Source organism: Doryrhamphus excisus, linkage group LG12, assembly GCF_037039965.1.
Source record: "Doryrhamphus excisus strain RoL-2023G ecotype Guam linkage group LG12, RoL_Dexc_Guam_v1.1, whole genome shotgun sequence".
Lineage (NCBI taxonomy): Eukaryota > Metazoa > Chordata > Actinopteri > Syngnathiformes > Syngnathidae > Doryrhamphus > Doryrhamphus excisus.
Window position 1 is genome coordinate 21,523,590 of NC_136368.1, and position 144,179 is coordinate 21,667,768.

Genomic DNA, 144,179 nt, shown 5'->3' on the forward strand with positions numbered 1-144,179 from the left:
ACATTATTAGAGCCCTCTATACGTGCAATAACACCCCTATAGTCGCCTCCTTTATGTTCCTATTGAACATAAGAGAAAAAGTCATTGAAAACAAAATTAAGATTTGTGTTCACGCGTGTTGCTATGTTGCTATGTTGCTATGTTGCTATGTTGCTGTGTAGCTGTTGTGAGGTCATTTAAAGCTGCAATTAAAGGTAGTTCTTCCAGTCATCAAGTCTGGTGCTTGTGTGTCTCGCCGAACATTACAGTGACACTACAGACGCCTCGTGAGCAGTATGGAAAACTACATCTACGTCATTGAAGGCCTTAAATTTGTATATAAGTTAATTTAGCCATTTTAATGTTAATGCTGTGTAATGCTTAATTTAGGCAAAAATACATAAATGTGCAATATTTTGACTAATAATAGGCCGTATTCAACCACAAAACAGCTTGATTTATTTATTTTTGAAAAGGGAGTGATGCCATGGAATTCTAAGCACAAAGTGGCGAGTACACAGGAAGTATGCCTGAAGAGTAATGAAGTCATTAAATGGTGACTAAACAAAGATTAGTTGAGATTATTATTGAGATTATTATTAATGTTGGCTTTTCCTCGTGTGCAATACACACAATCTGTGAGGACAAGCCACATGGGCGTGGTGGTGCTAGCAAAGACGGAGCTAGTAGCAAAGCTAAAAAAAAAAAATTTGGGCTAACACAAATTTTCAACCTTTTCATAATTCAAGCAGACCAAAGAGCAAACACACATTCACTCACGTGCTGTTTTGCAAAATGTTATATATAAATAGGAGTATTAGGGCCACATGAAAAACTATGACATTTTGAGAATAAAGTTCAAAATTGATGAGAATAACATTGTACATTTATGAAACAAATGTAAATTTACAAGAATAAAGTTGTAAATTTAAGAAAATGAAGTCGTGTATTTACAAGAATAATTTTCAAGAGGAAAATGTCCTTCCCTCCTGAAGGACGATGCTCTATTTTCACTCTGACACAACTTTGTTGTACATTTACCATTTTATTCTCATAGTATGATGACTTTTTTTCTCAGAAATTTCTGACTTAAAGTCGGGAATTACGAGAAAAAAGTTAAATAAAATAAATTTACCAGAATAATTTTCATAGATTTATGACTTTTTTCTCATAAATTGATGAGAAAAAAAATCGCAAATTTAAGAAAATTAAGTCATAAATTTACAAAAAAGAATAATTTACAACTTTAAGTCAGAAAGTATAATACTATGAGATTAAACCATAAATGTACAACAAAGTTGCGCCAGAGTGAAAATGGAGCTTAGCCCTTCAGGAGGGAAGGAAATTTTCGTCTTGATTCAGGCAAGCTTTTATTCATAACGTGGCAGCAAAAAGGAGTAGTTATCATGTCTCATGCCTGTAATATAAAGTTACATTTTTCTTCTGGGAAATTTCCCACTTTATTCTCAAAATAATTCCATAACAGGCATTGCCTGAGACACCTATGAAAAGGGAGGACCTGTGGCCTTTGCCCTTGAGCAAAGACAAAATTAAGACTTTTTTCTCCTAAATGTACAAGTCTATTCTAGTAATGTCTGAGTTATTTTCAGTGTGGCAGTGGTCCTGGTACTCGGTGGGCTAAAGCTCCAAATTGAACCCCTGCATGAATGGAATCCCGACAGTCTCTTATAAATAAAATGGATTTAATAACACAGACACGCACTCAATAACAACCTGAGGAGAATATGCTGAAGTAGGAATAGAATATATTTACAACAGGAAGCGTGTTAGACGTATCTGAGCTAATGCTAATGCTAATGCTAATGGTGGTGTAGCCAGTGGTAAGTCCCATCCTTACTATCAGTGAGTGTAAACAATAGTGTGATTGGATGCTAGAAACAAGTAGCTTTCAAAGGGGAAACTGGAATAAAGCAGATAATACGGAAGATTCAATAGCACCTGACTAGTTTACCAGTTCATGGGGGGGGGGGCGGGGCGGGGGGGGGCATGTATTCAGTGCAGCGGTAAACCGTGGGGCGCCATCATTGTTAGTACGAGTGTTCCACGTGGAGCAAAGAGGCACTTTTTATGTTCTGGTTTGTACAAGTTCAAACTCCGTCCCTCTCCCGCTCTCACACATGCAGGGAATAGCACCGTCCTCGGACACGAGGAAGTTTTGAAGCCAAGTGTAGGGAAGTCGGGATGGCGACGGTGGTTGGTTGGAGGTGGGGAGGGGGGCGCAGATGTCTTGATGATTATGTCCTCTTCATGCACACCTGACAGCGGCTTATGTGGGTTCGCAGATTTCCCGCTTTTAGCGTCGTCGGGACGGGTTTCCTGGGGATGAAAGCGTCACAGGTTGCTTTCATGGTAACATTCCGATATCACATTCCAATCCTATCAACGACGCTTTGCATGTGTCGCCATGAAAAGATGTGTTCTGGGATTGTAGCAGGGAAAAGGGGGAACGGACAGGAAGTGACGTGGAGCCATACGGGGAGAACATGCAAACGCCACACAGAGATGGCCGAGAGTGGAATTGAACTCGGGTCTTGTTCCAATACTATTAATGTTGCTATACGATCATCATTGTGAAGAAATCCTCCTAATGTTGTTGTTATATTTGAATTATGGCCAAAATAGGGTGTGATACATCCGTTTGAATCCTGATCCGAACATCCCTAATTATTATAGTTATTATTATCGTTAATATTATGATATTGTTGTTTTGTGGTTACCTTTGCTAAAATACTAGATATCATGATTTCATTGAAAAATATCATGACCCAGTTGTTGTAGTTGCTAAAATATCGTGATACTGTTGCCAAAATATGACATTGTTGGTATATAGTCGCTAAAATATTGTCATGCTATCATTCTATTTCCAAGATCATGATACTGTTGTTATTGTTGTGATATTATCATTCATCATCATTGCCAGTATCTCATGATGTTAAAATTACTTACGTAAACATCTCGCTGTCTTCGATGGTCGCAAGCCAGAAGCTGTAGGAGTTAGCGTAGTAGTTGCAGGTTCCACGACCGTGACACTCAATGAACGGTGCACTTCGGAATTCCTCCAAGCAGGAACCGGGAGAGGCCAGAGCCTGGCCTGATCCCTCAGCACCAGCGCTGGTATGCTACACAAACATAGGGTATGATCAGTAGGGGTTGGCAACAATATGGCCGTACCATACGTATCGCCATACCAGGCTCACGATACCGTATATCACCATATATCGCCATATATCGCCATATATCACCGTATATCACCGTATATCACCATATATCACCATATATCGCCATATATCACCGTATATCACCATATATCGCCATATATCGCCATATATCACCATATATCGCCATATATCGCCATATGTCACCATATATCACCATATATCACCATATATGGCCATATATTGCCATACTGTTAACAAGATGATATTTTTTTGCTTTTTCTTGTAGTTAAAGATGATTTCCTGGAAAAAGTGAATGACAGCAGCAATATGAACTTACTAAACACATTTTTATTCCATGAGAACAGTATGTTATGCTGTATCACTAACTTTCCTCTGTAAAAACTTCAAGTGTAGCATTTGGATAAATAAACATCCAGCTTTAAATTTACAAAAAAAACAAATAATTGAATGATGTGTCAAGATCTTGCTCAAATGTTCCCATTCTATTAGCTGTGAAAAAATGCAGAGTATCCAGTCCCTGACTTATCCACCATCACAAGAGTATTTTTGTGGAACAAAGTAACTAACATCAGTAAAAAGTCCTTTTAGGATGCTTGAAATAAATAAATAAGCATTATTGAACTAAATAGTCATATCAATTAGAAAAAGAAAACAGCTGCAATATCCCAGTAGTACTTTTGTAGTATACAAAAGTACCTTGGCATCGCTTGCTAGCGGCAGGTCCTCATGGTGTCTCGCTAAGTGGACTGGCAGATTTGGGACACATTTTCCAAACGGCATGGCTTTTGTCAATTTGTGCACACCCTACTTTGTGTAGAAATCCAAAATGTGTCCACACTTCAGCCTCGTACGCCGCAGGGGCCGCTGTTACGTGCTGGCATTCCGCCATGTTGAACTGGACCTTTCACTCGTCCATCTCCTTCAACGTCCTTGCCTGATTGACTACGGAAGTGCTGCCACCTAACCATCCCAGGTTTACGTTCAAATCCCAAGCAACCTTTGCCGTGTCTGCACTTCAACAAATACCATATACGGTCTAGGAGAAATGCATCAAAATATGCATATGCATACAGTATCGTGGAAAGAAGTATCGCCATATATGGCCAAAACGATATTTTCCTCCACCCTCGTGATCAGTGGCATGGAACGGATCGTAGCAGCCAAGGCGAACGAGGACTTGAACCAAAGTCGCCTTGCGTGGTCAAAATATATTATATATGATATTTTGGGCTTTTTGTCCCTTCAGGGATCCCGTAAACATCCTGCTAGCATCCAAAAGCACCTGATCCCGTCTGGCTCACCATGACAAAGGAGTATCCGATCCACAGGGAGTCCCAGCCGTAAGGACACGGCGGGATCATGATGGTCTGACTGTGGACCGCTATGACCATGGCCGGGGCTTCGCACACGGCGCACCTGCAGACGGATACGGCAGGAAGTGACGATAGAACACGATGAAGAACACGATGAAGAACACGATGGCGACAAGAGTGGCACACCTGCTGATGAAGGGTTTGATGCTCTCCCCGGTGACGGGCGCCATGCTCATGGGCATGGGTTCGGGCGAGGTGAGCCAGTAGGAGTAGTCGTTACGGGAGGCGAAGTTGCACACGTTGTTGATGTTACAGAACAGGAAGGGCATCGGACTGAACTTCCTGAGACAGCTACCCGCCGTACCTGAAAGCCCAAGGATTAAAAAACCTCCTTCCATATTCCTCACCTGTCTGGAATTCTCACCAAGATCCTGGCCGTGGGAGCGCTCGTTGCCTTGCACGTAGAGCAAAGAGTAGCCGTCATAAATGGGTGAGGTGCCTTCAGGACAAACTGGAATCTCCACGGTTTGGCTGTGACGAGTCACCAGGAAACCGTGATCCATTGAGGAGGGTCCGGGCGGTCCCACTTGTCCTGGAACACCATCAGGTCCCGGAGGGCCGGGATACCCTCTTGGTCCTAAAGCCCCGATACGTTAATACTTGTGAGGATGTGATTGATATGATACGGTCTTCTAACCCTGTGGTCCTTGTAAACCGGGTTCTCCTTTGGATCCTGGCTGGCCGTGATATCCGGGGAGGCCGTCGTCTCCTTTTGGCCCAGGAATGCCAGTCACACCTGGGAAAATGGACATGAACATAAAGTTCTTCAAGTAGGCAGGCGGAGACCTTCCAGATGATTCCACTGGATCGTCACCTTGTTGTCCTTTCTGTCCTGGCAACCCAGATGGACCCTGTGGTCCTGGTAAGCCCACAGTACCCTGTTGGCCAATGTCTCCTTTGATAAAGGTATGTGGGCCAGGGGGACCAGGGAGACCCACATTACCTGAAATACGGTGAAGACAAGTACTTTGATAGCGTAGCTGACCTTGATCTGTCCAGGAGGAATGCCCGCATGACCTTCAACAGGATCAGCAGATGGCTGTCAATCATCTTACCCTTTTCTCCCGGCAATCCTCTGTCTCCAAGTTCTCCCTTAAATCCCAGGTCCCCAGAAGAACCCCTTGTGCCTAGACAATAGCACAGCACTTTCTTTAGAAGATGTTTGCTTTCATGGACCAGACCAAGGTGGAGTTCTACTCACCTGGGAAGCCCGGCACACCCTGAAGACCCCTCTCACCTTTGGGACCATGAACACCTGGAAGACCAGGTTGCCCCTGGACAAAAAAAGCACGCAAAGCTAAAGACGACAACCTGCAGAGCTTTTTCCTCAAGAGAGCGTTAACGGCACATCTCCTGTATCACGTTACGTACGGGGAATCCAGGACCACCAGGGTCACCCTTTTGTCCCGTCTCTCCCTGGAAACCTGGCAAACCCTGATCTCCTTTGTCTCCCTGATGGCCGTCTCGTCCTGGAACACCAGAAGGTCCTGGAGCTCCTATACTTCCTGTTAAATAGTGACGGAATGCAGATTATACATCTGGCCTTCATCTTCTTCCTGTAGGTGGACTGTAGACCTGGTTCTCCAGGTTGTCCTGTATCCCCCCGATCTCCTTTAGGGCCCTCAAGAGAGATTCCTGGAAGTCCGATTCCTCCTGGTTCACCCTGGTGCCCCTGTGGTCCTGGAAGCCCTTTGTCACCTTTGATACCAGGGACGCCGGGATAACCTGGGGTGCCAGGAAAACCAGGACTACCCTTGTCACCTGGAGATCAAGCCACACGGGAGATGTTCTCACAGTTAAAACCTCTTTTATCATCGGGAATTGTGGCTTATTTCAACCATGGAAGGGAGTTGCACCTTTGCTACCGAGCTCTCCGGGGGGTCCCGGAATACTTAGTCCAGGTAAACCTGCAGTAGATAATTGTACTTATAAGTAGTATATACGTATAATTACTTATAATTATACTTATATATTTCCATATGTTCCTTTGGACTGGTTCTTAAAGCGCTAAAAGGCATAGGAACCTGGATCGCCTCTCTCCCCTGATGATCCAGGGATGCCATCTACACCAGCGTCTCCTTTCTCTCCAGGAGAACCAGGTGGTCCCTGCAAGCCACCCTCACCTGATGGAGAAGAAGTTCAACAAGGATTTCAGAACTTTCGGGAACAGGAGCTGAATATATACTTGCATGGATATTTGAGGAATAGACATGTTCCTTACCGGGCCGACCATCACGACCAGGCTCTCCTGCAGACCCTGGTAGCCCGGCAACACCCTTCTCGCCCGGTATGCCCGGCTGGCCTACATGGATCACATTTGGAATCAAACTTTTCATCTTCTTGGATATTTGGAGCAACAACACACTTGGAAATCTGACCTGGAGTCCCAAGGAATCCTTTTTCTCCCTTCACTCCTTCATGTCCTGGCATGCCGGGTGTTCCCACATGACCCTTCTGACCCTTCTCCCCTCGTGGTCCTGGGAATCCTGGTTGACCGGGCGTACCCTTGGAGAGGAAAACCAATAAGGCGCCATGTAAAGTCCAGGGAGAGGCTCATAAGAGCTCATCGTTTTTGGAATCCTAATAAAAGTATCATTCCAGCAAGTAGATTACCCTTTCTCCTGGAAATCCTGGGAGACCAATACCCGGCTCACCAGGCGATCCCAGTTCTCCTTTCTCTCCATCCGTGCCTCTGAAACCAGGATGTCCTGGTGTGCCTACATCTCCTTTAGGACCCTGCGGTCCAATTGGACCTAAGACAAAAAATTGAGTTTTTGTTTTCCATTTGTGTCCAAATGAAGCAATCCGGGTATCCCATTCATTCCTGGAGTGGACACGCCCCCTCGCCGTTTTGTGGTTTGATCCTGGCAGCGTCGCTCTATCACCATTTTACCAAATGAATAAATGATCATCGTTTCGTGATGGACTCCCAGCGATTATTAGTCAAAATATTAGGCATATTGGCGCATAATATTTAGCCACTCCAAGCTAAAACTCAAACCTCAACCTCTGACATCACTTCCTGTCCTCCACACATCCAGAACACGTTTATTACAACACACACGACCACGAGTCTTATTAATGTCTTAAATGGCGTATTTTCTTGGATTATGTGAACAATAATGGTAATATAAGCGTTAAGGTGACTATAGGGGTGTTATTTCATGCCTACAGGGCTCTAATAATGTAAAAAAACATACTTTGATTGTCCTAAATTGGTGTTCTATGTTCTAAAGTATGGAAATATTTGATTTATGAATAAAGAGTCCTACTCTGCTGAAATTCACTTCAAATAATAAAATATGTGACATGCCTATTGATATTAGCAATTAGCTTACCTGGTATTCCCATCTCTCCCACCGTGCCCTTCTGTCCTGGTGGCCCCATACTGCCTGGTTCTCCAGGAACCCCAGTGTCCCCCTTTTCACCTGAGACACATGAACCAAAGAAAACCCTCAACTAGAAGTTCCACAGACCATCCGACACGTGCAGCAAAGGCATTTGGTTCTTCTTCAATTCTAATCCTGCCATCAACATGCGTCATGTTGGGAATGTGGATTGAGACCTGGCTGTCCGGGTAATCCAGCTTCTCCATTTTTGCCCGGCATTCCAGGGTCTCCCGGTAGTCCACGATAGCCTTTCTGTCCTGTGACGCCAGGGTTTCCTGAAAAGTGAGAGAACAATCTGGTGTGAGACAAGAGTGGAATTTCATGTTGCATGGACTTCCACGGGCGTTCCCACCTGGGTCTCCAATGTCTCCCTTCTCCCCCTTCATATGCTCCATGTCCACTTTGCTCATGTTCCCTGGAGGTCCCTGAAGACCCTGCTCCCCCCTCTCTCCTTTAGGTCCAGTGTCTCCAGTTTGTCCTCGTAAGCCAGGAACACCAGGATCACCTGATAAAGACATGTTGGAAATGGGAATGTTGATTTTCCAGAAGTACAAACACCATCACCCTTAACCAGCTACGGAACCGGGTAGCGACCCATCCCACTTGGGACACCCGTAGTGGGATGTACATCAATTATTGTTTATGATTCATCACCTCTCAAGCCTTGACTTCCAGGTACACCGGCTGGTCCGGGAAATCCTGGCAATCCTGGAGTCCCAATGACTCCCATTTCACCTTTGACACCTGGCCAACAAACACAGGACACACAAGTTGACACCAGATTATTAGGAGTTATTATTATTATTACAAGTCTTTGTCACCTTGATTTCCTATCAGTCCATCCCTTCCTGGTAAGCCTGGTGGTCCTGGCAGTCCTTTAACACCAGGGGCTCCCGGGAAGCCAGAAACTCCTTTTTCTCCCTGAGGCCCCGGCATGTCGAGGCCAGGAGGACCTGGATGGCCCTTCTCTCCTTTTTCGCCTACTCTACCTACAAGTACACGCACTATGTAGTAATACTGCAAAATTACCAGGGAAAATATTCCTATTGGATCCAAATGAGTAAAAAACCCAGAACTTTGTACATACCAAATGGACCAGGCTCTCCAGACAGTCCTTGTGGTCCGGGGGCACCTGGCAACCCCTTTCCTGGAGCCCCTGGTAACCCCACCACTCCAGGAGGCCCGGGGGGGCCCATGCTACCTAAAACCCAAAGAAAGGATCGTAACAGTATTGGGGTCCTTCATCGAGACCACATGACCAGAGTACGGTACCTTTGACCCCCTGAAGTCCTGGTGGTCCTGTTACGCCTTCTTGTCCAGGAATGCCAGGCAGTCCCATGCTACCTTTCTCACCTGGGAAGCCAATAATTCCAGGAGGACCCTGTGAGCCTTTTGTGCCTGGGAGCCCCATTCCTGGTTCACCCTGTCCACAAACGGGAGATGATTTAGATTCGTTATTCCAAAAACGTGGAAGTCCATCAGGCGTTTGCTTGAAAATCGTGAATATGACACACTTTTAGTCCCTGTGGACCAGGTTGTCCAGAAATACCATCCTGCCCGGGTCTTCCTGGCTCTCCTGGCAATCCCGGAGCACCTGGAATTCCACTGATTCCTGGAAATATAAGCATAACCTGTCTAAAATCATGTTTATATATGAACAACATCTTTTCAAAGAAAGAAAATAAGCAAATGTCAAACATCATAAAGACAAAATTCCCAAACTAAAATAAAAAATGATCCAACTCCCAAAATACGTGGCGCTCCATGAGAAGATTGGCATGGCTACGGAGGAACCAGTCAATGTATGGGAAGTTACGGAAGAAATAGGAACAGCGTGGAAAGTCTACCTTTGGGACCAGTCGGGCCGGGAAATCCAATTCCAGGAGGCCCTTGTTCACCTTTTTGACCAGGAAAACCGGGTATTCCAGGGTCTCCTTGGAGACCTCTGTCCCCTGCAGCCAACGAGATGCTTTGATCAAACAGGCTGATTCCGTCAAATTCCCATCGAACAGACAACATCTTCACCTTGGAGTCCTTCTCTGCCGGTCTCCCCTCTTGGTCCAGGTACCCCTTGTGGTCCAGGGGTGCTCACCCCTTTACCTGGCTCACCTTTGGCACCTGGACACAAATGAGATATTTTGCATGTGAGTTTTCAGAACCTTGTAGCAGGGCGTATGAAAAATTCCCGACTGGAATGTCATACCAGGGACTCCGGGTGATCCAGGAATACCTGGACTCCCCTGGCCTCCCTTGTCCCCAGGAACACCAGGTCGCCCATAGCCCGGCAGGCCTGGAGGACCCCTGTCCCCTGGCGGGCCTGTAAGACCAGGGTCTCCGATCTGTCCCCGATCACCCTTGACGCCGTCTTTGCCCTGAAAGTAAAACGTGTCAAATGAATGAAGGCTACAGTTTTCCAAGTTCTCTCCAAGTTCTCTTACAGGTTCTCCTTTGTGGCCCGGCACTCCGGCAAGGCCATCCCTCCCTGGTTGCCCATCCAGGCCCGGTTGTCCTGGTGAACCAGCCAGCCCGGGAAAACCCTTGTCCCCTTTCAGACCAGGGGCGATAAAAATATCTCCTGGTGCTCCAACTGCACCCGGTTCCCCGATCAAACCGGGACTGCCATTGAGGCCCTAAATATTCAAATATATTTACAGACGAGCCATATTGACCAAAACATTTTAGCTGCTACTTACAGGTCTTCCTGGAGATCCCGGGGCTCCTGATTGACCCTTGTCTCCTTTGCTTCCCACAGGACCAGGAGGACCTAGCAACAGGAACATGTCCAATCCTTCCTCTGTATTGCTGACCTTCTCCAAGGTCCCACTAGTAATTGGCCTCATATGGCATAAGAAGCAAAGCCACTTACCTCGCTCCCCTTTAAGGCCCTGGGGTCCGGCTATTCCTGGGGGTCCGAACCCTTCACACTGAACACAGGCGTCCCCTTTGTCTCCTGCATAAAAAGATCATGTGAATATTACAGGAGTCAAAGATAAAAGTTGGATTTCATTGTGTGCACCTTTCTGTCCCAGCTCCCCTTGAAGCCCCGGGGGTCCGGGTGGGCCCGGGGCGCCTTTTGCAACGTCGCATTCATTGGGGTCAACTGTTGAATCCCAAAACACACGTAAGACAGGAAGACAATCTGCGTCAAAGTCAGCGTGACAATGTAGCATACCTGGGGGTCCTGGAAGTCCTGGGGGTCCCTCTGGTCCTGGTTGTCCCGGGGGTCCGACCAGAGACTCACCTTCTAAACCCTGGTCTCCTTTCTGACCCATGTCACCCTTTTGGCCGGTCTCCCCACGAGGGCCTTCAAGATAACGTCCTGGAGACCAAGAGATGATGTTAGTACCACCAAGGTGAATCTGGGAGGGGCTGTGAAGGACCATGAGGTTGCTGACCTGGTGGGCCTGCTTCTCCTTGGGGACCAGCAAATCCTTTAAGAACACAACAAGACGGGGACTAAGCATAAGGGACTGGGGGGCCGTTTTAGGAGTGGTATGTTTGTTGAGGGCATCGTTTTACCTTTCTCTCCCTGTAGCCCAGGTAGACCACGAGGACCAGGGGGACCAGGGGCGCCACTGGCCTGTAAACCCCAAGACCAAGAAGCATATTTTAGTGCTTCTAACTATATTTAGTATTTAGTACATGTTACTGCCTTCTTATCAGGCAGGAACATGTAACATGTACTACTACCCAATCAGTAGCGACAGGAAACCATAATAATGAAAATATTTGAATATTGAAAAGTGTTTCAATATTTGTATGGACTGAACAGATATTTAACACACACACAGACTCTATTTTATGCTTATAATTTTCCTTGAATTATTATTACGTAGAAACCAACTGGCAGGCCGGATTCAAATGCTTGGTGGGCCGCATGTGGCCCCCGGGCCGTAGTTTGCCCACCCCTGTTCTACACCCAATAAGTGAATTGTCTTCTTGAATATTTTCATAGTTAGAGTATTGAAAACACAGATTTGTAACATTATTAGAGCCCTGTAGACATGAATTAGCACCCCTATAGTTACCTTTACACTCACATTACTCATATTACTCAATATATAGTATATAATATCGTAGCCATAATAAGAAAAAATAAGACTTGTACTACTATGAATGAGCAAGAATGGACATCGGAGGCTCAGAGTTGACTTTCAGTTTGGGTTGGATTACCCCCGTCGTTATGCTAACCTGCAATAAAAGCCTCAATGTCTTTCAATGCGTCTTTTGAAAGTAACGCATTTTCTGGACTATAAGTCGCTCCGGAGTATAAGTCGCACAAGGCCAAAAATGCATCATTAGGTAGACAAAAACATCCATAAGTGGCACTGGAGTATAAGTGGCATTTATTTTATGACCCAAACAGACATTACGCCATCTTGGAAGGCAAGTTGTAAGAATAAAAGAATAGAGAACAGGCTGAATAGGTGGAAGATATGCTAACACAATGCTTATTCAGATACACTAAAAATAAACATGAACACAAAAGGTGTCCAGTGTTTATGGAACATAAACACTTTTTTCATGTATAAGTCGCTCTGGAGTATAAGTGGCAGGAACAGCCAACCTATGAAAAAAAGTGTGACTTTATATATTTTAGTAGGTTTAGTCATTTTCATGCTCCAATGCTTAATTTAAAAAAAATCAAAAATATGTAACATTTGCTTAAATGACTAACAATATTCAACCACAAAAATGACATTATTTGTAATTCATATTCTTGAAGTGTGAAGAAAGAGTGAAGGCACGAGAGTTGGTTACACAATAAATAGTTTAAAATTGTTATATGATACATAAATCGTGGGTTAAAAAGTAGAAATAAAAACCATAGCTTACGTATCCGGGGGGTCCTCTCTCCCCCTTCTCACCCTAGCAAAAAGCATACATCCCCATCAGATATTATAAGAGTCATGAAGTGTTTTCTTACTGTACAGGCTACTGTACAAGCTACTGTACAAGCTACTGTACAAGCTACTGTACGAGCTACTGTATAGCTGCATTGTTTACCTGAAGTCCAGGATAGCCAGGATTTCCAGGAAAGCCCTTTTCTCCCTGAAAACAAATGTATTACATTTTACAGATGTTAAAAATATTTCATATCATATGATATCATATTTAAAATATTCAGTAGAAATGTGTCTCTTATGTGTTCTTACCTTCCGCCCTTCCTCTCCTTCCTTGCCGGGTTTGCCCTAAGAAATGAAATCATATGCAAACGTGTTTTTTTATTTTCATTCCATGAATGCCACACAATTGCAGGAATCGGTTTTTCTGCCGCTTACTATCGGTCCCGGGGGGCCTGGTTCCCCCTTCACGCCATTCTGGGATATATTGCAAACGCCCTGCACGGCAACATGACATTGATGAAACATCATTATGATTCATGTCTGATAGAGACATCTACTAAATACTAACTTTATCTCCCTTCTCGCCCGGGTAGCCTCTGTTTCCCTGTGGAGATAGGAGATAGGAGATATAAGATACGGGAGATAGGATATATAAGATATAGGATATAGGATATATATAAGATATAGGATATATAAGATATAGGATATAGGATATATAAGATATAGGATATAGGATATATAAGATATAGGATATAGGATATATAAGATATAGGATATAGGATATATAAGATATAGGATATAAGATATATAGGATATAGGATATATAAGATATAGGATATAAGATATATAGGATATAGGATATATAAGATATAGGATATAAGATATATAAGATATAGGATATAAGATATATAGGATATATAAGATATAGGATATAAGATATGTAAGATATAGGATATAGGATATAGGATATAGGATATAGGATATAGGATATATAAGATATAGGATATAGGATATATAAGATATAGGATATAAGATATATAAGATATAGGATATAAGATATATAGGATATATAAGATATAGGATATAAGATATGTAAGATATAGGATATAGGATATAGGATATAGGATATAGGATATATAAGATATAGGATATAGGATATATAAGATATAGGATATAAGATATAGGATATAGGATATAGGATATAGGATATAGGATATAGGATATAGGATATAGATAGATAGATAAGAAACTACTTATTGACAAAGATAACAACAAAACAAATGATGCTATCAAGCGTGAATGAAGTACCGGCGGTCCTGGTATGTACTCGGTGCCAGGACCCTCCACTCCCAGAGACGGGGGTCCAGGGGGCCCGGGTGGGCCTCGGAACCCTGGTTCGCCCTGCACAGACGCAACCATGTGACTCGTAGCGGTAGACTGAGAGGTAATCCAAGGAAACATCGTAGACTCAACAAACATTTGTCAGATAATAACTTTAGAAAGGGAAAAAATGTCCTCATTAGAAAACAGTATCAACAAATACAATAAACGACAAATATATTTTAGCCGTGTATGAGTATCAGAGAAACATTTCAACAGTTATGACATTTTTTTTTGGAGGGGGGGGGATTTCTAGTGCCATATATTAGCGTTTATGAGGGCAACCACATCACAAAACAATGCAGGTGGGTGTTGAAATGTTTATCGTCCCACAAATTGACACTAAATGACATTTCTGAGACCAAATAAAGCGCTGTTATGATCATATATAATGCTAATAATAATACCATATCACAATAACGTAATATTTCCTTTAATATGTCATTTTTTCACTTGGTAAAATTGCAGCATTGGCGTTTCTGATGTGCTGTCAAACCTTTGCAGCATTTCTTGAAATGCTGACTTTTCTGCGTTCCTTTTGCAATGACTTTCCGTGAACGCACAGCATTTTGCGATGTTGTTTGTATTGATGTTGCCAAGCAAACGTCAGGACGAAGGCTGGATGTATCGTCGTTTCCACACGTGCACGTTTAGTCGTTACACCAATAGAAAATAAGCTCCGTTGTTGCCACACTCCTTAGAGCTCAAAAGCTAATAGGTGCTAAAAGTTAAAGATCATGTCTATAATTCCCCCCTAAGGCATGTGTGCAGCCATTAAGGTACAGTATATGTGTTTTGGATTATTTTCGTTTCAGTCTCTTCGTGTCTTAGTGTCCAGTTAGCCGTAGCAGCTAATGTTAATCATGAATGTGTTGCACGTGATGGTTGTTTGTTGACGGAAATCTATGTAATGTGGCCAGTTTATTTGCACTATTGTAAAGAAAAAGGGTTAATGATAGGAAAAGCAATTTGTAGACATAATGTTATTGTATATTTGGGTATTATGTGAGCAGTCATTGATTGTATTTTCTATCTGTTTGAACCCCTTTTAGTTCTCATCTTGGCTGTTGGAATGAATCCATCAGTAAAACACAACAACTAGCTGCTGTCCCATGGAGTTACATCCTGTCTGATGGTTGCACATCCCATGGAGTTACATGCTGTCTGATGGTTGCACATCCCATGGAGTTACATGCTGTCTGATGGTTGCACATCCAAGGTAGTTACATGCTGTCTGATGGTTGCACATCCCATGGAGTTACATGCTGTCTGATGGTTGCACATCCAAGGTAGTTACATGCTGTCTGATGGTTGCACATCCAAGGTAGTTACATGCTGTCTGATGGTTGCACATCCAAGGTAGTTACATGCTGTCTGATGGTTGCACATCCCATGGAGTTACAGTGAAGAAAATAAGTATTTGAACACCCTGCTATTTTGCTATTTCTCCCACTTAGAAATCATGGAGGGGTCTGAAATTTTCATCGTAGGTGCATGTCCACTGTGAGAGAGATAAACTAAAAAGAAAAATCCAGAAATCACAATGCATGATTTTTTAACAATTTATTTGTGTGATACAGCTGCAAATAAGTATTTGAACACCTGTGTATCATCTAGAATTCTGACCCTGAAAGACCTGTTAGTCTGCCCATTAGAAGTCCACCTGCACTCCATGTATCATCCTGAATCAGATGCACCTGTTTGAGGTCGTTAGCTGCATAAAGACACCTGTCCACCCCATACAATCAGTAAGACTTTAACTTGTAACATGGCGAAGACCAAAGAGCTGTCCAAAGACACCAGAGACAAAATTGTACACCTCCACAAGGCTGGAAAGGGCTACGGAGCAATTACCAAGCAGCTTGGTGAAAAAAGGTCCACTGTTGGAGCTATCATTAGAAAATGGAAGAAGCTAAACATGACGGTCAATCTCAATCGGAGTGGAGCCCCATGCAAGATATCACCTCGTGGGGTCTCAATGATTCTAAGAAAGGTGAGGAATCAGCCCAGAACTACACGACAGGACTTGGTCAATGACCTGAAAAGAGCTGGGACCACCGTTTCCAAGGTTACTGTAGGTAATACACTAAGACGTCATGATGTGAAATCATGCATGGCACGAAAGGTTCCCCTGCTTAAACCAGCACATGTCAAGGCCCGTCTTAAGTTTGCATATGACCATTTGGATGATACAGAGGAGTCATGGGAGAAAGTTTTATGGTCAGATGAGACCAAAATAGAACTTTTTGGTCATAATTCCAATAAGCGTGTTTGGAGGAAGAAGAATGAAGAGTACAATCCGAAGAACACCATCCCTACTGTGAAGCATGGGGGTGGTAGCATCATGCTTTGGGGGTGTTTTTCTGCACATGGGACAGGACGAGTGCACTGCATTAAAGAGAGGATGACTGGGGCCGTGTATTGTGAGATTTTGGGGAACAACCTCCTTCCCTCTGTCAGAGCATTGAAGATGGGTCGTGGCTGGGTCTTCCAACACGACAACGACCCGAAGCACACAGCCAGGAAAACCAAGGAGTGGCTCCGTAAGAAGCATATCAAGGTTCTAGCATGGCCCAGCCAGTCTCCAGACCTGAACCCAATCGAAAATCTTTGGAGGGAGCTCAAACTCCGTGTTTCTCAGCGACAGCCCAGAAACCTGACTGATCTAGAGAAGATCTGTGTGGAGGAGTGGGCCAAGATCCCTCCTGCAGTGTGTGCAAACCTGGTGAAAAACTACAGGAAACGTTTGACCTCTGTAATAGCAAACAAAGGCTACTGTACCAAATATTAACATTCATTTTCTCAGGTGTTCAAATACTTATTAGCAGCTGTATCACACAAATAAATTGTTAAAAAATCATGCATTGTTATTTCTGGATTTTTCTTTTTAGTTTATCTCTCTCACAGTGGACATGCACCTACGATGAAAATTTCAGACCCCTCCATGATTTCTAAGTGGGAGAAATAGCAAAATAGCAGGGTGTTCAAATACTTATTTTCTTCACTGTACATCCTGTCTGATGGTTGCACATCCCATGGAGTTACATGCTGCCTGATGGTTGCACATCCAAGGGAGTTACATGCTGTCTGATGGTTGCACATCCAAGGTAGTTACATGCTGTCTGATGGTTGCACATCCAAGGTAGTTACATGCTGCCTGATGGTTGCACATCCCATGGAGTTACATGCTGTCTGATGGTTGCACATCCAAGGTAGTTACATGCTGCCTGATGGTTGCACATCCAAGGTAGTTACATGCTGTCTGATGGTTGCACATCCAAGGTAGTTACATGCTGTCTGATGGTTGCACATCCAAGGTAGTTACATGCTGTCTGATGGTTGCACATCCAAGGTAGTTACATGCTGTCTGATGGTTGCACATCCAAGGTAGTTACATGCTGTCTGATGGTTGCACATCCAAGGTAGTTACATGCTGCCTGATGGTTGCACATCCAAGGGAGTTACATGTTGGGTTTCTCATTTGGCTCCACTCTTTTCCTACAGGATGTGGATGCTAGCTAGTAGCCACCCCACTTCCACTACACAGACTGTTTGACAGACAGGAGGTATCACTCCGTTCGCCGTTGAGCTGAGCTTCTCTGATAGTGTGATTAATCACGCAAGCCTGTTTTGTTCTGAACGAGATCTTGTGACGGCGCTATTGTAATCAGATGTCAAAGAAATCCTAATAAAAACTCACCTTGTCTCCTTTCTCGCTCACAAAGGCCAGCCTGTCACCCTTTGTGGAGTAAAAAACAAACAAATGAAATCCATATTCTCACAATGGGTGTTGCTCCTATTTTTCCAAATGTACCTTCTCTCCAGGGGGTCCTGGCAGGCCGGGATCTCCCTGTAAGATGGCGAAAATAAAAACACGATTTATTATACACCTTCCTGAATTGAATGGATGGACCATAACCGGAATAGCTCACCTTAGGTCCAATGTAGCCCCGAGGTCCTGGTGGACCAGTGGGACCAGGAGGTCCCATGGATCCCTTGAGGAACAGAATGTGATTAAAGTCTGAACACACGTGAAGAAGCTTAGCTTGTATTGATCGTGGTTTATTTCTATTGGACATGCTGAACAAATACACTCAAGTATATTTACACGTTTACACGTTTGGAATATTATCACAATCCAACATGTCCCACAAGGAATTGATTTAATCCTCATCCCATCACGGCTAGTTTCAACCAGAAATGAATAGAGAATACATTTCAATCATTAAAGAGGTTTCATGGAATGTGTGGACCAGTCATAATCATAGATATAATAGAGGAGCGCACACACACATGTACACACACGCACACACACGCACACACACGCACACACACGCACACACACGTACACACACGTACACACACGTACACACATGCACACACACGTACACACACGTACACACACGTTCACACAGGTACACACAGGTACACACGTACACACAGGTACACACACGCACACACACACGTACACACACGCACACACACGCACACACACGCACACACACGCACACACACGTACACACACGTACGCACACACGTACACACACGTACACACACGTTCACACAGGTACACACAGGTACACACGTACACACAGGTACACACACGCACACACACGCACACACACGCACACACACGCACACACACGCACACACACGCACACACACGCACACACACGTACACACACGTACACACACGCACACACACGTACACACACGTACACACACGTTCACACAGGTACACACAGGTACACACGTACACACAGGTACACACACGTTCACACAGGTACACACACGTACACACACGTACACACACGTACACACAGGTACACACACGTTCACACAGGTACACACAGGTACACACAGGTACACACGTACAGGTATTCCAGGTGTACCAGGAAGTCCTCTGTCTCCTTTTAGGGGAATAATTCCAATCACGCCGCCCGGATCACCCTGCAAAGTCCAAATGAGCGTTGTGATCCAAACGGCGCATGGAAGGTGAGATGTGATTGGTGGATATTGGCGTCACATGACTGCAGCTCACCTTCATTCCAGGAAGTCCCGGGATGCCCTGAAATGAGAGAAGAAGGCCATGAAATGTAGCAAACTGATCTCGGGTCAGTCATGCAGGTGTGCAGGTGTGCAGGTGTGCAGGTGGGTGGGGGCGCTTACGGGTGGTCCTTGAAGACCATCAAAGCCGGGACTGCCGTCTCGCCCTCGGTCGCCCTAAAAGAAAAGAAAAACATCACAACATGGAAGTGGTAATAATTATGAAGCTAATTCCGCTAATTGTTGTCCTAAATGAAGCATTTCCAAGTATGAATTAAAGGAAGTAAAATACACGGCAGATGACGCATTGTAATTGACAATGTAGTATTCCACATTGACCACTAGGTGTCAGTGTTTGCTGCAAGTTTAAATGATCTCACAACAAGAACATGTTAACAACACGGGCTACTGAAACTCAGACATGTTAGGTATAAATGTAAATGGGACTATAGGGCTGTTATTTCATGTCTGGAGGGCTCTAATGATGTTAAAAAATCTATTTAGAAGATGGTAAACAGGTTTTCTATCCCAAAAGAATACAAATATTCCATTTATTAATATCGAATCCTACTTTGCCGGTTCCAGTCTGCAACCAATTTCCAAGGATAAACGAGGGACGACTACATTCCAGAGTCAGCAGCTTACTTTAGTCCCGTTGCATCCTGGGATACCATGAGGACCCGGAGGACCGTCGTTTCCATTGATTCCCTAAAAGAAGAAGAAGAGCAGGATTGGAAAGAATAATGGGAATAATGCATGAGGATGATGCATACACACTTACTGGTAAACCTGGATTTCCTGGGAATCCTGGAAGACCAGGAGGACCCTGCAAGCAGACAAGTACATGACTTTTAACATTCATTCACAATAAAGTGTCCGTACAGTCTTTTCCCAACGTTGCTTACCCGCACTCCTTTTATTCCAGGAGCACCAAACTGACCCGGATCTCCCTGAGAGGAAAATAAAATAGAGGAGTTACGTATGGACAAGAAATATGTTTATGAAGATGATACATTTGAATAGGATGGTGTTCGTGTCTGCTGACCTTGGGACCCATGGGTCCGGGTGGCCCCTCATGTCCTTGCATTCCTGGGAATCCCATATTACCTTGAAGACCGGGGAGTCCACGCTCACCCTGAGATATGCAAATCAGTCTATTAATCTTTGAGTGTAAAGTTCACTGGAGGAAAAATATTTTTTGTAGTGAAATCGTAGTGCTCAAAAATGCCCAAAAAATGAATAACTACGAACTAACACCCTCCAAAATGTAAAGAATTAGCTAATATCTATCATTCCAATCAATGTTTTGTTGACAATCAGAGTCCCAAAAGGCCCCGCCTCCGCCCAAGCGAAATACACTGGCGTGTTATTTCCACCATCTGCCACAAGAGGGCGGTATTACACAACGATGGAGCTGTTTGCGCTCTCGAAGTAGAAGGAGAGGGAGTGCAAAAAAACAGAACCAAAAAACTGGCAGCTAGCTGTGAAAACTTATCATGTTTGGATCAAACTTAATCCTCCAGAACACTTAACACCTGATTGACATCTGTTGTGTGAAATGTTGCGGTTTGAGCTCCGGGAGCCGTTAAGCGGCTTCCATGACATTGAACAACACAGATGGGAAAGTTCAGCCAATCTGTTTATTGGCTTGATTGTGAACACCGTGACACCCACGTTGACCCTACCAACTTATCTCTTGTTGTTACCGACACGAAAAATATGTCAATATGGCGAAGTAAGGCAGAGGCCTCAAAGAGCACAGAAATGCGTGAAATTGCTGAGAACTTTGCTAACATTATGACAAGAGTTCTTACCTTGGTTCCTTTCACGCCACTGCAGTCACATTTTCCACATGATGCCCCGCAGCCCTGATGAAGAACAGAAGCACCTTTATTATATATTATATACTAGTTATATTAGTTCATGTTAGGCTGCTACAGTATAACATAGAGTGCAGGACCAGACCTATACGGGATCAATAATAATAATAATACATTTTATTTGTATAGTGCTTTTCAAAATACTCAAAGACGCTTTACAGTGAAGACAAATAGAGTTGAGTAAAAGATGCATTAAAATACAACATTTGTACATTCATTCAGAGCTAAAAACAAGGCTAAAAGCGGCTATCCATTGACAAGATGTCAAAATATATATATATATATATATATATACATTAATTGGAAAAAAGAAATGATGGAAAATGCATTATCATGTAAATAATCTTATGAATAATTATTAGAAATGTTATAAATGTATATATTATAAATTCTTATTATAAATATATATTTTTACAATTCATATTATTTTATGTAATTCCAACAAATATAATCAATTACTTGTGTAATTATTGGAATGTGCCAAATAAATAAAAATTAATAAAAATGTAAATCAATAAAACAAAAAAAGCAATGTTAAGTAAAAACAGGTACAAAGTCCCTCCGGTTTTTCCTTTGACTGCTTTAAACCAACTGGACAGAAGGTCCATATGATGGGAAATGCCATAAATCTCTCCAATTTGTCTTAACTGATGTCAGGCGGGACATCAACACAGCTGGTCTGAGAAGCCCCCCCCACCCCCTTATCCCCCTGCTTCCTCTCTTCTGGGGTCTCCAGAGGCCGGACCCTGGGAACGAAAACGAATGAGCATCTCTTCCCCTTCCACTTTCCCCTTCCATAGTGCAGCTGTTTCGGGACTCACGTGCCAGGCGCCTGGCCAGGACCCTGTCAGGGGTTGGAGGGGGGGGGGGGGTCTGGCTATGCTCTTTTTAGAGTCTTGTGGAGAAGACCACAAGAAATGCCTTGCTCGTTCTCACAGCGGCAACAAATAGCAGCTCAACGTGAAACCTGCATGCTGATCTCTACTCTTCCACGCCATCTTCATGCAACACAGCCGAGCCATAAGTGGAGCAACATGTGCACCGCAGTCTCGGAATATCATGGGAATCTCTCTCAGACATTCCTACTGGCTCTCTGTTTTCACGTGTGGCCTCGCTAATGTGCCTCATTTCCCTCTTCAACACCTTTCACTGCAGCTCACCTCTTTTCTTGCTGCACGCACCTGCTTCACATCACCTTAGCGCCAAACCGGCCTGGGGATCTGCACTGGAAGGGGGCCCCATGTGTGCTTCACAGGGGAACTAAAACCAACCTGAGGATCTGCACTGGAAGGGGGCCCCATGTGTGCTTCACATCACGTTAGCGCCAAACCGGCCTGAGGATCTGCACTGGAAGGGGGCCCCATGTGTGCTTCACATCACGTTAGCGCCAAACCGGCCTGAGGATCTGCACTGGAAGGGGGCCCCATGTGTGCTTCATAGGGGAACTAAAACCAACCTGAGGATCTGCACTGGAAGGGGGCCCCATGTGTGCTTAACTAAAACCAACCTGAGGATCTGCACTGGAAGGGGGCCCCATGTGTGCTTCACATCACGTTAGCGCCAAACCGGCCTGGGGATCTGCACTGGAAGGGGGCCCCATGTGTGCTTCATAGGGGAACTAAAACCAACCTGAGGATCTGCACTGGAAGGGGGCCCCATGTGTGCTTCATAGGGGAACTAAAACCAACCTGAGGATCTGCACTGGAAGGGGGCCCCATGTGTGCTTCATAGGGGAACTAAAACCAACCTGAGGATCTGCACTGGAAGGGGGCCCCATGTGTGCTTAACTAAAACCAACCTGAGGATCTGCACTGGAAGGGGGCCCCATGTGTGCTTCACATCACGTTAGCACCAAACCGGCCTGAGGATCTGCACTGGAAGGGGGCCCCATGTGTGCTTCATAGGGGAACTAAAACCAACCTGAGGATCTGCACTGGAAGGGGGGCCCATGTGTGCTTCATAGGGGAACTAAAACCAACCTGAGGATCTGCACTGGAAGGGGGCCCCATGTGTGCTTCATAGGGGAACTAAAACCAACCTGAGGATCTGCACTGGAAGGGGGCCCCATGTGTGCTTCATAGGGGAACTAAAACCAACCTGAGGATCTGCACTGGAAGGGGGCCCCATGTGTGCTTAACTAAAACCAACCTGAGGATCTGCACTGGAAGGGGGCCCCATGTGTGCTTCACATCACGTTAGCACCAAACCGGCCTGAGGATCTGCACTGGAAGGGGGCCCCATGTGTGCTTAACTAAAACCAACCTGAGGATCTGCACTGAAAGGGGGGCCCATGTGTGCTTCATAGGGGAACTAAAACCAACCTGAGGATCTGCACTGGAAGGGGGCCCCATGTGTGCTTCATAGGGGAACTAAAACCAACTTGAGGATCTGCACTGGAAGGGGGCCCATGTGTGCTTCATAGGGGAACTAAAACCAACCTGAGGATCTGCACTGGAAGGGGGCCCCATGTGTGCTTAACTAAAACCAACCTGAGGATCTGCACTGGAAGGGGGCCCCATGTGTGCTTCATAGGGGAACTAAAACCAACCTGAGGATCTGCACTGGAAGGGGGGCCCATGTGTGCTTCATAGGGGAACTAAAACCAACCTGAGGATCTGCACTGAAAGGGGGCCCCATGTGTGCTTCACAGGGGAACTAAACTGGGGGCCCGCAGCAATAAGACCTGCTCCTGGTGTTGGATTTCCATAATTCCTTTTGTTTTTGCGTGAGAGAACATGTGGGCCTTTCAGGACCACCTACATGTAAATCACATCTGGAAGGCCTGGAGGTCCAAAAAGTACCCCGTAAAAACAACACATCAAGGTATTCATTATGGAGGGAAAATGTATTTTTACAATAACATTACATTTTATTATGATATTTATGATATTTCTATAAAAACATGTTTTAAGCACATACTGGCACATGTTCTGAAGTATACTTTTGGGGTGTTAAGTTGCTGTGTGATGAATTGAGTGCTTTCAGTAAAGTGTTCTTCATAAGATGACACCGTGAGTTACACTGCAGTTACTTGGATAGACCTCCTGCCATTTTCAGCTCGTTGTGAGTGCACTGCTTGCTTGTGATTGGCTCCTGCCAAAGAAAGACTCACAATCGGTATCGTATTGAAAGAAGTAGTATTTCTGAAGTAAGATTACAATTTATCCATAGATGGAGGGTTGAAAGTGTAAAACATTTTAAAGACATGTTTATTTCCAGTGTGTGAGTAACAGGAAGAAAAGCTCAGATCACTCCAGACCACGTGTTTGCAAACTTTTTCGAGAGAAAAATCTAACATTCATTTTTATTTTCTTGCAATGAAAAAGATTGCGTGAGTGACAGGAAGCAAAGCTCTGGCTGGTGATTTGGTGCGGCCCGTTGCTCTGCATGTACATACAGTATCTGTAGACCGCAAATAGAAGACACGGGAAAGGTTATGGAATGATTTCAGTAAAAGCCATCAACAGCAGCGTTCCCAAGACGATCCACGGAACAAACAGAGCAGTCATGAGTCATGAGGATTGCTTGCCGGCAGCCTCACGTGTCTCCGGGTTCAAGTATGTCATTGCTAAATGTGGATGACGGCAGACAAGGATTCCTCCAAACTGTGAAGAACCACTAAGGTGTGTTCTCGTAACCTTGGAGGCAACACAAAACACGGCGTTGCGGCGGAACCGTGCTTGTTTAGCGCATGCTAGCCAAAGGAGGATGTGGCGGCGTGCGTGGATCTGTGCGTGGGAGTCAGGAAGAGGTTGAACGTCCGTGTCCTGGTAACCCTGACAGGATCTCAAACGTACGTCATTTTGGTCAGAAAAGAAATTACCCGCAAAAAATGCCACTTATGTATACTCCGGAGCGACTTACGTATGTTTTTTATACCTAATTATGCATGTTTGGCCTTGTGACACTTATAGTCCAGAAAATACGCTATATAAGAAATTTCATATTTAGAGCACAGGAATCCTTTTGGTAGTGGGTAAATCCTTCTGCTCTGTGATTGTATGACTGACAAAAGGGTTCACTCCGTTCGTGCCATTGTTCTATGGCGTGTTTTACAGCCACAGCAGCAACTCCTGTTATTATTATTATTATTATTATTCGTATTATTGTGGTTGCTGTGAGATCATTCAAACTATCAAGTCTGGTGCTTGTGTGTCCCACCCAGCATTACAGTAAGATTACTGACACCTAGTGGCCAGTGTAGAATACGACATATCACAATGTGAATGCATCTTCCGAATGCCTTATATTTGGCAATTTTCATGCCTGAAAATTTAAATTGAGGTAAAAATCATAAATATATATTTTACACATTTATGAGCCATTCATGATGTGCAAACCTCCTAAAAAGCCTTTGTGTCGTGTTGTATTACGCTTCAACATTGACAGGATTTAAGTTTGCCTGTAGGGTTGATCGTGACCTTTCATGACCTTGAACAGATTTTTGGGAAACATGTTATTTTAAATCTGATGTTTTCCGGCAACATATCGCCTCATGTAAACACGTTGTTGCATCATTATGGGGACAACTTTTTCATCCAAATGATGTGACGTCGCCACCCTGTGGCCTGGATGGCTGATGACAGCCAGTCTGCAACGTCCTTTGTTGGCGTGTTGGACTTTCCTGCTTGATTCCAGGCCCAATTGATGATAATAGCAGCAGGCCATGTTGCCCGCGCAGGGTCTAATATGTCTAATATGTCTAATATGTCTAATATGTCTAATATGTCTAATATGCCTAATATTTCTAATATGTCTAATATGCCTAATATGCCTAATATGTCTAATATGTCTAATATGTCTAATATGTCTAATATGTCTAATATGTCTAATATGCCTAATATGTCTAATATGTCTAATATGTTTAATACGTCTAATATGTCTAATATGTCTAATATGTCTAATATGTCTAATATGTCTAATATGTCTAATATGTCTAATATGTCTAATATGCCTAATATGTCTAATATGTCTAATATGCCTAATATGTCTAATATGTCTAATATGTCTAATATGTCTAATATGTCTAATATGTCTAATATGTCTAATATGTCTAATATGTCTAATATGTCTAATATGCCTAATATGTCTAATATGTCTAATATGTCTAATATGTCTAATATGTCTAATATGCCTAATATGTCTAATATGTCTAATATGTCTAATATGTCTAATATGTTTAATACGTCTAATATGTCGTCTAATATGTCTAATATGTTTAATATGTCTAATATGTCTAATATGTCTAATATGCCTAATATGTCTAATATGTCTAATATGTCTAATATGTCTAATACGTCTAATATGTCTAATATGTCTAATATGTCTAATATGCCTAATATGTCTAATATGTCTAATATGTCTAATACGTCTAATATGTCTAATATGTCTAATATGTCTAATATGTCTAATATGTCTAATATGCCTAATATGCCTAATATGTCTAATATGTCTAATACGTCTAATATGTCTAATATGTCTAATACGTCTAATATGTCTAATATGTCTAATATGTGTAATGTGTGTAATGTGTGTAATATGTGTAGTATGTGTAATGTGTGTAATGTGTGTAATATGTGTAGTATGTGTAATATGTGTAGTATGTGTAATGTGTGTAATGTGTGTAGTATGTGTAGTATGTGTAATATGTGTAGTATGTGTAATATGTGTAGTATGTGTAATATGTGTAGTATGTGTAATATGTGTAATATGTGTAATATGTGTAGTATGTGTAATATGTGTAATATGTGTAGTATGTGTAATATGTGTAGTATGTGTAATATGTGTAGTATGTGTAATATGTGTAGTATGTGTAATATGTGTAGTATGTGTAAAATGTGTAGTATGTGTAATATGTGTAGTATGTGTAATATGTGTAGTATGTGTAATATGTGTAATATGTGTAGTATGTGTAATATGTGTAGTATGTGTAATATGTGTAGTATGTGTAATATGTGTAATATGTGTAGTATGTGTAATATGTGTAGTATGTGTAATATGTGTAGTATGTGTAGTATGTGTAGTATGTGTAATATGTGTAGTATGTGTAATACGTGTAGTATGTGTAATACGTGTAATATGTGTAGTATGTGTAATATGTGTAGTATGTGTAATATGTGTAGTATGTGTAATACGTGTAGTATGTGTAATATGTGTAGTATGTGTAATATGTGTAGTATGTGTAATATGTGTAGTATGTGTAATATGTGTAGTATGTGTAATATGTGTAGTATGTGTAATATGTGTAGTATGTGTAATATGTGTAGTATGTGTAATATGTGTAGTATGTGTAATATGTGTAGTATGTGTAGTATGTGTAATATGTGTAGTATGTGTAATATGTGTAGTATGTGTAATATGTGTAGTATGTGTAATATGTGTAATATGTGTAATATGTGTAATATGTGTAATACGTGTAGTATGTGTAATATGTGTAGTATGTGTAATATGTGTAGTATGTGTAATATGTGTAGTATGTGTAATATGTGTAGTATGTGTAATATGTGTAGTATGTGTAATATGTGTAGTATGTGTAATATGTGTAATATGTGTAGTATGTGTAATATGTGTAATATGTGTAGTATGTGTAGTATGTGTAGTATGTGTAATACGTGTAGTATGTGTAATATGTGTAATATGTGTAGTATGTGTAATACGTGTAGTATGTGTAATATGTGTAGTATGTGTAATACGTGTAGTATGTGTAATATGTGTAGTATGTGTAATATGTGTAGTATGTGTAATATGTGTAATATGTGTAATATGTGTAATACGTGTAGTATGTGTAATATGTGTAGTATGTGTAATATGTGTAGTATGTGTAATATGTGTAATATGTGTAATATGTGTAGTATGTGTAATATGTGTAATATGTGTAATATGTGTAATACGTGTAGTATGTGTAATATGTGTAGTATGTGTAATATGTGTAATGGTGATTTCATTGAGCGTATCCTTCAGCGTTCATCTCCTGTCTGGCTGAGCAGTCAAATCGTCCTCGGATGACGCGGTGGTCACATGACTCCTTCATGGGCCATCAGGCTGTCATAGTTGGTTTAGCGCAGCAAGGTCGTCCCCGTCTGAGCTGTTTAACTTCAGTAATCACCCGTAAAGATAAGCCGTCTGCGCTAAACCACATCATGACTTCCATATGCAGACGGTCGGGATAGCGTCGCCCCGCATCCATGTCAGGATTTTTGGAATCGGAATTTACAAGTCTGAGAAGTCAGGTAGAGCTCGGACATTCCTGACCTTCTCTGGTACTGACGGGTCGGGATGAAGAAAGAAACAGAGAAGACCGTGAGAGGAATTTTCTTTCCATACTTGGAAGACCAGCCTCCCGCTAGGAATGTCTCCGTAAACAGCGTCAACGTGTGCGGAGGTGAGCTGGAATGTTGTGATGTGGAACAGCGATGATGTCCGAATGTTGATGACGTCAACTTGAGGCAGGAAATGAAACAGGAAATGGCGGGCGGCACATTTTACAGTCAGCTGGATAGAATGTCATACATTAAGATTGTCTTATATTCTATTCTATTTATTCTTAGAATCACACATTTATATATGCTACTACGTACATAGCATACGTACATTCACGGGTTCATATGGATTCAATGTATTATTATTATTATTATTATTATTATTATTATCTTCTGTTGGCATACATGAAAATGAATGAATGAATACATCACACTCTACTGCACTGTGTGTGTATGCTAGCAGCCCCGCCTGAATCTGAGTTCCAGGATATGGTACGGTGTCCAACCAGACATCCGTGTTCCAGGATATGGTACGGTGTCTAACCAGACATCCGAGTTCCAGGATATGGTACGGTGTCTAACCAGACATCCGTGTTCCAGGATATGGTACGGTGTCTAACCAGACATCCGTGTTCCAGGATATGGTACGGTGTCTAACCAGACATCCGAGTTCCAGGATATGGTACGGTGTCTAACCAGACATCCGTGTTCCAGGATATGGTACGGTGTCTAACCAGACATCCGTGTTCCAGGATATGGTACGGTGTCTAACCAGACATCCGAGTTCCAGGATATGGTACGGTGTCTAACCAGACATCCGTGTTCCAGGATATGGTACGGTGTCTAACCAGACATCCGAGTTCCAGTATATGGTACGGTGTCTAACCAGACATCCGTGTTCCAGGATATGGTACGGTGTCCAACCAGACATCCGTGTTCCAGTATATGGTACGGTGTCTAACCAGACATCCGTGTTCCAGGATATGGTACGGTGTCTAACCAGACATCCGTGTTCCAGGATATGGTACGGTGTCCAACGAGACATCCGTGTTCCAGGATATGGTACGGTGTCTAACCAGACATCCGTGTTCCAGGATATGGTACGGTGTCTAACCAGACATCCGAGTTCCAGGATATGGTACGGTGTCTAACCAGACATCCGTGTTCCAGGATATGGTACGGTGTCTAACCAGACATCCGTGTTCCAGGATATGGTACGGTGTCTAACCAGACATCCGTGTTCCAGGATATGGTACGGTGTCTAACCAGACATCCGTGTTCCAGGATATGGTACGGTGTCTAACCAGACATCCAAGTTCCAGGATATGGTACGGTGTCTAACCAGACATCCGTGTTCCAGGATATGGTACGGTGTCTAACCAGACATCCGTGTTCCAGGATATGGTACGTTGTCTAACCAGACATCCGTGTTCCAGGATATGGTACGGTGTCTAACCAGACATCCGTGTTCCAGGATATGGTACGGTGTCCAACCAGACATCCGTGTTCCAGGATATGGTACGGTGTCCAACCAGACATCCGTGTTCCAGGATATGGTACGGTGTCCAACCAGACATCCGTGTTCCAGGATATGGTACGGTGTCTAACCAGACATCCGTGTTCCAGGATATGGTACGGTGTCCAACCAGACATCCGTGTTCCAGGATATGGTACGGTGTCCAACCAGACATCCGTGTTCCAGGATATGGTACGTTGTCTAACCAGACATCCGTGTTCCAGGATATGGTACGGTGTCTAACCAGACATCCGTGTTCCAGGATATGGTACGGTGTCCAACCAGACATCCGTGTTCCAGGATATGGTACGTTGTCTAACCAGACATCCGTGTTCCAGGATATGGTACGGTGTCTAACCAGACATCCGTGTTCCAGGATATGGTACGGTGTCCAACCAGACATCCGTGTTCCAGGATATGGTACGGTGTCCAACCAGACATCCGTGTTCCAGGATATGGTACGTTGTCTAACCAGATACGTTCCGAAATAAAAACATCTTCATTTGCTCATGTAGAACATGTCCTGCTTCTGTCTGCGTCCATTCATCTTGGAGCGCTACAAACAATGGAGGCCTAATGGAGTGTAACTAAAAGCAGATGCATCTACGGAGATGTTCCCACACACACGGAGGCCAAGTAAAACACGCCGGCGGGCGGGCATGAGTGGAAACACACGTGCAAGGACGTAAACATGAAAAACAGGCAAATGAAAGCCAGACATTGGATCAATGATCAAACGGGATCTACTACACGCTGGTCACCACCAGATCCTACACAAATCCACCTAAAGTCACAGCATGGGACATCGTGATGGGGAAATGACAGCTACCACATCATGTTCATGTGACCCACCGGGGGGGGGGGGGGGGCTGCATGTCCGTCGATGGCACCACTCACTTTTATGATCTTTTCTAGCTGTGGACCTGGTTAGCATTGATGCTAACGTGACAGTTTAGAGACGCGTCCAGTTGTGTGAGCATCTAAAAGACGAACTCCACAAGTGTGTTTTTGCTTCTTCTTTGGCTTTTTCCTGATTGAGCCACAGAAATGTCATCATGACCACACTAGCAGAAATAAAACTAACTACCACAATAGGAACCACGTTAATAATGTTAACTTACGTCAAAACATAAACATTCCATACATCCGTTTTCTATGCTGCTAATCCTCACGAGGGTCGCGGGGGGGGGGGCTGCTGGAGCCTATTCCAGCTGTGTTGGGGTGAGAGGCGGGGTCCACCCTGGACTGGTGGCCAGCCAATCCCAGGGCACATATAGACAAACAACCATTCACACTCACATTCATACCTATGGACAATTTGGAGTGGCTAATTAAGCTAGCATGTTTTTGGAATGGGGGAGGAACCAAACATAAACATTCCAAAAAATGTCAATATTATTTATGTCTTAATTGTTTGTGCCTTATTTTCTGCTATGTTTACTATAAATGTGTGCAAAAGTGACTATAGGGGTGTTATTTCATGTCGAGAGGTCTCCAATAATGTAAGAACCTTATTATAGTAGAATGTAAAGAGGTTTTCTATGCTCTATGAACCATGAAAATATTCCATTTCTAAATAAGGACCCTACTCTGCAGTAATTCTCAGGTCTGGAGAGAAACTCCAAGAAATCGGGTCCTGCTGCACTAAAATTCCAACGCTTCCAATGACTGAAGAGGGCGCCAGGGAGCAGAAACAAAAACCCTCACAGACGGGATTCCAGTACCAAGCAGTCCTTGCAAAGGCATCCACTGGGACAACTAAAAATTGCACAAGATGTCAGCAGCTCTGCAACATGAAGCGAGACATTAGGCAGAACTCCGAGCCATGCAGGAATACTCCGATGTACAAAAATGAACCCCGTAAATGGGAAAATGGTTGGAGGGCATTGCTCAGGGAATGACACAGGGAATGCTGTGTTTCAAGGGAAGACGAGGGAAGACGAGGGAAGACTCCAACAGCAAACTAGTGAGTGTGGGAGTTAAAAAGGGATGCAAAGAGTTAAAAAAAAGGTGCAAAAGTGTCAATTAGCTGAATGAAATGAGCTCAGAGGTCGTCATGAGCGACCTTTAGATGTTAATGGTCACATGGAGGCGACGCAGCGCATGAAAGCCCCCAAAGAAGAAATATGTCCTCAATAACTGAGGTCTTTGACCCCCTCCTAATCAGTGGCATCTCATCTTGACCAAGTCGCATGACCCTGCCGGGCTCATCCTGTTGACCTTTCACCCCTGGTGAGGTCATTAGAAAGGATTTCAAGTCAAAGAAAAGCCTTTAATACGAGAACATCTGGATGAAAAGATACTTTGTTAACTCATTAGGCAAGGCTCTAATCATTGCACCTTAAAAGGGGGGGGGCGGGGGCTTTCCTCCAAACACACACACGCATCTGATGGTAGTTGGAAAAGAGTAAAAGACGCTTTTTTCCTACTTAATTCTGACTTTATTCTCCTAAAATGACAACTTCTTTGCCGATAATATTACTAATAATACATTGTACTAATACATTGTACTAATACATTGTAATAATACATTGTAATAATACATTGTAATAATACATTGTAATTGCATTTTCCTTTGAATAAAGTATGACAACTTTGTTTCTTGTGATATTCATGACATTATTCCAGTCAATTAGGACTTAAGCCGTATAAAAATGTGGACTATTCTTCCAAGATGACGCCATCTTTTTACACTTGTATAGTCATAATATTTATTTATTCCCATAATTCATTAACATTTTACATAATATTCCAGAAATTCCAAAAACTAAAATGGCATTATTTTTCCTCATAATATTTCAAGTTTATTCCAACAAAATTGTGAATTTCTCTGTTAATATGTTGACTTTATTCTTGTAAAATTACAGCTGTTTTTATTTCCATTTGTGAGTTTATTTCTTCCAAGAATGTTAACTTTGTTCATTGTTTTGTTTGTTTGAAATGGCTACAAAAATTACAATGACAACTTTTATTGGTTAGAAGTCTTTTCTCCTCATATTGTCGCTTTATTTTGGTAAAATTGCTGCAGATTTTTCCATTTCTGCTGTCGTTGTTGTTGAATGTAATTATGAAATGACATATTTGGGATGTGGCGACGCAGGATGGAAGTGCCCCCCCCCCAGAATAGCGAGGATGTTGCGGGTGTGGGAGCGTTTTCTAAGCGTGCAACGTTCTGCCAGAGCGGTTGCTGTCAGCTGGGCGAGGAAGGCCGTCTGTTGCGTTGAAGAATACTTGAGCCGTGCAGCAGCGTGACACAGGAAGTCGGCTTTGGGAAGCCATTCTTTCTCCGATGAGGAAAGCCTCTCTTCCTTGCCTTTTATGCTCACAAAGACAAGAAGGGCTGGGGTCAGGCGGTCCTCTCAGGAGGAAAAAAATGATGTCAGCGAAAGAACCACTAGAATATTCTCACAGCAGCGGACGCTCACTGGACACATTATTAGGTACACCGTGCATGTCACGGTCACGGTGTCATTTTTCTAATGTTAGAAATATATCCCAAAAACTTGTTTAGACTCTACTCTTTTTAGAATCCTAATAGTTAAACAGCAACATTTCCATCATCATTATTTAAAATGTTTAAAATGTAAGCTCTATCACCTCGTACCTTGTACTTCGACATATAAAAAAATTTTAAAAAATTAAAAAAAAACATTTAAAAATTAAACAAAATTTAAAAAATTTAATTATTTAAAAATTAAAAGATTTAAAAAAAAAAAATATGAGGAAAGCAGGAGGTGAACAAACGGAAGTCAACGTGAAAGATGTTTTTGCCTTAAAATGCCTTAAAAGCATGCTGCATTGAAGTAACCCTGCGAGAAAGAGGAAAGGGCATGGACTTGCCTCAAAGGAGCCTTTAGCCCCAACATCCTTGTGATGATTGACAACCATCTCCCGGCCCAAGCGTCTCTATTGTTGTCTTGACATGACATGACGTCATGCTGCCGTCGGAGCACGCAAAGTGGCAGATGCTCAACATTTGATGACGAAAATGTACTTTTAGATAAGATAACAATCACTTAATGCACCGTTGGGACTCCAGAAGTCGTTCATTTCCTTCACGTGGGGGGGGGGTCATGTGACCCGCTGAACTGGCTTCCTGCTGGAAGTGATCTGACTATGCTGACGTATGCTTGCAGCGACAACAAGGCAGGTAGAGATGAAGAAAGCATGTGCTCTCCTCGTCCAAAGTGATGAAAGAATGCAGGAGATTCTGGGCTCCAAAGAAGACCACCAACTCTGGGTTTGCAATCAGGCCCACCATGTCAATGGACAAAACAGACCACAAACGTTTGGCCGGGGAGGAAGTATGCGTCTTCTCTCATGTATGCGAGGTCACGTGGCTTTACTCCCACGTGCACGTCCCACTTACACAAATACATCATGGACGCCATAACAATAACATACAGAACCTTCACTATTCAGCAACCATCTGACCGATAAACGTTGTTACAATGTTGTATACTAGGCTTCAAACCTTATATGGGCATGCCCGGGTACAAGCTGAGTGGGGCCAATCACAGTGGAGTGCATGGGTCTGGAATAGCTAGGTGCAGATTCCGGAAGATCTAGAAAGCTTTCTGTGCGGGTTATTGTGTGTAGCTGCTCTATAGGAGTCAGAAAACGACTATCCAGGACGCTAGTCTCTATCTTGTCACAGAGATGGAAGCTGGCTGGGAAGAGCTGAAGATGAAAAGCAGCCAAACTTCCCTCTTTGTGGGAAAAGCATGAGGTGATAAATGTTTGGACGCCATCACCAGCATCTTCATATCTTCTGTGAGCAGCAACAAATGGACGTGCGGGTCAAGACGCAAGCCAATGATTTGCAGCCGCATTCCATCCATTTTGAAGCTCAAAGCACTTGTCACCTTCATCTCCATCACTGCTCACCTACGTGTCACACGGATCTATGAATCAATAACCATTCCAGGAGATAACGTCCATGAGGACTTTTGCGTGTGAAAAGTCGAACACAGCTGTGACAAGTCGCAGCAAAACGACGGGACCACAGGGAAGTGTTTGGCGGCGGTCAACTCAATCTGGAACGATTTGGCCGTGGAGTCCTGGATAAAGGAGCCCAGAAGGTCACAGGTTGGAGAACATCTGCTGGGGAATACTACTAAATACTACTAAATACTACTAAATACTACTAAATACTACTAAATACTACTAAATACTACTAAATACTACTAAATACTACTGAATACTACTAAATACTACTAAATACTACTAAATACTACTAAATACTTCAATTGGGGCTGCTTGCTTGAGGAACGCAGGCGTATCACAGGGTATTATATGGTAATGGTAATGGTAATGGTAATGGTAATGGTAATGGTAATGGTAATGGTAATGGTAATGGTAATGGTAATGGTAATGGTAATGGTAATGGTTTAATTTCATTTGAACATGCATCAGATTCCAATTGAGTGCATCCCATAATCAGTTCCCAGTTCCACATGTCCAAAAGGAGTAGGAAGAAGCAAAGCTTATTAAATTTTACAATCACTAACTGGTTCACTTCCTGCTTGCCTAATTTTGTTGTTGTCCCGTAGCGAAGTACTGGGTGATATGAGTATCCAATGCCATAATGGGTACCATAGTGCGTGTCAATATAGTGATATATATAGCACATCATGACTGGTTCAAGACTCTTCATCCTTGTATTTAGCAAACATCAACTGCTTGTATTGTTTCTTGAATTGGCTCATCGTTGTGCATTGTTTGATTTCCTTACTCAATCCATTCCATAGTTTGATTCCACATACTATTATTAGGCGCCTTTCACACAGAACCCAGCAGAAGGATTGACAGCACCAATTGCTTTCATCACTACCAGTCTGCAAATGTAAAAAGTAATTGGTGACAACCAACAAGGTTACTAAGGATGATGGCCACCATGAACAACAAAGTCAAGGAACTCAGTGAAGATCTAACTTGGAGGTACATATTCTGTTGCAATGGTGGGAAAACACAATCAGACGTGTCCGTTACCGTCTAAAAACGACTAACAATCTGTCTGCAGCTTAGGGATCCAGCGATGTGGGTTTTTTTCGGGCCGATGCCGATTTTTTTCACCCTTAGCTGATGGCCGATTTTGCTTGGGCCAACATTTGTGGCCGATACTGCTTTTGCTCCCTCAATTTACATGAAAAAATGACAATGATAACAAATATTCCAGGTCTCAAGTTTAAAGAAATATTTATTGAAATGTAAACACTAAACACGGTAGGATTCAGCTTTCTTAAACGCATTTAAACGGCATCATCAACTTTAAAAGGAATAAATATTCAACCATGTGCAAAACATTTCTGTCGTAGTCTGCGTTTTATCTAGCATCCATGGGATGACTCCTCCTCCGCCATGTTACGTCATATCTCAGCATTGGCTGAAAGAACAGGAAAAGATAAAGTTCAATCTTGCTAATATTTGATCATGAAGCTGGCCACATGTTTTATATAGATATGTATTTTCTTTTGGAATAAAAGTGGACTTGTGAATGGCGTATAGAAGGGTTTAGATTCTGTTCCACAGATGGCGCTAATGCACACCAAAGCTGCTTGCCAACCGCCAATAAACAACAGAAGAAGAAGAAGAACGCAGTCTGACAACTTTCCGTTTGAGCGGGTACAAGATACCTCAATCGGATTGGGGAAAGGAATATTCCACCCCTGGGAATCCCATTATATGTTCATTGGGATTGGCACTTTTCTTTGGGAATGAGGTGTATACAAAGGTTACATTCTTTCCCTTTGAGCAAATGAAGCGGATGCAATTGGAATATTTGGGTCCATGTATACGTGATTAATGACGATTCCTTAGTAGCCGCTTGGCAAAACACCCGGTGGGCACAAAAGTGGGCCACAGTCGCCACACCGCTTGAGCATCAGGGTCAGTAAAGACTTCTCTGTGTTGCTCATGAGCTCCTGTCAAAATAGCGACACAGCGACACCATGGCAACTCTTCCAAATGTAGGCATTTTTACAATGCCGAGAACAGGAGGTCGGGAAGGTTACGCCTTCCCAGGCCTGCTTGGCTGGTGGCCCGTCACCGTGAGAGGGCCAGCTGTCGTCTCGGTAGGGTGGCCGACTTGTTAGCTCGATAGGGCGCCAACCCAGAATACAAGCTTGGGCCCATCGCACTGGAAATGGCCGACAGGTTGGAGAATCCCTTCCGAGGCATTCCTCGGGTTGCGGGAGGATTAGCAAATGTCACAGCTCCCTGAGGGCCAAACCAGGACCAGAGGTTCCATTTCCCTCCAGCTACCGGGTAAACTTCCAACGCATCCCACACACAAACGCTCCCCTGCAGGAATCTGCTAATCACCTAAGCTGGAATTCTCCTCCTCCTCTTTCTCCTCAAGGACTCATTATGACCACCTTAGTGACCACCTAGGCAGAAGAACCAGTGTGACGCTGAGCTGGAATGTGACGACCATTCATTGAAATTTAGACGTGGAATGGTTGGAGTTGGTTGCGAAATGTGGGATTTTACAATGGGAATTTATGCTATGGAAAAAGTGGATCTACGGAAGAATTGGCTCATTTTGAAATGCGGAAATCAGATGGACCACATGTCTCCAACCAGCTGAAAACATTTTGACGGGTCAACGGTTTGAACGGGTGGGGATATGTGGATGTCGTAAGAATTCCCCAAATGAAGATTTTGTGTAATATTACAATCTTTTGCTGGAGAAGGGGGCCGGGGACCGGAAGTCTGGGCTTCCCTACTGAGACTGCTACCCCACGACCCGAACCCGGATAAGCGGGGGAAAATGGATGGAATTTGTGACGTTTTTCTTGGAAATTTCCGACTTTATTCTTTAATCTCGCATTTTTTTCAATGTGTCCCTAATACTCCGTCCTAGCCTGGAAGTTTTTAATCTCTAATTATAAAAATGACTGTCATTTGGCGCATAAAAGGTGTGCTATCAAGCATTTAAACGAGCAAGAGGTGAAAGGAAGGACGATGATGTCGTCCTAAAGTCAGCCTGACTTAGTGCACTTTGCTTCAGGGTTGCGGCACGACGCCGTGTTTATACGGTATATTCATTCACGGCCTTAGTTCAATAGCAGCCATTGTGAAATAAAGCAAACAACACGTTGGCGCTCTCAGCGTTGGGTCCTGTGAAGGACACACAAAGGAAGTATAATCAGTCAAAAGATGACAAAATGGATGCAAGATTGTGTCAATGTTTGACTGGAAATATGCCTGTGACGACACCCCCCACACGTCTTTACGCGGCCCCAATATTCCAAATAACACACTTTCATTGGTGTCATCGGATCAGCCGCAAGATGTTCAGCCAAACCTCCTCGTCCTCCAATGTTCTTCAGAGTCTCTTAATCAGTCCAGACGCTTCATGTCACTTGGAACGTAGATAAGCTGCCTCTGCTACTTACTTTAGGCCGCATAGGGAAGAAGTACATTTGAAACACTTCTATGCTCGGACTACGTTATGCTAGCCATAGCATTTCAGTATGTGGAATCAAACTATGGAATGGATTGAGTAAGGAAATCAAACAATGCACAACGATGAGCCAATTCAAGAAACAATACAAGCAGTTGATGTTTGCTAAATCCAAGGATGAAGAGTCTTGAACCAGTCATGATGTGCTATATATATCACTATATTGACACGCACTATGGTACCCGTTATGGCATTGGATGCTCATATCACCCAGTACTTCCGTACGAGGTACATTATTAAAAAAAAACAAAAAAAAACTTGTACAAAAATGTACAAAAATAAGGAGGTGTCATTTCCTCTCATTGAGTCTGGTCTTCATCTTCTTGACACGGACGGAGATGGTGCACCAACATCTCCGCCCCCTCACCTGGACCAGCATTACTGGTCTGTGTGGGTGAAGAATGTTCTGGTGTGTCATGATAGCAAAGCTTTTAAGCAGACTCATCTCTATTACCAAAAAAGGGCCAACTCGGCTGGATTTCGGAGAAGCAACCAGACTCGGTTCCAGAAAAGTACAGTGGATCTCCACGTATTTGCGGTTCATAAAAGCTCGTCAGCGCTAACTGCACGATAGCATAACACACTGCGGCAAACTTGAGTCTCACTGGAAATGCTTAGAAGCAAACTTGTGCTCTTCTCTCTGCTAAAAAGTAGCTTAGCAGCCAGCACGACAGATGAAAAAAGATGTAATACTTGCTACAAAAAAGCTAAATGTTATGACCATAAAGTAAATATATTATGGGAATAAAGTCATAATTCTGAAAAGAAAATTGACAAGACAAAGTTGAATAAAATAATTTTTATGAAAAAAAGAGCTAAATAAACTTGTAATTTTATGTGGAAAAAATCATAAAAACTCATAATATTAAATAAGAATTTTGAGGGAAATTGAATTGGGGAAAAAGTTCTGATATTACATGAATAAAGTCAAAATATTATGGGAATAAAGTCATACCTAAAAGAACATTTAGTAAAAAAAAATAAATATTTGGAATATGCAAAAAAACACCCAAGACCAGAGAGTTGAAATATATATAACTTCTAAGTATATCTTCATGGTTTATATGAATATTATTATTATATATGTGTAAAGCTTCGGCTTGGGTTGTCTGATTGTCGCTCGCAATCTATTCTAATTTAATAATTTAATTCCCTTTATTGCAAATGTTGATCCAAAGTTAGCAGGAGACTTTGGCTTTCTTCCATTGGGGTATTTTCGATGTGACTAACGTGAGCATTTTGGCTGATAAGCCGATGGTTTGAGGCCATTGAGCCCAATGAATTCTACCCGGCAACAGGTGACAGCACAAAGAAGGAGCAGGAAACAGAATATGACTAATTATGAGCCTTTCTTCCAGAATAATAGCACCATTTTTGTCTTCTTCTACAGCTGCGTCATGGTGACGCACACGCCTCACTGTTGCCCCCTGCACAGCAGAGGAAGTACTGCAAGAAGAAACACTTGTGGAATTAAACCTACTCTGATTTGAGGGGGGATTAATTAATGGATCAATAACAGCACCATCATGTGGGCTATTTTTCATGAAAAACAGTAGCATCATAGTAGTGCATGTATTCATAAATAAATATGTTGCCATTATGTTCCCAATGTTATATGACCCCCACATACATACACATACATACACATAGGCCCTGCCCAACACCTCCACCCTACCCCCCCTCCCACACGCCCGGTTGGGGTGGGGGGGGTCAGCCTAAGACTGGGGTGGCGGGCCAACAGCAGCACCAGAAGTGCAAGGAAGAGCGGCATGAACGCTGCACAAACTTTGAAAGCATTACAGCAAATGAAAGCAGCATCAGCAGTCAGCAAAAACATGGCCGCCCGGCCCACGTGACACACAGTGTGAATAACAACACAATAATAATAATAATAATAATAGCAATAATAATAATAAAGGCCATTTCCGCTCCACAAAAGGACTAACCTCAGCTTCGACCATCCCCACCCCGGACGACGAGAGAGCGGCCAGCAGCATCAGCGTGGCCGCAGGCAGCAGCATCACGGCGGCTACAGAAGGAGCGTCTCCCCGCAAAAAGCGCCTGAATCTCGGCCTGGCGTTCAGCGGCGGAGAGCGTCGGCCTGCATGTTGTGGTCCACAGGCGATATGAAGTTCTGATCGATGCGAGAGCGGGTTTAACTTGGGGGGCTTCGTTTGCGCCACCCCACCCCTCCCCTCATCCACACCCACCACCCACGGCAACGACCACCCTCGCCCATAACGCGCACCGACAAACACTTTGGACTTTTCGGTGTAAGGAGAGGGTCCGCTCGGCACCCTTTGGTGACGTTTTGGGGGGACAATATTCCAGGAAGTTCGCCGTGAGACGTCCCGGGCAAGCCTGAGGTGAGTGACGCTTTCACGTCCGCTTTAATGGCTCAACTCGGGCTCAAGTTGACTTCTATTCAGTCAAAATATGTTCGACTTACATCGGGGGTCTTTGGTGCGTCACAGGTGGGCTTCAGTCATGCTATAAAAAAAAGTTCTACGCGGCGTGGGACTCGTTTTGCACAGGTGGAACTATGCAAGGAATTCGCAACAGAGTGACGCATCTGAGGTGAGTTTGTGCGCCAAAGTTTCCCGCAATGGTTTCCTCCAATCACAGCCCGCCGTCACCTCTACCCGGAAATCACCTTGCAGGTTGCTGATGCTGCTGCTGTGGGTGGCCGTCCTCGCCTCGGGTGTCCACGCAGTAAGTACACCCCCCAAACCCCCCCCCCCCCCCACCCAACTATCGCCTCCCCACGTGGTGTTTGTTGTTGATTTATTGCATGTACTATGTATGTAATACATGTAACACGTGTAATACATGTAATACGTGTAATACATGTAATACGTGTAATACGTGTAATACATGTACTACGTGTAATACGTGCAATACGTGTAATATGTCTGTGCTTGACATGTTCACCTGCACCTTGTTTGTTGTTGCTGCTTTAGAAAGATGGCTGGGGGGGGGGGGGGGGTCACGTGTAGATTGTAAGAGTGGGAGTGTCATGAGAGGAGGATGGCCAAATGCAAGAAAGGCCTCAGTAGGGTGACGATATACGTAGATTTTAATGACAACATCATTTGATATCATTTATTTACGGTCTACTTACTACACAGTCTCATGGACACATTCATTCATTCATTCATCCATTCATTCATCCATTCATTCATCCATTCATTCATTCCTTCATTCATTCATTCATCCATTCATTCATCCATTCATTCATTCATTCATTCATTCATCCATTCATTCATTCATTCATCCATCCATTCATTCATTCATTCATTCATTCATTCATTCATTCATTCATCCATTCATCCATTCATTCATCCATTCATCCATTCATTCATTCATTCATCCATTCATTCATTCATTCATTCCTTTTCTACCGTTTATCCTCACAAGGTTCGCAGGGGGTGCTGGAGCCTATCCCAGCTGTCTTAATCTTATTGTAATACTCTTAATGGGATGGAGGAGTTTGATTTGATATTGTTATGAGCAGAACAATACTGTGTGGAGTGTGGATAGCCTAGCCTGTGGAAGCTTGCCTAGCCTGATCAAGAGCGCCCCTGCTGGTTGCACCAAGTAGTGCACTCCATTTTAGCCTCAAATACGTATTGAGACAGATCGGTCTTGCTGTCCCACCTTCAGTCAGCAGTCTAAATAAGTCATATGATGCATCATCCGGCTGTCTTTTGGGTGTTCCCACCAGGGGTCACTAGGTTCTTAGGATGGGGGGGCTTAGCCCCCTGGAGATGTACAGGATATGGATGAATGTAGTAGATATAGAAGCGGGATATAAGTTTCCCATTTTTTGACAGATTTAGTCGAGATACTGAATAGTTTTAGGCCACCATTAAATGTACACAAGTACACACAATCTATACTGCAAAACTGCTGCTCAAGCTCTGCAACCATTCTGTTCAGTGGACAGTCATCAATTACTATATAATAATCATTATTATATTATTAGAAAATACATACATAAGTCACACTGGAGTATAAGTGGCATTTTTTGCGGGTCATTTATTTTATGACCCAAACAGACATTAGGTCCTCTTGGAAGGCAAGTTGTAAGAATAAAAGAATAGAGAACAGGCTGAATAGGTGGAAGATATGCTAACACAATGCTTATTCAGATACACTAAAAATAAACATGAACACAAAAGGTGTCCAGTGTTTTTCATGTATAAGTCGCTCTGGAGTACAAGTGGCAGGAACAGCCAACCTATGAAAAAAGTGCCACTTATAGACCAGAAAATACGGTATATGAAATTTGTCAGAGATTTTATTTTATATAAAAAAAAAGAATGAATAAATAAATAATATAAAATGATTAAGAACATTTTAGGGGGGCTGAAGGCCTAATGACGCCACTGGTTCCCAGCATTGTGTTGCATTACTATTCCCATCAGTTCAGACCATCCCTGAAACTTAGACCACAGGGTTTTTAGATTGGATGGCGTCCCGTCTGGATGTCCAGTCAACAAAGATCTACATTTCACCTGCACACGTTACAATCATTGCTGAAAGAAGTTGTTTTCACACACGTAACGAGTGGACTGGTTCCCATTAGGGATCAGGGGTTGTTCACTCAGCTGCACATTAGAACATTAGAACATTGGAACATTAGAACATTAGAACATATGTTTCTGTTCAATGTCATATCCAAAGAGCACCCACGGGACTGTTTTGGATCCCTCACCCACATCCCCACCTCTGCGCCTCAACAACTTTTTCCCACCATCCATCCTCACTTTCCGTGTTTTACATGGAGGATCCCCCCCTGGCCGCCCCCCCCCCCATTCTTCATTCAGTATCCAGAATAACACGTGCAAGATGTTTTCCATTTAAGATTGGATCATTTCTCTACGCTCTTTCCTGATATTATGTAGTCAATGGGTTGGGGGGGTAGTTGGGAAGATGGATAAATGGATAGATGGGTATGCTTTTGGCCATGCCTGTATGCTGGAACCTATCCCAGTATTTATAATAGGTTCCACTGTACGGCTATACGGAGGGAAAGCAGAACCAATCATACGTCAGCATGCACCCTTCACTCATCCGTTGGAGGAAGGAAGGCTTCCGAGGTGCCAGATGTCAGCAGGATGTCCCGTATTACAGCCTTTCATTCAGCTTGAGAAGATATTTCAAGATGATGCCGGAGCGTGAGGGAATGAGGCGACGCAGGTGGAGTTCTGGCAAGGAATGTTACGGGAAGACAGATTTCCTACTCTACCTGGCAACCGAGCAGCATCGTCTGCTTTACCAATGACTTCCTTTATTGTGGTCAGAGTTGTTTCAATGTGCTTTTTTAGCTTTGGTGTTCCGTTACACAGCAGAGTCAAACTTGGAGTCAAACCTATCAGCCAAGGTCTGGAGGCTTGGCAACCTGACGGGAATGTTATCAGCCACTGGGCCAAACACAACACGGGTGAAAAGTGCAGGAGATGTGGTTTAACACAACTCCTTCCTTGCCGTCTTTTGGACTTGCTTAGCAAATGACAAGAAGTCAAAAAATAGTCACTCGTCATATTCTGGTCACCAGGCCTCAGTAACAACATAAACATTGATGAGACACGACGTTAGATTACGTTAGATTACGTTACCATCACACGTGGTCCTTTTTTGGCCTCTTACTTTGTGCTTCTTCATTACATTTACAATAAATTCATTGGAGGCTCGGCTGCACGGCGGTCTAGTGGTTAGCATGCAGACCTCACAGCTAGGAGACCCAAATTCAATTTGAATTTCAATGCGTGGCTTTTCTCCGGGTACTCCGGTTTCCTCCCACATTCCAAAAACATGCTAGGTTAATTGGCCACTCCAAATTGTCCATAGGTATGAATGTGAGTGTGAATGGTTGTTTGTCTATATGTGCCCTGGGATTGGCTGGCCACCAGTCCAGGGTGGACCCCGCCTCTCGCCCCAAGACAGCTGGGATAGGCTCCAGCACCCCTGCCACCCTCGTGAGGATAAGCGGTAGAAAATGAATAATTGAAGGCTAGTTAGCTTGCTAGCATGCTATGCTTAAAGTTGTGGTCGTCTTTTGTGTCCCTGCAGTGGTCTTGTAGCCTGAGCGTTAGCAATGTGGTGTAAACAAAGAAAAAATGTGACTATAGGGGTGTTATATCATGTCTTCGGAGCTCTAATAATGGTAAAAAAATGTACTTAGAATGTCAAACAAGTTGTCTATGCTCGAACTACTAAATGATTACATTGATTAACTTCTTGTGGTCGGGACTGGAACCAATCATATTGGATAAACAAGAGACAACTGTATTGTTTACTTCTGAGCTGTTGTTTACAGTGTTTGCTATAGAGGGCTATGTGGGCTAACGTATATAGAGGGCTATGACATTCTGCTAGCTTTTAGGAAGTCATTCCGTAGAAGAAGACAACTAGAAGACAACTAATTTCTGTTATTATGTCTACTACTTGAACCAGTCATGATGTGCTATATATATCACTATATTGACACTTACTATGGTACCCATTATGGCATTGGATGCTCATATCACCCAGTACTTTGCTATGGGACAAAATTAAAATAAATAAATAAAAACTTAAACTATATTAGGAAAGCAGGAAGTGAACAAATGTAACAGTTAGTGATTGTAAAAGTACCAGATGGAGGGGTAGGATTTAATAAGATTTGTGGAACTGGGAACTGATTATGGGATGCACTCAATTGGAATCTGATGCATGTTCAAATGAAATTAAACCATTACCATTACCATTACCATTACCATATTGGGTAATACAAGCGTAACATTGACTACAGGGATGTCTCGAGGGTTCTATTAATGTTAAAAAAAAACATATTTAGAAGGTCATAAACAGGTTTTCTTTGCTCTAAGGATGAAAATATTGCATTTTGCAGGACAGGGGACCCTAATTGTGGTCATGTTGCTGTCTCTCTGTGTGTAAAAGAGGCTGTTGAGTGTCAAGGTACCTTTTGAGCCAGTCATTGGCCAGTCTACATCACATCAGTCCAAGTAGAGTGGTAGGATGTGGAAAGGAAGGAAGGTGTTGACCAAGAAAAAGCGATATTCCCAAATCACGAGACGACGTAGCTCGTGCATATCGCTCATGTGGTATGCTTGCAAGTCAGGAGGAAGATGTCTGCCCGTGATAAACCAAGGAAAAATGTCAGGAGTGACGCCCGGCCAAATGTGCTGGTGACCCAGCTGGCCCTAACAATCGGGGGAAGAGGCCATTGTGCTGCGAGGCAGGAAGCCAACACGACCGTACGCCAGGCGGCTCGGCTATCATGGCCGAGCCACGGAGAAGCGGTGGCGTGTAGATTCCATCCAGGTGTTTCCACACCTCACCGGCTGACCTCCTGTGACCTTTGTACTCGTGTCTGCCGTGGGACCTTGGAGTGACGTCACACGAGATTGTTGCCTCCAGGTTTTGTTGGCTGCACAATGACTCTATTTTCTACATTTACTTGATTGCTGTCTCGGCTTCAGCGCTGCGAGCCAAAGGAAGGATCACGATGTTTGGCTCGTTGGCACACAAACGATAAAACGGAATGGAAAGTCGATAATTGGAAGGGGTGGTTTATTTCCGTCTTTTAAATGCTAGCTTTACACGGACAACACAAGTCAAACTGGGTTACCTTCATTGAAGACCTGATTGTTGCCAAAGACACCATGTGGCGGCGAGATCAACACAGCCACCACCTGCGTGTTTTGCCATGAGTTATTTCTCGTTTCCCGCCTCTTCTCTGCTTTTGTTTTGATGACAGCTGCCAAAGAACGTTACAAGTACCAACATTTGACTCATGTCAAAACATGAAGGTGGTGTCGGTGTTGATCCCGCTGCCACGTTGCATCTTTGGGAACAGTCGAATCTGCAATGAAGGCAAAGTAAATGTATTCCCTCAATTTGTCATTCATGTGTACTTAGAATATTACATGTATGTAAAACTATTTAGCATAACTGTGTTTGTTAGCAAAGAACGATAGATTGATAGATCGATAGATCGATAGAGCGATAGATTGATAGATTGATAGATCGATAGATTGATAGATCGATAGATAGACTTCCTTTATTGTCATTGCACAATAACACTGCAGTGAAATTGCCAACAAAATGTTGTTGCCTGGCTCCCGTATAATAATAACAATAATAATAATAACAATAATAATAATAACAATAATAATAATAATGACATCATAGAGGGGCGACCTAGCTGACTTCCGCTTCCTGTTTCTACGTAGCATCAAGCTAGTAGCATGTTGTACACAAAATTTAGGCGTGAAGTTTTAAGGGTAACCAAAAAATACAGAGGTTCCACCCGAGTTCAAATGCACCTACTGCCACCTTGTGGGCAAGGTACTAAGAGTACAGTGTACTAAGAGTACAGAGTACCAAGAGTACAGCGTGCTAAGAGTAAAAAGTAACACTCCCAACAAAAAGTACAGCAAAAGTAGGTCAAATTTGTTCCCAACTATCAGAAAGTCATCCAGTCATTGGCCGATCGGCCGCTGGTTTTTTCTCCTGCACAACAAAGACTAGTTTTAAAGTGATCGGACCAAAAACTGCGCCAGTTTTTGCTTCCCTTCCCTTGGTGCGGCGAGTGTGGTTGGAGTTTATCTGAGTCTAGCAGGCCACATGTGACTTTTATGGGGAACATCCTGAGCCAGCCCAGCATTGTGACGAGCAAGTAGATTATCCACACAAACAGGAACAGGAAGGAGGGTGGAGTTTTTGTACTGGCCCGTCGGACCTTGCATATTTTGGCTACTGTTAACCCTTTGCTTACTGGAACTACACATACTGTATACTTATTGTAAGAATATGGACTGAATGTCCACAGCTAGAACCCACGTGATCACAACAACGGCTTGTGATGGGCTGATATTCCTCACCGAAGGACGTGAGGAATATCAGGTTTAAATGCTAGATTGATGCCGAGTCATTGCTCTTTGTTTGAGTCTTCCACACGACAAAATAAGTCCTAAAAGTATGTACGATTTATGGCGATATCAGGTATGGACCTGTAGTCAAGGCTGCAATATCGATATGGTATCGGAAGTGAAAGATTGTATCAGGACAGCCCTGATTGGAAGTCTATAAGACACCGCTGAGCCACGTTTACATGAGGAGTTTTACTCTTGCCCAATGGAATCTTTACGAATGACTTTTCCGAAAACAATGGTATACATGGAAAGGAATATTCCGATCTCTTGTCTCCATGCGCCGCTATAATCAACCAGAATAGTCAATGGGGCATGCCCAGTAAAACGTCAACACCAACATCACGTGATACCAATGCTTGCCAACCGCCAATAAACAACAGAAGAAGAAGAAGAACGCAGTCTGACAACTTTCCGATTGAGTGGGTACAAGATACCTCAATCGGATTGGGGAAAGGAATATTCCACCCCTGGGAATCCCATTATATGTTCATTGGGATTGGCACTTTTCTTTGGGAATGAGGTGTATACAAATGTTACATTCTTTCCTTTTGGATGCAATTGGAATGTTTGGGTCCATGTATCCGTGGCTAATGTCACCACTGTTTTATGAAGGAGTACATTTGGGAAAAGCCACTGACGTATAAGTGGAAAATCCCTATTTAACATATGTGACCTTTACTCCACGTCTTTCTGATTAATGAAAAGAAAGAAGTCCCAATTCCTCATCCCTTCCTTTTATAGCCAAGCTGGCCCTGGTCACCATCGCTGTTGTCTGGCGCCCCCCCCATGCTCATTTATCTCCATAACGGACGCCATGCGTCCTGTCCTCCCTCGCTTCCACTGTTTTCTCCGTCATGTGCCTGGTTGCTGGTCTACGGGTCAGCAAGTTTGGTCCCAGGCTGAAAGATCCAAAGTGTAGATGATGAACTGCTCGGTTCAAAGGGTGTTCACGTAATGAACGGATCTGTTGACGAGCCGCTGTTTGATTTATACGGAGGTGCAGATGGTACGACTCAGCGCTCACCGAGCGTTCGTGTGCACGCCTCCACCTTCCCGTTTCCATAGCGGCTGTGCTGGAACTGGATATTCCGAGTTATCTCATGTCATGGGAGGAATGTTAACCCGGTTACAGGCAAGCTTTGTCATCACGTGACCGCCTCCAATTCCTCCTCCTCCTCCTCATTCATCCGTCCATTTTTCATAGAGAAGATGTTTGATGGTTGATGTGTTTGATAATTCATTTGAGGTTGGGGACCAAACAAATATGCACATTAGCACTCAATAACGTCATCACATCATACCAAATATGAGAGAAAGACAGGATAGTAGTTTATCTGTGCAGCTAAACGGTGCGTTCAAGGACCATTGAACAAAGCGGGACGGCTTGCTGATAAACATGTAGGATTTCTAACTATATACATTTTGGAATGAAATAATGGCCCATAGTCCACCCTCGGCCATCTCTGTGTGGAGTTTGCATGTTCTCCCCGTGCATGCGTGGCTTTTCTCCGGGTACTCCGGTTTCCTCCCACATTCCAAAAACATGCTAGGTTAATTAGCCACTCCAAATTGTCCATAGGTATGAATGTGAGTGTGAATGGTTGTTTGTCTATATGTGCCCTGGGATTGGCTGGCCACCAGTCCAGGGTGGATCGTCTTGCCTGAAGACAGCTGGGATAGGCTCCAGCACCCCCGCGACCCTCATGAGGATAAGCGGTTGAAAATGAATGAATGAATGAATGAATGAATGAATGAATGTCCCACAGTTCCTAAATGTTATTTCTTTTATTTTTGATCACCGCGCCTGAAAGTTTAGCAGCATACGTACGCCATCACTTGTTCATAAAGTTGTAGGATGGTGACGGTTTGACCCTGGAACAGATGGAAGGGCATATGAAAGCCAAACAAATCCAAGGTTGAAGTGACTAAGAAATGACAGATGAAGCGTATTTTCTCTATTCTCAGGCGTCTCCCATTTTGTCAATTTGATCGTTCCGTTTGCTTGTCACTCATCATCTCATTGTGGGATCAAACAGTGGGAACTTTCACCATAACACCGCCTGACAGGTCGACATGTGAGCACGGAGGTCCAGAATAGAACGGGGGACTAATCTCATCTCCATTTAGTGGCAGGAAGCACAGATTAGGAGTGTGGCCCACTGGGAAATGAAGTCCAGTCTGTGGGGGGGGGGGGACGGAAGGGAAGGTCCAGCTGTGTCAGGCCAGGCTTTGTGTTTCCACTGGAGCGTTGCCAGGGAAGCGCGGCGGGGGAGTTAGCGGTGCTTTCAGGTCCTGGTCCAAATTATGACCTGTTCTTTGAAACTTCCTTTTCACTCCCTGACCCCCCCATCCCCCCTCCCCCCATACCACCTTAGTTTTAGAAGTCTTGGCAAAACATGTGCCAAAATTGAAGGAAATAGCAGCTGATTGTCACAAGTGATTGATGCTTACGGTGCCCCGCCCACTTTCCACATGACAATCATGAATATTCGGCGACATTTAGCTCCAAACAAAAAGTCAGCAGTCAATGAGTCGATAAGTCGATGATGACGACAGGGAATTTTGTCTATGCCGCTTTGTCAAGCTTGAGCGGGAGGGGAAGGACACACAGTTGCAGATATCTGCTGGAGAAGAGCATAAAGAGCATAGCCGCATAAAGGGGGAGGGAAGAGAGCTTATGTTGTGTTGCCAACAGCGAATCTATACTGCTATACAAGCTGTACACTGACTACTCTAAAGTATATCCAAGTTGACTATCTCTAGTGTTGTCCTTGAGCGGCCATATTGGAATAAAAATGGCCGATAAAATGAAATTGAGTGAGATGTGTGACCTCGTTTGCTTCATAGAAAATCACATCAACTCTTTTCCCATTTCCTGATGTTTTTCCGATTGTGCGGATGTGTTGTTCTGAGCCGATGTTCCAGATTGTGACAGGAAGCTGCCACAGGACGCTGGAATAAAGCAATGCTGGGGGAAAAAAGACATGAACAACTTTCTAGCCAGCACTAACATTTTCCTGATCGCCATAACGAAGGCCTTTGGGATGAAGATACGCATCGGCTGGGAAAACAAAAATCCCACACAAACAGTTTGGGTTGGTCAGTTAGCTTGTTAGCTTTTGCTGGAATCCTATTGACTGATGAGTGGGGACGTCCGATAGTTGCTGGTCCACGGTGCTACCCCACTTTGACAGAAAATGACAAGACACGTTGGTCAATATGTGATGTTACACATATCAGCATCGGTTGATATCGGAAGTGGAATTTGTGAGTTTGACAATATCGACATTTGGGTTATCAGCAAAAAGCCGATATCGGACATTTGACATACTCCCCGCTGGTTTAGCGTGAACAAATCAGTAAAGCATTTCCGCCGTTCAATCAGTGAGCAAGGACGGCTGCCAGGCGAGGAAACGGGAGGATCTCACGCCCACGCTGACGTACTACACGGAACCGCGTTCCCATCACAGATGCGCCGCGTCACGGCTCTCCTCCCTGAAAGCCGCCGCTTGTTTTCAAGAACAGCGGCTTTGCTCTTGATGCCCCATCATTAGTGTAAAACATGGCAGCTGTTGTCCTGGCGTGAACAGACCCGCTTTGGGAAATGAAAACGCACACGGACAAAGAGCCATGAATGAAGATGATGACGGAATGATACTGTGTTCACAATGTGAATAGACTAATAGTAATGCTGGTACGTGTCCTTTCTGCTGTTAGCAAACAGCATGATTTTAGTTTTATTTAGGTTCAAGGACCATCTATTACCATCAAAGCATCTTTTTAGTGGGACCATTTCTTCTCTGACCTTTCTCATGATTTCATCTGTACTCCGTCCACAACAAAAAGCATCCGCAAATAATACCAGCTTTATAATAGTCTAAAACAAAATGGTGTCGGGTGACCATATTCAAGCATATGAGTGGCGACAACCAGCACTGGCATAAAAACAGGAGTTCAGAACATTCATAGGGGGACATTTTTTTAATGAAGTCTAGAAGGCTAGATTGACGTTAGATTGACATTTGTGTATTTCTTTATGTTGGTGGTACTTTTGTTAGGACTAAATGAACTTATGGGGCTAAAGAGTATTTAGTACGACGTTAGATTGACATTTGTGTATTTCTTTATGTTGGTGGTACTTTTGTTAGGGCTAAATGAACTTATGGGGCTAAAGAGTATTTAGTACGACGTTAGATTGACATTTGTGTATTTCTTTATGTTGGTGGTACTTTTGTTAGGGCTAAATGAACTTATGGGGCTAAAGAGTATTTAGTACGACGTTAGATTGACATTTGTGTATTTCTTTATGTTGGTGGTACTTTTGTTAGGGCTAAATGAACTTATGGGGCTAAAGAGTATTTAGTACGACGTTAGATTGACATTTGTGTATTTCTTTATGTTGGTGGTACTTTTGTTAGGGCTAAATGAACTTATGGGGCTAAAGAGTATTTAGTACGACGTTAGATTGACATTTGTGTATTTCTTTATGTTGGTGGTACTTTTGTTAGGACTAAATGAACTTATGGGGCTAAAGAGTATTTAGTACGACGTTAGATTGACATTTGTGTATTTCTTTATTTTGGTGGTACTTTTGTTAGGGCTAAATGAACTTATGGGGCTAAAGAGTATTTAGTACCACGTTAGATTGACATTTGTGTATTTCTTTATGTTGGTGGTACTTTTGTTAGGGCTAAATGAACTTATGGGGCTAAAGAGTATTTAGTACGACGTTAGATTGACATTTGTGTATTTCTTTATTTTGGTGGTACTTTTGTTAGGGCTAAATGAACTTATTTTAACTTAATTATGTTGACTATTAACTTAATTTAATATAGCCGGCTGGATCGACAACCCCCCCCCCCCCCCCCCAGACCTTTTTTTTGTTAGATTACAGCTTTTTCCTCTGCATATTTTGCCTTTATTCTTGTAAAATGACTGCAGATTTGAGTTTTTCTGCTGCTGCTGTTTTATAATGACATGATATTTTTAGGATGTGCCATAAAAAGAATGGCAAATAAAAAGAAACATCCTAGGGTCAAAGATTTGAGTTTTTCTGCTGCTGCTGTTTTATAATGACATGATATTTTTAGGATGTGCCATAAAAAGAATGGCAAATAAAAAGAAACATCCTAGGGTCACAAATGGCCCCTGTGCAGCACTTTGGACACCCCTGGTCTAATGATTAGAAAACTTTGATGAACTGTGAATTATGCATGCTAGTTTGTCTGCTAAGCATTATAACTCCAACCCAGAGGGGGCGCCACTTATGTCATTTACAATCACTGCTAATGCAGCTTGAAGCTGTTGGAAAAAAGCATAAAGATGATGATCCTGCGTCTTAAGCCGTGTTTCCACGAAGCGGTACAGTCGGAGTCAGGTTGGTCCGGATGGAGTAAACAGGATACTGCTTTTGTTTGTTAGTTGAATCCAGTCTTCTGCTATTTTTGGGAACGGACGCTACGTTGTGCTCCGTCAGGAGCTAAAGTCCTCTATGCGGAAATGACCTAGTCCATTGTTTGATTTTGTTGTCTCAAGGTGGGAAAGGGGTCAGGTAGGGACTGTCCTGCATCCACATTGGGGTGAGGTGATTTCCTGTCTTTAGCCAACGTTCGGAATCGGATGCTGGGTCCTTTATCCGCCTCCCAATTAGGACTACACAGCCAACAAAGACGATCCGGACGACCAGTATCGTGTGTGGAAAAGATGAAAGCCAATGAAACCCTCAGACGTTAACACAGAAATGCAGTCTTGGAGATTCCGTCTGGGCGATGAAGAGGCTCTTTTAGTTGGAGTGACTAGTGGGACGAGTGGGACGAGTGGGACTAGTGGGACTAGTGGGACTAGTGGGAGCGTTGAAGGACGATAGTAAAAGAAGGCCTTTGTGTGTGCGAGGGTCTCAATGTCGTCCTTTGTCAGCAGAGGGGGGATTATTCTGATTCCTTAGCCACCACCGTGGGCACACATTGGCCACTTTCTACCAAGGAATGGAAGACAGTTGGCGCCCTGTGGTATTAGCGTGTGGGTGGAAGATGTGGGACATGAACACATAGGATGGACTCCAAACCGCATAAGCCAATTTCAGCTCAGTCACCATTTAACATGGTGACTTTAACCATTTAACATGGTGACTTTAACCATTTTAACCGTTTAACATGGTGACTTTAACCATTTAACATGGTGACTTTAACCATTTTAACCATTTAACATGGTGACTTTAACCATTTTAACCGTTTAACATGGTGACTTTAACCATTTTAAACATTTAACAGGTGCTGACTTTAACCATTTTAACCATTTAACATGGTGACTTTAACCATTTTAACCATTTAACATGGTGACTTTAACCATTTTAACCGTTTAACAGGTGCTGACTTTAACCATTTTAACCATTTAACATGGTGACTTTAACCATTTTAACCATTTAACATGGTGATTTTAACCATTTTAACCATTTAACATGGTGACTTTAACCATTTTAACCATTTAACATGGTGACTTTAACCATTTTAACCATTTAACATGGTGACTTTAACCATTTAACCATTTAACATGGTGACTTTAACCATTTTAACCATTTAACATGGTGACTTTAACCATTTTAACCGTTTAACATGGTGACTTTAACCATTTTAACCATTTAACATGGTGACTTTAACCATTTTAACCATTTAACATGGTGACTTTAACCATTTTAACCGTTTAACATGGTGACTTTAACCATTTTAAACATTTAACAGGTGCTGACTTTAACCATTTTAACCATTTAACATGGTGACTTTAACCATTTTAACCATTTAACATGGTGACTTTAACCATTTTAACCGTTTAACAGGTGCTGACTTTAACCATTTTAACCATTTAACATGGTGACTTTAACCATTTTAACCATTTAACATGGTGACTTTAACCATTTTAACCATTTAACATGGTGACTTTAACCATTTTAACCATTTAACATGGTGACTTTAACCATTTTAACCATTTAACATGGTGACTTTAACCATTTTAACCATTTAACCATTGTTTCAATGGTCATTGAAACATATAAAGGTTGACAAGGGTTTTTTTTTTGGAAAGTGCAACTTGAAACTATTTTATTTTTCGTCAGGCTGCCAAAACGGTGGTAATTAATTTCTCCAATTAACACAAGCTTGTGCTGCTCGCTAGTCAAACAGTAGCTCTTTTTAAGTTGTCCCATAATGCATTGCGTCTCAGCAACACATTCAATAGGGTGCTGCAATGACGTCAGCCTCCCTTTGGAGTCTCTCCCTCTAGTGGACAGAGGCGGCACATTGCAGCGTCATCATTCCATTTTCTATGCTGCTCGTCCTCCAATGAAATGCTTAGCTCAGATGAAATGCATGATGGGAACATTTCAATATATTTAATTTCAACCCTCTATTGGTACATGTTTGTATATTTATTACGTATACCTTTGAAGCTATGTAAGACGATATCCATTTACAGTGGTAGACTTGACTACATCACATGATAATTATACTTCCTGTCGCTCACTCAACGTGTTTCCATGGGAACAAAAAGCATCCCGTTACCAATACATGTATCGGTACAGCCCGCCCTTCAACAAACACAACAGGCTGGTAGAAGCGTGTGTCTGGGGTGAAACTTTACACCGATGGCCTTCCTTGTTCCACGGGTGCAAATCCGGTTCCATCTTTGATACTCCGTTTGAAGTTGGAACCTGTCATTCCAGCAACCCAGTAAAAGGGCGCTATCAAATGCTCCGTTTTCCCTGTTTTGGTATCTGCTCCCTGCGGCTAATAGCTACATGTGGTATGTTTGTGTCCGCAGGGCGGGAAGAAGCACAGCGGTCCCTGTGGAGGAAGAGACTGCAGCAGCGGCGGCTGCAAATGTTTTCCAGAGAAGGGTGCCAGGGTAAGTCCCCGACTCTTCTCCATAGCTTGATAAATAAACCTCTCCGTCGTCATACCGGGACCGCCATATATGGCCGTCATCATGCAGCAAATGTCTGCAGAGGTTGGCAAAGGTGCAGCAGTCAGGCTCAGCCTTAACTACCCCCAGCAGTCAGGCTCAGCCTTAACTACCCCCAGCAGTCAGGCTCAGCCTTAACTACCCCCAGCAGTCAGGCTCAGCCTTAACTACCCCCAGCAGTCAGGCTCAGCCTTAACTACCCCCAGCAGTCAGGCTCAGCCTTAACTACCCCCAGCAGTCAGGCTCAGCCTTAACTACCCCCAGCAGTCAGGCTCAGCCTTAACTACCCCCAGCAGTCAGGCTCAGCCTTAACTACCCTCAGCAGTCAGACTCAGCCTTAACTACCCCCAGCAGTCAGGCTCAGCCTTAACTACCCCCAGCAGTCAGGCTCAGCCTTAACTACCCCCAGCAGTCAGGCTCAGCCTTAACTACCCCCAGCAGTCAGGCTCAGCCTTAACTACCCCCAGCAGTCAGGCTCAGCCTTAACTACCCCCAGCAGTCAGGCTCAGCCTTAACTACCCCCAGCAGTCAGGCTCAGCCTTAACTACCCCAACGCCTCAGCAACGCCTCAGCAACGCCTCAGCAACGCCTCAGCAACGCCTCAGCAACGCCTCAGCAACGCCTCAGTTTCCATAGCAACTGTCGCACATTCGAGCTCAAATTTCCACCATTAGCCATGTTTACATGAGGAGTTTTTCTCTTTTCGAATGGAATCTTTCCGAATGACCTTTCCGAAAACAATTGTATACATGGAAAGGAATATTCCAATCTCTTGTCTCCATGGGCCGCTATAATCAACCAGAATAGTCAATGGGGCATGCCCAGTAAAACGTAAACACCAACATCACGTGATACCAACTTCCTGGAGTTTTTCTTTCACTTGTTGGAATAACTCCGTATTGCCTGAAATAACCCAAATGGAATAGGAATATTTGGTTCCATGTATACGTGGCTAATGTGTCTCATCCTCAAGCATCACAAGGATGCAGAAGATGAGGTGGACTTTCAGTCATCCAGGAGACCCGTGACGTAGAAATACAGCACTTTTGTAGCCGCTAAAGCCGTGGAATTGGAACCGTTAATCACCGTAGAAGCAGAAGGTGAAATGTGGAAGTGGTGTGTAGCCTGTGGGAGAGCCGCTAAGGAAAAGCAATGAAAGACGGATACAAGTGTGAGGAACCCGATGCGAGGGTTTAAAGCCGTCCAGTCAGACATAGACTAAACACGCTGGGACCATCATCCCCCAACCAATGACGACAGGCAGCCCTCCTCGGAAACACGTGTGTCCATATTGGTACATGACTTCCACGTCCTGTCCTGAAAATGGGACAAGCAACGCCTACTATTTGGATCTCCGTCTGTTCTGCAGTATGAGAAAACAAAATTGCTCCACAGAACCCCTTAGGAACCTGTCAGCAAGATTGGGAAGAACGTCTGGGCAAATCAGCCGTTCATTGCTTCCGGATCACCGTGATAAGTGAATTCCCATGAAGTAGGATTCCTTGTTTAGAAACGGGTGCGTTTTCATAGTTAGACCATAGAAAACCCGTCTAGCACCCTTCTGGTCTTCTGGTCATGAACTAAGACCCCTATAGTCAACCTTACTATTGGCCGCTGGAGTTGGCTTAGTAAAGAAGACATTTAAGACAGAAATATTTTATGTATGTAATATTGTATGTTAGTTACTAAATTCCATCATCAAAGCTGACACACTTCCGATACACGATTGTGGTAGCGGATTAAAAACACAATGCTGCCTTGCTCAATGTCATGAATCCATTCCAGGAGGTCCAACTCTCACCAAAGCAAATTTCCCCCTGGAAAAAAATCTTTGGCATGTTCTAAGATAGAACCGTAAAGAAACGCTAAACAAGCCAACGCTTCCGGGGGCGGACGCCACCCAGGTACCACTCTAGTCGGAAAATACTACAAAGGAGAACTTTACACTCCAGGTTCTTACATCGTCATGTGACCCAAAGGTGCTCCTACCCAGACTGAGACCTACACAAGAGCTGTCCGCGGTGAAGCTACACCGATGATTGACTTTACAGTAGCGCTGCCCTTTGACCCCAGCCCACCGAGGAGGATACAGGAAAAGTCCATAAAAAGGCGAAGCGAGGCTCGGAGAAGGAGGAAGTTCCACATTCCACATCTGAGCAATGTGCGACGAGACGGTCAACAGATTAGCTTTATCTTCCTCATCCTCGCTATCTGCGTCAAAAGGATTTCCATCACGCAGTAAAAACGCGATAACGACGTGCCGAGCGTGAGAAGAGCATCACAAGGAGGAAGTGTAGCCCCGCCCACAAGCGCTTTATGTTCGTATAATAAGATAAGATAATAAGATAAGATAAGATATGCCTTTATTCGTCCCTCAGTGGGGAAACTTGTATTGCACAGCGGCAAGAGTACAGAATCAGTTAGTACAGCAGTACAAAGTACAAAATACACAATATAAAAAATAAACAATATAAACAACCCAAGTATTACCAAATCAACAATTTTACCAGGAGTTATATCCAATTATGTAGAAACAATGAAAACATTGACTGTAGCTTCCTTTTCCCTAAAGGAACATGCTCTCCAAGTACAAGATGTTTCCTTGCAGATGTGTTGACGCTCGTCTTACTTCTCCTTCCTCCCGGCCGCCCGATTTGGCCAAGTCTTTACTCAGCTGCAGTGCTGCTGGATGACGCTCATTGAGACGCCATCCTAGCATGTGCTAGCAGGGACTAAGAGTGATACAAAGGGGGCCTTAGTGGGAACCAAATACGCTAGCCTCGTAAATCTAGTCCTGCATCCCAAGCCCCACCACCCACACCCCTGGCAGAAATGGGAGGAATGCTGAAAAACATCTCCTCCATAAATCATTCCTCTGCATCATTGATGATTGGGTTGTGAAGACCGTAGTGTACAACTAATATAAATATATATTTTCCCCAAACTACTATTGGAACACGTAACATAATTCCATTGTTGGTTGTTTTATTTTACATAATTGTGTGTATTTTTATTTAATAGTATTTCATATCCTTGGGCAATAATTCAATTCAGTCAAGTTTCATGTCCTTTTCTATGAAATATACATCAAAAATATGAATTATATTGTGGATATGACTTAACTCCATTGTGTTTATTGAAAAAACAACCAAACTACACGATGTGAATCGAGACTCACACCTAGCATTTGATTAGGAACAACACACCGTGGCAAAAGGTGTGACGTTTAGCTGCATGCTGTGAATGGGAAACGGTAGCACCATCTGGTGGACAAATGTAAAAATGACACGTTGAAAACCTTTTGTCCGCATGAAGGATTGCATTAGTTTTAGAAAGATACATTCATTCATTCATCCTCACAAGGGGGTGCTGGAGCCTATCCCAGCTGTCTTCAGGTGAGAGGCGGGGTCCATCCTGGACTGGTGGCCAGCCAATCACAGGGCACATATAGACAAACAACCATTCACACTCACAATTTGGAGTGGCCAATTAACCTAGCATGTTTTTGACAGAGATGGCCGAAGGTGGCATTGAACTCGGGTCTCCTCGCTGTGAGGTCTGGGCACTAACCACTCAACCACCGTGCAGCCCGTTAAAGATACATGTGGGATGAACTTTGGAATGGTTTGCAACGGTACAAACTTCAGTTTTTCACGATTCTAAAAATGAAAATGAAAATTAAAAAATGAATATCCTCTGATAAATGACACCGATATTTCTGCAGAAAATATAAAGCAGAACAGAGCTCAACATGTGGCCTGGATCTCCAAAGGAAGCTCACAAGGCCGCTGTTGAGGTGTCATCAGCTCAGTCAATACAGACCAGAAGGGTCCGAGGAGAAGAAAAGGCAACCTCTGTCCTCACCCAGAAAGCATTTGTAGCACATCAATGGCGTCTTTTGTTCTGCCTTTTTGGACCATCTTCATCCATTCAACCATCACAGGCTCTCAAATGCCTTCAGACGTAACCCAGACCAGGCGACTTGGACAACAGTCGTGTCTGTTTGAGGCCATCTTGGTGGTGTTTGGGTATCAGTGGTGTAGACGTTATGCGGATGTCGGGGAGGGGGGACATTACCCGTCAGCTGATATTGGGACAGGAAATGACACATTTCTCAGGAAGGAGAGTACAATGACAATCCAGTGATCTGTTTTTGGTTCTATAGATGGCTTCTGTTTGGGTGGGAAAAAGATCACCCGGGTTTTGGTTTTTGTTTGTTTTTTTTGGGGGGGGTGTGCAAATAGTGGGATGGGGATGATTGCCAACCGTGGCTAAAAATGGCTGACATTTCCATTCTGTTCTACATTGTGGTTCCATTGCCCGGGACCAGTGGCCCCACGTGGAATGTTTAGTTCAAGGACTTTAGAGAGTGTTTTCACCGCAAAGGATGGAAGTCCTTTGTTGTTTTTTGATAGCTTCCCTCTAAAGGATCCCAAGCACTTGGAAAAGCCCTATTTTATAAGCCTCGGGTGCGTAGGATCATGCCAGAACAATCGAAAAGCTTCCAGAGGCATGACGTACATGCTTGGTGAAGAATGCCATTTCTTAAGCAAACAGGAAACTGTGGATGAAGACTAACCCTTGAACTTAAAACTCTGGATCACCTCCCGGATTCCTTCATACTGGAGCATCCGTGGGCTCGATAAGGTAGACGGTGAACCCCTGGGCTCCTTATTAGATCCCCTAAGATTGATGGCAGCGAAGAGAACGACCAACTGTTTGGCAAAGAAGAAAAATGGCGATTAGTTGAGGGGATGGGAAAGTCTGGGAAGTTCACAACCTGTTGCTGTCACTGACACTTTGGATTAGATTGTTAGGCTTGGACCTTCTCCATGTGGAAATTAGACAGAAACGGAGATCTTCTTGTGTGTTACGATGTAGTCGGACTTAAGGAATGACGTTCACCATTGGCAACTTGTGAGCAACAGGTGCAGGATTTTAAGGATGAGATGTTTCGTCCAGTTAGAAGAACACTAACAGACAACGTGTTCTTGAAAGAACTTAGAAGGATTTAGTGCAAAAACGTGGAGCACCGGGTGAGGTTTGAGCGACGCACTAAAAGAATGACATGTTCTGCTGTGTTTCTACTCCACAAACACGACACGGATGAGATGACAACTACATGTATTAGCCGTATTGCTACATGTATTAGCCGTATTACTACATATATCAGCCATATTGCTACATATATTAGCCATATTACTACATATATCAGCCATATTCTTACATATATTAGCCATATTGCTACATATATAAGCCGTATTGCTACATGTATTAGCCATATTACTACATATATCAGCCATATTGCTACATATATTAGCCATATTGCGACATATATTAGCCATATTGCTACATATATTAGCCATATTGCGACATATATTAGCCATATTGCTACATATATTAGCCATATTGCTACATATATTAGCCATATTGCTACATATATTAGCCATATTGCGACATATATTAGCCATATTGCTACATATATTAGCCATATTGCGACATATATTAGCCATATTGCTACATATATCAGCCATATTGCTACATATATTAGCCATATTGCGACATATATTAGCCATATTGCTACATATATTAGCCATATTGCGACATATATTAGCCATATTGCGACATATATTAGCCATATTGCTACATATATTAGCCATATTGCTACATATATAAGCCATATTGCTATATACATATTAGCCATATTGCTACATATATTAGCCATATTGCTACATATATTAGCCATATTGCTACATATATAAGCCATATTGCTATACATATTAGCCATATTGCTACATATATTAGTCATATTGCTACATATATTAGTCATATTGCTACATATATAAGCCATATTGCTACATATATAAGCCATATTGCTATACATATTAGCCATATTGCTACATATATTAGCCATATTGCTACATATATTAGCCATATTGCTACATATATAAGCCATATTGCTATACATATATAAGCCATATTGCTACATATATTAGCCATATTGCTACATATATTAGCCATATTGCTACATATATAAGCCATATTGCTATATACATATTAGCCATATTGCTATATACATATTAGCCATATTGCTATATACATATTAGCCATATTGCTACATATGTTTGCCATGTGACTAAGTGTAACCAAAGTTACAGGCCATGAAAGCAAAACAATATGGGGAATGGTAGAAGAATGAGCCCTTCACATTATTTATGCTACCTTTCATTTAATGGACCCCTAACGGCCCCCAGAACAGATGAGCCTCACTGGCAGCAATAACAAACAAGGATCTGGAGACATTTAGTGCCAGACTCCCTATGACTCATAAAATAAATATCACAAGATCACACCACAAGGAAATTATTCTCCTTATCTATTTTTTTCCCAACTTTCCAGTCTGATCCAATCCATGTTTGGCTCTGAGTCGTGCGCCCAGCTGTGTGTCTAATTCCGAGTGTTAAGATGATAGGTGCTGCTTCTGGAACAACGTGACTACTGTTGGCTAATAACTATAAAAGTAATCTTCACTGGCTAAATGTACCGCAAAAAAGGTCAGTAAGGATCATTCATAATGCCGCCTACAGAGAACATACTAACTCCTTATTTCTACATTCACTAATACTTCAACTCGCTGATATAATAATAATAATATATTATTATTACATATAATAACATTAATATAATAATTATAATAATATTATTATGATTATATCAGCAAGTTTAAGTTTATTATTATCATTAATAATAATAAGTGAGGTTTTTCTAATATAATAATAATAATATTTATTATTATACATTATATATATTATTATTATGCTCTGAGAAGGCAGCATTTCATCTATGTACTGTTTCTAGGACAAAGGTGGGCCGCAGACATTTTTTAGATTTTCAAGTGGGCCCTGAGTTGGTGAAGTTTGGGAAGCCCTGCTCTAAAGTAGCCAAAATGCTTATTAATGTCAATCAATTTTAGCAAAAACAATTCAACTAAAAAACATTCCGAGAGAGCAGTTTTCTATTTGAGAGGCTCCGTGTTATTTGGAAATAGTTGATCTGCAGCTGGAAGCATAAAGTATGCCTGGCTGTATTTGTGTGAGGTTTTTCTTTCCCCACAAAGGTGCTATAAATCAGGATGCACAGTTATGACAAGAACTGTAACGCCACACGTTATAAATATGAGAGCTGCTGCTAAAATGTGTATAACATCTTACCCAATGACCACTGTGGTCAATAATGAAAGATCGACAGAAGGGCCGACTTTCCAGCCAGTATCTGTGCAAATGTTTGCGCTCGGGCATCAGACACGGGCCTTCTGGAAGCATCTGTAGGCTTTGATCAGCAGCCAGAGAACACAGCAAGGACAAACAGTAGAACAAAGAGCAAGACCAGGCAAAAACTCAGCAGATTGTTGCTTTTGTGGCTTTATGTTGTGACTGGGGGATTGTCTCCTTCCTAGGAAGCGTTTATATCAAATCAAATACGCCAACGAGGTCCTTCTGCGGCCTTCAAGCAGCCTTGTCGGGTTCAAGATGGGAGTCAAGGTTGGGAATTCTAGCATCGAAAATGTAACGTGGGTCATTTCTTTGGAAGATACGGTACAAGCGTGTACCTTACAGACAGGAGTCAGGGTAACGTATTGCTAAATGAAGAGTGTCCTGGAGTCGCCACGGCACCGCCATATGTTCCCCATCAGGTTGTGTTGCCAAAGCTCCTTGGAGAGATGGCCGCAGAGGAAACAATTCCTCGTAAATATAGTTCCCGCTCTAGATTCCATTTTTCTCAGAAAGACGTTGTTTACAGTACATTGAGTTACACGCTCTTAGGGTTTTTACTGCATGAGAAAAGGTCAAGGTCAAACCAATTTGGACATCCCACGCCTGGTTTGTTTGTGACCTAACGGGGAAAAAACAACACGGGCAATTTACAGTCAAATCCCATATATGCCATATATGCCATATATACATACATTGTATATATGTATATACATGTTTATATACATACATACATTTTCTACCGCTTATCCTCACGAGGGTTGCAAGGGTTGCTGGAGCCTATCCCAGCTGTCTTCTACCCTGGACTGGTGGCCAGCCAATCACAGGGCACATAACATGCTAGGTTAATTAGCCACTCCAAATTGTCCATAGGTATGAATGTGAGTGTGAATGGTTGTTTGTCTATATGTGCCCTGGGATTGGTTGGCCACCAGTCCAGGGTGGACCCCGCCTCTCGCCCCAAGACATCTGGGATAGGCTCCAGCATGCCCGCGACCCTGGTGAGGATAAGCGGTAGAAAATGAAGGAATGAATGAATTTGTTTGATCAATTTCTCGGAGCGTTCTGCACTCCTGTTTCCATGCCAGTGTGGCAATGAGCGGAATGAAACTCAAAAGTGGGACTGATTTGAAATTTCTCACACAGCTCAATGCTTCTCTACAAAACAGCCACGTGACTTTGGGGTATTTAGCCGAATCACCGCTACATTTGGTACACAAATGTACTACATTAGGGCCCCCCCCCTTCATCGCCCAATCCTCCCGTCCTGTCAACCCTTGTGTCACTGCATAGTATGTTGTATATGTATGACGGATGATTGCACTATTTGGCTTGTACTCATGTATATAAGTATATAAGTGACAGGAATAAAGGGCGACATCATCCCACCTTTAGGGGACTGCCAAGCACAAGCAGGACTGGTTCTCAAACACGGTCAGCATCAAGATGAACATCAACGCGGGTGGGACTTAGCAACCACGTCCCCAGAAGTCATTGAGCGCCACATTCAGGGTAGAGACCCTCGAAAATGTGAGCCAATATAAATCAGTTCTGTAATGGCGTCCTAATGACAGTGATAAAGGTAACCATGGGACCCTGAAGGCAACACGCCCTTGATGGATCACATTACACGTAAACACAATCAGACATGGCGCAGACACGCCATATCCACACGGTTTTGGGCACACCTCATTCGGGGGCCGTGCGGCGGCATTTTTTTCTCACGCACGTCCGCCACAGCTGCGTCCTGTTTCGACACGTGTGCGCGCTCTCAGTCGGCAGGCGTGAGATCTCATCTCATTCCTCAGACCTGAGGCAAGAGTGCAGGTGGACAACCCCTAGAGGGTCGTTAGAAGTCCCTCTTGGTCCTCAACACAAGCCACTGGTCATTAAACGCACCACTGGCTGAACATTCTAATTGTAATGTAAACTGGCTCGGCTCCTCGTTCACGTCAAATATGTCCGCCTGCCTGTCGCCTCGCTTGGACACCCAGTGGCTCGGGGACGATGGAGAAGGATGCCGCCACCCCCCGCCCCCCAGCCTGGAGATACAAACACACTCTCAAAGATATCTAAACATCATCTGCAGATGTTTATTTACTCTTGCCTGAACCTCCCTCCCTCCTTACCCTCACCCCCCACCAGGGGGAAGCTGAGCCCCAGTTCGCCCTTGAACATCACGAAGGAGATCTTCAGGAAATGACTTCACCAAAGTTGCTTCCAAGACAAACTTGTACATGGACGTGCAGATCAGCCACGGGACAAGGAGGTCTTCGCTCCCTAATGCTAATGCTAATGCTAATGCTGTGTCCAATTCTGCTAATTGTGAGCAAGCTCTCTATTCTATGGAGGCTTTTAAAGATGGAGCACCCCTGCAGATTTAGTTATATTCCATCTTTGGTGTGCCAATATTTTGGCCATGACGGCATAAAGGCTCACACATGTTAGCATGCACAACGAAAAAAAACACGAAATATACTGCAATTCCTACATTCCGTTCTTTGCACACTGTGTGTATGCTATAGCGGCCCCGCCTCCACCCACTGAAACAAAGAGACTACATGACTGGCAAAAGGCCTACCTCTGTTCATGCCGTTGTTCTATGGAACAGAACAAAGTGGGCGACGAGGAAAACACACGTGGTTGAGGCTAGCATAATTAGCAAGTTCATTTTCATCTCTTGTGGGATGAATTCATTTCCTGTTTATTAGCATCCCAAACATCCCAACACGGTGCCCACGAGAACGAGAAATCTTGTCATGTTTTAATCTCGCAAGATCTTGTAACGCGAGCGCCAATGAATTACTTAAAAAACCTTAATCGAGTGAAGCGGCTAAACCGGAAGGATTCCTGTATTTCCTAGAGAGAAACAGCCAATCAGAGGTTGGCTAATTATTCCCGGTCTGTTATATTTCATATTTATACCATTTGAGGCAACAACTACTTCCTTGTTGTCATTTTCCCGTTTTCCAGCCAAGCCATGAAGCAAAAAAAGGAAGCTTTGGGACAGCTTATCACTTGATTTTTTTTCCTTCCCTCAGAGGTCAGAGGTCGGTGCGCAGGGCCGTGCATTTCTCATCCTGTTCTTATTGGGCCCGTCCCAAATGGTCCTCCACGGGAGACAGAGATCCCGGGACCAGATTAAATGTACGATATCAGACGGAGAGACTAATAGATGATGCGATTTAAGAATAACAAACGCAAAGAAAATAGAAAATGGGGATGTGAAGAAGCGGGGGAGATTTTCCTGATAGATGTCGCGGAGACAACAGGAAATACATCACTTTCATAATCTGCTGCACGGTCACATTTAGTCATACGAGTATGACTAAACATACAAATGTTTGTGGTCTGGATTATATTGTAAAAACAGTACGGCATGTCAAAAAAGACACCAATAACATCTACAACAGGAGGTTGCCTACAGCCACAGCGGGTTGACTCTGCCGTTATTTGCTTTTGTTCGTGTCGCATCCCAGCACAGCACATGAAGAATGGCACGACTCCTACTGGGCGGCCTATTCTGATGCATACAACACTGGCATGGAAACAGGTGTTCAGAACATTCATAAGAGTATTTGGAAAATCCATTGTTTTTTCCATAGTCCATCAATAAGATCATTGAAAGTAGGGACGTCCCGATCCGCTGTATTTTGGCGATCCGATCCGATTGCCACTTTGGGTAGAACCCACTCAGACATTATGGGTGCGATAATGCGCCTCAAAGCTGGCTGCCACTCGCAAGAAGAAAACGCAAGACCGCCACACAGACGTGTTCCGTGGTGTACCGTGTTGTACCGTGTTGTACCGTGTTGTACCGTGTTGTACCGTGGTGTACCGTGTTGTACCGTGTTGTACCGTGTTGTACCGTGTTGTACCGTGTTGTACCGTGTTGGGGTTAGTTTCACGTTAAACGTTGGATATTTGCTGCGTTCAGTACACCGCCGCACGCGATGTAGACAACCAACATTAGCAATAGCATTAACATAGCATGAGGTGGCCTGTCCGTATGTAGTGGATATATCATGTGACACCACTTTTCGCTTTTTCTACATTTGCACGCTCGGGTCAGCGGTGTCCATGTCTCCTCCTCTATCTGGACTCACATGTTGCATTTAAGGGAAGGGAGTTGTCGCTGTCACGCACGAGTCCAGCTGCAGGACACCCATGTGGGACGTCTTTAATATTTCCATATTAAGCTGTTGACATAGTATCTGTCTGTGACTGACGTGTTCAAGAGGGTCGGTCACTGTGATGGCGGGTTTATGTGCGTGTGTGCGTGTGGCATTTCATGCGTCCTAAACGAGGCAAGAAGTGAAGGGATAAAAAGCAGACGCCATTTACCCGGGCAAGCGTGGGAAAGCTGTGGTTTTATTGCTATGTTACGATGGCTCCTCTGTAATGAGCTCCAATTTAGTCAGCTATTCCCTTATTTATGTTCTAATTAGGTCATTTATTCACTTTCTTTATTTTATTACGGGCCTGATTTAACTGGACCCTAGAACTGAAGGTTGTGTTTGTGTTGTGACTTCCAGGCTTTTTTTAAAAATACACATTTTAATAATACTATGTACATTCCACACATAAATGATAACTTTTTATAGTTAAAGTGCAATCCCCCATTCTAGAAATACAATTAAACAAGGAAAATGACAGCTAAACTGGAAGAATAAAAACAGAGCAGTAGTTGTACAAGTATAAGGAAAAATATTAGGAGAATTAAATGATAATATTTTCTTAATAAATAAAAAATAAAAAAGACTAAGAATGTACTTTAAGTCATAATATTATGAGAAACAAACAAAACAAAGAGTAAAGTCACAACTTTAGAAATTGAGGCTGGGTAAAACGTACAATATTATAAGTCAAAATACTACGAGAATAAACATACAATATTAAGAGAAATAAATGAGAAAACAAAGGTGAAACACTTGTAAAAAAAACTTCAATATGAAATGGAAAAATTAACAAAAAAGCATCAAGTAAAGAGAAAAATTTATGAATTTGAATAATATATCCTTAGATTTTTCCACAGCCCTGGTTCTTAAATGGCAATCTGTCTTAACAGATGTCAAATGAAGTTAAATGTTGCATAATTCCCATTTTGAAAACAAAATCCATGTGCTTTTTCACGTTTTCACTATCATTCAGGTGTAAAAGCAAGTTAAGGGAATGTGTGCCTCGGTGGCAGACATCTTCACATAAATAGTATTGTCAACAGCCATATTGTACTGAGCAACCAGGGCACTTAACTGAGCACAAGATGCTTTCTCTTTTGTTATCTGCTGTTCTTGTCAAAAGAGAGGCGGAATGAGGTGAACAACTTTGACGGCATGTGACAAGGACTTTGGGGAGAGGACAAGAAGAAATCCTGGGTGGAAGCGTTGGCGCGACTAGATAACAATAAAAGCCGAAGGAAGGCGACTGAAGGAAGTGAGAGGCTTTGCTCGAAAGTGGAATGTTGAGTGTCCATGGTTTCCTTGATGTGGTAACATAAATCATGCGAGGTGTTGTATGAGGCTAGCCCCCACCCATGCTACTAAAAAGTACCACAAATCACGTATGATACACTAAAGGTTGATTTAAATAAACAACACTGTCAGCACAATAATGAGTAGCAACAATGTACCACACAACTTCTTCAAGTTGTGTAAATGGACAAGTGCCAATAAAGTTCAATTCAAATGAGTACCTGAAGTTCAATTGCCAGTAGTATGTGAGACAAGATGGCCGACACTGTTGATGTGTAGAGAGGTATTGTACTTACTTTTATGTAAATTTCCACCCATTCCGATTCTCTTTTGTTTGTCTGCATTCTTATCTTGAATTGATATAATGTTCCTCCTGATAGCGCAGTGTAGCCTTCAATTTACTCCTCTCCCTAGCTAGCTAGCTAGACAGCCAGCTAAGAGTGTCACCTTCATTACTTCCTGTTTCCCTCATTCACTTCCTGGTTCAAGCTAGCTTGACTCAACTTTTACTTTCTTTCAAATTGAGCCTTTTATCCACAAAAGGAATTGAAAAAGCACACGTGAAACATCTAGCAACGTCTGCTTTTAGTTTACTGTACGCTTACAACGCTTTAATACAAGCCTGCTTACTTATAAGGGAGGAAGAACCCCCATGTTAGTGCAAGCTAACTTGGTGTTCATTAGCTCAAGCTACATTCAAGGTCACTGGGAATTTGGAAAAGTCCCACAAATTTTAAAGTAAACAACTACCCCTGGTGATGAGTTATACCTTATATATTTTTTAAATATAAGAACAACATAAAATAAAAAAATGAAATAAAATACAACATAAAGCAAAAAACTAAAAGATATCATAATTGTGAATGAATGAATGAATGAATAACGAAAACATATAAACATGAATAATAAATTGCGACTCAATCTCCTAAAAATGGCATTCCAATTTATCCCACACTTTGAGTATGTTTTTGTTTTTCATTGTGCAGCAAATGCATCACCCTGACTCAGCCAATATTCCACTAAATTACTTGCTTATCGTCCTGATTAATCTTATTTAGATGAGGCTTTGCATCTGTAACATCTCTTTACTTATTATAACCTTGTCTGCATTATTTGCGTAATCACGAGTCATGACTTGCGGAGGCTGCGGCAGTGCCGCTATTGCGCCACCTTGAGGTAGAGTTGGGTGTGGCGTGTTTAGACAGCTGCGGAGTCGAGACTGAAGCAAGACAAAACACACACACACACACACCTCAGAAAAGCTTGTAGACAAAACATTGTAGGACACACACTCATGCATGATTTGGAAGTGTTCACATCCAGCCACTACATTTCTAATAATGAAATATGACTAAAAGTACCAGAAAGTATGTATTTTCTAATAACGAGCTTGGCTCACATTCCCTGCTGTTCTGTGACACTTCTACCCACACTCGTCACTTAAGCCCAAAATATTTCTCTGTGGGTGTTTTTGTTGGTTCTCACAGGAACACAGCCAGAAGTACAAACCTCAGAGGTCATCGCCGCCTGACCTTTTGGGACTGTCAGACCAAACAACACCATTTCCCATGAGGTCACAGACCGCACTTTTCACAACCATTTGCAAAGTCATATTGTTGTCTTTCCGTCGTTGCCCCCCTCCAGAAGCATGACTAGAGACACACAAAGAAGCAGTTGCTTCTCTTTTGGCCGTTCTGTTTACATTTGTGGCCTTCCGGTATGCTATTCTTTTCATTTACACACTTAGAGCTTTTCCCTGTTGTACGGGAGGACGGATGTAGTAGCACAGTTTGACCACTAGATGGGGGTAAGGAGCTTTGAATGCTGCATCAGGGACGCAAACGGTATGAGGCTGCGGACACACGAAGTCGAAATTAGCTCATTAGTTAAGTTACAACTTTAAAAAATGTCATCTGGAAACAATTTATGAATTAATATAATCTGTAAAAAATACAATATAATTTGTGTAATTTAACAAATTACATAAATAAAATAAAAAATCAATTACAAATGAATGATTTTATTTTAATTCCTGTATTCTCAACAGCTCAGTTCATTTGCAAACTGTTTTGTTGATATAATGCATCATATTATCTTATCTCAAAACAGACATTATTTTTTGCTGCGGCCTTGAAAAGAAACGGTTTATTATTCATGAATCTCCTTCCTATTTAGGGTAGTCATGGACCTGTTGGTCCTCAAGGTATCACAGGGCCCCCAGGGAGACCAGGTGATCCAGGCATCCAGGGACCAAAGGGGCAGAAAGGTGACCCTGGCCGTGGCGGCATCATTGGACCCAAAGGAAACATGGTAGAGTGTCCATCTGGGCTTTTATCTGCGTTTCTATGTCATTCCTTGTGTTTCATGACATATTATTTCCATCAAAGGGAATGACGGGCGTACCTGGCTTCTCTGGAAACGATGGAATTCCTGTAAGCATCCCATTTTTGCCGTGCTCTTATAGATGCCCTAAACATGCTGATGCCACACTGATTATTCCACTCATCAGGGCCATCCAGGAAGTGCTGGACCCAGAGGGAAGCCCGGCGCAGACGGCTGTAACGGTACACACGGAGAATCCGGCGTCCCAGGTCTCGTCGGCCGTAATGGGGTACCCGGTTTTCCTGTAAGTAAGCACAACTCGGTTTTATGTTGCTGTGTAGCTGCTGTCTCACTGTGTGGCGGGTCCTTCCAGGGACAACTGGGCAGGAAGGGGGAGAAGGGAGACAACTTGGATGTGGCCGTGTTCGTACAGAGATTCAGGGTGAACATTTGGGAACAATACCTCACATGAAACTGGCATTGCATGTCCATGACACGGGTATTTGCACCATCTCTCCACAGGGAGATCCAGGCACACCAGGCATCAATGGGATATATGTAAGGCACTTCCTTCCTTAGGCACTTATGTATTCTAAATGAATGTATGTTGTCAATAAATATTACTGTGCAATATTTGACAGGGTCCTCCAGGTAACAGAGGATGGCAGGGTAACCCGGGTCTCACAGGGCCAAAGGTAACAATAATAGATTTACTGTATATTTTTGTATTCATGTTAACCATCCAAAAGTGCTTACATTTGCATCTTTGAATCTTCTCCAAGGGTCCACCGGGGGCCCCGGGTCCACGTGGTCCAAAGGTAACCATGTACAGTATTTGTGTACAGTGCATCCCCGCAAATGTGCTGATTTTTTCCAGCAGAAAAATCCATTTCATCCACCTTAAGTGGGTACTCATTTATTAATATGTGATACTACAGGTATCAATGCTAACGCTTTTTCATCAAGCACTGCTGCTGGGGTAGTAGATAGTAGTAGATAGTAGTAGATAGTAGTAGATAGTAGTAGATAGTAGTAGATAGTAGTAGATAGTAGTAGATAGTAGTAGATAGTAGTAGATAGTAGTAGATAGTAGTAGATAGTAGTAGATAGTAGTAGATAGTAGTAGATAGTAGTAGATAGTCGCCCCACCTCCACCAAGAGGGCCCACACTCTCTGTTCATTCCGCTATAGAACCAATCCACACAGACACATGCGGAGTGAACCCTCTTGTTATCCAGCCTGTGTGGCACAAAGGGAACATGTCCAAAACGGGGATGTACTGTATCGTACTGCAGTATTAGAGTGTACTGTATGAGGTTGTTGTGTTGTCTGCACAGGGCACCATGACTAAAGTATTTAAAGGGGTTAAAGGCGACCAGGTGAGTGTCTGCATCTCTTGGCTGGTTATGTTATGTTATGTTATGTTATGTTATGTTATGTTATGTTATGTTATGTTATGTTATGTTATGTTATGTTATGTTATGTTATGTTATGTTATGTTATGTTATGTTATGTTATGTTATGTTATGTTATGTTATGTTATGTTATGTTATGTTATGTTATGTTATGTTATGTTATGTTATGTTATGTTGTTCTTTAACATCCGCAAATGCTACATTTTCTTCCCGGAATATATTGACTTTGTTCCCACAATAATGAATCCCCCCCCAACCTAATTTCAACACTATACTAGTATTATTTTCCCTCATAATATTTTTTGTTTATTCTTGTTAGAATACAACTTTTTTTGCGTAATATTTTGACTTGATTTTTCCCTTTGTGTTATTTTTCTCAGACTTTATTCCCATGGTATTATACTATTACTATTTTAGTTGTTTATTTTGTTTTTCTCCAATAATATTATGGCTTTAAAAACTTAAAAATATATATTTTATATTTAAACTCCATGTTACTAAAATTACATAATTTTTCCTCATAATATTCCAAGTATATTCTCATTAAAAAAATTCTTGACTATACAATTCTTTACAATTTCGACATTTTTTTCTCATAAAATGACAACAGCTTTTTTCCATTTGTACAATTGCTTTCTCGTAATTCTGACTTTACTCACGGAATATTAGGACTTTATTCACATTAGAATTTTTCCCCCAACCTAATTTTCCAAAAATTACAACACATTCTCTTAATATTTTGACTTTTAATTCTCGTAAAATTAGTGCTGATTTTTACATTTCTGCTGTTCTTGCATAGTTTTTTTTACTTTTCATGTTAAATATCTTTAGACCGTGCCGCAGGCAAATCATAAAACAGCCACGGGCCGCACTTTGGTCACCCTCGCTTGGAAGTCTAATCCTAACCAACCAATCACTGACAGCATTACGTCAACCATTGAAACTAATAAACAAATCAACGCCTGGTACTCTCTGCTGTTGAGCAAACAAAAGCGGCCACTATATGAGGGAACACAGTAGCATTAGCCGTTAGCATCCTCATGTTATTGTGTCATCTTACTTACCACAGGGGGAGATCGGGCCCCCAGGGCTCCCGGGTAACTCAACCCATCCTCACACTCTGCCCCCATACGGACCTTTGGTTTGTACATGAATTACATTATCTTTACTTCAAATTATATATATATATTTATTTCATTATCAATGATCATCCCGTTCATTTTAGGGACCTCCTGGACCTCAGGGTGTTAAAGGAGAACAAGGAGATCTGGTGTGTGCTTCCTGGTTCCTTACACTCTAGCAATTGAATCTAAAGGCATGGTCACTGTTAGCTACCCTCCCTTCATTGCAGGCTGACAACAAAGGCGAAACCGGCATTATGGGATTCCCGGGATCACGGGTGAGCCTGTTTCTGCATCTTCCTGTCAGACTTAAAACCTCTTTGCAGACATTGTGTTTTACCATGTGTACTGGGTGCTGTTCTAGGGTCTACCTGGTACACATGGGAGGCCTGGACCAAGGGTAGGCTTGTCACTCTTCTGTTTGATGACTTTTCTGATTTTTGGCATGTGTGGCACACTGAAATGTTTCAGATCATCAAACAAATTGAAATATTAGTCAACAGAAAAAAACATTTTTTAAAAGGAAACTTTTTTATTGTTAAGGGTGAAAAAAAACTTACTTACATTCCCTCCCTGTGTGAAAACGTGATTGCCCGCTTGTTAAAACATAACTTAACTTAGATTAAGCGAGGTCTATCAGTCAGGAAAAGGCTTTAAAGCCATTTATAAAGCTTTGGGACTCCAGCAAACCACAGTGAGAGCCATTATGCACAAATGGCGAAAACACGGAACAGTGGCGACCCCTCCCACGAGTGGCCAGCCAACTAAAATGACCCAAACAGCGCAACCACGGCCCATCCAAGAGGTCACAAAAGGCCCCGCAACAAAATCCAAAGATCTGCAAGCCTCACCTGCCTCAGTTGAGGTCGGTGTTCATGACTCCACCATAAGAGACCCATTGTTCCAGTATCACAAATGCTTGATTGCAGTTGTTGCTGCTAAGTTGGCCCAAGCGGTTAATTAGCTTTAGCAGCAATCAATGTTTTTATTGTTATTTAATTATTCTCTAGTATTCTCCCTTCTTCACACCACTGTATGTTACTAATGTATGTCTTACTGTATGTCCTTCAGGGGGATGATGGCGAGCCGGGACCAGTTGGCAGAGCTGGACCAAAGGTGAGAGCTCGGCTTTAGCCAAACTAAAATACAGTAAAAATACTACCACACCACTCTTTGAAACAACAGCCATTAAATAGCAATCAATTCCACATCATGGACATTACAAACGATGACTCAGCCAATCGGTTGTCGAGTCCAGGACCATTTTTGATGAATCCCCTTTTCTAGGGAGTGAGGGGTGAAGCAGGAGAACTGGTTTCACCAGGATCCTGGTCCTGGTTTTCAGCAGGTAAGCCAACTAACCAGCTTAGAACATCAAGGTTGATCATTCTGCTCACATGCTAATGAAGATGTTTTTACCTAATGAGCTGGTGCCCCCGGCCCCCCTGGTGAGCAGGGTGTACAAGGGGAGAGGGGCCCCATAGGAGACCAAGGCATTCCCGGACCACCAGGGCATCCTGCCTCTCACACGCAGCAACAAGGTCTGTAAACGGACAAACTTCCAATCTATCTGTAATTACTCGTCACTCGTCAGCACGGAATCAATCAATGCTGTCACTCTTTCCTTGTTCGTCAGTGTTTGATTTTGGTGGACCGTTTGGAAGGAAAGGCGGGCCAGGAGACAAGGGCCAACACGGAGAACCAGGAAGTCCTGCAGTCACTGCTGGCGCTCCAGGCGTTCCTGGTCGTCCGGGGTATAGGGGGCCTCCAGGTCCCAAAGGATCATGTGAGTAAAGGAAGGACTATGGATGTGAATTCGTTAGAACTTTAATGTCTGGTTGTTTTTCATGATGTCTCCAGGGCAAGAGTTCTTCAAGGGGTCTCCAGGAGGCAGAGGGAGGCCCGGCAATGCGGGCTTCAAGGGAGTCAAAGGTGCCGGTCGTATCGTTTTACCTAAGAAGGACTGGTCGGGAATTCAATTTATGGGTTTGATTCCTTTTTGTGTCTTCAGGTGACCACGGAGAATGTGAGTGCACCGTCAACAACTCCCCGCCTGGACCTCACGGCCTTGTCGGTGACCTCGGAGACGCCGGAATGACGGGCGAGTTTGGCCAAGAGGGCGACGTGGGAGACCCGGGTCCCCCAGGGCTGGATGGATTTCCGGTAAAAAAAAACAGACATGATCATTTCAAGCTTGGAACCTTTTTGTGTGCCCGCTCACCCGTCAAGTGGTCCTGCAGGGAACTACAGGGCTCGCTGGTGACCCGGGTCCAAAAGGCAGAAAAGGAGACACGGCGGTGGCCACGCAGAAAGGTGGGATTTCATGCACAATATGTTTTTTTAGCATTATTAGAGCCATGTAGATGTGAAATAACACCCCTATAGTCTCCTTTACTCCTAGCATCAACTGTATCCACAGCTTTTAGCATACGTAGCAAGCTACCAAGCTAACTAGTTAGCCTCCAATTGGTCTATTTCTATTATTTATGAAACTTGTGACAAGGTTTCAAATGGAGCGAGGAAGAAGAAGGACTGATTAAGAGGCCGAAACTTACCACTTCCACACAAAAAGTAGCTGCCATGGCTGACTTCATGTCTAATAATACGCCATAATCAACCATAAAGCAGCCATCATTTATACATTGATGAATCATTTTTCCAAAGCCATCATGTTCCAACCGTCAATTAATATTAATGTTCCTTTACCATGTCCACAGGCTATCCTGGAGACCCTGGGATTTGGGGTCCAGATGGTGAGCCGGGAAATCCTGGGGCTCCAGGTCTAGTTGGTCTGCCCGGTTTCCCCGGCAGTCGGGGTCCTCCAGTGAGTACAGTACTGGCCATCAGTCATGTCTTTATGAAAGTGCCTGGAATTGTCATGTCGGAATGTCAACAGGGGGACAATTCCAAAGGAGAGCGCGGAGACAAAGGTTCCACCGGTCTACCTGGTCCACCTGGTGCTCCTGGACCGAGAGGAGAGCCAGGTCCAGAGCTGGAGGGTTTCAAAGGGCAACCTGGTCTACCCGGTGATGCTGGCCTCAACGGTTATCCTGGAATTCCGGGAACACCCGGCAGCCCGGGTAAGCGAGGCACCTGAGAAGGACACTTGAATGCGTCTCCTTTTCCTAAATGTCTCAGTTGATCTTCTTCATCCTCACATGAACTCTTTTCATTCTTTTGAAAAGAGTATGAATGGCTTGGGAGTTAAAACGTGTAAGCATGAAGTATCATTTTCCATTGTACTATGTACTATCGTACTATGTACTATCGTACTATGTACTACGTTGTACTATGACCTGTCCTTCTTTGCTTCCAGTTGTCTCCTTGTTGCAGGGCCTGCAGCCATCAAACCAGCTCGACCCGAGCTTGTTTGCAATAATGCTTGTGCTTTTTGAATAATATCTTGTACCCAACGTTGCTCTCCTTCTCTCCTTCTCTCTTGTTTGCAACCCAAAGGCGGCTGTATTCCGACAGGAGATGGAGGACAGTGGGATGTGACAGGTAGCGGGAATAATGATGTTTACCACTCACTTAGCAAACGGCTTTGTTGTGCTTAGCTCCCGTGCGCGTGTTTGCTATTTATCCAACATTGACGTACGACAAGTCAACGTCGCCAATTTAAGAATTTTGTAGTAGAAACTTCACGCTGGGCACCGAAGTGGCCTACATTTTAGCTTCATCAGATGGCTGTATGAATATATGATATCTCGTCATTCATTTGTGCCTTTCATGTCTTTTTAGGTCCTTGTGACACTTTTCCAGGACCTCCTGGACTTCCCGGCTCTGCTGGGCAGAGAGGGCTACCTGGTCTCCAAGGTAATCCAATCCAATCCAATCCACTTTATTTAGTATGTTTATGTATATTTAGTTTACAAACTGAGTTTATAAAAGTGCCGCACAGACTAGTCAAATAAAAAGTACAAATAACATTGAATTTAATCCAAAACTAAAAGATCAAATAAGAAGTAAAATAGATATTAAAATATTAAAAACAAGAAGCAAAGCAATAAAAGTATAAAAAATAAAAGCAATTAAAATAAAAAGAAAGAACTAAAACGACTCACTCCGAGTTCAAAGCCAGAGAATAAAAGCGGGTTTTAAGACGAGACTTAAAGCGTTCGATCAGAAAAGGCTCGGTCCCCCCTGGTCTTAAGTCTCGTCTTGGGCACCACAAGTTGGAGCTGGCCCTCGGACCTCGGACCTCAGTGACCACGCTGGAGAGTAAACTTGGATGAGGTCTGAGATGCATTTGTGGGCCAGCCCATTCATCGCCTTAAAAACAAACGATAAAATCTTCAAATGAATCCTAAGCCAACGGGCAACCAATGCAGGGATTGCAGAATTGGGGTGATGTGCTCCCCCTTTTGGGTTCCTGTTAAAAGTTCTGGACTAACTGTAAGCGGGAGAGAGACTTTTGGCTAAAGATAGATGATAAAAAAGATGTAATTTTAGATAAAAGCCGAAGAGGATAAAACCAGGATTTGCTACCTGCATTGATTAGTTTGTTGTGTTTCAAATCCCCGTCTATTAGGACCCAAGGCTGGTGGCTGAGGGGCCAACCAGCCTTAAGGAAAGTAGGACTTACTATGTCTTTATTTCATCACCCATTAGGTCTCCCGGGTGAAAAGGGGTTCCCAGGTTTATTTGGACTCCAGGGAGAAAAGGGAGAAACGGGAGACTACGGCCCAGGCGGCCGCCCAGGACCCCCAGGCAAGACAACATCAGTGAAAGATCAGTGAAAGCTTTGGTCTTGTTTTACTGACCCGAGTGATCACTCATGACAGGTTTTTCCGGCCCCCGTGGTGAGTTGGGCTTCCCCGGGAGAAAGGGGTCGGTGGGATCTCCTGGCGTTCCTGGGCTAGCCGGACGGAACGGAGCACCCGGGGACAAAGGAATTCACGGTGACATCTTGGGCGCATCGCCTGGACCACCTGGTGACCCAGGATTGTATGGGCTGCAAGGGAATAAAGGTCATGCCGGGGATCAAGGAGAGCCGGGTTATCCAGGTGGGTCTGACTTGGAAACCTTTTAGGTCAAACTCAAACCCGGGAAGCTCGATTAGAAGCAGGCGGCCATTATTTAGAGATGACGTCTTATTTGATGGTTTGATGATTCTGGTGCTCCAGGGATGGGGGGCATGCCTGGCATGATTGGTTCCAAAGGCAACATTGGCCCTCCTGGTCCACAGGGGGCTGAAGGGAGTACTGGACCGCCAGGCACTTATGGATACCCTGGAGATCCTGGCAAAGCTGGTCCACCAGGGCCGCCGGGTGCCATGGGACAACCAGGTGACTAAGATCTGCCTGGTACTTAGCCATGTCCTGGTTTGTATCCAAGTGCCTCCTTGCTTCTTTCTGTACTCAAGGCTTCACTGGAGAACGAGGAACTGAAGGAAACCGAGGTCCTCCAGGTCCGATTGGACTAATAGGGTACCCAGGGGGGCCAGGTAATGATGGTGTTCTTGGAGAGAATGGCTCACCAGGTAACGCAGGACATCCTGGACCGGATGGACGACCAGGAGCTCCAGGAATGAAAGGTAGGATTTCATAATGTGTCCCAAAGGTCAACGTCCAAGGTTCCAACAATGTGGTCACCGCAATGATTGTCCGTTTTCCAGGATACAAAGGGTCTCCTGGCATGTCAGGCTTTGCAGGGATCACGGGTAATACAGGCACTAAAGGTCTGAGTGGGCTGAAAGGAGACCATGGACTATCCGGTCAAGTCGGCCTTAAAGGAATGACGGGTCCAAGTGGAGAAAAAGGTGCCACGCTTGTTATTTAAACCTTATTTAGAAATACTTTCTCATTCCCCGTCATCATCCAATTCCAGGTGACCGTGGTTTGAGGGGTCCGCCAGGGAAGAAACCTGACATCCCCGCAAAGTTGATCGTCGACATGAAGGGACCCAAGGGGGATCGGGGGAACCAAGGAAATAATGGCTTCACCGGGCCAAGAGGTTCATCAGATAGTTGCCATCCCTGAAAACATTCCGTGGCTTCTTGCTTCCTCACACCTGACTGCTTTCCTGACGTGACTGCTTTCCACAGGCTTGAAGGGTTTACCTGGCGTTCCAGGCCTCGAGGGAGGCCACGGTTTCCCTGGTGACCCGAGTCATGAAAAGGGTCTCCAAGGAGAGCCGGGTGCACAGGGGCTACCGGGGTTGAAAGGAATGCCGGGTTTTACCGGGAATCGAGGAATTTCTGGCTTTGAGGGGATGAGCGGTGGTAAGGTGAGTCTTTGGAATGTTCTTTGGAATGTTCTTTGGAATGTTCTTTGGAATGTCTTGTCCTGTTAGTTTATGGACTTCATCTACCTTCTTCTTCTTGTTTCTAGGGGGGCAAAGGAGGTCCTGGTGCCTATGGTGCATCAGGAGAAAAGGGCAGGAAGGGAATCAAAGGTAGAAACTCCAGACAGGATCGGCATTCTAATACGATCCCTGGCAAAAAGGATGGAATCACCAGTCTTGGAGGATGTTCACTCACTTGTGGAATTTGGTAGAAAAAAAGCAGATTACAGAAATGCCACAAAACGTTGTCATCGTCAAAAACAAAATGATTTTTTAGATCAAGCAGTAGGATAAAAACATGGAATCACTCAATTCTGAGGAAAAAATGATGGAATCATGAAAAACAAAGAAACAAAGAAGCCTCCAACACAGCACTCGTGCTTTGTTGAACCACCTCTGGCTTTTATAAGAGCTCGCGGTCTCTGAGGCGTAGACTTTACAAACGGCGGTCTTCATCAGTCTGGCTCCAACTTTCAGCTTTGCAGATTGGACGTTTGTCCTGAACCATTCTATTCAGTTTCCACCACTAATTTTCAATTGGATTGAGATCCGGACTATTAGCAGGCCGTGACACCGACCTGCTGTCTTTCTTCAAGGAACGGTTTCACAGTTTTCGCTCTATGGCAAGATGCATTATCATCCTGGAAAATGATGTCATCATTCCCAAACATCCTTTCAACTGATGGAATAAGAAAAGTGTCCAACATGTCAACATAAGGTGTGCATGTATTGAAGATGTAATGACCTTGACTGACGTGCAGCCCCATATCATCGTCACTGTGGAAATTGGCAGCTTTTCTTCAGGCGGTCGTCGTCATAAATCTCATTGGAACGCCACCAAACAAAAGTCCCAGCATGGGACTTGCCCAATGCAGATTGGCGATTCATCACCGAATATGACCTTCATCCAGTCATCCACAGTCCACCATTGCTTTTCCTGAGCCCATGGTAATCTTGGTTTGTCTCTTTAGGTCTTAGCTTTTCTGCCTGGAAATCCCATTTCCTTTACAGTTGGCTCACAGACTTCGAGTCCACTTTCTTTCCTCAATTCTTTTGCTGTGCATTTTCTCTTTTCAAGATATTGCTTGAAGTTTGTGTCTTGACGCTTTGATGTCTGCCTTGGTCTACCAGTAGACCAAGGCAGACCAGTAGTCTACCAGTATGCTTGCCTTTTACAACCTTCCCATTTGTTTGTACTTGGTCCAGATTTTAGACACGGCTGACTGTGACCAACATTCCGTGATGATTTCCCTTCCGTGAAGAAGTTGGATAATCCTCTCCTTTGTTTCAATGGACATCTCTTGTGTTGGAGCCGTGATCCATGTGAGTCCTCATGGTACAACAGGTCTCCAAGGTGCGAGATCTCTTTCTTAACTGCAGACGAACGAGCAGATTTCATTTGATGCAGGTGTTCATTTTGGAAATGGAAATTTACAGGGTGATTCCATCATTTTTTCCTCTCAATTGAGTCATTCCATCATTTTTCCTACTGCTTGATCTAAAAAAGAACTTTTTTTCTTGATTTGTGTTTCTTAAAGCCAGAAAGTTGCAGTTTGAAACAGATTTTGTTTTGTGGCATTCCTACAATCTGCTTTTTTCTCCAAATGAGGTGAATGAACATCCTATCCTTCCAAGACTGGTGATTCCATCACTTTGCCAGGGGTTGTACTTGTTGGGAAATAGCTTGGCATTTCTACATATTCTACATACTCTTATTAAAGGTGCCAGAGGCCCTCGCATCGACATCCCAGGACCAACTGGACTAAGAGGAGAGGTTGGGTCCATCGGAGACCCGGGTAGGACAAAATCACGTTTTTCAGAGCTTCAGAGCTTTGCTTTGCTTTGCTTTGCTTTGCTGTCATGAAACGTGTGGTTTCAACTCCAATAGGTGGCAAAGGTTTACTGGGACTGATTGGAGACCGGGGTCTCCCTGGTTTTCATGGTATCGAAGGGAAAAGAGGCCAGTCGGGCGATGCGGGCGATGCGGGATATCCAGGTCAGGTGTTTCCATGACAGGATACAGGATTAGTCCTTGGTCTTGGACCCAACTTATACTGCAATTGCTGTTCCACATATTTCAGGCTCTGATGGACAGATCGGGACTCCAGGCAACCAGGGTCAGAAGGGTTTTCCTGGAACACCTGGAAAAGAAGGGCATCCAGGTTTCCCTGGCTTTCCAGGGAATAAAGGTAAAGGAATCTGAAGACCAATCGACTGTCATCCTTTCTGCAGATACGACTGTCAGTTCTTATGTTTGTCGTTTGTTTGCAAACGTACGCAGGCTTCCCTGGTCTTGTTGGTCTTTATGGATTAGATGGTCTGAAAGGACAAAAGGGAGTCTCTGGGATCACAGGTTTTTATTTCTGCTAGACTTAGTGTCAGATGTTCAGGCTGTTGCTATCAAAGGTTTCTGTTGCCAGGTTTGGATATCATGGGACCAGCTGGCCACCCGGGGACCAAGGGCCAAAGGGGGGAGGGCGGCACCGCCAACAACCAGACGGGTGCTCCAGGTGTCGCGGGTTCACAAGGATTCCAGGGAGATTTCGGTTCGGGATTTTGGTTCCTCAACTCTCGCTTGACCAAGCATTGAGCAATTGGGATGATGCTAAGATCACGTTGGATCTGTTCAGGTGACCGAGGCCAACCTGGACCAGCAGGGTTCCGTGGGCCCGTAGGACCAGATGGGAAACCAGACAGACCAGGAACTGCTGGGGATAAGGGCTTCAGTGGACCTAAAGGGTACCAAGGTTAGGGAACTATTGGATGTGTACCTGAATCGTAAAGGGTCTAGTGGTGTTCCCGGCCCATAGACCCAATTCCAGGAGAAAACTTCTACATATTTCTCACATTCTGCTTGTATTTCCTAGGTTTCCCCGGGCCCAGAGGTTTTCCTGGTATTGATGCTGCCCCTGGAGAAAAGGGCATACCGGGAACACTCGGCTTTCCCGGAGTCCCCGGCAGGAAAGGGTTTAAAGGAGACCATGGTCCATTTGGATATAGAGGACAGAATGGGATTTCTGGGAAGAAAGGTATGGACCAGGTACCTTTCCAACGGGAAGATGCCCGGTGGGATACCCTGTGGTCCACCCTGTGGTCCATGCATTTCTAGAGTTCTTGATTTTCTACCAGGTGACAAAGGAGACCAGGGTTCCATGGGGATTCCCGGTATGATTGGGGTCAAAGGTGATAGAGGCCCAGTTGGCCCCAAAGGGGATACCGGACCTCCAGGTATGGTTTTAGCCATCCCGTTGGTTGGGGGCGGACGCCTGTCAAGGATGCATTTGTCCCATTTGCAGGCTTCCGTGGGTTACCAGGGAACCAGGGCTCGGCCCCGCTGCCCATTACACTCCCGGGAGAGAGGGGGCCTCCTGGACCACAGGGCATTCAGGGGCCAAGAGGTGTACGAGGGGAACCAGGACCACAGGGACCTCTTGGTGATGCTGGTAAGTTTTTGTTGTTTTTTTTTTAATATTTCAAACAAAGAATTTAGTAAAGCGGGGCTGCACGGTGGTCGAGTGGTTAGACCACCCTCGGCCATCTCTGTGTGGAGTTTGCATGTTCTCCCCGTGCATGCGTGGGTTTTCTCCGGGTACTCCGGTTTCCTCCCACATTCCAAAAACATGCTAGGTTAATTGGCCACTCCAAATTGTCCATAGGTATGAATGTGAGTGTGAATGGTTGTTTGTCTATATGTGCCCTGTGATTGGCTGGCCACCAGCTGGGATAGGCTCCAGCACCCTTAGCGACCGTGGTGAGGATAAGCAGTAGAAAATGAATGAATGAATATAATTCTATTTTCTGATCTCTTTTTTTCCAAAAGGTTTTGTCGGGCCCACTGGGCAGAAGGGCATGCCCGGAATAGGTGGCAGACCGGGAACACCTGGATTCCGTGGCGAGCCAGGCCAATCGGGCCATGCTGGTCTGCAAGGCATGGAAGGTCTGTGACTGTTGCTTAAACGATGAGCGCTAATAACCTCGGATTAAAGGATGGGGAAAGTCGGCGCAGGTTTAGGTTGCAAACAGATTTCTTTGTTTTAGTGAAGCAAAGACCCCCCCCCCCCCCCCCGAGGATATTTGTCTTCACATGCTGTGTGTAGTAGCATCCTACAGTTTGGTTGATTTTGCCTCATCACAGGTCACCCGGGCAAGGCGGGCATCCCGGGATTACCCGGCATGCCCGGCCGCAGTGTCAGCGTGGGGTACTTACTGGTCAAGCACAGTCAGTCCGAGCAGACCCCCATGTGCCCCGTGGGGATGTCTAAATTATGGGGTGGCTACAGTCTGTTGTACCTGGAAGGCCAGGAAAAGGCCCATAACCAGGATCTTGGTGAGTTGTTCCGATTCCCAATAAGGAAAGCATTCATTAACATGAATCCCTCCTTTATCCCGGTTCATTGGTTCTTTACACTCTTATGACCCAACATAGAGAACATAAGCCATTTAAGACATAAATAAGAAACGCGTACGTCGCCCAAGTGTGGAGTACGGATACGTTACCTGGTGTTGTCGTCGTCAGGTTTGGCCGGCTCGTGCCTCCCTCGTTTCAGCACCATGCCGTTCCTCTACTGCAACCCTGGAGACCTCTGCTACTACGCCAGCAGGAACGACAAGTCCTACTGGTTGTCCACCACCGCCCCGCTTCCCATGATGCCCGTGGAGGAGGGCGACATCAAACCGTACATCAGCCGCTGCTCGGTGTGCGAGGCGCCGTCGGTGGCCATAGCGGTCCACAGCCAGGACATCACCATCCCGCAGTGTCCCGCCGGATGGCGCAGCCTCTGGATTGGCTACTCCTTCCTGATGGTGAGTGGCCGTGGGCCAAGGGCCCGAGTGGCGGGAATCTGTTAGGGGTAAGGCATCCACACCCTGGGCCGTCACACGCCCACCTCGCTCCCGGTGCAACCAAAGGAAGCAAGGAACACGCCTCCACACATGCCAAGCAATACTGTATACTGCTGGGAAGCCCGACATGTTACCCAGCATGCCTTGCGGCTTATAAAGGACTATGGAATTCTATGTTACAATGTTTTTTTGTTTTATTTTTTTTTTGGTTGCACCGTGATTGAGGGAGACAGTTGGTTTGATGAGCACCTGCTGCAGGGGTGGCCAAACTTTTTGACTCGTGTTAACACAGTTTTGTGGGGGGCCAGACTATATATTTAACACACACACACACACTATTTTACGCTTAGAATTCTAACAGTCCGCCTTGAATTATTAGTCTTCATTTTATTTGTAAATACTAGCAGCTATATGCTATATTTTCTTCAAACTACAAATTTGAATTTTACAGTTTTTTTTTACTGAATAAGACATCATGTTAAAAGTTGAAATACTCCCAAACTAACTGGCGGGCCGGATTCAAACGCTTGGTGGGCCGCAGTTTGCCCACCCCTGACCTGTTGATTTGTGTTCAGGGTTTAGCTCTTTGTCGTTTACAGTAGATCTGGTCTGGGAAGGCAGGCGAGCCTTACTGTAGTTACACTAATGTATTTACAACATCACATTTTTCACTATTTAGCCAACTTTTCATGATTTCATCATTGGAAAAGTATTGAATTGACTAACTAGTAATCGTGTACATATATATATATATATATATATATATATATATATATATATATATATATGTGTGTGTGTGTGTGTGTGTGTGTGTTAGGGGTGTCACAAGATTAAAACCATTTTTCGTGGGCATGCCCGAGACGGTAATAGGAAAATGAACCTGGAATATGCAGCTTTTGCTCTGGCGCCCCCTGCTGCCCCAAGCGGTAACTAACATGAAATAACATTTCCGCAGCACACGGCCGCGGGAAACGAAGGCGGCGGTCAGTCGCTGTCATCGCCGGGTTCCTGCCTGGAGGACTTCCGAACGACGCCGTTCATCGAGTGCAACGGGGCCAAAGGAACGTGCCACTACTTCGCCAACAAGCACAGCTTCTGGCTGACCTCCATCGATCAGTCGTTCCACGCCGAGCCGGCATCAGAGACGCTCAAAGCGGGCCAGCTCCTGTCCCGCATCAGCCGCTGCCAGGTCTGCATGAAGAACTTGTGATGGCCTTCTCCTCGCCTCGCCTCTCCTCTCCTCTCCTCTCCTCTCCTTGTTTGCGTCATCACGCCATGGATAAGTATCAACACCAAACCGCAAAAACTGGTTGGTGCCTGGAGACGCCATAATGGAGCCAGCAGCATTATGGGGGTGTTCTACGTATGATTGTCTGCTATGGTGCTTACTCTTCTAACTTATTACCTCAGGTGATCACACCGAGACTCTTCACTACTTCTTAACCATGTTTTGTACTACACTACATCGTTATTACCCTCCATCAGTCTCTTCCTTGTGACGTGCTGTCCTGTGTTCAGTTCTAGCCACAGTCATGGTGGATGTTCATACGCCGAATGCTACACAATGTACTGATTTCTCTTTGTGTTCAGTTCTAGCCACAGTCATGGTGGATGTTCATACGCCGTATGCTACACAATGTACTGATTTCTCTTTGTGTTCAGTTCTAGCCACAGTCATGGTGGATGTTCATACGCCGTATGCTACACAATGTACTGATTTCTCTTTGTGTTCAGTTCTAGCCACAGTCATGGTGGATGTTCATACGCCGTATGCTACACAATGTACTGATTTCTCTTTGTGTTCAGTTCTAGCCACAGTCATGGTGGATGTTCATACGCCGTATGCTACACAATGTACTGATTTCTCTTTGTGTTCAGTTCTAGCCACAGTCATGGTGGATGTTCATACGCCGTATGCTACACAATGTACTGATTTCTCTGTGTGTCTGAATGAACTTGACCTTCCATTAAACTTTAGAAATCTACTAATCATTAAACCGCCGGGAGCTCACCGCGTACACAACCCAAGTCCAAAAGTCTGATGCTTTGATTTGGACTTTTTTTTTTAAGTTTGGTCGCTTATTGCCACCCCCCACACACACGCGCATATACCGTGTTCCAATCTGGGATGGTGAACCTCCAGGCTGAATAGAAAAGACGCTGTTTTCCTTTCCCTTGAAAAAGTGTATTAAAAAGAGTCGTCTTATATTCAGGGTTGAGCTTTTCTTCCTGAATATAAGACAGTCCCCTTTACCCAAGAAAGAAGTATAAGGATGGGTCGTCTTATATGGGGTCTAAAGACTTCCACATACAAACCAACCAGCAGGGAGGTGTCGGACTTTTCCTTCCCGCCATTCACACACGGATCACTGACCTGGAAGCCTGCTTGGAAAAACAAAGTGTCTGCAAGGTTGTTAGCAAATCAAGAAATTTGACAGCTAAGAAATGAAATATTAAGGCAATGATATTGACATTTTTTGTAAATATTTCTCAATTGTTGTCTTACGTTCGGGTCCCTGGTTCTCTACTCCTTCTTCCATGATTATTTCATGATATTGGCAATAAAAACGAATGTTTCTAAGGGTCACCACTCGGCGCCAACTGCAAAATAAAAATCTTTATTCCGACATTTTGTCATTTGTTGAGCAAGAGTCCGCGTGCGGCATCTCCAATCATTCATGGACTACAGCAACGCCACAGGAAGGAGGATGTAGGCAGGGAAAGAACATCTCAAGTGATCCATGAAAGTGTGATGATACAGAGTGCAATGCGCCCCCACGTGACAATTAGTGCTGTTAGCTCCGTGGAATTCTTCCCAACATAGAAAGGTGGTAGTAAAGTGTACTTGGCGGCGGCAGCCATCTTTGGTTCAAGTTGCTGGCACAGGTTTGGCTTCACAGCGTTAATGGTTGCGGTTTCTCCTTCGATGCCTATACTAAAGTGGTACCATCGGTGGTTAAAACCCCGCCCCCTTCTAAGAGGATCCTAGCAGCATGAGGGGCGCTCCCGCTTGCCGCCGGCGCCCCTGCAGTCCTCCAAGTTCACGGTGGAAGACTGCGGGTTCTCATTCCTCTTCCTGAGCATGGAGGGCAGCACCAGGTCGAACAGCGTCTCGAACAGAGCGTCCACGTTGTAGCCCGTCTTGGCGCTGGTCTCGAAGCACATCTTCTCCGCGGGCATGCTGCTCCTCTCATCGCCGCCCTTGTAGCGAAGTATCCTCCCGTAGACGGCCATGGCGTCCTCGCGGCACACCTGCTTCTGCAGCGGGATGACCGGGATAGACACGGGCGAGGCCGGAGGCGTCGGGCAGGCGGAGAGCAGCTCCGATCGGTCCTCCGCGGATTCCGTTCGGTCCTCCTCCTGGGACAGATGGGCTTTGGCGTCCGTGAGGTCCACCTTGTTGCCCACCAGGGCGTAGATGCAGTCGTGGTTTGCGGTGTCCGTCAGGGACAGGAAGCGCTCCTCCAGCTCGGCGAGGCTCTGCCAGTTGGTGACGTCGTAAGTCAGGATGATGGCGGCGGCGCCCCGACAGTACATGGAGCCCAGACCGTGGAACTGTTCCCGGCCTGCAAAGACATTCCTCAAGTTTGATGCTCAAAACAGTCTTACAGGGGTGTCCAAAATGCGGCCCCGTGGCTCGTATTGTATTGCTCCTTTGTAGAAATAACGTTAAAACAAAAAAGGGAAAAATATGTTTGTTCTGAACTCCTGTTTCTCCTCCTGGATTGAGAAGAATATTGCCTGGAGAGTCCCAGGTATGGATGCAGCTCAGCGACTGGTTGCATTTCAGTTTTTAAATGTTATTCTCATAACATTTTGATTTTATTCTCCTAAAATGACAACTTTTTCTGCCACCTGATTTTCCAAAAATTACAACTTTATTCGTTGTTTCTCATAACATAAGACTATCCATTTTTTTGTATTTCAACTTTTAGCTGCTAAAATGATGTTATTTGTCCTCCTAATATGACATCCTTCCATTTTCTATGCCACTAATCCTCATTAGGGTTGCAGGGGTATGCTGGAGCCTATCCCAGCTGACTTCGGGCGAGAGGCGAGGCACACCCTGGATGGGTTGCATAATATTACATTCTTGGACATTCTTATACAACTTTTTCTGTTTCTTCCTATTAAAATTTGGACTTTATTCTTGGAAAATGACTGCCAAGTTTCCGTGTTAAATTCCCTGAACTAAATTCTTAACAGCTTAAGCGATCATAATACCAATTGCTAACCCACAGCCAACAATACTGCAATATCATTTCAGAAAGCAACTTCGGGAATACAGTTATGACCCCAAAGAGGTAAATATAGCTATGATGAAATCCTCGGGTGCTGAGACATAAGGTCTTCCTGTCACAGCCCTGTCATGTGACTCTTAAGAGGAAGCGGGTAAAAAATCCTTTCAAAACTAAACAGGTGAAAAAGGGTAGCGGGCAGCTTTGTGTTCAAAACATCCAACATCTTTCCCATGAATGACGTAGCATCGATTCCACAAAAAAAGCACACGCGCAGACAGGAAGTGACTCAGCAACCATTCCTTATCTATCCAACTGTGTTTTTCTAAGGATTTTTGTGTTGACATAGTCGAGACAAGTAAGCAGAAGTCCCGCTACGATGATTCATGTCCCAAGCGGCACGGACGGTAAACATCATGAAGGAAGATTATTATCTTTTAGATGAACTATGGGACGCAAGTACTTCCAAAGCTTGCGTAATCAATTGTACGGGGAGCGGAAAGGGGACAATCCTTCTTTTGTGTCAGACCGCTGAGACGGAGCTTGTCATGGAGTTTTGGAGCAACATGAAGGCAGACATTATTTCACTTTCAGTTGCCGCCGTTGACTCTCAAAAAGTTCATTCAAGTCCGTGCGTGGAGGGCCCTAGCATCACAGCATATCATAGCAAGATGATGATCTTGTTTGGCCTAAGGATAATCGGTGCGCTCTCATGGATGACCACGCAAATGTCACATCTGAGAATATGTACATTTTGTAAATACAAAAACAATGAATCCAATACCAAAATAGTTGTTAATTAATTGGATAATGATTAATCATAGATTTATTGTTGCAGCTCTACTATAAACAACAGCTTAGCCTATCCCAAACTAAAATTGTTATTGTTATTATACGGAGTTTACTTACGATGTTTAAAAAAAATAGCTTTTTTGTTACTGTTAGCATTAGCATGAAGCACTGAAATTATTAGCATGTGAAGTTATCTTGCAAAAAAAATTATTTTTAAATCATCAATATCAACAATAGCTAGCCTAGCTTCATACTGGATAGATTTAAATAAATATGATGATGCGATATCACAAAATGTGCGGCGTGATTAATTATTTGTGCCATGACGTTAAAGTGTTTTGTTTGTTGTGCTAAACTTGCCTTTTAGTCATGGATTTGATGAGTATACAGCCTTTTTGACCTTCACGCTGATACTTTTTGTTGCAGGTTGGGTTGCACGGCAACACTTTAACCCTGGAACAGATCGCTTATTTTGTACGTAGACAGGAAGTGACGTCAGGGGTTCAGCGTTGCGTTTTAGCTTGTTGTGGGCTATGGAAGCAACAGCGTAATGATTATTGGGCCTTTTGTGAGATAATTTAAACCGGCATTGTGAAAATTACTGACACCTAGTGACCAATGTAGAATACTACATTCACAAGTTGGTGGTCCTTATGGCTTATACTGCACGTATAGGCAAGCTAATGTTGATATCCGCCTCCACTTGACGCTCGATTGGGCACACACTTTTTAAACAAAACATATATAATAAGAATAATAAAACGTGATATTACCAGCAGTGTCCCATATGGAGATGTTGTAGGGTCCCCACTGTTTGAGAAAGAACGCCCCTCCAACCGTGCTAATGGTGTCTTTGAACTTCCTCTCCGTGTACCTGTGGAGCAGCGACGTCTTGCCGACATTCATGTCTCCCAGGAGGACCACCTTCACGTCGGGCTTCCTCATCTTCGACGACTCGGGCATGTTGTCCGCCGCCACCGGTACCAACTTATGCTGACAGTAGACTAAAAAAGGACAAGGATGAGGACGAGGATGACTAGCTGGTAAAAGTTGCCATTTTTAAGTGTCCAAGTATAAAATGGTGGCTATTGATGGCGTGCTGCTCATCCTCAAATCAAAGCTGTGTGACTCTTCTTGAACTTTGTGCAAGTGAGGTGAAACAGGAAGTGAACATGAGGAACTTTGTCCTCGATCACGCCAATCGGATTCAAGAAGGGACGCCATTGGCCACGCCCCCTTTAAGCCTCGCGCACAGCAAAGCCTTTGGTTCAAGTGATTTTGGTGGGCGGATCGATCCAAATATCGATGGTGTTATACCGATGGCAATACCGATAATAGCGGGATGAATTCGCTATTTTTCTATTTTCAGAAATATCTGTAGGGATATAAGACAAATATTACACTTGATGACGTTGAAGGGTGTTTCTAATATTATAGTGGTTTTATTTTGCAGACGTTATTAAATACCTGTATCGTCTAACTGTATGATGCAGTGTAAGTCTATACCACTACAGACTGCGGTACAAAAAATATAATAAAAACTAAAAAAATATATATAATAAGGCCACAGAACTCCATGCAAAACAGCAATTATTGTGATTGTATTGCTGCTGTAGCTCTTGCATCCTTATTCAATTTGGAAGTTAAATGAAATTAAATGTATAGCTGGAAAGCACACGTATTTCTACATTTAATTTATATATTAAATGGATAAATGGCTTATTTGTTTATGGTTTTTGTTTGTTTGTACGTGTTACTGCCTGTTTTGGAGAAATCCTCAATTCGAAAAAACTTTATTGACACAATAGGCCACTCGAAAACGTCCTGTCATCGGTTTAAAAGGATATAGTCCCGTAGATGTTGTAAATGTCATAAGCCATTCTCATTGCAATACGACTGAGTTTACATTGATATATACTCAAAATTACATAATAAAAAATTGTTTTTTTTATCTTCGTGCCACAGAATTGAACATTTCTTTCATCGGATTTAGAATTTTCCGAGCAACCCATGAAGGCATCGCGAACTACTTCTTCCTGTATCGCTGTTGGCAAGGAAAAGCCTCATGATCCGTCGTGTTTGCGTACACTTGTCAGCGTTGAAACGCACTTCCACTTTAGGTAAGAAGTGTGTGTTTTTCACCACGGTGGGAATCCTCTTTCGGGGGAATAATGTCGGTGGGCCATGTTGATGAGCGTCTCACCAAATGAATGTCAACATGCTGCAGCAGCCAATTCAGATGTTCGCCTTTTTGCTTGTCAGCGTCACTGCGTCCATTTTCGCCACGTTGTACTGTTTGAACTGGGAAGGTAAAGTGATAGCATATGTTTCATGTGTTCTTAAGTTACATGTGTTGTGTTAAATTCACTGAATTATAGCTAATGTTGATAGCTTCACGCCCAATGTTGTTAGCTTAGAAGAGTCGGGCTTTAGGACCCAGCGGACACCTAGCTCGGGCGGGTTGGAAGCAGGCCGTTCCCCTCCAGAGGACCGATCAGAGGTCAGTTTTGCAAATTGTACCAAAATGATCCTTGCTTTGGGAAGCTGGTCCTTCGTCAGTTTATGTGGAATTTTTTGTGAGCGACGTAAAAAGGGGGGATAAACATGGCAAGGTTTAGCTAGGATACAGAGATTCGACGTCTCAAAATTGAACAATACACACCATTGTAGGACAATCAAGCGGTTAGGTAGCGACTCCTCCGGAGGTTTTGGAGCCTAAAAAGAAGCAGGCCAGTACATCCATCATCATCAGTTCGGCTATGCTGCTCAACAACACAACGCGGGGCTTCCTTTGGTCGGACGCGGAGACCAGGACCTTGCTGAACATCTGGGGGGAGCAGGACGTCCAGGAGGCGCTGGACGGAAACTTCCGCAACAGCTTCGTCTACCGCGACGTGTCCCGGAGGCTGGCGGCGATGGGCTTCGAGCGGACGCCGGAGCAGTGCAGGGTGCGCATTAAGAGCCTGAAGAGGCAATACTTGCTGGCCAAGGAGGGCAACCTGCGCAACAACAGACAGTACCACAAGATAGCCAAGTTCTATGACACCATGGAGAGGATCCTCAGCAGCCGGCCCGCCTTGGTGGACCCCCAGGAGTTCATGGACGGCGGCACCGGAGGGGAAGAGGCCGTGGACGGTTTGGACGAGGATGCGGAGGATGCTCAGGATGTGTACTCTGAGAGTACCGGAGACTGCCCCTTTCCTGCGGAGACTGAAGTCAAGCTGGAGTACCCCACCGTTCCCATCCCCATCCCGGTTAAAGTCACAGTGGGCAATAACAGTGAGTACATGTGGTTTAGCGCATTTGTCTGTTCCAGGGTCAAACCGTCAAACCCACCGTCACATATTGTAACATTTCCACTATCATACAATTAACCCATATATCCAATTAACCCATATAAACGAGGGACGAGCGTACTCGGAGTCTCGGAGCTCACAACACGCTAGCCGTAACATGAGCAGCTAACTTTACAGGTGACACTGAAACGCCCCGTCTCAACAGTACGCTAGCCAGTTGAGCTAAAGCGAGCATCAGTAGCAAACGTTAGACGTGGTAATGTGTTGCTAATGTTAGCATGTTGACAGTGGAACTTAATTCGCTCCCCTCGTGGATAATAACATGCTCATGAAATGCTCCGTCCCTCAGCAAACATTAACGTCTCCGATACATCTGTAATGGAACCCTCGTGTCTCTTGTCCACTTCAGGTACCTTGGAAAGGCCGCACAACAGCAGCCAGTCGGCAGGTAACTGCTCTGCTTCCACGCCTAAGCAGAGAAGGCGGCGGCGCGCCAACTTCCCCGTGGAGAGGCTAATGGAGCAGTTCTTGAAGCAGAGCGCCCAGGCCGAGGATAACTTCTACCGCATGGAGGAGCGCCGCCTGCAGGCCGAGGACCATCGGCGGGAGGCGGAGCACGCCAGGGAGCTGCACATGCTCCAGATGCTCGGGCAGATGTTCTCCAACATCTCCGCACGAGCCGGCTCGGTGGCGGCGGCGCCCACTCCCACCAAGACCGCCCATGCTCCCGTTTTTTCCCAACCGTCGCCCATGTGTGCACGCCGCCAGCCCTCCCCACAGACAGACAGTTTGTCCCAACGGGGTCAGCTGCTGAGCCCAGACCCTCACGCATTAGGTATTGATAGGTATTGATGGGTATTGATGGGTATTGATGGGTATTGAGGAGACCTCCAACAAGGCTTTGATGGCTTTTGATGCAATTGTCTAGATTTTCTGAAAAAAGGTGTGGAATTGGTCCATCGATGAGGCCAAACATGGCGTGCACTACTTGGCAGTAGCCAGCAGAGGCGCTGTTGATTCAGTCTTAACTTGTTTGCCGTCTCAGGAAGAACATCGTTGACGTGGCGCTATAGACGCTATTGCACAACTCCTCTTGGCTTAATGATACAACACTGATATGGAAACATAAGTTCAGAAGATTCAGACAGAGACTCTCAAAGTAAATATCAATAAATCATTTCATTTTCCCCAATGCCGATTGAGGAAAATGAGTCAAGTGAGTATTCTCCATAGTATGATCATATAATTTAATATTTTTTTAAATTGCATACATTTGATGTCTAGATATTATTTGTATTTAACTTCATACCTTTTTTAAAAAATATTTAATGTAATGTTTTTTATTTACTTTACTTGGCCTTTGGCCTTAAATACTGTATTAATTTAATGTATTTTTTTTCATCATTGTGATTGATGTGCTAATAACATGTTAGTAAATTTTATTTTCACATGCTGATTTCTAATTTAAATGGAGAAATAAATAGACAAATATTGTTTGATTTTAATGTGCTGGGTATGCGGAAGCTAAATTGCATTTATTAACGTTACATTATTTTAATATTAATCCAATTTTAACAGATTAGGTCAGAATATTTTTGTATCGGATCTAGCATTAATTCAGGACTATATTGACTATGTGAGAAATGAAACCATATAATTAATGTGTTTAACATTCTCAATTCATGTTCTTCAGAGAGCAAAGCATTTGAGGCAACAGCGCCCCTGCTGGTTGTAGCCAAGTAGTGCATTCCCTTTTGCATTCAATGGCGTCAGTGAGCGAAGCGCCAATTCCACACAATGACAGCATTTCTTCTTCCAGACTTCCAGTGCTTAAACTTCACGTTATCCCTGCAGTGTTTGAACGCCACCACGGCGTGGGCTCCGCCTCCCACGGGGTCATGGAAGAGCACATCCTGTCTCTTGTGAAAAAGATAGTCCCGCCGCTGTCTGGCCATAAGCACAAGGGACAAGACGGCCGAATCGGGATCGTAGGCGGATGTCAAGAGTATGCTGCGTTCACACCCTAATGGGGTTTCAGGTATCTGTATTGATTGCACTCCATTCGCCCTCATGGCTTCTCTATGTTCACTTTAAAGCTACACCGGAGCGCCCTACTTTGCTGCCATCTCTGCGCTCAAAGTGGTAAGAACACATTTACCTTCTTTTTTTGGGGGGCGGGGGTCCCACCTCGGTGTTTGCGTGTGTCTCTTCCGCAGGGTGCTGACTTGTCTCACGTGTTCTGCACCAAAGATGCTGCAGCTGTAATCAAGTCCTACAGCCCGGAGCTCATCGTGCACCCTGTCCTGTAAGTACACACCAAACAATTGGTTGAGTGGAATTTCTTTATGCAACGTGATGTTTGGGTAATACAACAGAATGCTGGAATACGGGACAAGGATGCTGTTTTGCAGCTTCACCGTAGAAAATGATGGAAATTGAAATCCCTGGTTTATCACAATTAATTAGTTCCAGGCCTAACCGTGAGATGTGAATTTCCACAAAGTAGGATGACTTATTTAGAAATAACATAAGGGGAGGAACTCGGGACAGTTGTTATACGATGCACTCCACTGTAGAGCGCTAACGTGTGGATGTGTGCCTTTTTAATAAGGGACAGTCCCAACGCAGTGGAGGAGATCGAAAAATGGCTGCCGAGACTGCACAGCCTGGTGGTGGGGCCCGGTCTCGGGAGAGAGGACTTCTTATTAAAGACCGCCAAGGTACCATTTCTCTACCTTTTAACCACAACGTGCATTAGCATGGACATTTTTTCTTAGTTTGTTTTTTGCCAGGGGTGTCCAAAGTGTGGCCCCGGGCACATTCTGAAAATATAACTGGAAAAATCTGCATTCATTTTAAAATCAATTCTAAATATTAACAGAAAAGTGTCATAATTTTACAAAAATAATGGTGTAATATAAAGTTGGCATGAAGTTGAAATTAAAAATCAAAACATTCATTTTCTACAGCTTATCCTCACGAGGGTCGCGGGTGTGCTGGAGCCTATCCCAGCTGTCTTGGGGCGAGAGGCGGGGTCCACCTTGGACTGGTGGCCAGCCAATCTCAGGGCACATATAGACAAACAACCATTCACACTCACATTCATACCTATGGACAATTTGGAGTGGCCAAACCTAGCCAACCTAGCATGTTTTTGGAATGTGGGAGGAAACCGGAGTACCCGGAGAAAACCCACGCATGCACGGGGAGAACATGCAAACTCCACACAGAGATGGCCATGGGTGGAATTGTACCCAGGTCTCCTGGCTGGGAGGTCTGCTAACCTCGATAACGCTAACCACTCAACCGCCATGCAGCCCAACATCAAAACAAGAAAGTTGTAATATTTTGGAAATTTAGGCTGTGGAAAATGTAATGTTACGTGAATGAAGTCCAAACATTATGGGAATAAAGTCGTACTTATGAGAAGAAAACTTGCATGAAGAAGCTGAAATAGTTGGGGGGGAAACAGCAGAACTTGGGGGAAAAAAAAACAATTTTACAAGAATAAAATGAAAATATTGAGGAAAAAAATGTGTATTATGAAGAAAAATAATGACATTTTTAATGGCGTAGAGTTGAAATATTAACTCATTCAAGCCCAGACATTTTTCAAAGTCCAGGCTGCGCTCTTATAAAATGCACTTCTAACACATGTGGATGGTTTTTTTCAGCTTAAAACTGCATACGTCTTTGGTAGCGACTGAGTTCAAGAAAAGTACATACATACCGAGACCTTTCATTTTTCATGATGTGGCCCTTGGTGTAAAAATTTTGGACACCCCTGCTTTACAAATGAAAGCAACATGATGGCATGCATGTTACAGCCTGAGCATCGGGATTGTAAGCAGTGTTTTTTCCCACACAAACATAGGAGGTGATCGAGAAGTCCAGAGCGCGAGATATACCGATCGTCATCGACGCGGTTAGTATTTGATGTCATGTTGACAGTGTTTTGTTTCCAAAGTTCTACCTGTGTGTGTTGTTTGCCTCTGACAGGACGGCTTATGGCTGGTCACCAAGCAGCCGTCTGTGATCCAAGGCTACCAGAAAGGCATCCTCACGCCCAACTTCATGGAGTTCACGCGACTCTACGAGACCCTGGTGAGTCTCCAATCTGGATCTGTGCTTCTATATTGTAGTGTGTCATTGTTTTTTCTTTTTCCCAGCAACATAAGCCTGTGGACAGCGGAGATCACCGTAGTAGCGTCCTGCAGCTGAGCGAAAGCATGGGTAACATCACGGTCCTGCTCAAAGGAGAGAAAGATCTCATTGCGGATGGCAGCACGGGTTTGTATCCAGCCCGTTTGATGTAATCAGCAAATGTTTGCGACTGATCGAAGGCAGCGTTACCTTGTTTGCAGTGGTCACGTGCAGCACGGAGGGCAGCGCGAGACGATGCGGAGGCCAAGGGGATCTTCTGTCTGGTTCTGCTGGTGTGCTGGCACACTGGGCCCACGCTGCCTCTCAAGCAGGACTCATCACAGGGTGATCTACCTGATAGGACACAGCGCTGGCAATACACAGTACTTAGTAGCCGCAATAGTCAGTCTGATGTGTTGATTGATGTGAGTGAATATGTTCTCTCAAACCGAGGCGTGCTTCTAATGCAGTGGTAAACAATCCATTGTAAGATTTTGCTTAACCTCTTTTGTTTGTTCAAATTGTCCCATAGGAAATCATGCACCTGCCATGATTAAATATTATTACCTGTCCAGAATGTAGTTTAAGTAACATTTAACATTACGTCACGCAAGTGTAAAAATGTATTTTTTGTGACGAGCAGTCCAGCTGGGATAGGCTCCAGCATACCTCTGCGACCCTACTGAGTATAAGTAGCATGGAAGGTGGATGGATGTTGATATGATTGTTTTCCACCACAGTGTGAACCCGTCGGTGGTTGCAGCAATGGGGGCGTCCTCACTCACCAGACAGTGCAACAAACAAGCGTTCCAGCGACACGGCAGGTCCACAACCACCTCGGACATGATCCAAGAGATTGGGCCAGTCTTCAAAAATCTATTTGAAAGATGAAAGGCGACACGTCACACTTGTACAAGCGACATTCTGTACCCAAGACAACTGTTACTTTAGTCAAGTGCTATGTGCTACATGGGCAAAAGGGGGCAGCCTTGACCGGAAAAATAAAAAGTGTGTGTGGCCTATACCTCCTGTGTTAATAAAACAGTCTGTACACACCACAAACTCAAGTCTTCCCAAGTGTAAACATATTACACTTACTGTCATTTTTACCTCAAAAGAAATAAAAACGACTGTGTGAATCTCTTAAATTGATTTTGAAAAAATCAAATTAGTGGCTCAGAAGCATGCAAGTGTTTGTGGATTCTGCACACCATTATGGCGGCAACCCGCGCAGGGAATACTACTGAGGTGGATGCCGACTTTACAAGCCTATTCAAGTCGACTGTCCTTGCTTGTATTGTGAATGGCCATTGGCCACGATGGCGGCTGTGTGACGCATGCGCATGTCAGTCACCCTGAGCTAAGGGCTAGCATGAACTGCTACAGGACAATATAGCCAATACCTCACTGGAGCTGCCGTTAACATCATTATATTGTCGTCGCGGTTTGTAAGAAAGCCAACAGTAAAGAAGTGATTACGGAGAAGGGGGAAACGTATACTCTCAGGTAGGCATGTTTTGGACTTATTAGCCGTTAACTAGAAATAGAAGTGCTGTTTGCTTTGCAGTGATAAAACGACACACAAGGTACCAAGAAGAAACTCTTGTTAAATATTTTCAGTTTAGCCAAAGCACATTTAACTGACGTTAAACGGCATCTTAATGTATATAAAACGCAACATTGAACCCGGTTGCGAAATGACACTTTTGGCTTGTCAAAGGAACATTTAATGGTACTAGTTTACGCCAACTCGCCGAATGGATGGCGAGCTAGCTAGTTTGCATATGCATAGTTCATACGCCAATTACTACCAACACGCCACTATTATTTACACGGTAATACACAAGCTCTCAATTAAATTGGTTCTTTTAATCGACAGTGACTGACTATTTACCGTTAATGTTGTCCATCTGCTCAAGTCAAGATCCGTCGTGAAATCGCCGGGAAAACGAGCTAACCTGCTAGCTAAGCAGCTCGCTAACGACTTTGCCTTAGCGGCGGTGTCTGTTGGAAGAAAACAAACATTGTCGGGTTTATATAAATATAGTTTATGAAATATATATGTAGTATATACAGTGGTAACACCCAAAACGTTATGTCTTTCCACTTGTGGCTATGCGGTATTGGACATATTACCTGCTGTACTTGGAGTACAGTTGACGCCGTGACGTCATTTGGCCCCTCCCCTTTTAGCTGTCGTTCACATTTTCGCATAAAAACTACATTTGGAAGTCTTCTTGAGTCGCAAACATTCATTCATTCATTCATTTTCTGTAGTATTTTTAATATTCTCTATTTCAGTTCACTGGAATTTGACTATAACAAATATTCATCCATTCTAAAACTAATTTTCTTCCAGGTGTAAGCAAAATGCTGAACGCCACAAATGGCGACCCGGGCCACGTTGTTGTCAATTATGTGGAAGAATACTTGGACCTGGTGGAGTCGCTCCCTTTTGATTTGCAGAGGAGCGTGTCCCTCATGAAGGAAATTGATGCCAAGTATCAAGGTACAGGATGTTTGTATTTTTTTAAGCTGAGGTGGGCTGCCACAGCTGCTGCTTTTGCTTTTTTTCCCATTCATTTTCTACCGCTTATCCTTGCGGGTGTGCTGGAGCCTATCACAGTGAGTCAGACTATTCGTGAGTGACTTCCAGCTCGTGATTGGCTCCGGCCAAAGAGAGATCTATGGTGTCCTCACTGACTCACGAGCGGCCCAGTATTTACACGATCAGTAGTAGTTCTGAAGCAAAGGAGATATCAAAAGATTAGCACTTAGTAGATAAGCTGCAGGGTTCAAAGTTGATGACAAAATGTAAGCTCATCAATCGGGTAAATATAGTCAACAACGTTTTTTTGTACTGTTTAAAATTTAAATTTTAATTTAATTTTAAAATTTAATCTTAATTTGTATTAAAATTAGCAATTAAATCACAGTAGAATTTTGAATGTAACAAAATGTCAGATTAAATCATGTAAATATGTATGTTTGTATAAAAACAAAAAATGTATACATGTTCTCTAAAATGAATCATTTGCATGTCTGAACAATTTCTATTTTGTACTGCAATGAATATATAGTTTAATAAACTGGATGGTTATTACTAAAATGTTAATTTGTTTTATTAAATGTAACATTTGAACCCAAAAATACAAAAAAAATGTAAATAAATTGTATTTATAGTGTATAAACAAAGAATAGCACAGTTTAGGAGTGCAGGCGTTAGAGGAGATTTTCATCTCCAGAGCCAACGAAAATCAGTAGAGGGTTAATAATCTGTCATTATCAACAGGAGTAAATATTTATGTATTTTTCTGTTTCTCAGACGTTCTGAAGGAGCTCGACGATGCTTACGAACGCTATCGCAAGGAATCCGACTCACCCCAGAGACGTAAACTTCAGATGTCCATCCAGAGGGCGCTGATCCGCAGTCAGGAGCTCGGAGATGAGAAGATTCAGATTGCTGGACAAATGGTTAGAAAATAATCTCACCGCATTGTAATCAATACACGGATAAAGCAGTTTATCGGCCACATCATCCACAAAAGTAGCAGTACCTTTTTCTGATGAGAGTCTGTTTCAGGTGGAGTTGGTAGAGAATCGAACACGACAGATGGACTTGCACTCGGAACTCCTCCTCACCTCACAAGAAGTCCCGGAGAGCCACACTGCCGCAGCGCCATCCATGGCGACCACTGCGGCCTCCATGATGTCGTCCTTGTCGTCCGCCATCACGCCGAACAAAACGAGCCACCACGACAAGAAGCGCGATGAAGCCACGCCGGGCTTTGTCGGAAGCGGAGGGGGAGACAAATCCAGCGGGAAGCGCTCCAGGCGGCAGAAAAACGGCGACGGCAGGGACAGTTATGGCGGCCTGGACACCGCTGAGGATGTCGGAGCGGGGGCGTCCCGGGAGAAGAGGGCCAAATCGTCATCCAAGAAGAAGAAGAGGTCAAAGGGGAAGTCCGAGAGAGAAGTGTCTCCTCCCGACCTGCCCATCGACCCGGACGAGCCTACGTACTGCTTATGCGAGCAGGTGTCCTACGGCGAGATGATCGGCTGCGACAATGACGAGTGTCCCATCGAGTGGTTTCACTTCTCCTGCGTGGGGCTCCACCACAAGCCCAAAGGCAAGTGGTACTGCCCCAAGTGTCGCGGCGAGAACGAGAAGACCATGGACAAGGCTTTGGAAAGGGCCAAGAAGGAGCGGGCGTACAACAGGTAGCCTCGCCAGCACTTGTGACATTTTATTATTGCTATTAGCCTTTTTTTGGTTGTGTAGTTGTGTAAATAGCTATTTTTCTAAGACAGTCAGGACTTGCTACCAAGCATTCTGCCTTTGTTTCTACATGCATGCAGCATCTTATTCTACTGTACATGTCCTGTTAACAAATAAATCATCCTTCCACACACAAGTGAACTTTTTTGCTTTTTTTGTTTGTATCATTTGCCACGGGACACTCACACTAAGTCATTACGTTTTTGATGACATTTTGTCAGAGCTGCTGGAAATAGGAATTTCTCTTTGATATTAATAAAATTCCTTGTGACCCATCCAAGATTTTCCCTTCAAAAATGCAATACTTTACTTTACAGTACGATTTGGACTACAGGCCATTTTTTGTAACTTGTTTTTGTCCACCCAGTGGTGCGGCACTTTATTTTTTTTAATTAATTTTAATGTTAGCTGGCATTCAAAATTGAGAAAAATGTATTCTCTCTTGTATATACTGTAGTGAAGTATACTGTATTTACCTACTGAATACTACTAGCATGTGGCATCAACACACATGAACCCCCCCCCCCCCGTCCTCACAACTCAACCGCCACAAAACTACTGTACCCCTTCTGACACCTCTAAAGGGTGATGGTAAAATGTTACGTAATGATGCAACGTGGGATTGTTTCGAGTCTAAATTTAGGCATCTCAACACGACACCAGAAGAGCAGTGTGTCTATTTTTGGTCAAATGTATAAAATGTGCCTATGGGTCCTTTTTACAAGTGCTGGGGGAAAAATGACATGGGAGACATCCAGTGCAAAATCTGTACATATATTCAGATGCAGATTTCTTATATACACACACGAGTATTTTAAGAGGGAGGAGGTATGGATGTTCAATCTGTCGTGCATGCGTAAAACATGGTGTAACAATTTTTGGAGTCCACGATGCTCAGAAGGTGGGGGAACATTACCACCCGAGACCTTAAGCAAGTAAAGTAAAGCTGGAGTCCACAAACAAGGCAAGATTTAGGGCTAGAATGATAGATATAAAACCAGATTCCCTCTTGGCAGGCAAATCTATGAAGGGAAGTGGAAGGTAAAGTGCATAAAATCTTAAAAAAAAAAAAAAAAAAAAGGTAAGGAGATTAAGAGGCTAACTTGAGCTTGCTTGCCCACCCACAGACACACACACACACGTACACACACACACCGCTTTAACTGGACGAGGTCAGCCAGGTCAACTGTCTCGCCAGCTTCTCTCTACGATGGCGGACACCCTCTTCTCGTACTCACGCTTGTTCTCCTGGTACAGCTGAGCAGCCTGGCTGTTGGCCGGACTGTTGGGGTTGGGTTCATCCAGCAAAGACTAGGAAGGCGCAAGGAAAATGATCTTTTTTTTTAACCGACCAAAGCAGGTATTTCACTTACAAAACGATCTTACCTGGATGGAGGTAAGAATAGAAGACACGTCATAAGTAGGACTCCAACGATTCTGCAGGATGTCCAGACAAATACTACCATCTGCATAGACTGCACAAACAAACAAGGAAACACAATTACTTTTCCTACATCATATTCAGGGGTATTAGATCACACTAAAGAGAAAATAATATGGTATAATAAAATTACAAGGGCAAAGTTCGGAGCTCCTACTACTATACTGTGCCGCTCAATATAACCCACTATGTCAAATAACACAGCAACTTAACACTCAAAAGGTATACATAAGAAATATACAAACATGCACTAATACAAGTTGACATAGGAGAAAATGTTTTCTCATGATACATTGCAGGAGAGCACCATCTATTCATCCATTTTCTATGTCACTTGTCCTCCAATGAAATGCTTTTGGGTTATTGTTATTGTTTTGGTCTGCAACATATCAGAAATGAGGGAATAATGTCCATAACTCTTTTCCAATCTCAAAGCTGATGTGTGTGATATTCTTGTTCTTCCTAAAACACAAAGATAATAGGTCTGCTTCCAGGGATGATGGAAATTAAAACAAAAATCATTCACAGAGGATATTTACATGGACTATTCCATTCAAGTTGGGAAGTTTACTTCTTCACCACCTCTCAATGACCCGGGTAAATATGGGAAGGACAGCTGGTGTTGGCTTAATGACGCTAACCAAGGTTCCACTGGATTTTCTCAAGAGCCGCAACCTTTTCTTGTAATATTACCACTTTATTCCCATACAATGGACATGTTTTCTCCTTAAAATACAATAAACACTATCAATCCATTCTTGCAATATTTCTACTCCGTTTTCTTTACCGTTTACTTCTTTTCAGTGCAGATACAGGATGAGCACTATACAGTCAAGAGTCCTACCGTTGGGATGAAACATCTTTGACACAAATCGTACTGTGGGAGGCTTGTTCGGGTATTCTTCTGTGAACTCGACAATGAGTTTAAATGTACCTGCAAGCAAAACACAGATCAATAATTACTAATCAATAGACATTATCAGGCCACACGTTCACACTGATGGATAATTCGGTGTTCCAATGAATCTAACGAGCACGACTGTTAGAATGCACGGGGAGAACTTCGCATGGCAGAAAGCCGAACCCAGACTGAATGCAAACCACCGTGCAGCCAAGAGACCGTGATAAATCATGAAAATAAAACACCTACCGTCTTCAAACGGAGTTCCTTCAGGGCTGAGGCACAAATAGGAGAGTTAGTGTATTGACAATGTCAACGTTTCAGATTTGTAATTGCCTGTTGCACAATATGGCTTACCCGAAAATGACGGCATTCCACACCATAATGTTGTTTTCAGATGGGGCTCCACTGACACCAGCAGGGGGGTCTTCTTGTAGCCTACATTATGAAAACAACGTTTCATATTAAGACATTTTAACACATTTACAGACCTTTTGAGCAGTTAGGGGCTGTTTAATCATGCAGTTGGTGCATTTGAAGGTTAACGTAGACATAATTAAGAAAAAAACGATTTTACTAGAGGCTTATTTGCCTGTAAATGAAAGAAAAAGTTAGTATTAACACGAAGCAAAGTGGTCCACGACAGCACCGGACCGGACACACTGGTTTCCGCCATGCTCACTTTTTTAAACTTACCAAACACTTACGGACATTTAACAGAACAGGTATTGGGTAAGAGATAAGAATACTGCATTAAATTCAAGACTAATCAAACAGTCGCCTACTCCATTGCTAATAAATGCTAGCTACGGAAACAAGCGGGCGGCTGACGTGTTTCATACTAGTGCGGTTTAGAAAACTTACTTTGACTGACATGTCTCTAACCAGACATATAGTGTATCGTTCGTATTAATCATCTCATTTTAGTACCTTTTATATGAATAATGTGAAAACAGCCCGGTGACACTAACTCGCGACGAGCTATTCTGCTAGCTTGTCTTGATGTTAGCCGAGCAACTCACCGTTTAAAATCTCTCATGAGTCTCCTTCTAGCCGGTGTGGACATGGCCTAAGTTTGACGATGTACTTATCAGGTTATTTGGTGTATTGGTTGTATTTATACCACTAGTATTTGTCTAATAACATCCCAGTTGTCCCACGGTTAACGTTGCCTTCGTGCTCTGGTTAATCCCGTTTGGCAAGCCCTAGCGCCTTTAAGTGGATGATACCACTTGCGACAGAACAGAGGGGGTTGAAGATAGAAATTATAAATACATGACTAGCAGTTAAACAGTCGCCCTTGATTAGATAAATATATCCTTACGTATATGTAGTACAGTATTTATTATTTTTACAATTTCTCCCTCCACAATACACAACTGTGGGCTATTGTGTAAATGTATATTGTTTGTGCTCCCCTCATCCAAATGTAGTGTCGCGTGACGGGGCGTGGCCGCAATGACATACTGTTTGTGCTGTAGTGGTGGTGAAGGTCGGTCTGTTCCTGACAGGTGACCAGCCTCTCAGCACCGACTCAGCCGGCATCGAACACGTGAGCAACGGCCCGCCCCTTATTCCAGCCCCATTCGCTTGTTTAAAGAGATACTGCACGCAAAATCTCTTAACCCAGTTGGCTGTATACCACACTTTTTCCACCGAATGCCACATACAGAAACGTGGATACATTAAATGGTAATATTATCAGAAAAGTTGGCAATTATCAAGACAAAGCTGAAATCAAGCCGTAAACCGAGGTAATAAAAAAAAACAGCATAAGAAAAAAGTAAAAATAAAAATTGCAAGAAAAAAGTTATGGTTAGTATTTGGTTTTAATTTTACAGTCCTAATAATGTGTGACATACCTATAACACATTTGTATTAGAAGAAAGTCAAAAGTCACAATGCATGGAAAAAAATCTGTTATCAATGTAAGCATAACGTGGAAATGCGAAGAAAGTCTTATTTTTGCACATTTTCTTGATTTTATTCTGGTAACATAAGTTTGTACAGATAAAGACGTCGGCAGTGCTTTAATGAAAAATACTTTCAAGATATAAGGTTATTTTACACAACATAAACAATCGCTTTAACAACACAATTTAGGATCCTACACCTTCAATTACTTACAAAAAATAAACACACTGGGCCTGCCCTTTACAAGCTGAAATAGTCACTATCTTTAAGGCAAATGAAGGCTTGTGCGAGTTGAAAGTGTAACTTTAGGCTCCGTGGTAGAGGAGCATGGTGCTGAAGAGAGCGTGGTCGTACAACTGCTCTGCAGTCACGCACTTCTGGTGCTCCACTTGGCTCATCTCAGGTGAGTCCTTGCCGTAGGTGCGTGGGTCATGCAGATTTTCTTCAGCTGGATCGCACCCAAAAGCAAGCTGTGGCTGACACTGACCGACTGAAGAGAATCCCACAGGGAGGGGAGGGGATGGAGGAGGAGAAAGAGTCATGAGCATATAAATCATTTCTAGACCCAATTCCCGAGGTGACCTGGAAGCTGGAATAAAAATTAAAAATAGCTAGGTCAAGTCTTTTGTAATGGGGCTTCTACACTTTACACAAGATGGATCAATAAATTGTGAAAGACGTTGCAGAACTTTACATGATGCCTACAAGTCCTGACCCCCCCCCCAGTCCCTCCTTTAAATAGGTCACATCCTCCTGGTTGGTGCACTGCATGACACAGTGAACTACTTTACTCCAGTTCAAAGCGTTGACGGCATAATGCCGATGCAGGATCAAATATACAACAAAGTATTAGGGCCACATTGAGGAAAATAATCTGAGATTTCAAATCAAAAAGATTTACAAGAATAAAGTTGTGAATTTACGAGAAAATAAAACTCTGAATACTGCAAGATTGAAGTAGTAAGTTTTAGAAAGAAACCTGTATTACAAGAATAAGGTAAATGTACAAGAATTAAGTCCTAAATTTACAAGGAAAAAAACTTATTGACAGTAAAGCCATCAATTTACAAAAATAAAGTTTGAAACTTGAAATAATACAAGAATCAAGTCGGACATTTGAGAATAAAGTTGAAAATTGACAAGAATAAATGAGTGCATTTCTGAGAAAATTACAAGAAAAAAATTTGTAATAGAAAATCAAGTCATAAATTTACGAGAAAAACATTTTGTAGTATTGTGAGAATTAAGTAGTACATTTCCAAGAAAAAACTTGTAATATTGTGAGCATAAACTTGTAAATTAAAGTAGTTAATTCATAAGAATAAAGTCTTAGGCTCACAAAAAAAACATAATATTGCCAGAATAAAGTAGCACATTTAGGAGAAATCTTGTATTATGACGAGAATAAAGTCATAAATTGGAGAATAAAGTTGTAAATTGACGAGAAAAAGCTTGTAATATTACGTGAATGAAGTCATAACTTTAAGAGATACCATTACGTGTCAAAGGAGACAGCAAGAGGAAAAAGTCAATAAGATGCATAAAATTGATCAACATTTAATGATTTAACATCATTAATCTTCTCAGCACTCCAACAATGACACACAGTAAAAACTTGAACACATATGAAAAAAAATGTCAGTACAATTGGTGACTGTTCAACTATGCTCAAGTCATAAGGCAAAAAGATGTCGAGATCCAAGTATACTTCTCGAGCTGCGCTACCAAATGATAATGAAAGTGCCTTCCTCATGTGTCGCTTATGCTAGCACAGTAAATCTCCACCATATGTACATAAGCTTTAAAAAAAGCACAGAAGTCCAAATGAACACACATGTAAAATACACATTAAAAGCCTCTCCCACCATTAGAAATGATTCATACCTCATGCACTACATTCACGTTGGGAATCAGGCATTGGTTAATTATTGAACTGCATCAACTACGAGCAGTGCTCATGTTTTCATAAAAAGGAGAGCTAAATCTACATCAGGAGTTGGACATTCAAGGGGTTTAGAGATGTAGTAATCGCTCGTTTATCGCTGTTAATTGGTTTGAATTTCCACAGAGTAAGATTCTTTAGTTTTAATTGGAATATATTTGTAGGCCATAGAAAGCCTGTTGACGACCTTCTAAAACCAGTTATTATTAGAGCCCTCTAGACGTGAAATAACACCCCTATATCCCCTTTACATTCGCATTGCACAAGATAGTAGATACAATACAAAATAAGCTACATAAGACACAAATAAGACTCGTGTCATGCTATGCGTGTTGCTGTAAATGTGTTCTGGTGGGAAGTGGACAGGAAGTGACATTGGGGGTTCAGAGTTGTGTTTCGGGTTAGGGCCACAAGAGTAGCCCATGTTTGGAGACCATTCAAGCTTGAAATAAAGGCTTGTTCAAGTCTGGTGCTTGTGTGTCTCACCGAATATGACAGTATGAGAGTCAGAGCCTTTCTTCCTGTCACCCACGGCGACTTGGAGAGAGACAGCAGCAGTTTTGTAAAAGTTTACAAGGTGCTAATTTGAAGAAAATGGTGACAAAGTAATTGTTGAGTCACTCGTGACGCATCTTTTGCTTAAATTTGGTTGTATCACTGACATGACAATCGGATTTAAAAAAAACTGTCAAAAAATGAGTCTCAAAAAAGAGGCATCGTCATATATTTGGGTCAATATGGTAAAACCTCAAGAGGAACTGTTCAAAAACTGTGCCCCCACAAGATGCGCATAACATATGCATAAACATTTTAGCATAAATTTAGTGTGGCCTTCGGAGGACTTTATAAAAGGAAGAATAGTTGAGGATTATTATATTTAGCAAAAGGGGCACAATTCCAAAAGAACTTTTTTCATCACATGGGTATTATCTTATTAAACATGGCCAAGTTTCCCAACATTTTCCAAATTAGTCATCAACACAAACAGAAGCTACTGAGATGCATTTATAAGAACATTGACATGTGAAGCAATACACATCTACATTGGAATCGTGAAGATGAGACCAGTACTCTCTTTGATGACAATTGGCATCACGACACAGGGACATACAAATAATTCTATATTCTATGAAAATGTCCTATAAAATTGTGCAAAATAAGTCTTGTTTTAACAAAGAAGCTAAGAAAATTAGCATTATAATTAGATAAATGCCTTAAATATAATTTACGACAACGTATTCGTTTCCGCCGTATGATTGGAATCATGGAAACGTAGAAAAGCCACACATACATACAGGACATGCCCACTGCTGCACGCTGCCTTTGTGCATACAACAAACAGCTTGATTAGCTAAATATATACAAGACAAATGGTAATATTTGGAGTGTGCCAGCAACGCGCACACACACACAAACACACAAACACACACACACACCACCCCCCTACAAATAAGCATAAGAGTTGGTGCAGCGACAAGGCGTCTGCATGGATGCCACAGTGAAGACCTCCATCTCTTTGGTAGCAGGGCTGGACCTGTCATATTGATCCATGGGCCCCGGCCCGTGCTCTGCTGGTGCCACCCCATTCAGCCCTAACGCAAAGGGTCCCGGCCCACCTGAGGTTACAGTAGACGCCAACTCTACAGCCATGCTCTCCATCTGGGCGTCTCCAGCACCACCCAGTGGCCCGTGTCCATTCTGCATCTCAAGTGGCATGCCCAGACCTACAAGACATTAGCAACTCTTCTAAGTACAAAGCACCCAATCATAAAGACATGGTTCAAATGACTAAGAACTGTGTATTATCTTTCTACAAAACAATTTTTGATACAGCTCTTGCATTGGATCTCATATCGTGCAGCCGTAGCTATTGTGGGGATGAGCATTTCTAAAACTATTTGACTTGGGAACTTTGTAAGTACAATAGTATGAACTGTATGCCTCCGTCTTCTTTTCCCTTCAGGGGTCACAGCCAATCAACCGCCTCCATCTGTCTCTCACACCAACTACCCTCATGTGCTCCTTCACTACATCCATGAGCCTTCTCTTTGGTCTTCCTCTACGCCTCCTACCTGGCAGCACCCTTTACCAATATATTCACAATCTCTCCTCTGGACATGTCCCAACCATCTCAGTCTGGCCTCTAGGACTTCAACAAAGGCCTCTAACACGTAATGTCCATCTGATGGATTAGTTCCTGATCCTATCCATCCTGGTCACTCCCAATGAGAACCTCACCATCCACATCTCTGCTACCTCCAGTTCTGCTTCCCATCTTTTCCTCAGTCGGCCAAAAAACATTGGTTTCACCGCAGTTTTGTGGGGCATACCCACTAACAACATTCAACAGCTCGAGACCCACCCTATTCGACACACTTTTTACCTCCAGGACATTCTTAACCAACTCCTCCTCTCCCTCTCTTCCCATCTACACCATGATAGAACAACTTGAACCCTGCTCCTAAACTTCTAGCCTTGCTACCTTTCCACCTGGTCTCCTGGACACACAGTATGTCTACATTCCTCCTCTGCATCATGTCAACAAACTCTCTACCTTCTCCTGTCATAGTTCCAGCATTCAAAGTCCCTAATCTAAGTTCTAGGTTCTTGGCGCTCCTCTTCTCTCTCTTCTTACGGGCACATCTTCCTCCTCTCCTTCTTTGACCAACAGTCCATTTTCCACCGGCACCCTGTAGGTGAACAGCTACGAGACGTTGTTAACCCGGGCCTCGACCGATCCAGTATGCAAGTCGTGTTGTTGATTTGGCTAAATTTTACGTCAGATGCCCTTCCTGACACAACCCTCATAAGCATGTTTAGGGCTTTTGATGGGTGCATTTTTGTACATATTTTATGCCTAAACTAAGTGTTTTCAAGCATACAAATGGCAAAATGAAGTAAAATACAAACATAAGGTATTGGGGAGATGTATTTAAAGAAGTTAGTTGGTTAGTTCATCTGCTACACAATGCATGTGACATACTTATCCAGCCCAAATAGCTCACCGTTAGGTCTCGCCTTCTTCACCGGATTGACTTCCTGCCCATCGAATGACCTCTTTCTGTTGGGTAGGCCGTTCAAGAAGCTGCGACCCTGGATAGTGGGGTGAGTGTGGCCCCCATTCTGGGTGATGCCACTGAGAAAGGCCCCGTTATGGAACTGAGCCATGTTTTGTTGGAAGTTCTGGGCATTGGAGAGAAGCTCAGCGCACTCCCGGAATCCTTGGGCATGGGCCAGGTCGGCAGCGGTCAGCCCACTGGCATTCCTCACACTGCACCAATGGGAAAAGTTGAGTGTCAGAGGGACGTACTGCAGGTTTGCTTGAGCACAAAAAGAAAACCAACAGGACACGCACTCACACATTCACACCAACTCACCAGGCAAGCTCACAAACAAGACACGTACAACGATGAACGGAATTGCCTTTGTCATCATCGTGACAGATGATGACGGATCCCTTTTGGATCGTTTGCATCATCGTTTCTAATGAATGAATGATTGTTAATAGTAAAAAGAGTCTGCTGGGAGAGAGACGGGATTAAGACAAACGCAAGTTATGCAGTTATTTATCTTGTACCTGCCAGGACCAGATACAAGAAAACAGACTGTGTCACAAGAAACATTTGTATCGATTGAGCTCTCCGAATGCAAGAAGGCATGCCACAGAAGAAGTGGAGCATGAAAGGACATCTCAAAGTCCAACTGGAAGCGGCAAGAAGTTCCGAGTGTTTGAAGCATTTCAAGTCAGTCTGTAAGGTAAAATGGCCGCATGGCCGGAAGAAAACGCCGATGGTAAAGTAGCTAAGAATGGCATGTGGCCAAAGCAGGACTTCAGAATTCCTTCCAGTGAAGTCCAAGAAAGATTGGTTTTCTGGGTCCATAAGTCCATGTAAGGCAATAAAACAAGGACACAAAGTTGGGTGATGTTCAAGCACCTTCATGTTCAAGTCTTCTCTGGAATGTTTGGACCCTGAAGATAAAGTCTTCGTCCTTGGTTGAAGAGTGATGGATGCAAACAAGTGTGGCTTTGTGGATTGTTGTGTTAATCACGCCTCTTTGCAGCAGACTTTGTGTGCAATAATGAGCGAGCAAACAGTTCTTGTAGCTGGATCAGCACCTTTTGTGGAATCGATGTCACTTGGCAGTAAAACCCATCATCTATCAATATTATGAACTCATCCCAAGACTATGTTCCATTATGTTATTCTAGCAGTGATGCTTTCTCGCTTAATGGACTAAATATTTTACCGTGAGGCAAATCCAGATTAATGAGCGGTATTTCCTCCATTTACAAAACAATACCGCATTTGTTCCGTGCGGAGGTTCATTTGTTCTCCACGCAAACAGCAAAGTCTTTGTCAACTAAATGAAAGCTCTGGAAACCACCCCGGATGGTGCTTGTGTTGCGAACGACTATGGAGGACGCCCCTGACATGGATGAGATATCACTGCAAAAGTACGTTTGGGTCAGAAGGTTTGTTGTTTTACTGTGACCAAGTGGCTCCGGCTTCCACAATATGTGACCACTTCCAGCACAACTACACCGCTTGCTCTTATTTGGTTTTTTTCTCTTTGGGTGTCATAAAACCTTTCAGAAACATCAGTACATGAAACTTATTTTGGACAATCAAAAGTAAATAAATAAAAATCACATTGTTGCACATCACCCGCCCCCATTTTCAAATTAACGCTTCCAACACGTTGATCAAATCAAATCATTTGCATTTGAAGGCAGTTTTATGGTCAGGTTGATGCACTTGTCTCACTCTCAAAGGAATAGAGCCTTTATAGGAGGTTGTGCTTGTGAGCACACCATAAAGGCCTATAGTAACATTGTGGAACCAGCCCTATCCCTATCACTGTGAATAACCTGGCACAATTATTCTGTCCTCTTCTCGGTTCCAGGACTAAATTCCAGCAGAGTGACTTTAAACACACCGCTCCCTACAAGGAAGAGAGCACTTCTGTTTATTTATAAATGGGCACCTGCACAGATTTGACATTTTCAATGTAAAAAAAAAAAAACAAAAAAAACATGGAGTGTTCTGCCAGACAAAAATGATCTGTATGTGCAAGGTTCTCCATGATAGCTATGGCACTAATGGTATAGACTGAAATCAATTTGATGTTCACTGACTTTAATTGAAAGTAAAAATCAGTGCATGCATTCACAACAACTTGAAATGATTTAAAACAGAAAAATAAAATGAAAAACCACTCAAGGTATTCCTTTGGTGAGACGTGACATCTCCAGTGAGCATCATTGAATTACTTTGGTTTGAATTTCTTTGAAAAACAAGGAAGCGTTAATTCTTTTTAAATGCCTGGTATGCTTTGCTTTTCAGTTCTAGGCACATAAATGTTCTCTAACTAAATGGTCTAACCTCCCAAAGGCAGCCTATTGTCATGCTACTGCTTTGACATGGGACTCATGTGATTAAACCTGTCCATATAAAAGGGATCCTATGGTTAGTTGACAAAATAACATTTAACAGATAAATAAATCTCAGGCTAAAAGTAAAAAAAAAATACTCTAGATACATGGATAATAAGCAAAGCATGCAGGTCTAAAAAGGTCAAGTTCAAGTGATTCATTGACAAAAAAACCTAGCATTAAAACCAATCACCGCAAGAAATACCTCAACAGTTTGCCAGTGTGTAGATAGGAAGCGATAGTGAGAACACTCAATGCCACAACAGTGCGGCTATCCCAGGGAACGGGGCAGACTCAGCAGTGTCTATGCTCCCCCTTTTCTAGGATTACTTGAAAAAACCAAGTCATTTCCAACTCAATGGCTGCAAAACAATTGAGACGTACGGTTTTGTTTCAGCAGGTCAGTAAACTTTTCTCTTTTTTTCTTTTCTTAGGGTAACTTATTGTCACTTTCATGAAGGAAAAGGTGACAAAGATTAGAGGTCAAGAAAGAAAGACTAGGAGATTGTATCAGGTTAATAGACTGTGACAGAACAATATGAAAGACATTTCTTGGCACAGTGACATGACAGTGAATAAATAACCATTGCAACAGGATGATTGTTACCATTAGACAGTTAATGGGTCAGTACATGGCGCTAAGCTCAGCTGCGTCTTACATTAGTGTCTGCTCTCGTCCTTGACTGCAGCTTCCCAACATGTCCTGCCTCCTGACAGCTTGCTAACGGGCCGCTTTTACCCTTCCCGAGGCTCATGACAAATTCAACTAACAACAAACAGTATTTATTCGTAATATGCTACTTTAGCATCTAAGCTTACAAATGTGACTTAGATGTTTTGGCTAGTCCAATGTATATTTGAAATCTAAAATTACATTTTGTTATAGTTTAACAATTTTGCAATTAAATTGATTTATAATAATTTAGCAAACACGGTAAACACACAAACCTGGCTGTTTCATTAATAAAATGCATTGCAAATAATATTTACCATAGTTTGATAGCTTTATGGGGCCTATTTGATTTGTATGCAATGTTGTACTATACAGCACAGATCAGTCAAAAGGAGTGTATCTGGAAGGTGAAGTCCAAGGAACACCAGTGTGAATGTAAGACCAGTTTCTCTCTCATGTCAAAAATCAGGGTCTCCAAGTGGAATCTGGAGCGTAAGAACACAAATGTGGTAAAAGGTTCCAGGGTCCGGTATTGCTACGGTCCAGGTCTGCTAGGCCTGTAGAGTTTGAACATTCTCAGACATTGCAGACATCGCAGACATTCTGGCTTTCTCCCACATGTATGTTAATCCCTGAAATGTCCCGAGACGATAACGGGTGTGACTTACGCTGAACATCTGTGTAGCTCCCTTTCTGCTCACTTCTTGGGACATACTGATGGACCAGTCGCAGGTACGACGAAAAGGTGCATTCAATAAGTTAGAGAGAATTTGTCATGTAGAAGTGCTGGGATATTGGAACAAGCCTAAAATTGGATGCTTACCATTACGCTTTACGATGCTAGTGTTAAATGGGTGCGTTTTGGTGCAGTTTTAAGACATGTTAGTGTTTGTCAAGGACGTTTTATAGTGAAAATTAGTGTAACAATTGGATGTATTATTATTATTATTGTTATGGATGTTAAATTGTCATGAGCCTCATTCCCAACTAACTTCCTTGCCTTAGTTTGTGCCCAACTACATTATCCATTACTTTAAATAATAAACTTCATAATAACAATAACAACAACATAGACTAAAGTGATCTAAAGGGGAGGGAAAAAAATAACATCATTTTCATCACGTATACATTTACTCATCAGGTCATAACCAAATGCACATTGCCAAGAATTGGAACATTGAGCAAATGAATTTAGTTTTAGTACTTTGGGGGAGGCCAAGCCAACTGGGGTGTCATGGATGACAAAAAGTACAATTTTGAACGCGGGTAACAACAGACATTAACTTGGTTTCTATTCAATAAAAAATAACATCCATCAGAACCAAGGCATAAAAGTTGGCAAGTTTATTTTGGTGTTAATAAAATAAGTACTGCTTTCCAAATCAAAAACTGTTTCCAATATGTTATAATAACAATAATAAGGAGAAGAAGAGTTACATAAATGGAAAAGTTGATAATTTTCTCTGACGTGTCAATCAGTACATCCGAATGCTCCCTGGTGGATTTGGGTCTCTGAAGGCCAAATGTCAGCGAAACAACTAGCCGCAGAGCAGGTTGCAAAGTATGAAACTGCATGTCAAATCATTTTTAGAAAAAAGAAACTGAAAAATGTGCCTTAGCGCTTATATTTTGCGGCTGAGATGCCCTAGAAAGACCATCCTGAAACATCAATAATCACTGTTCATATTCATCGTGGCATTTTTCTTAAGAAGGCACAATGTGCCATTTGAAAATAACAAATTAGGATTCTGATTTGTGATATTTTAATCTGTTACTGAGGAGATGAAAGGGCTTTCTGTGTTTTTAATTACTACATTTGAAATAATTATATTGTAAAAAGCCACAAATAATGTATTATGAAAAAACAGGGTCAGGATAGGCTGCACGGCCGCCGAGTGGTTAGCACGCAGGCCACACAGCCAGGAGATCCGAGTTCAATCCCACCCTCTGGCATCTCTATGTGGAGTTTGCATGTTCTCCCCGTGCATGCGTGGCTTTTCTCCGGTTTCCTCCCACATTCCAAAAACATGCTAGGTTAATTGGCCACAGGTATGAATGTGAGTGTGAATGGTTGTTTGTCTATATGTGCCCTGTGATTGGCTGGCCACCAGTCCAGGGTGGACCCCGCCTCTCGCCCCAAGACAGCTGGGATAGGCTCCAGCACCCCCTGTGACCCTCGTGAGGATGAGCGGTAGAAAATGAATGACTGAAAGACCATTTGCCGTGGGTTTACATCCACAAAGGTAGTGATTGGCCTCTTGCCCGAAGACAGCTGGAATAGGCTCCAGCATGGCCGCAACTCTCTATCCTCGTGAGGATAAGCAGTAGAAAATGAATGAATGAAAGGTCAGGATAATCTTTGTTATACATGCAGGACAATAATATGAATCATTTTAAATCAGACAATTCTTGGTTTGAGTTTAGGAAAGCAAACGGTTAAGTTTAGAGTGTCTTATTAAAAATGTAACATTAAATAGGCGACAAATAGTACAGTTAAAAACTAGTCCCAGTCCGAAGGTGCCAGGGATTTGGCACGTTGTGTTGATCATGCTTGTGTTCACATGAGGACTCATTCTTTAAAAGAGAGTTCAACTGCTCCTTAAATGACCAGAGTAGAAACAATGTCATAGTTGGTATTCTAGCCATGATGTTGTATATCTGCAGTTCCATACAATGCAGCGTGGCTCTGGCAGTAAAAGAGTTTCCTAAGGAAGCGCAATGTGCATTTGGTCATCTAGTCAAAACTGCATGTAAGACATTAACAAAAACAAACGTTAAATAAAAACAACACACTCTAGATTTAACAGAGATCATGCAACATGGCCTACAAAGTTACTGTAAGAACAGTTTATCAACATTTTCATCAAGCTGTCCTTGTGTTCTGTTGTTGCGGCCAAGCAAAAGGCTCAAAAGGCCTGTTAATATCAGTTAATTATCAACTTTTATTAACAGTTAACACACTCTCAGATTACACGGGCTCAACTGCCCGCTGAACACAAACAAAGAAGCATTAAATATTTTGGGGGTGACATGCGCACACACAAGCGGCAACTTGATGAGAATGGTTTCAATGATAAACAACAATTTTTCAAAGATGAAACAAAATGAGACACCTTTTCAAGGGCGCACCACCAAATGGGACACTTCTCGGACAAAGGCAATCGAGTCGACAGTAAATCACTGAGACAAATGTCAAGTAAGGTGAAGTCCAGATAGTGGAGTTCACCGAGAGCGCTCGCACTAGCCACCGAGTGGTGATATGCTGCTATATGAGGTGTCGTTTATCAATAGGGATGTCCCGATCAGCATATTCAATTTCCCATCCCGATCAAATACAATTTTCCTGTAGATTATGGAAGTGATAATGCTTTTCGCAAGTTGATAAAGCAAACAATAAAAACGTATTTCATTATATTCAGAATCTGCTAGCGCTGTTCTAAATCAACAATCTAGTGTGGTAATTGCCATACTTTCTAAAAGACCCCACGTTCTCCACAACGGAGACGGGCTGGTTGTTTGAAGCAAAACAACAACCTCTTCCATGAAAGGCTTTGCCTTTTCGCTCTCTTTTGGATCATTGTCTTTCCTCCTGAAGTCCAGAGTTTGTTGCTTTGGGCGGAGCAGCATTTCGCCAGCCGGACATAGTCCATGACTGTGTCAACGTGACAGACTTTTATGCACGTATTACATTTGTGGTACTGAAAGCAGTTCTGCTTGTTCCACGCCTTTGCAAGTGGCTGTGGGACTATTTTCCACTTCCTCAATTTCCGGGTTGCTGCAAAAACAAATTACTTTACAGCAGCGACCATAAAGATTGGGTAGGCACAAAACAGGCAGAAGAGTTTGAGTCTGGGTGCATATTTCTCTTATCCCTTGGAAACTGGATCATCATCGTTTCTTATACATACAATATACATACAATGCTCAAATAGCCCCACGATAACTCAAGGGACGATTGTCAGATTGGATTCATTTCCTCCAGGATCATGTTTAATAAGGTTGGGTCAAAATGTTTAAATCTTCACCGTCGCTACATAAACGACTTTGCTGCTCTGGTTTTGGTGGTGAGCCCTTGAAAAGGCACTGTACGTCCACAGTTGGGAGAGCGAGACAGAAGAGAGGAAAAGAAATGATGAGCTCACAACATTGACAGCAGGACTTACTCAGCTTTTGCTCCCTGTACCAAGAGAGCGTTGATGCACTCCAGACTGCCCGCACGTGCAGCCTTGTGGATGGGCGCCTCGCCCACATAGTCCTGAGAGATAAACAGGCCAGTGCGGGTTAAACATAGAAACGCATGTTTGCGCTACATTTGTCCTCCCAGATGACAAATTTCAGTGCCGTCTGATGACAACCTCCTGAATTCACTTCAAACATTCACTTACTTAACTAGGGCCCTATAATTTCCGCGTTCGCGGAATCGCGGAATTGGACAATAAAAACGGAAATTATTTTGAATGCGGAATATCGCGGAAATGCTGTTTTCATGAGAAAGAGGAACATAAACCTGGGGGATCGTTCCCGGAGGTCGGTAATCAATGTGACACAATACCTGCCTACCGCCCTTTTTCAAACATGGCACTCCCCCCGTCTGCGAAGAAGTTGCGCAATACCACGCTAACGCCGAAATACAGAGCCGAGCAGTACCCAGGTGACTTCTATGTATCTGGTGACATGTTATTTTGTACTTTCTGTCAACACTCAGTTGACTGGAAGCGAAAAAACACATGTGATGACCACTTGTTATCCAAAAGTCATCCTAAAAAAAAAAGAAACGCATAGCGCCAACGCTAGCAGGCAGCCCCGACAGACATGCGTTACTGCCTCGTTCAAGTCAGCGGACTTAAGAAAAGACTTTGTCAAGGATTTTGTGAGCATGTGTGCTGAGGCCGACATCCCCTTGGAGAAGTTGGGAAAAATACATCCTTTTCTCGTGAAGCACTGCAAACGGAGGAGCGCTGCCTGAAAATGCCAGCAGCCTCCGACAACTTCACCTCCCCCGAGTGTTTGAGCAACACATCTCCTCTGTGCTCCAGAAGATCCGGGGGAAAAAATTCTCAGTTGTTGTGGATGAGACCACTGATGCTAGGGATTGCAGTGTGCTAAACATCGTTATTGGTAAGTTAATGTTAATTTATCAGCCTAATATACAACGTAGTGGTAGTCACCATCTGTGATATCTAACATCTAATATGTTCTATGTTAAAAAATTGACTGTGTTTTGTATAAAGTCAAGTATATTTTCGCTTGAAGAGAAAAGGCTGGTTGAGCACTTTATTATTTTTTAATATGTCATTTGTTTTCACTTCAAACATTTTTTATTTGAAGTACCTAGTGCAATGTTGTGTTACATGATGCAGTAGTAAAGTATTGAGGAAAAGTGCAATATTGTGTCGCCTCAATGAATGTAAGTTCATTTCATTCATAAACATTATTAAAACGCATTCTTTTGTGGTAAAATGAGTAAAAGGTAAAACAAAAATGGAATTCCAAAAAATTAAAACGGAAAAAATGGAATTTGGGAAAAAGTAAACGGAATTTGGGAAAAAATAAAACGGGATTTATAGGGCCCTACTTAACACGTAAAACACAACACAAACTATTTGGCAAATTTAGCACCAGAAATCCAAACCTATGTATTTCTTGCTTACATTTATTGTAAAATAACTTACATTAGATCCTCTCTGCATTCTCATTTCTACATTTCCAGTTGTAAATCATTAAAAATTAGTGGGAATGAGGGTTAAAGAAGAAAAAAAAACGACACACACCCTGGATGACTCATGTTCAAATACCAAGGAAGGCAGTCCGGTTCAACTGACAGGAAATTAAATAAATAAATGCTCCGGTTTAAGATGGTATGTTTAGCCCACATGTACAGAGAACGGTCGTTTATTAGAAATAAAAAGGTCTGCACTGTGTGTGTGTTTCATAGTGACAACAGTGTGTTATGTCATCGTGGCCTACTGATCTAATTTCTTTAAGTCATGTCGTGGAGCATAGGCTATAATCTGGGTGCCTGGGGTTGTTCATGGAAAATACAACAGAAGAGTCGCAAAATATGTGTGACTCAATTTTCATAGAAGACTGCAACTATGAAGAATATACACATAGTACATAATAGTAGCCTGTAGGGATAAGTCCGCTTGATGGGATAAGTCTTTACTCAAGCTGTTGCAACACTCTGCTCATTTCTAGAAACAAAACATCCCAATCGCCACTTTAAAGAAAAAAATTCCACAATTCCACCCCACCAAATAAGTGTCATATGAAATTGCATCATCTCAGACTATTCTAACACACACACACAAAAGAATGTTGCTAACCAAAATAGACATAAATAATCAGATCAATACAAGAGCTTGGTGCCCAACGGGTCTCACAATATGGACAGACCGGTCGCTCCGCTGTCTTGCATCTGGCCATGTTTATATTTGAGAGAGACAAGAGCCTCTGCAACAGGCTGTAAGGTGTCAATGTTGTAAGTCAACACTGCTGAAAACAAACATGAGTAGCTGCTGAAGAAGACTGCTTCAACATCCGTCATATGGACTTGGTTGGTATTCAGGTTGTCCGACCGCCAGCAGAAAACTACAGTATACTGTATAAGGGGCAAATTGAGGCCATGTTGGCGGTCCCTACTGACAATGTGAATGACGTACCTGTCTATTTATGTCTGCGCCAGCTTGAAGGAGCCATAACAAGCACTCTGGGTGGCCTCCAAATGCAGAGATGTGAGTAGGCGTCTGCGCAAACTTGGAGGTCACCGTGTTGACCCCGCAGCCCACCTGTACCAGGCGCATCACACACTCCAACTGAGAAGACAAAAGGATGATTTACAAACCATTTTGAAGTGACATCCCTGTTCTTCAGAAACTCCTGGTCATGTCACTGAACATGTTTGGGTTACTCTGGATCGGCACATACGACAGCGTGTTCCAGTTCCTGCCCAATCCAGCAACTTTGCACAGCCATTAAAGTGAAGTGGACCAACATTCCAATCAGCTGGTCAATAGAATGTGAAGGCTTTGTGTCTGACCACCTCACACTTCAAAAAAAGGGACTGTATGCAATGAGTTACACGCCTGCCAAGATGGCGCCAATATCTGAATATCCTGCAAGCTATATTACATCCTCCTCCCAATGTAACATGTGTTACATGTGTGTTTTCAGCTAATGATAGCAATTTGATAGCCATTTGGCAAAGTTTAGCTAACTATCGCAACAGCAGCATGAATCAATATGCCAACAGTATGTTATTTTATTTGGGTAGAGCGAAAAATTTTCTTTTTTTTGCACTAGAATTTATAATTGTCAAAAATCTAGACTTTATAAGCACATTCTATTCTTTAAATCCACTTCTGGTAGCATATGTGGTCACTGGTTTCGAGGGTTAAACGGATTAGTTTTATAACAATATTCATTCATTAGAAGGGAGTAAAAGAGAGGGGGACTTATGACTCAAAGTTTCCACGATGATAGTCAGAGGCTTATGAGTTCTTTAAATTAAGCTAGCATGAGCTGTTATATGGCTGTCGAGTCAATGCATGTCGAGATAACCAAGTCTGAAATGTCCAATTTATTTAATAATACATAATACAAGATATGCGGATGAATGCAACACACGGCGTTAACGATAACTAATAGCCTGGTGTCTGCTTCCAGTTATGGCGGCTTTTGCTAATCGTGGAGGAAGCTGACGTCAGGAAATGGCCGAAATTGTTTGACGCGTCCAAAAAAATTGTAAATGAAAATGGGTCTGCACAGATTTACCTACCTTCCCAAAATGAGCCGCCCAGTGTATTGGCGTCCAGCCGTAGAAGGTGTCCTCCACGGTGAGGTCAGCCGGATTGGCGGTGCTTTGAAGGTAGGAGCACAAGGCGCCGACATCTCCATCCCTGCACGCCCGGTGGAGAGGGAAGCGGCTGTTCAGCACCTCCTCGCTAGAAAATCCAGATTCGCTCGACATAGTTAGGAGAAACTGTTAAACGAACAAACAAGAACAAAATAATGAAGTCTGTAAACGAGGAGTGGGACCACGCCGCCCCGGCTGGCTGGAGTGTCTTTCTGCCTGACCACACAATACACACAGCCGAGGTGCAATTTGAGACTCGCCGAGTGAGACGCAAACTGTGGAATGGCGTCTTTTCTATACCAGGAATGGCGCCAATTGAACCCGGAAGATATGGTCTGGCGTTACCAAAGTACCCGGATTGAACTTTCTTCTTCGGTGTGTTATTTTAGTTATGACAACAGCGCCACCCTATGGCCAACCGGAAGGCGGTGCGCTCCAAAACTGTGAAATATGGCTGAGGTTGAGGCCAACCTTTATTTTATTGAACATCAAAAAACTGCAAACTAGACACAGTCAAAAAATAAAATAGACAATAAAATAAATAGAGTAAAATATCAAACTTGTTATTTACGTCTTTACAATAACATACGAGGTTAGCAATGATTTATTTGTTTCTTTCGACTTTTTCATGATTACGGAGTCGCCACAGCGGATCTTTTTGATCCGCATCATGATATGAGAAATATATATAATAATTTGTATTTTTAAGAAACAAAAGAACATGACACAATTTATCCATTTTGCAGTAACATACCTGTTAATGCTGGTGGTAAAAGCGGCCATGAAATAAATTATAAAGTGACAAAGAAACCAAACAAAATCTAATCGTACTGTTAAATACATTAGTTCGTTTTCCTTTTTGCCACAAGATGGCAGCACACAACCAATAAGCTAATTTTAGACCACCGTGAGTGGTCACCACTGTAGACCACATGTTTACACTTTTAACTACTAGCAGTAGCTAGTAAACCTAACAGTTTAAAATTTCAACACAATAATGTCAGGAAGTACACATCATTTGTGCATCACCACACTTGTCGACCTTGATTGCTCACCCTTCCTTGCTGATATCCCATCAACCAGCATCCCACTGGTTTACAGACGTCTGTTTAGCAGGGAGTACCAAGGATTATTGGCTCGGGTCTGATAATGCGCTGCTGAGTCAACTCCACGTCGGCAAAATCCAAATAACCCAAAGGTGTTTGGTAAACAACAGCGATGCTCGGTGCGAAGGAAGACACCCAGGGGCCTCATGCAAGGAACGATGCTTATCCTCTGCTGTGTCTCTGGACTGCAGGTCTGGATTTCCACAAAGACGATGGTCTTATTGTAGCAACCAAACAATCTGTGCAAAGTTGAGCTCAGGAGAAATACTTCAAGTTATACAACTAATTAAAGTATGAAATATATGTTTCTAGAATTATAGCAGAAGGATTTTTTGTCAAATATTTGAGGTAGATCCTTAAAAAGGCAAACTGCTACTACTGTCAGTAGTAAGAGAGTACCCTCAGTACAATAGAGTCTTTGAATACTGTTTTTGTCCAGTAGGTGGCAGTAATGGCACAAGCATTGAGACATTACCTTACATTTATATTACCTTACCACTGCCATAAGTTATGAAGTCCGACATGATGGAGTGAAAAACCGGTTCTCCTCCCATTCCATGTGGAAGTGGTACATTTTCAGCTCCTTAAGTTCACAAGAAATACATTACAGGCTAACTGGTTAGCTTGATAGCCCACCAGCTGGTTAGCCTGCTTGCTAGCTTGTGACTGTCTCGAATCCCTGCAAGATAAGAGTTGAGCAGTGTGTTGCAAACAAAGAATAATAGCCGTGTGACTATATCCATCAGTAATGGTGGCGGCTTTAGTTTTAACAAACACCCGCTTGGCCGGATCACACCTCTGAACAGAAAGGATGACAGCCGGTCAACATGGCTGACGTCGTCGCTCGTGGAAAAAGTGGTTGTTTTAATTCAACATCCTGCCTCATCCATCACTTCTACAACACCAGGAAGCTGTGGCAATGCTGGAGAAGGAATGTCCACCTTTGACCTCCATAGAGCCAGGCTGGGAGAGAGTAGATGTGACATTTTAATACACATTATGATGAAATGTCATTTCACATTTTAGAAGGAGCGTTTTGATAAAGCAATCAAAACAAAGAAGAATAAGGTACAATAAGATAATCACATTTAAAAATATATTAATTTTATTTATTGGAGAAACTATTGAATTCACAAAATAAAACACCCAGGTGGTGTCCGAGTTGATCTCGCTGCCACATCGTGTCTTTGGGAACGATGAAGGTAAAAATAACCTTAAATGCTCATTTCTCCCATTCATTCACCATTTCTATGCATTTGGAAATGTTTCATGCATGTAAAACTATACTTAACTTGTGGTGTAACTGTGTTAGTGAGCAAAGAACCTCAGAGTCAGCCGCTGATGATGTCTCCGACGGGTGACAAAGTTGACTTCCGCTTCCTGTTTTTCCATGTGTTAGCAAGCTAATAAGATGCTAAGGACGGTTTCCGATAAAAAAAAAATAAGCGAAGAACACAATTGGCGCAACATATTAATAAGGCAACAAGACAAGTACCATATGTGGCACCCTGGACAATATTGGAGACAAGGGTAAAATAAGTGTTATAGATGTTTGTTCCATCTTCTTGTTTTCATATTGTAATGACCCTTAGGAGAGATATGTTCCGGGGTTGGGAAAGAAAAGGGGTGACGGACAGGAAGTGAGGCAAAACCCGCATGTTAGAGAGTTGTAGGCGTGGCGACAGTAGCCCTTGTGAGGGAGCATTGTTCTTTTGGACCGTAATTAAAAAAAACGGTTGTTGTTCTGCCCGTCTGGTCTGGTGTTTGGCTGAGCGTAGAGTGTTACAATAATAATGTATTTATTCATCTTCAGCAAAGAGAAACCCATCCGTTTACAAAGACTGCAGGCGAGGTATGAGTGGGCACTGGAGTGCTTCTTTTACGATAGTAGAAGGGCGATGATGATGCATTGAGTGCCATTCGGAACAGACGCCGGTACTGACTTGCTTATTTGTTGTTTAATGTTCATGTGAAAATGCGCTTGTTGTAATTAGCTATCCTAAATGTAATGGCGCCGCATTCTATTGCAGTTATTTGTGTCGAACAATAACCAAAACTGTAATTAGCTGGCGTTAGCATAAACGGCTACTGTTAGCCGCTAACGGCACGCCATCTTGAATTAGGCCTGTCCCGTTCACAGTGTGTTTATGCATTTCAGTAATATTTAGCTATTGTTAGGTGTTTAGGTTGTCAAATGCTCCATATTTGCAAAGTATGGAAGATGCAGTTGTGTGATACTCCAGTATATGAAGTTGTATATGAAGATGCAGTTGTGTGATACGTTTATCACAAACTACCATCGTATGGGGAGCAAATCTAAGGCAATCACTGCTATTCAGAACAGACGCCGGTGCTGACTTGCTTATTTGTTGTTTATCTTTCTGCATGACAATAAACAGTTTGGGGACCTTGTCATCGTCATGTGTGTAATATGTATTTCACACTAACCAAAAGAAGTACATCAATCAAAGCTAAATTTCAGCTGTTAACTGAAAAACATGCTAACCTGGAGATACGCTAACCGAGGAGCCACTGTACTCTATATGAATTGATTCCCTTCAAGCTCAATTTCAGATTCTATGGTTATCATCGCACTGTGCACAAAAAGGCAAAGAACAGGGGGAAAAAATGTCATTTTTTCATGTTTTTTGGTTGGATGATGGATAATTGTTAGTGTTTTCAGTGAGAAATGTCACATTAAAAAGTATACCAACAATAAACACAGCTAGCCAATGATGCATTTTACACCTCTCCATCTGTGCTTCAGGTGAAGTCAGACTATCCCAGTTGCTATGGTGGTTGTTGTTTACCCCCTCGGTAGCACCATGCAGCCTTGAGGAACATGTGCCTCACGGTTAGTGCGACTGCATAGGAAGGAAGTGCGCTCGATTGCCACACATTGTCTTGCCATCTGCTGTTGCAATTGTGTCGCAGCAACACCAGCACGGCATCCGGTGTTTCATTTTCCCCTTCTTGTCGTCATTCAGTGAGCTCATGTCTGTGCAAAAACAATCCAGGATATAAACCGTACATGTAACACAAGGTCGTTTATATGCAGTGCGATCAGCAGGGTGTCCTTCAGCGTGGAGGATGGGGAGGAGGGGCTGCGGCTTGGGTGGGGTGACATCAGCCGCCTCTGACGCCAGCACAGCACATATACTATAGGACGTGATGATTAACAGCTTTTTCCTTCCCCTGCAGTTTGTCTGTGTGATATGTATCTCCTCAATGGGTTTTACATGCATTTAAAGGCACAGACACCACCAGCACTGTTTTCAGTTCCTCCATAGACCATCGGTGGCCAGACTTTCCACCAAGGCGTATGGATGTGAGGGCCCACTTTGGTGCATTTCATGCATTAAAGGGGACCTATTATGCTTTTTCCGCTTGTTTGATCGGTAAATTCTCGTGTTAAATGATGCCAAAGTTTCAGGTAATGAGGTTTGCGTATTTGGAAGTTAGCCCTGAAGGCAGTTTGGGATGGCTCAAAACGCTCCGTTTCGGAAGGTGTGGTACAACCGTCCCTTTGTGACATCACAGAGGAGCAGGTGCCCTTATATGGGTGTGGCTGTAAGTCAGATAAGCTCCCCCCAAGCACTCCTTCTCTTTTTACGTTGCTAGCAATAGCTTATAAGAGAATTGTTTACAATTCCTAAAGACGCCACCATCAGGCACAAGTGTTTTGTTTTTAACATTATTAGAGCCTTCAAGACATGAAATAACACCCCTATAGTCACCTTATTACCCCATATTATAAAAATAATTACAGAAAATAAGACAAATTGCGGTCGAGTGGTTAGCGCGCAGACCTCACAGGAGACCCGAGTTCAATTCCACCCTTGGCCATCTCTGTGTGGAGTTTGCATGTTCTCCCCGTGCATGTGTGGCTTTTCTCCGGGTACTCCCCCTTTCCTCCCGCATTAGGTTAATTAATAGTTTAATTAATAATAATTTTTCCAAATTGTCCACAGGTATGAATGTGAGTGTGAATGGTTGTTTGTCTATATGTGCCCTGTGATTGGCTGGCCACCAGTCCAGGGTGGACCCCGCCTCTCGCCCCAACACAGCTGGGATAGGCTCCAGCACCCCCTGTGACCCTCGTGAGGATGAGCGGTAGAAAATGAATGAATGAAAGACCATTTGCCGTGGGTTTACATCCACAATGGTAGTTCTTTGTATAATGAGAATTATGATTGGTATTTTGTTATATTTATTGCACCTTTTGCAAGCTAATTTAAACCTGCAGTAAAAGCGTATGGTTCCGCTGATCAAGTCTGGTGCTTGTCTCAAATGTGGAACCAATTAACCGTACCTCAAAGGTATCCAACCTTTATCGGTGCGTTAAAGGAACTGGGGGATGTTGCAACACCAAGCAGGAAGAACAGAGCCCCAATTACGACACGGCCCTAAGACGCTGACATGCAGACTGCGGTCGGTCAACAGCCTTTGCTTTACACACAGCAGCCACAATAAAAACAAAATGCTGCTGGATCATAGGACGGCATAGAAATGAACACCAAATGGAGTCGATATTCCTTCCTTTGTTGGTTCTAGCAGCGTTAATCCACTTGAGGAGCTCAAACAACAGCAGGAGGCTACAATCCCAAACAGTAGACGTCAGTCCGCACATTCCGTAATTGAAACAATATTAGGAGTCCACCGTGTTTACATTCGACACCCTCGTGTACACGTTTTGGCCTGGACACGCTTTGCCAGACACATGCAGGATAATCCGGGTCTTAAAGATGACATGGCACCTGTTATAAACGCTCAGCTGTTAAATGCCAAGCAGGATTACAGCAGATGTCATGGAAGCTTTGTACGATATGAATCTTCCCCCTGGAAAGGCCACAACTTTAATCTCATTTGTGTACAAACGGAACCTTTTTCTGTTTGTTTTTTTTCCCTTTCCCGTGTCCTAATTCCTGTCTGGCTCGTAGAGTGTCATTGCAGTAGGAGGAGCCACAAACCACAGCTGACGTAAATGCAGCACAAACGCTTGTGTGTCCACAGCCGCTCTCTGACAGCTCCAACCGGTTAATGCTCGCATTCCCCTTGGCCGACCCAGCCCCCCCAGCATGTTGCAGGCCGGCTTGTGATGAACCTGTGGAACACAAACACACACACACACACACACACACACACACACACACACACTCACACGCTCGTCTGTTGAAATGATGCAAGGAACATCGACTGAGTGCAAGAGGTCACCTTAATAATATTTACATTTCATCTCTTATTCATCACGGTTATTCCTTATTTCCTGATTTGTAATTAAATACTTGCATAGAAAACCTGTTTACAACCTTTTAAATACAAATGTTAACATTATTAGAGCCCTGTAGACATCAAATAACACCCCTATAGTCACCTTTACACCCTAACCCTAAGAGAAAATAAAACATTCATTTATTCATTTTCTACCGCTTATCCTCACAAAGGTCACAGGGGTGCTGGAGCCTATCCCAGCTGTCTTGGGGCGAGAGGCGGGGTCCACCCTGGACTGGTGGCCAGCCAATCCCAGGGCACATATAGACAAACAACCATTCACACTCACATTCATACCTATGAACAATTTGGAGTGGCCAATTAACCTAGCATGTTTTTGGAATGTGGGAGGAAACCGGAGTACCCGGAGAAAAGCCACGCATGCACGGGGAGAACATGCAAACTCCACATAGAGATGGCCGAGGGTGGAATTGAACTCGGGTCTCCTAGCTGTGAGGTCTGCGCGCTAACCACTCGACTGCTGTGCAGCCAAAAATAAAACATATTTGACAAATATAGTATCGTTTCTTGTTCTTTTTTAGCTTCCTGTTCTGTAAAGTATTCATCAATGTGACTTTACCAACACCTAGGGACCAGTGTAGAACACTACATATGTTGATGACTTTCTTAGAGTCCTGTAGACATGAAATAACACCCCTATAGTCACCGTTACACGATTCTTCATTGTTTACAACACACTGCACAACTCGTGCTGCAGGGACTCCAGACGACCGCCGGCTAGCAAGCTTGTGAGATAACCAGTTAGCCTCAAATTTATTTCTTCAAAACATAAGTCAAAAACCGACCACTTCCACACGAAACAGGAGGAGAACTTTTATTTTTACTCAAACAAACAGAAGAAGTCAAAAACTTACCACTTCCACATGGAATGGGAGGATACTTTTTTCCCTCTTACAAAACACAAGTAGTCAAAACTTACCACTTCCACACAGAATGGGAGGATAACTTTTTTTCACTCTAAAAAAACTTACCACTCCCGCACTGAATGGCAGGAGAACTTTTTTTTACTCTAAAAAACATAAGTCAAAAACGTACCACTTCCACGTGGAATGGGAGGAAAACTTTTTTTACTCTAAAAAACACAAGAGGTCAGAAACTTACCACTTCCACACGGAATGGGAGGATAACGTTTTTTCATGTCGGCCATGCCATGGCTGACTTCATGGCTTCATGCAGTGTTAAGGTTCATTCATTTATTCATTTTCTGCCGCTTTTTCCTCACGAGGGTCGCGGGGGGTGCTGGAGCCTATCCCAGCTGTCTTCGGGCGAGAGGCGGGGTACACCCTGGACTGGTGGCCAGCCAATCACAGGGCACAGCAGTGTTAAGGTAACGCAATGTAAGGTAATGTCTCAATGTTTTGTGTCATGATGTAGTATAAAGTGTAGTTCATTCAATCTGAAGTAAAAGCGTTTTTTTTTCTTCCCAGAAACAATGCAGAAAAACGGTTGCTCCAGATTTCCATGAATGATGGGTAATTCCATTCAGAGTTACTGGTACGTGCGCCTGTGAGGGAAATGTTCCCTCCAGTGTGTAGCCATTGTGAAATGGAAACATTCTGTGCCTGCTTTATGATGCAACGGAGCTTAAACGCAAATCACAAGCCAGCTGACTCAATTCAGCAATTGTCCAACAATATCAGCATCACAACATTCCCATCGTGTGTGTTTGAACGGCGCGTGTCCGAGAACACAACGTAAGGAGCCTGGAAGGCCAAGCTACGATTTGCCTGAGGGCGGGGGGGGGGGGGGGGGGTTGTTGGGGTGGGGTAGGGGGTTTTGACGGATCATGAATAATCTGCCGTGCAAGTCAGTGTTTAGCAAGTTTCAAGTAAAGATGTGCTGTACAAGTCAAAATGAATACTTAATACTAAATAAGACTTACTCACAGAAAAAAAGAATGCTGACTTAGCATTCAGGTTTTAGTCAGTGCACAGAAATGTAATCCACACCCTTCTTTGTTCTTGATTGAACCTGATTGGACGTTGGTAGATGCTTTCAAAGAGGCAAATTCAAAGGGCAAATATGTTGTCTTGCTAGAAATGACCGAACAATCACATTGTTTTACTCAAAAAAATAGAAATATGGACATGAAAAGGAAAAGGAAAATGAAATGGGACAGGATGCAAGGGCCACTTTGACAGTTTGTAAAGCAACACATTCCAGGAAAAAAGGCATCTCAGCTTTGAGGTGAAAAACCATACGACTAGTATGAACTTCAGGCTTTGCTTTTTTTCAATTTTTTACAAAATTGATTAAAAATAAAAACCTTTTAATGACTAATATTTTTTCTAATATTATAACTTTGAAAAAATAAGCTTATTTTCCTTTAATATTTCAACTCTATGTTACTAAAATCCCATTTTAGTAGCATTTTTTTCCTCATAAAATTAAAGCTGCTTTGTCTATTTCAGACATTCTATTTTTTTTTTTAATTTTCCAATTATTTAAACTTTTTTCTTATAAAGTTTATTGTAATTACTAATTACTTAATTCCCGTAATATTTTGACTTTATTCTCCTAATGTTCAAACTTTTTTGGAAACCTAATTCTCCCCAAAAATTACAACTTTGATGTTTTGTTTGTTTCTCATAATATTAAGACTTTTTTCTTGAATCTTTGAGCGTCATGCTACTAAAATTTCAGAATTTTTCCTCGAAATTACAAATTTTTTAATTTCATTGTGTAAAATTACTTCTGATATTTTCATTTTTGCCGTTCGTTTTTTGTTTTGTTTTCCTGTTAGATTAGATTTTTATAAAGTATCGCTGACATGGTAAATGTCAGGGAATGATGCATTCATGTTTGTTATTTTTGATCATTATTAATTGCACCATTTTTGTCCACCTCAGACATCCATGCTGTCAGAAGTGGGATCATCCGGTGTGGGAGTTTGATGTTTGAATATTTTATGTGTTTCAAAGATTGTGTATCAGGCCAATTGGATTGAAAGTATTCCTCATCAGAAATCCCTGGTGTCAGAAGTGGGATCGTGAGATGCGATGGTCGTTATTTGATATGGAATACGTCATTACCCTCACGCCAAAGAGCTCTTTTATGGGTTGAGTGTTCTTCTCCTCAGACATTGGTGGTTACTTATTGTGACGACAAATCACGACATGGCCCTGAAAGCAACGTTTCAGAAGCCAAGATGGAAAGAAAGTTAAATCCTTCCAGGTGATCTGGCTGCTCGGCGTCCATATGGTCAGTCAGCCCCCCCCGCCCCCACCCCCACCCCGCCAAAGCCAGATAACACTCTATCTCAGAGACAGGAGAAGGAATAGCTGACAAGACATCCTCGTGCCTTTTTGCATCACCTTCCAACCTGAGGGAGTACAGACAAAATCATTAGAAAGGTCAGAGACAAAATAGTTACACTAAAAAGATGGTTTCATGATAATAGATTGTACTTGAACCTAAATAAAACTAAAATCATGCTGTTTGCTAACAGCAGAAAAGACATGCACCAGCAAATACAAATAGACGGTGTAGACATTGAAAGGGTGAAGGAAAATACATTTCTGGGGATCACAATAGATGAAAATATGAGCTGGAAACCTCATATTACAAATATACAACATAAGGTGGCCAGAAATATTTCAATATTGAACAAAGCTAAATTTGTTCTCAATCAGAAATCACTCCACACTCTTTATTGCTCTCTGGTTCTACCATATCTTACTTATTGTGTGGAAATATAGGCTAATAACTATAAAATCAATCTTCACTGGCTAAATGTACTGCAAAAAAGGTCATTCAGGATAATTCATAATGCCGCCTACAGAGAACATACTAACTCCTTATTTGTAAAATGACAAATACTTCAACTTGCTGATATAGTTCATCTTCAAACAGCTAAAATAATGCATAAGGCTGAAAATAAGCAATTAGCTCAAAATGTCATCCAATACTTCTCTACAAGAGAGGAGAAATATGATCTCAGGGAAGAAGTACATTTGAAACACTTCTATGCTAGGACTACGTTATGCTAGCCATAGCATTTCAGTATGTGGAATCAAACTATGGAATGGATTGAGTAAGGAAATCAAACAATGCACAACGATGAGCCAATTCAAGAAACAATACAAGCAGTTGATGTTTGCTAAATCCAAGGATGAAGAGTCTTGAACCAGTCATGATGTGCTATATATATCACTATATTGACACGCTCTATGGTACCCATTATGGCATTGGATGCTCATATCACCATATCAAATTTGTATATATAAAATGTTAGTAAAAAATAAAAAACATTAAAAAAATTACAATAAAAAATGAAACTATATTAGGAAAGCAGGAAGTGAACAAATGTAACAGTTAGTGATTGTAAAAGTACCACATGGAGGTAAGCTTTGCTTCTTCCTACTCCTTTTGGACATGTGGAACTGGGAACTGATTATGGGATGCACTCAATTGGAATCTGATGCATGTTCAAATGAAATTAAACCATTACCATTACCATTACCATTACCATTACCATTACCATTACCATTACCATTACCATTACCATTACCATTACCATTACCATTACCATTACCAATACCATTACCATTATTACCATTACCATTACCATTACCATTACCATTACCATTACCATTACCATTACCATTACCATTACCATTACCATTACCATTACCATTACCATTACTTTGTATCCCACACACTCCATTCCTTTATTGCTTCCTTCCTTCCTTCCTCGGCATGACCTCTGACAATCCGAGAGCAAGCGAGAGCAACGTGCTTTTGATTCTGCGGCGTCGAAGCCGAGAGGCGTCCGCCAGAGGAAAGAACAGCTAAGTGAGGATTAGGAGGTCTAATCTGGGTGAAGGAGGGTGTCTGCGAGCCAGCGATGACACCGGGGACATCTGTGCGGCCGCCTGCTCCAGCCATGTGAGCACCAAACCTGGGCAAAGGGGAGGGATCTTCTTGTATACAGCAAGGCCGAAAAAGGAAGTGCGAGGAGTGGGGGGGGTCAAGTAGGGTAAATGACACACTCGTGTGCTGCAGGATGGGTCGTATACGCTCATCACGAGTGATGATAAAAACACATACAGTTCAATGATGAGGACATTGCTGGCCAAGGCAGGACAGTTGTTGAATATTGTCTTCTGTAAATCACCTCCAGCTGATGTGTTGACAAGCACTATGGGAACATAGTGCTTGATGTATCTTCTGCAATGGTGCAATAACTGCAAGAGAATGTGCAAATAAGCACACACCCCCGCGGGGTCCGCCAGTGCAGCACATCCTGTTCTCCTCTCTCATATGTCAGTGATTTGAAAGCTCCTGGAACAATAAATCCTGGGAATGTGCTCCAGTTGGAGTCGTCATGTTGGTTCAGTTCTAGGAATTCAGAGGATTTCTGATCTAAAGGTCCCCTGTTATGCCGAATGGGCTTTTTAATGATGCTGAATGGGTAACGGGTCCACAGGGAATGTTCATCCAGCATCCATCTCACTTCTTTGCTCCACTTTTGGGAGACGAGGCAGCCTGAGCAAAGAAGCCCAGACTTCCCTCTTCCCGGCCACTTTGTCTGACTCCTTCCGGCGGATGCCGAGGCATTCCAGGTCACTTGAGAGTTGAGAGTATCTCCTTGTTTAATTGCCTCCATCACAGTAGTTATGCGGCACAAAGCAGCAGGGAAGCTTTCAATGTGCGCAATCACAATGGGCTCCATTTCCGTAGACCAGGCGACGTTGTAAAAATCTAAATGTAAAGAAACAGCAGCCAAAATGGAGCAAAAAATCTGCAGTCATTTTACAAGAATAAAGTCAAACTTAAGTTAAGAGAAAAAAGTTTTTATCTAAGGAGAACCAGTCATAATTTTACAAGAACAACACCGTAATATCGTGCTTTTAGAAGCATAAAGTTGACATTTAAAGAAAAAGAAAATCATACATTTAAAAAATCTTAAATAAAGTTGTAATTTTTGGGAAATTTTGGTTGCGAAAAAATTTGCTTTCAAAATATTACAGCAATAAAGTCATAACTATGAGAAGAATATTTTAAATCAGACAGTTGAAATAGCTGGAAATGTTTAAAAAATGCACAAAAAAATAAAAATATTAAGAAAAAAGATTCCTAATTTAATGAGGGGGAAAAGGTTGCAATTTTACAGTAATAAAGTCATAATATTATGAAGAAAAATAATATAATTTTAGTAGCAGAGAGTTGATATATTAAAGAAAAGATGTTTAAAGAAAAAATCTTAAAGTTGTAATTTTTGGGAAAATTTGGTTGCGGAAAAAGTTCCGAATTTAATGGGGGGAAAAAAGGTTGCAATTTTACGATAATAAAGTCATAATATTATGCTGAAAAATAATATCATTTCAGTAGCAGAGAGTTGATATATTAAACAAAAAAATGTTATGGAATAAAGTCCAAAATGTACATGGTACGTACATGTTATTGTAGTCATAATGCAATTTGACTTTTGAATACTACGTATGCATCAACACAGACATTTTAGCAGCAGTGTTGCCTTTGACCTATTTTTGTCCAAAACTTTACCATTAACGCCCCCCATGGCCTCATGCTGGGAGTCAAATATCATTATCGCAGCATGATGCACATACATTCTTCCGAGTAATTAAAGTCAGGCTCAAGGTGACATTTCTACAGCCTTAATTATGGGGATGAAGGAAGTGTGCGCTAGGTAGTTTTCCTCCGTGAGTGACGGAGGACGTATTTTTGCCTAAATGATTCTTGAATTATTCTCGTTTTGAATTATGGACTTCTTCTGAGCTCCTCAAGGAGCAATGATGTCAGCAGCCCGCGTCAAAGTCTCAGGGGCACGTTCGCAATCCCCCCTGAGCCGGACTGAGCCTTCCATTGAGATCACACTGCACGCTGATCAAATCTGCAACCCGCAAGGCGGCTCTTGAGCACACGAGACTCCATGGTGTCTACCACAGGGTACACAACCAAGACTGGAATGGCCTCCGCCATTATTCATGTGCATCCACACTCACTCTATCATTCATAGACACCACAATTTTGTCATTCAGATTTGTTGTTGTTGTTTTGTTTTTGCCACATTTGATATATTTGTGTTACCTTTATAGAGTGGAACAATATCTTTCATTTCATTTCAATAGGAGCTTACCAAATTGTATGCCTTTATGGATACCGCTGTAAAAATTCATATATTATGGTAATGGTAATGGTAATGGTAATGGTAATGGTAATGGTAATGGTAATGGTAATGGTAATGGTAATGGTAATGGTAATGGTTCAATTTCATTTGAACATGCATCAGATTCCAATTGAGTGCATCCCATAATCAGTTCCCAGTTCCACATGTCCAAAAGGAGTAGGAAGAAGCAAAGCTTATTAAATCCTACCCCTCCATGTGGTACTTTTACAATCACTAACTGTTACATTTGTTCACTTCCTGCTTTCCTAATATTTAAGGGTTTTTTTTTTCATTTTTATTATTATTATTATTATTCATATTTTTTTTAACCCAATCCAATACACTACCTCTCCCAGCGTGAATGGTTGTTTGTCTATATGTGCCCTGGGATTGGCTGGCCACCAGTCCAGAGCGTACCCCGCCTCTCGCCCCAAGACAGCTGGAATAGGCTCCAGCACCCCCGCCACCCTGGTGAGGATAAGCGGTAGAAAATGAATGAATGAATGAATCCCACTTCTGACACCAATGACATCTGAGTAACGCCGTTCATGACACGGTGTAACTTCTGAAGAATATTTTTGGAAAAAGTGCAACTTCCCAGGGATACGACATAACTGACAAGTCTTGTCTTTCGAAGTACGGATGTAGTTCTTACCTTGGCTGTCATTAGACAACAGACATCAGTAAGTGCAAGTTCAAGTGCAACCTCGACTGCAGCAACCTTTAATTCCACCCTGCAACCTGCAGTTTTTGGAGCCTCCATCTTTTAGACATGATCTAATCAGTTTTTGCCCCCACTGTGCAATATATTAAATCCATTTCAATATAAGCAGCTCAATTTTATAAATCCCCTGTTGGGTCAGATTGTGTGCGAGCGCGTCAGCAGGACTTCAGACCTACACAACGTAATGTTGTTTAGTTTTGCCTTGATTTGGAAAAAAAGCCAAATAAAAGTTGCGTGTGTGCAACATGATCGGCATTATTCTGTGAAAAAGCTACATGCATCACACAAAGCATGTGGGTGGAATTAATCCTGCCTTTTTAGCCACTGATATCCGCCACCATTATTATGTTCCATCTACTTTTCCAAATCACCTTCAGGGTACCCCCTCCCCCAGTCCAGGATAATAGACTGATCCATGTTATGACGCACATGGCTTTCGTCTCCGGGGATGGGGGGGGTTGCGCACACAAGCATTCACAAAGGCTCCGTGTTGCCTTGTGTGCAGACACGGGTCGCAGCCAGGTATTTACATCACGAGATAAGTGAGTGACGCCACAGGATTACGATATCAGCACAACGTACGCTGATAGCACACCGCCCCTGCATTCTTGTGCAGAAAAAAAGACTTTATTGCGCTGATAAAATGTGATCATAAAAGCGGATGACAGCCAGGTATTAGGAATTCCGTTTCTCAACGTTATAGAGATTTTGCAACGCGTCGTTAAGACTGAGTACAAATTGCATTCAGCTTGGCCACATGCAGAAAAACATCAAGAGTCAATAAATGAATGAGAAAATGGCAACTAAAACAAAGAAACGTTAGTTTAATTACTTGGATAGATGGCGGCCTTCAACGTACGCTGCAGTCCATTTAGGGCGGGGCTTTCCATACTTTTACCCGCAAGATCATAGAGTGTACCGATATCAGCCAGTACCGATACTGATATGTGTAACATGACATATCTCCTGGGGTGGAATGAACACGTATGTGTTGTATAAAGCATGTTTTCAAATATTGCTTTTCATGATCGGGAAAAAAAATCTGATACTGATATCAACGGATATCGCAATTCTTTTCCTGATATCGAGCCAAAGTTAAAAAGCCATAGCATTTCAGTATGTGGAATCAAACTATGGCATGGATTGAGTAAGGAAATCAAACAATGCACAACGATGAGCCAATTCAAGAAACAATACAAGCAGTTGATGTTTGCTAAATACAAGGATGAAGAGTCTTGAACCAGTCATGATGTGCTATATATATCACTATATTGACACGCACTATGGTACCCATTATGGCATTGGATGCTCATATCACCCAGTACTTTGGTACGGGACAACAACAAAATTAGGCAAGCAGGAAGTGAACCAGTTAGTGATTGTAAAAGTACCAGATGGAGGGGTAGGATTTAATAAGCTTTGCTTCTTCCTACTCCTTTTGGACATGTGGAACTGGGAACTGATTATGGGATGCACTCAATTGGAATCTGATGCATGTTCAAATGAAATTAAACCATTACCATTACCATTACCATTACCATTACCATTACCATTACCATTACCATTACCATTACCATTACCATTACCATTACCATTACCATTACCAATAATTATCGGTACTCCATTTTTGCTGTGTTTTTTTCTTTTGGACCTTTCGACTTTTTCAAAAGGCCCTTTCAGGACTATTGTACTTACTGGAACATGGGAAAAGTCTGGCTGCTCAGTACAATATGGGTGATTATTATTCCACTTTATATAGAAACCGGTGAGTTTATTTTCTTATTAAAAGGCCCTTTCAGTCACTCAGTTTAAGACAAATCCTAAACAACTGAGGGGGGTGCAGACATTGGCCTATTTAACGCCCTTTGTCTGTCTAGTGGTTAGCGCGCAGACCTCACAGCAAGGAGACTCGAGTTCAATCCCACCCTCGGCCATCACTGTGTGGAGTTTGCATGTTATCCCTGTGAGTTTTCTCCGGGTACTCTGGTTTCCTCCCACATTCCAAAAACATGCTAGGTTAATTGGCCCCTCCAAATTGTCCATAGGTATGAATGTGAGTGTGAATGGTTGTTTGTCTATATGTGCCCTGGGATTGGCTGGCCACCAGTCTAGGGTGGACCCCGCCTCTCGCCCCAAGACAGCTGGGATAGGCTCCAGCACCCCCGCAACCCTGAATGAATGAATGAATGAATGAATGAATGGCCTTTGTCAACAAACAGAAGGCTGTTGACTCCAAAAGGACATGAGGTCATCCACCATTCCATCTAATGAACATGAAAGGCATCATTAAGTGTTGGTCAAAGCTTTGGTGGCTTCTGGAGAGATGGTGGTCTTTGTGTTTAGATGATGCTCATGGATGCGCTGACATCATCTGCGTCATCAGCCGTGTTGCTGGACTGACGCCTGCGGATGATTCACAGCCTTTTTAGATTCATCAAATGACGTCCGCAGCGATTTTCACATTGACTTTATTCTTGTAAAATTACTGCAGATTTTTTGCTCCATTTTCACTGCTGTTTTTTTACATTTCGATTTTTACAACGTCGCAGTTGCAATCCCTGGTCCACACTTTGGACACCCCTGGTCGCATCCCTCAGAGAATGTGGCGTCTCATGGCAAAACACAAAAGCAGTGACCAAGTTGATCTTGTTGCCACATCGTTGCCGCATCATGTCTTCGTGTCACGTCTTCATCGAAGGCCAAATGAACCTTAAATGTTCATTTACCTTTAACATCTATTTAGAATATTATAATATTAGGACTTTATTCCCATAATATTTGGAAATAACAATACAACTTTTCCCACAAACTAATGATCTAACAATGACAACTTTATTTCTTGTTTTGTCTATTTCTCATAAAATTACAACTTTTAAAAAAGTATTTTTTAATATTTCAACTTAATGCTACTAAAATTAAATAATCTTTCTATCTTTTTAAATAATTGTTTTCATTATTATTTTGACTATTTATTAATTTTATTTTGTTATTGTAATATTTAATATATAATATTTTTATTGCAATATTATTGCTGATTTTTCCATGTTTGCTGTCGTTTGTTGAATGTATTTTCTTGTCCAATTATATTTTTAGAACGTGTCGGGCGGCACACTGGGCACCCCTGGCAAAGCACCTTCATGTCATGTCTCCAACTGAATACATTTTCCAATTTTTGGTGGGAGTGTCTTTGTGATGATAGCAAAGCGTAAACGTGTGATGATGACCATAGAACAGGAAATGGAGTTTAAAGTGTTTTCTCTCTCTCTGTGTTTGTGTCCTGGCTGCTCAGTACAATATGGCCATGCCCACGTGGCTGTAAGCGACCCCAAGTAAGCAACAGGCAAAGTTGACAGTCGGAAAGCACTACGGACTAAGTGGGCATCCAAGTCTGCCACAAAGGGTGAGCACACAATGTTAAACTTTTTATTACGCCTGTACTGTGCAGTTCATCAATGTTTTATGATGGCGACAATGATCATTTTTCATGATTTGTTGTGGTAAAAACAAACAATCCGGAAGGGAGGTTCCACTTGACCGATTTGCTGCATATGCTTTTTCAAAACAAGTGGCATTTTATAAGTGTCATATTATCGGGATGCATCTTGTTTTGCAGACAAGCATCTCATGTGATGGTGACCTTGAAATCCCCAAACAGCTCCCTACGGGACATTTGAATTGAATTACATCTGCAGACCATCACATTAACGGCCAGGAGTGTCTGATCTCCACTCTCAATGCCCTCCCTTTGTACGCTTTCTTTTTTCTGGCATCGGGTACACGTGGCTAAATGATAGTGGAAACGACACCACTGGCAAACAACAACGTGACTCACCGCATCCTTTTGTACAATGACTTGGATTTTTCAAAAAACAACCAAAAAACTCGGCACTACTGTTCCTTTTTGCTGCTTTTGCATGACTTTGAATGCAAGAATGTGTATTGTTACGTATGTGTCAGCACTTATGGAACATTCCATCCATACCGATGCTATCCATGGTCCAGATGACACCATGAGGATGGTGTCTTATGATGGCATGCGTCTGAGACAAGGCCTGGCTCGCCGCTGGAATGAGGAAGTAGTCTTCAACACGGGTTCAATATGAGTAGGCTTGAGTTCATTTTATTTTTTCGATATAAAAAATAATAATAATAATAAGTAAATAAATATACGCCTGTATTTTTTCTTAACTTAAATAAAATAATGTAAATGTAAATGATTTTATATTAAACCAAAATATCTAAACACTTAGACTTAGCATTATCACGCTAGGTGTTAGCATGTTAACATTAGCACATTAACATTGCTAACATGCTAACATTAACATAGCATTTTTAGCCATTTTCAGAGCTAGACATATATACGTATAAACACTTGGCATGCTGACATTCATTCATTTTCTGTACCGCTTATCCTCATGAGGGTCGTGGGGGTGCTGGAGCCTATTCCAACTGTCTTGGGGCGAGAGGCGGGGTACACCCTGGACTGGTCGCCGCATGTAACATTAATAAAGGACTAATATTTATGGTGTAAATCACAATATGGTGCGAACTATACTGCTTGGCGGAGGTCTGCTTTTCTATTTTTTTCTTTAAAAAGAGCTGTTATTCAAGACATACAAGAGGGAAAGCTTGAAAAAAATAAAGAAAAAGAAGACTCACGACTTCACGTATTAGTATCATTTTTAATGTTGCACTGTCAACAAAGGGTAGTTGAAACAGCATAACTAATGCTTGCCCGATAAATTTTGAAAATGTATATTTTGGAATCCCACATCCTTTTATCTTTTTAATTTAAAAAATTGACATATCCTAAAACGATTTAATATTATACATTTAGTGTGCATTATTTTTTCAATGAATTAATTAGATGTACATGTGAATATTTTATTAATTTAATAAAATACATTATTAATCAAATTGTTTCTTTTATTCATGAAAATGTGTGTAACCGTGGTGAAAAGACTATAATGGAAAAATAAAAATAGAAAATCTCCAAGGTAAAAGCCATCCAAAAAACTAGCTTGAACTAACTGTACAGTACCGACAGAGCAATTTAAGCTTCAACTTCAACCACTGAGCCTCACCAGTTGCTTCCTCTCACTACCGCTCAAACATCACGTGGTCACACATCTCCACCACTGACGTCACCGCGCTCATCTCCCGGCAACCCCTTCATCTGCACTGACGTCACCGGGAGCCCGAGCCGCGCTGTTGCCCCGGCAACACGCGCCTTGCGCTCGTGCCCGGCCTTGCCGTGCACTGAGCTCCCAGCTCTGACGTTGGTGTGACGTTAATATGGTGCCTATCAATTTGTCATGGCGGAGGGCTGGGGAGGAGGAATAGGAGGCGGAATAGAAGGAGGAGTTCCCCCCCAGTCATAGCTTTCTCACAGCCGCATTCCGGCGCATAGCACCGGCACACACCGCAGCACAGTCCCGGGCCGAGTCACCGTATAGACAGGCGAGAACGGAAAGTTTTTCCCGCTTGTCTTTGTGCGTGTTTTTTTTTAACACGACGACGGTGTCATGGTTCCTTCGTTTTACTCTTCTTCCAAGAGGAACCAAAACAGGAGATTTGTGTAAGGTACGGCTTCTGTTTTGTTTAAATTTCCCTTTCTGTTACTAGTGGCGTCAAGTGTGTAGCGGTTGAATCATGCTAGCCACTTTCAATACAATATAATACACATCGTTGTGTATTAGCTGTGCTAAAGTCTTAGCACCATTGCAACTATTAGCCTTTTGAGTGAAATACACAAACAAAACACGATGGGTATCGAGTGTGACTTTCCTCAGGCAATAATATGCTTTTAATAAGCATCTGTGCCATTTACTTTTTTGACTGTCTTGTATATGCAATGATTTGAATAAAAACATTTCCAGTTTTACTTTGACATATGTAATGATGGGAATCAAAGGTTGTTCAAACAACAAAGCATATTATTGACACAACTATAATACTGTAAATTCTCTTTTACTCATGCAAATTGTTGACATCGTTTTTATCTGTATATTGCAGTATCTTGTTTGCTCAAAAGTTTCTGATTTTCCCAGTTTTTGAGAGTTTCCCCCCACCTTCCCACCAAGTCCTCCTGCTCACTTTCCAGTGACTTCTCCGGGAATCAACATTTGCAATAAAAGTAACAGTTGTGATTAGATTAGATCAGCTAACAGGAATCGGTATAGGAATTGGTCTTTGCTAACAGGAGACACAATCCAGGTTTAAACGCTAAATATATAATATATCCGATCCAGTATCAGTACCAGGTTGCTATACCCGTATCAGAAATGTACGATGCCGCCTGCAGAGATTTGCCATCCATGAGCCACATCTGTGCTTGGGGTTGTCAGCAAACGTAGCCAAACAGCCGTCCTCCTCACATGAGCGCTTGTGTGGCGCTGCATTTGTGGAGGGCGCTACAGTCGCTGGTATTCTTCTAGCTACATTTTCTGATATTCCTATGGCACGGTCGTGATGGACAGTAACCTGGTTCAACTCGTGTAATCAGAATCACGGTGTAGCCTTTAGCCTGGTTGTAAGGCTAGCAGCCTAGAGAAACAATTTACAACAACATTAAGAAAAAAAAAAAGCCAATATAAACAATTATCCTCCAAACAGAGTGCAAAATCTCAATGCTTCATATGATCAGTCAAGCATAAACATGCAAAATTTGTGGACAACATTCCTGTTTTTATCACAGATGTGTAAATTATTCCTGACTTATGGTGAATGACATGTATTTTGTGCAGCAACAAAAAATGTGGCCGATTTACGGAGAAAACAAACCATATTTTATGGGCAGCCACTGTGTTATGTCGTTTACTTCAGTGCCATTTTTGCTTCCAAGTGTGCCCTTTTTCTTGTTCATGTTATGCTAACTAGCACTTTGATCTGTGCTACCCTTTTCTATTTGTCTATGTTACATATGTGTATGAAAGCCAGCAAAGCCAGTGCCCAAGACTCTTGCATTGTGCCATGCTTTCATGGTACTATTTCATAGCCTTGCTAATTTAGTGGCTGCATACATGTTGTTGTGTTTGTATGATTATGATTATTTTAGCCTTTCCCCGGATCAATAATACCCTTTGATGATGACATATTATCATGTGCATAGAATGTGAGAGTGCTTAATAATAACAGTGTACCTTTGTCTTGTATTTACTTTAGCCCGATCGCCTCATCCTCCTGCTTTGGCGCACCATGGTGATCATGTCCGAGAACAGCCGGGGGCCCCAGCCCAGCCCCGGGCCTCAGGCAAGGCCCCTTCAGGTGGGCTTCTACGAGATCATCCGCACCCTGGGCAAAGGCAACTTTGCGGTGGTCAAACTGGCCAAACATAAAGTCACAAAAACACAGGTCAGCGCCAACCTTCTTATTGTTATACATGCATGATTTCTTTAAAAATGTCCATTTTTATCCTCAGGTGGCTATAAAGATCATTGACAAGACGCGATTAAATTCGTCCAATTTGGAGAAAATCTACAGGGAAGTGCAGATTATGAAGCTGCTCAATCATCCTCACATCATCAAACTCTATCAGGTATGTATGTGTGCATGGTTGTTATTATTATTATTATTATTATTATAGGACAAAGTGAAAAAGTTGTTTTGGGGCACAACCTTGTCCTTAACGACCCAGCATGTTGTGTCTTAAGTTGCGATCATCTGCTGATTCAGAGATCCCAGTAGCATTAGTGCAATCCCCTTTGACCTCGAGTGTGTGTGTCCGTGCATGCGTGTGTGTGTGTGTTTAAAGACAAAGTGGGTGCAATGTCGTCAGTGAGTGCATGAAACAATGCATCACAATACACATGTAGATGTATTCATATAACGGTCATCATAGTTGTGTTGAGTGGAGGGGTTGGCAAGGGTGAGGGGGATCACGTTGGTTAACGGTGCTTAGCGTTAAGTCCAATTAGCATCCGTTGCGTCCAAGTGCAATGTGTGTGCCCGTCACGTGAAGGCCTCTCCCGCTAAGCTAATCAAATTGAAGAATTAAGAAGAGAAAATGGGCTCAGCTGGCCCTGCGTGACACACGTCTGGCAAGCAAACAGTAAACAACTGCACTTTCGTTCTACCTTTTTTGGGGCCTTTTTTTTCCAGTTTTAAGATGGCTCAATTGTGTTCAGTTGTTTAATCAGCAGATAGACTGATAAGTTGTTTGTGTTCTTTTGTAGACCTTTATGCGGAAAGGTAACTTAAGTAATATACTATATAAATGATCTTGGCTTAACAGGAGGAGAAAATGTGTCAAGCAATTATGACCATAAAAAGGATAATACATACAATAAACCAAGATTTAATGTCAAATGCCTATAATATGGCAGGTATCTAGTTTGAAAAAAATACAATTTACAGTTTTATTTACGTAACATTAATATCACCTTTTTGGGTAAAATGACAACTTTTTCCCTCATAGTATTGTTCTCATTGTGTTATGACTTTATTCTAATTATATTAAAACATTAACACTTTTTTCGTAACAGTTTTTCTTGTAATGTAATATTACAATGTCATGTTTGTAACATCAAGCCTATCATATTTCCTGCAGTATTTTGACTTAATTATTTATTTTTCTTAAAATTAATTTAAAAATTCAGACTTTTTAAATCAGAATATTCCGACTGTATCCTTGAGACTGACCGATTACTACCATTTAATAATAATAATAATACATTTTATTTGTATAGCGCTTTTCAGAGTACTCAGGCGCTTTACAGTAGAGAAAAAGAAGTAAAAGTAGAGTAAAACTGAGTAAAAGATGCATTAAAATACACTTCTAAAAAACATTAATTCAGAGCTAAAACAAGGCTAAAGGCGGGGCGGGGCACAGCAGCCAGGTATAAAAATGTAACGTTTGGCATAAGATTACTATATTACTCTGGTAACCTATGACTCCTTTCTTCTGATGACATAACATCTTTATTGTGGTTTGTCACTGTGTTTGCTAGTTAGACAGCTGGACGTGTGGATGACTGTAGCAGTGACATAAGCTGCATATTTGTACAAGTCATGGGTTTCACAGCGTGGTCCGAGGGGGCCAATCCTGTTTCATGGCCTCA

General features: G+C 42.8%; 8 protein-coding genes across 17 annotated transcripts in view; 4 read left to right on the forward strand and 4 right to left on the reverse strand.

Annotated features, from left to right (window-relative positions):
- Positions 1-1,046: 1,046 nt before the first annotated feature.
- Positions 1,047-40,521, reverse strand: col4a1 (collagen, type IV, alpha 1). The gene is made up of 52 exons (XM_058083104.2): positions 40,283-40,521; positions 21,029-21,082; positions 20,260-20,349; positions 20,120-20,164; positions 19,996-20,040; positions 19,860-19,922; positions 19,338-19,391; positions 19,210-19,236; positions 19,044-19,118; positions 18,101-18,163; positions 17,983-18,018; positions 17,869-17,907; positions 14,097-14,189; positions 13,357-13,392; positions 13,224-13,283; positions 13,098-13,133; positions 12,949-12,993; positions 12,778-12,810; positions 11,461-11,521; positions 11,337-11,372; positions 11,114-11,260; positions 10,958-11,041; positions 10,808-10,891; positions 10,635-10,705; positions 10,380-10,571; positions 10,145-10,313; positions 9,967-10,059; positions 9,789-9,893; positions 9,456-9,553; positions 9,214-9,364; positions 9,029-9,142; positions 8,763-8,930; positions 8,596-8,685; positions 8,294-8,446; positions 8,118-8,216; positions 7,891-7,980; positions 7,166-7,305; positions 6,931-7,057; positions 6,774-6,854; positions 6,577-6,675; positions 6,409-6,459; positions 6,128-6,313; positions 5,924-6,057; positions 5,754-5,826; positions 5,608-5,679; positions 5,367-5,495; positions 5,190-5,288; positions 4,917-5,129; positions 4,679-4,856; positions 4,481-4,595; positions 2,947-3,119; positions 1,047-2,316 (listed from the first exon to the last, which is right to left on the reverse strand). The coding sequence occupies exons 1-52, from the start codon at positions 40,355-40,357 to the stop codon at positions 2,235-2,237; spliced, it is 4,926 nt and encodes a 1,641-aa protein (XP_057939087.2). The 5' UTR covers positions 40,358-40,521; the 3' UTR covers positions 1,047-2,234.
- On the forward strand, positions 40,306-86,059 carry col4a2 (collagen, type IV, alpha 2). Its single transcript, XM_078795333.1, is given in 48 exon segments — positions 40,306-40,702; positions 40,811-40,913; positions 40,997-41,048; positions 55,091-55,174; positions 70,149-70,283; positions 70,361-70,405; positions 70,483-70,599; positions 70,669-70,737; positions 70,818-70,853; positions 70,937-70,990; positions 71,078-71,113; positions 71,633-71,674; positions 72,780-72,851; positions 72,936-72,980; positions 73,062-73,109; positions 73,196-73,231; positions 73,903-73,947; positions 74,119-74,179; positions 74,259-74,372; positions 74,468-74,617; positions 74,692-74,763; positions 74,843-75,065; positions 75,068-75,144; positions 75,549-75,655; positions 75,728-75,911; positions 76,288-76,332; positions 76,573-76,647; positions 77,443-77,541; positions 77,616-77,837; positions 77,958-78,119; positions 78,197-78,367; positions 78,449-78,592; positions 78,661-78,786; positions 78,878-79,059; positions 79,164-79,227; positions 80,838-80,912; positions 81,005-81,112; positions 81,198-81,305; positions 81,398-81,469; positions 81,537-81,662; positions 81,747-81,863; positions 81,984-82,145; positions 82,246-82,344; positions 82,413-82,559; positions 82,937-83,053; positions 83,252-83,443; positions 83,633-83,919; positions 84,914-86,059. Coding segments are annotated over 47 exon segments (5,094 nt in total). The 5' UTR covers positions 40,306-40,702; positions 40,811-40,878; the 3' UTR covers positions 85,169-86,059.
- A 501-nt stretch (positions 86,060-86,560) lies between these two features.
- On the reverse strand, positions 86,561-90,148 carry rab20 (RAB20, member RAS oncogene family). The gene is made up of 2 exons (XM_058083105.2): positions 89,762-90,148; positions 86,561-87,524 (listed from the first exon to the last, which is right to left on the reverse strand). Exons 1-2 carry the CDS (start codon positions 89,949-89,951, stop codon positions 86,944-86,946), a joined length of 771 nt encoding a protein of 256 aa, XP_057939088.2. The 5' UTR covers positions 89,952-90,148; the 3' UTR covers positions 86,561-86,943.
- Positions 90,149-90,981: 833 nt separating this feature from the next.
- naxd (NAD(P)HX dehydratase) lies at positions 90,982-97,449 on the forward strand. Of its 8 annotated transcripts, none has more exons than XM_078795077.1 (11): positions 91,006-91,108; positions 92,694-93,119; positions 94,139-94,289; positions 94,381-94,426; positions 94,501-94,589; positions 94,896-95,004; positions 96,159-96,209; positions 96,284-96,388; positions 96,454-96,574; positions 96,649-96,772; positions 97,168-97,449. In XM_078795077.1, exons 1-11 carry the CDS (start codon positions 91,054-91,056, stop codon positions 97,316-97,318), a joined length of 1,428 nt encoding a protein of 475 aa, XP_078651203.1. In that variant the 5' UTR covers positions 91,006-91,053; the 3' UTR covers positions 97,319-97,449. The 8 variants fall into 8 exon arrangements, with proteins under 8 accessions (XP_057938504.2, XP_078651203.1, XP_078651202.1 ...); XM_078795076.1 differs by having other exon boundaries at positions 91,016-91,297; XM_058082522.2 differs by lacking the exon at positions 92,694-93,119 and adding an exon at positions 91,251-91,297 and having other exon boundaries at positions 91,037-91,108.
- Positions 97,450-97,706: 257 nt separating this feature from the next.
- Positions 97,707-100,864, forward strand: ing1 (inhibitor of growth family, member 1). Its single transcript, XM_058082525.2, has 4 exons — positions 97,707-97,933; positions 98,787-98,936; positions 99,753-99,901; positions 100,011-100,864. The coding sequence occupies exons 2-4, from the start codon at positions 98,798-98,800 to the stop codon at positions 100,650-100,652; spliced, it is 930 nt and encodes a 309-aa protein (XP_057938508.2). The 5' UTR covers positions 97,707-97,933; positions 98,787-98,797; the 3' UTR covers positions 100,653-100,864.
- A 392-nt stretch (positions 100,865-101,256) lies between these two features.
- ube2al (ubiquitin conjugating enzyme E2 A, like) lies at positions 101,257-104,267 on the reverse strand. The gene is made up of 6 exons (XM_058082526.2): positions 104,071-104,267; positions 103,406-103,486; positions 103,298-103,323; positions 102,992-103,081; positions 102,093-102,181; positions 101,257-102,017 (listed from the first exon to the last, which is right to left on the reverse strand). The coding sequence occupies exons 1-6, from the start codon at positions 104,112-104,114 to the stop codon at positions 101,889-101,891; spliced, it is 459 nt and encodes a 152-aa protein (XP_057938509.1). The 5' UTR covers positions 104,115-104,267; the 3' UTR covers positions 101,257-101,888.
- A 740-nt stretch (positions 104,268-105,007) lies between these two features.
- On the reverse strand, positions 105,008-121,161 carry ankrd10b (ankyrin repeat domain 10b). 2 transcript variants are annotated; one of them, XM_078795121.1, is made up of 6 exons: positions 120,789-121,153; positions 119,674-119,826; positions 117,175-117,266; positions 109,910-110,175; positions 108,521-108,628; positions 105,008-105,452 (listed from the first exon to the last, which is right to left on the reverse strand). In XM_078795121.1, the coding sequence occupies exons 1-6, from the start codon at positions 120,978-120,980 to the stop codon at positions 105,268-105,270; spliced, it is 996 nt and encodes a 331-aa protein (XP_078651247.1). In that variant the 5' UTR covers positions 120,981-121,153; the 3' UTR covers positions 105,008-105,267. The 2 variants fall into 2 exon arrangements, with proteins under 2 accessions (XP_078651247.1, XP_078651248.1); XM_078795122.1 differs by lacking the exon at positions 108,521-108,628 and having other exon boundaries at positions 120,789-121,161.
- A 19,216-nt stretch (positions 121,162-140,377) lies between these two features.
- sik1 (salt-inducible kinase 1) overlaps positions 140,378-144,179 on the forward strand; it is an 11,372-nt gene continuing 7,570 nt past the window's right edge. Inside the window, exons 1-3 of one of the 2 annotated variants that reach the window (XM_058082825.2) lie at positions 140,378-140,698; positions 142,285-142,473; positions 142,541-142,657. In XM_058082825.2, coding sequence (XP_057938808.2) covers positions 142,318-142,473; positions 142,541-142,657 — 273 coding nt within the window. In that variant the 5' untranslated portion in view covers positions 140,378-140,698; positions 142,285-142,317. Of the gene's footprint in view, positions 140,704-142,284; positions 142,474-142,540; positions 142,658-144,179 lie in introns of both variants that reach the window. The other variant, XM_058082824.2, reaches the window with a different exon arrangement.

Excerpts from the sequence above, each read along its gene's own strand:
- col4a1 (XM_058083104.2), bottom strand. The coding sequence starts at position 40,357 with ATGCTGCTGCCTGCGGCCACGCTGATGCTGCTGGCCGCTCTCTCGTCG. Across the intron at positions 18,019-18,100 it reads GGGGCTACATTGGACCTAAG|GGAGATCCCGGCCTGCCAGG; the intron begins GTGAGCTATTCC and ends GCCATCTTACAG. Across the intron at positions 10,892-10,957 it reads AGGGGAGCTGGGACAGAAAG|GAGACAAAGGGGACGCCTGT; the intron begins GTGCACACAATG and ends CTTTTTATGCAG.
- rab20 (XM_058083105.2), bottom strand. The coding sequence starts at position 89,951 with ATGCCCGAGTCGTCGAAGATGAGGAAGCCCGACGTGAAGGTGGTCCTC. Across the intron at positions 87,525-89,761 it reads CTCCATATGGGACACTGCTG|GCCGGGAACAGTTCCACGGT; the intron begins GTAATATCACGT and ends ATGTCTTTGCAG.
- naxd (XM_078795074.1), top strand. The coding sequence starts at position 91,748 with ATGCTGCTCAACAACACAACGCGGGGCTTCCTTTGGTCGGACGCGGAG. Across the intron at positions 92,268-92,693 it reads AGTCACAGTGGGCAATAACA|GTACCTTGGAAAGGCCGCAC; the intron begins GTGAGTACATGT and ends TGTCCACTTCAG. Across the intron at positions 94,590-94,895 it reads CTCATCGTGCACCCTGTCCT|GGACAGTCCCAACGCAGTGG; the intron begins GTAAGTACACAC and ends CTTTTTAATAAG.
- ing1 (XM_058082525.2), top strand. The coding sequence starts at position 98,798 with ATGCTGAACGCCACAAATGGCGACCCGGGCCACGTTGTTGTCAATTAT. Across the intron at positions 98,937-99,752 it reads AATTGATGCCAAGTATCAAG|ACGTTCTGAAGGAGCTCGAC; the intron begins GTACAGGATGTT and ends TCTGTTTCTCAG. Across the intron at positions 99,902-100,010 it reads TTCAGATTGCTGGACAAATG|GTGGAGTTGGTAGAGAATCG; the intron begins GTTAGAAAATAA and ends AGTCTGTTTCAG.
- ube2al (XM_058082526.2), bottom strand. The coding sequence starts at position 104,114 with ATGTCCACACCGGCTAGAAGGAGACTCATGAGAGATTTTAAACG. Across the intron at positions 103,082-103,297 it reads AGGAACTCCGTTTGAAGACG|GTACATTTAAACTCATTGTC; the intron begins GTAGGTGTTTTA and ends TTTTGCTTGCAG. Across the intron at positions 102,182-102,991 it reads AAAGATGTTTCATCCCAACG|TCTATGCAGATGGTAGTATT; the intron begins GTAGGACTCTTG and ends TTGTTTGTGCAG.
- ankrd10b (XM_078795121.1), bottom strand. The coding sequence starts at position 120,980 with ATGTCGAGCGAATCTGGATTTTCTAGCGAGGAGGTGCTGAACAGCCGC. Across the intron at positions 119,827-120,788 it reads GGGCGGCTCATTTTGGGAAG|TTGGAGTGTGTGATGCGCCT; the intron begins GTAGGTAAATCT and ends TTGTCTTCTCAG. Across the intron at positions 108,629-109,909 it reads GAAGAAGGCGAGACCTAACG|GTCTGGGCATGCCACTTGAG; the intron begins GTGAGCTATTTG and ends AATGTCTTGTAG.